The 143,747-nt window shown below is 43.2% G+C and overlaps 4 protein-coding genes and 1 pseudogene across 5 annotated transcripts; 2 read left to right on the forward strand and 3 right to left on the reverse strand.

Annotated features, from left to right (window-relative positions):
• Positions 1-5,613: 5,613 nt before the first annotated feature.
• On the forward strand, positions 5,614-15,160 carry PPP1R1A (protein phosphatase 1 regulatory inhibitor subunit 1A). The gene is made up of 7 exons (XM_045829541.1): positions 5,614-5,896; positions 9,542-9,602; positions 10,832-10,869; positions 11,196-11,259; positions 13,368-13,523; positions 14,401-14,507; positions 15,027-15,160. The coding sequence occupies exons 1-7, from the start codon at positions 5,813-5,815 to the stop codon at positions 15,030-15,032; spliced, it is 516 nt and encodes a 171-aa protein (XP_045685497.1). The 5' UTR covers positions 5,614-5,812; the 3' UTR covers positions 15,033-15,160.
• A 761-nt stretch (positions 15,161-15,921) lies between these two features.
• Positions 15,922-43,144, reverse strand: PDE1B (phosphodiesterase 1B). Of its 2 annotated transcripts, XM_045829948.1 has the most exons (16): positions 43,010-43,144; positions 42,800-42,922; positions 26,511-26,624; positions 25,396-25,578; positions 25,161-25,227; positions 24,694-24,810; positions 22,261-22,401; positions 21,765-21,865; positions 21,542-21,667; positions 21,315-21,416; positions 20,201-20,321; positions 19,796-19,877; positions 19,337-19,445; positions 18,695-18,825; positions 18,076-18,195; positions 15,922-17,562 (listed from the first exon to the last, which is right to left on the reverse strand). In XM_045829948.1, the coding sequence occupies exons 2-15, from the start codon at positions 42,907-42,909 to the stop codon at positions 18,092-18,094; spliced, it is 1,608 nt and encodes a 535-aa protein (XP_045685904.1). In that variant the 5' UTR covers positions 42,910-42,922; positions 43,010-43,144; the 3' UTR covers positions 15,922-17,562; positions 18,076-18,091. The 2 variants fall into 2 exon arrangements, with proteins under 2 accessions (XP_045685904.1, XP_045685905.1); XM_045829949.1 differs by lacking the exons at positions 42,800-42,922; positions 43,010-43,144 and adding an exon at positions 31,158-31,325.
• A 4,424-nt stretch (positions 43,145-47,568) lies between these two features.
• NCKAP1L (NCK associated protein 1 like) lies at positions 47,569-89,794 on the reverse strand. Its single transcript, XM_045829786.1, has 31 exons — positions 89,641-89,794; positions 88,483-88,593; positions 87,702-87,794; positions 83,395-83,451; positions 82,633-82,775; positions 81,498-81,588; positions 81,270-81,407; positions 78,070-78,118; positions 77,816-77,972; positions 73,763-73,819; positions 73,380-73,476; positions 72,749-72,858; positions 72,444-72,576; positions 71,979-72,060; positions 71,730-71,788; positions 71,370-71,515; positions 70,239-70,371; positions 69,577-69,696; positions 67,295-67,440; positions 66,857-66,988; positions 63,882-64,100; positions 62,282-62,412; positions 59,247-59,344; positions 59,023-59,116; positions 58,789-58,871; positions 58,417-58,497; positions 55,851-55,944; positions 54,843-54,959; positions 54,186-54,295; positions 52,892-52,981; positions 47,569-48,981 (listed from the first exon to the last, which is right to left on the reverse strand). Exons 1-31 carry the CDS (start codon positions 89,740-89,742, stop codon positions 48,850-48,852), a joined length of 3,405 nt encoding a protein of 1,134 aa, XP_045685742.1. The 5' UTR covers positions 89,743-89,794; the 3' UTR covers positions 47,569-48,849.
• Positions 89,795-96,782: 6,988 nt separating this feature from the next.
• Positions 96,783-97,137, reverse strand: LOC123812929 (annotated as a pseudogene).
• Positions 97,138-109,142: 12,005 nt separating this feature from the next.
• On the forward strand, positions 109,143-118,516 carry GTSF1 (gametocyte specific factor 1). The gene is made up of 6 exons (XM_045829382.1): positions 109,143-109,158; positions 113,766-113,866; positions 115,735-115,861; positions 116,271-116,354; positions 116,808-116,871; positions 118,414-118,516. The coding sequence occupies exons 1-6, from the start codon at positions 109,143-109,145 to the stop codon at positions 118,514-118,516; spliced, it is 495 nt and encodes a 164-aa protein (XP_045685338.1).
• The last annotated feature ends 25,231 nt before the right edge of the window (positions 118,517-143,747 follow it).

Below are 143,747 nucleotides of genomic sequence, written 5' to 3' on the forward strand. Positions count from 1 at the left end.
GGACACCTGTGAAGACAGAGGCAGAGACCGGAGTTACACAGCCACAAACCGAGAACACTGTGGGCCACCGGGGACCGCCAGAGGCCGAGAGCAGCAAGGCAGGTTCCCTCCCTAGAGCCTTCAGAAGGAGCACAGCCCTGCTGACACCTTAACCTCAGACTCCTAGCCTCCAGAACTGCGAGAGACAGCAAAGCTGTGGGGGGCCAGGAAGGTGCCCAGGAGAGAATAAATTCCTGTTATTGAAGCCACCCAGTCAAGACACTTTGTACAGCAGCCCGAGGAAACTGATACACCTTCTCACCCTGGTCCTTCCAGCCCCAGCAGCAGTCAATGGCTGACCCCTGGCAAGAGGAATGCCAAGGTTTGGGCTAGGGCCCAGCACCCTCTGTCAAGCCTGGGAGGAGGGTGCCCCCCACCATGCCCACTCCCCTGCTGAGCAGCCTGGGGAGAAAACCCGGCATCTGCTTCCAGCTGCCTACCATCAACAGCACGTCCAGAGCCCAGGGGGCCCTTTGCTCCTACTCCTGGTAACCTACCCTCATCTTGTCCTGTGGCTGGGGAATTTTCCATCCCACCCCCAAGTCAAAGTCATTAGATTTAATCATTAACAGGGTGGGTGTTAATTAGCAGGGCAGGGTGATCATCCATGCTGATGAGGATACAGCTGGACATCGAGAACAGCTGCTCAGACAAGGGTGGGGAGGAGCAGAATCTGGCTGAGAAGGGGCAGGGGTCTGCCCCCAATTCTGAAAGCTTTGAAATCCCCATTTCTTCATCTCTGATTTTTCCAGTCAAAAGAAACATTTGCTAAGATGAATTCCTCCCTATTAATGTCCGTTCTTCAAGTGCTGAATGGGTGCTAGGCACTGAGCTGGGTTTTTTATGGACATTACCTCATCCCAACCCTCACTGTAACGATAGACATGCCTGTCACTTACAGGTGAGGAAGCTGAGGCTCAGAGAGGTTAAGTGGCATCCCCAAGGTCACAGAGCTACTTAGTTGCGGAGTTGGGATTTGAACCCAGGCAGACCGTTCCAGAAGGTTCTAGTCAACCCTCCCGGAAGGAGCTGGAGGAGAGGGGCGGTGTGCATCCGACCTGTCAGAGGCCCTTTCTTCCTCCTGCTTTGATGTGCCTCATTCTTATAGTACTTCTACTTTTTAAATAATTTATAACTACTTAGCCATCATTTATAATTACTTAATCATCCCACTCCACACTGACCCCTTCGAGGCTAGAAGATGCTAGTGGACAGACACTGTACCTGTTTTGTGCTCCACTGTATCCCCAGTGCTTAACCTAATGCCTGGCACATGTGACTGCCCCACAAGTACTGGGTGGAAGAATAAATTCAACCTCTTAAAGACTTGGAGGTGGAAGCAGCTAACTAGAGGCTGCTAGGGATTGGGTGTCCTAGACCGGTGACAATCATAGGGTTAAAAATGCATCTCAAGAGGTCATCTGGTCCGTGCCTCTGCTTCAGTTCAGCCATTGTCCCTGCCTTAGCCACCAAATCTGGTGGGAAAGTGTTAACATAAGTTCTAGTCCTTGGGGGAGCTGCTTTCTCTCTCTTCCACTCAGTGTCCCCTCTTGAAGGGGACGGGTTGGCTGATTTTTACGTCTCTTCCACCTCTACCAGTTTATGGTTCAAACAGAGGCGAAACACTTTGGAAATGAGCATCCCCCCTGTTTGAATCACCTGCTCTGGACCCATTCCCGAGAGCATCAGATGCAGGGGGGTGTGCACCCAAGCCTGGCAGGATTGCCACGATGGGCTTTTTCACAGGCAAACCAGGCCGTAGGCAGTTGGAGGAGGCTGGGCCTTCAAAGTCAGCCCCTGAGAGGCCACACACCTACTCTAATGGTGCTGCCGGGTCTCACAAGACGTTCTGGAAACTTCTCTTGCAGAGAACTTCTAGATGGGCTTCGGAGCCCCAGGGGACACAGACCCTCACTGCAGGGCACCCACACCTCCCGTACCTGTGTTCCACATCAAGTTCCACTCCTCACCTGGCCTCCTTCCTTCGTCACTCAGCATGAACCCTACTGACTCTCGCTCATTTCCAGAAGAACCAAGCCACTCTGAAGGACAAAGTTTCACTTCCCCATGAGGGAGGGCTCTCAGAGCAAATGCCACAAGCTCTGCAATGACTCTAAAAGAGTTTCCAGGAATGTTGAGTACACTGCAGCAAACCAGCATGAGCATATGGCTCCCCAGGGGGACTGTGTGGATGGGGCACTGCTCCTCTGGGTATATAAGATCAGTCTTCAGCCTCACCTCCTTGCAGCTGTGTATGTAGAAAAGTGTGTGTGCATGTTGTAGTCAACAAGCAGGAGTTTACCCCTGCCACGTGGGCCAAGCAGGCAGAAATGCAAAGGTAGAGGTAAGGGCCCAGTCCCCGGGGTTCTCAGACTTCCTGCCTATGTCGCTGGAGCACCCCACCTCAGAATGACAATATATTAGAACAGGAAGAAACCTATGCAGTCACCTCTTTTTACAGATGAGGAAACTGAGACCAGTGTGTGTGCGTCGAGGATGAGAGGGAATGATTACCTCAGAGGGGCCCAGACAGTCAGTAGCAGAGGGAGAAATTGAACTCTGGCCTCCCAAATCCCAGGCCAGGCAGCCCAGCCCAGCATCACCTCTCTACAGGACTCTGCCCTTGAAAAGCAAAACAAAGATCATACCACCTGCCCTCCTTCCTGGTCAGCTGTAAAGATTAGTGATAGTGCAAGAGAAGCCATGAGAAGGTTCGTGGGGGTGAAGAGGATAGATAAACAAAAGCGGAAAGTGCTGAGAGCAACAAAGAGCAGCCTATTAACCCAGAGTCCAGCTCCCAGAGTAGAGGCAGGTGGGAGCCCTTAAGTGACTGAATCACAAAGTCACATTTCTGCAACCTTAAATATTTCATCGACCCAGAAGTGTGCCATGTGGAACAGCTACTGCTCCTCCAGCAGGGGCTGTGACTGCCCCTGCACTCATGCGCACACTTTGCACAGACACATGCAAGCTCCGGGAGGGGACTGGGACGGGTGGGCTCCAATTCTCACTTGGTCTAGGAATGGTTCCGCCACCCCCCAGCCCTGTCGGTGAGCCACCCACACCTTTTTCCACCCACAAGCCCAACAGATGCTCAATCACTCACCCAGCTCTGGGCATAAAAAAAGTCAAAACGTCGCCCTCACACCTTCACATGACAGCTCACATGGAGACCCCGGCACCAAAGGCTGCAAGCCAGTCCTACGCCACCTCCCCGCTACCCATAAACGCTTCACCACCCACCCCCAGCCTCCTCCAGAAGCCAGCACCAGGAGCTGTCTCTCCTCCCTCTCCCTTGCTCTCTCCTCCTCTGCTTCTACCCCCTCACCAGCTGCTCCCAGGACCCCTCTTTTCGTGCAGGACCCTACTAGCCATCTCTCCAAGGCTTGAGCTCTCTGGACCCCTCTTCTGACCTACAGCTTTTGGGTCAGAGGATCTGACACTCCAGGGCTTGAGAAAGCAACCTCAAGAGTGGTGTGAGACTTTGGGAGGAATTTCCATGACCAGATGGAATTTGAGAGGAAAAGGGGGACTATGAAAGAGGCCTAGGCAAACTGGATGACAGCAGTGGGTGAGGGGGTGGAGGTAGAAGGTCTTAGAGAGACTGGTGAGGTCATTCTCCTAACTCTGCTGTCCTTTGAGGAGATAACAAGACAAGGAAAACAGTACTTATCCATTCACTGAGGGCTCTTTGTGACAGATACCTTACCTTATACGATACTCAACCCCATCAGGTAGGGACTCTTCTGCCCATGGCACAAATGAGGAAATCAAGGCTCAGTAAGGAGAGTCTGAGGCCCCAGAGACAGGGGTGTGGGAATTCTGACTTCAAGTTCCAGGGTCCTGATGGAAAGGGGTGGGGGAGAGACAAGTCAGCTATTTAAAGGGCACTTTGGACCCTGCTCTGTGTGTGTATGTTTAGGAGGTGGGTGAGTGGAGGAGCCGGAGCAAACACCTAGGCCCTATTGGGCCCATGTATCCCCCACCCCATCCTTCTCTTAGCATCTGGCCCTCACACCCTTCCCTCTGCTGTCACATCTAGGGGGTGGGTAGCAAATGACCTGAACAGGGACTAAGAACTCCGATCAGCTGTTTCCCAGGCTGGCCCTGCCACATCAAAGAGAGAGCAAGGGAACCCTGCAAATACAGCCTGGGTGTAGGGGGCCCCGGAGTCCAAATGACAGTGGAACAGGGCCGGTTTACAGCAGACGGAGGTCTGGCTGGCCCCCATGGGTCCCAGCATTGCCCTGAGAAAACTGAGATGGGCCTGGCATGTGTAAAGTGATACGGCTGGTGGGGGCAGAGCAGAGGAGGTTATTTTGGGAGGTAACAGGGGAAGGGACCATGTGAAATCCAGGCCAAGGAAGGGCTGCCTGGGAGAGGAGGTAACTGAGGGTTGAGGCTGACCCTTTGCAGGAGAGGATGGCCATAGGGTCCCCAGAGAAGCAGGCACTGAGCCGTATGGAACTTTCCAGGTGCTTAGTTTAAAGCAAAAGAAATAGATCTCTGGCTCTGGTCCCTACTGGGCCCCTCCCTCAGAACTCCCTGTCCCTTGTCCCCTCCACCCCCAGTCCTCTTCACCCTAGAATGTCCAGCCTGCCCCTCCCCAGGGCCCCAGCTCCTCTCTACCTATCCAGTGGCCCCCCAGCCCCTGCCATAGTGCCTGCAGCTCCTATGAATATTCTATCTCCTTTACTCTCTAGTATTGATTGACATCTTGGTCCTACACCAAACCAGTAAGTTCTTCTCACAGTCTAACTTCCATTCCTGCAGTTACAGTAGATCATTTCATTATTCTGCCAGTAGTGACGTTGGAAACCCAGGCCATCTGTAAAAACAAGTCACCCCAGCGAAGGAGTTTTTCTCTTCATTCCCAAGCATCCTCTTCCTGCAGGCCTTTCACCTGATTTCCCATCCCATAATTTAGCAAGCAGAAAAAGAAATCTATTTCACAAGCATTATTGGCTCGCCATTCCCATTACGCCTTCTGCTGAGTCCCAGATGGTCCTCTCTCTCTGAGTCCTCCACCCACCACCGGCAACTCTTTAAGAAGAGGCTCCGGCCTCAGGAGTCCCTCTAAGGCCTCCAGTTCCCCTCGCTGCCGCCCAGGGAACACCGGTCTGCTGCCCAGACCTCGCCGATCCCCTCCAGGTTGCCATCTCCGCTCTAGTGTGTTCTTCCTAAGGAAAAGTCCTTCTCCCTGTCTAGCCTTAATCCTTCCTGCTGCATGCCTAAATCCCCTTTCCTTCTTTTCTTTATGAGACAACCCCCTTTAATATCATAAATGAAATCTTCCTTTCGCGTTTGTTGCCTCCCTTCTCGCAGTGCCCCTCCGCACGCCCAGCCCCTAAAACCCGCCCGGGCTTGGAGAAGTTCTTGGTAGCCGCCCCCACACCCCTCCCTGCCCAGAACTCCGGGGACACCTGCATGCCCGCGGAGCTGTCCACCGGGACTGGCACCGGCCACACCCCGATCGCCCGCCCGCGGGGTGGAGACCCCGGCAGCAGGCGGCGCAGCCACGACGGGGTTAAGGCTCAGGGCTGGGGGAGGGAGGGGGGCCTGAGGGGCGGGTGGGGAGCCAATAGGCAGCCGCAGAGTCCCGGGGGCCGCGAGCTGGGAGCGCGGAGCCGGGAGCCGGGAGCCGCGAGCTCAGCGCGCCGGGCTGGGGCCGGGACCGAACGGAGCGGAGCGGAGAGGCAGCGCGGCCGCCCCAGCCCCGAGTCCCGCCGCCTTCCCGCCCGCTGCAGCGCGGGCCAGCGGCCGCCGCCCAGCTATGGAGCCGGACAACAGCCCCCGGAAGATCCAGTTCACGGTCCCGCTGCTGGAGCCGCACCTTGACCCGGAGGCGGCGGAGCAGGTGCGGAGCAGGGAGGGGCTCCGGGTGACTCGCCCAGCTGAGGAGGAGGGGTCCCTGGACTGTAGGATCCGAGATCCCCGCTTGGTCCTCCCCTAGCAGTGCGCCACTGAAGGCGGACGCGCCCAGTCTGGGGGTCTGCCATTCCCTCCCCCTCCGTCGGAGCCACACGTCCCTAGCTGTGCTTCTTCGAGACCGATGGAAGGACGAGCGCCTCCACTCGAAGCTGGTCCCCTCGAGAGTCGCTCCCTGCCTCCCCAGCCCCGGGGGAAGGGGCTGCCTAAGGACACGACCCCTCCCTCCTCCGCCACTCCGGCATCCTCCACCCAGTCATCCCCGGCAGAGTTTCGGCGCTCCGCCGGGGAGCTGAAGGGTACTCGCAGCAGCGCGGGAGGGGTGAGCGGAGAGGGCAGGAAATGGAGGGAGCCTGGTGCAGTAGCAGTGGAAAGAAGAGAAATCGCCTCCTGGGCCTTTCCTAACCAGGGACGACCCTGCAGGATCCCTGGGAGTGAGGACAGGCAGGGGCTGGGGAACTGCGAGGGCTGGGGCTTTGGGAGGGGAGGTGGTCCAGCCAGTCTGCAGGCTGAGGCTCCCCTTTCTGCAAGTCTGGACACGTGGGTCCTTTTTCCCAACTACTGCCTTTTGGAGCAGGGAGTGGGGGTGGCATAAAGAGGATGGCACTGGGAAGGCACAGGCAGGGGCTGTAAGGGGCTGGGGTTCAAGTTGAGCAATCGGCAGGGGAGAAGCCCTGTGCTGGCCTTGGCTCAAGGGGTGGGAGTCCAGGGCCGGGGCCCAGCCTCCTGGCCTGGACTATTTTTAGCTCAGAGCAGCCTGGCAGAGGCGGCAGCCGCGTGTGCGAGTGTGTGAGCAAGTGTGTGTCTCAGGGAGAGTGAGCATGAGTGGAGAGGGCCACCACCTTGGTCACTACTACAGCCTGTTTGCCAAATATTTGCTGGTTTCCCCATCTCCTTTGTGATCTCCTTCCCTCTGCCTAGATATGCCTCTTCCTAAAGAATACCCATGCCCACAAGGTCAGTTCTTCACATCCCCCAACTGGCTGCCAGGGCTCTGCTGGGCCTCCCCACCTGAAAAAACACTGTGGCCTCTCAGCATGGGCTGAGCATGGGCTGAGACAATGTTCTTTCTGTTGATCCAACTGTTTGGTAGAATAAGGTCTAGATGGGAAGGTGCGCACTCTCTCTCCCTGTAACTTCAGCTTCGCATGTGGGTAGGGGTTAGGTACCTGCTTCTCCATCCTCTCCCTGGCCTGGGGAAACCACATCTCCAGACCTGCGAAGTGGGACAGTAGAGGGATCGTGGTGAGACTTCCGAGCCCCTGAGGATGAGGAGAGTGGAGAATAAGGAACGTGGGGAGTGGTCCCTGGGCCCAGGAGAAAGGCCACTATCCCTGCAGGCAGGGGACTGGCAAAGGTCACCTCAGAGCCAGGAAAATGGCCCAAGAGTGTGGGCTGTGGGGGTTAGGGGTGAGGTTTCAAGCAGAACTGCCTTCCATTGGCACAAACAGGTCTCACTACCTGACACCTGCATCTGTTTGGTATTAGCGGAGGCAGGTGTAGGTGCCTGTTTTGGGAGAGCAGCTGGTTCAGGGTCCAGGGGCAGGGGAGAGGGATGAGGCAGTGCTAAGGAGCCAGAGGGACAAAGAGAGCTGGGACTTGAGCCTGCTTTTCTCTAATCTTCAGAAATCCATCTACCAAGCCTGAAATTTTACCTGCAGTCTAACCTCAGCCCCTCCTGCTGTGTTACCCAAGTGTGCAGGCAAAAAACTCCAGGTTTGGCAGGAGCTAATAACCCAGACTGACATGAGAGGGCAAAAACCAGCCAGAAGATCTGATCTGGAGAGCATGGAGTGTCAGGGGGTGGGGGGTGGGGGGTCACAACTACCAGGTCCTTGGCATGATTGGTTTGGAAATAAATCAGAGGCAAAGGCACCAGGTGTCCTTGAGAGCTAGGACTTGGGATAAGTGCAAGAAAGAAAAGAGAGCATCTACTCGTTTCCTAGTAGTTCAGGTGCCTGGGCAGTGCTTTGAGAAGTCTTACTTTGTTCCCTTACAATTCTCAAGGACACTGAGTGCTTGGAAATCTCATCCAAGCCTAGGAGATTGGCTAAGGAAGGGACCTGGGCAAGATCACAGAGCCCCGCTGTCCTTTCAAAGGCCCTTTCTGTCACACTTAGAGTCTCCTTCTCAGGCTCCCAGCTCCCACTAATCTGTACCCCACCCTCTCCCTGTCTCTTCCACAGCCAGCCCCCACCCCAGGGAAGGAGAGAAACAGAAAGGAGGAGTTCCCTCCTAGGAGAAGGATGGCCCTCACCCACATACCTGAAGCACACATGCCTGGCACATTTGCACCAGGAATAGCCAGAGACAGACACAGCTAGTGTTTGTGCAGTGTGTGTGTATACATGTGCACACATACACAAGACTGTTAGTGCCAGGGACCTTGATATGTCACCAAAACCAGATGTCACTGGATTCTCCTGAGAATGTACTGCCCTACCTCAACAAACCCCCACCCTATACAACCCGTTCTTTGCGGAGAATCCTGCTCTGACTGAACCCCTCTGGCTATGGCTGGTACCCATTTCCTGGGCATAGAGAAGGGCAGGCATCTTACCACCCTCACTCCCTGTGGTAATGATACTAAATAATGGATACACAAAGATAGGAATTTGATCATTCAGCATTCTCCCCTTACCCCTCTCAGCCCTGGATAATTGCAGCCCCTTTCCCAGTCCCTTTAGCCTTCCCCCCCTTCTGCTGCCCTGGAGGGAGCTGCTGAGACTCCAACCCCACCTTCCCCTTACTTCCAAGTCCCTAAACCCTCCAAATAAAGAGCAAAACTATATGTCCCAAGAGTCCTTGGACTAACTTCAACAACAATCAACTTTATTGGCAGCATGACAAAAGAACAGCAACAGGAAAGGGGCTCAGAAGCCCAGCAAGTAGCTCTCATATGTTAATTTCTTAGAAAGGGAGCCAGAGCCCAGGATAAGATTTTTCGGCTTAGCCTCAGGCCCTGACCAGGCTCCAGCTCATTTACATTTACCATGACAAGGATTTCCACAGACCATATTTCCTGACGAATCAGAAAGGCAATGTGTCTAAGGTTAGAAAGGACATTACAGTGTGAGGGGCACAGGCCAGGGGAATGAACATTCAGACCTACAGTCTCTGTGCTGACTTCCCAGGCTTCGTGGAGGATGCAGGGGTGCTCTGCAGGTGCTTGCCCACGAAGGGTTAATTTCTGTTTGGCGGGTGGGCTGGGAGACTGAGGGAAGAGCCTTGTGCTTTTGCCCTCTCAGTTTATTTCTGACCATTGATCCAGGATGGACGGAAGGACAGCGGGCCAGAGATCGATGTGCTGGAGCAGATATAGCTGCTGAGATGGAGACCTGGGGTCAGGACTGGGGGGAGATGCAGAGACAGAAAGGGGGCAGGGGTGCAGAAAGTGGGAGAGGGCTTTTGGGTCCCCAACGGAGAGGGATGGGCCCACGAAAGCCCACCCTGGGATAGCGGGTTCAGTGTAACATGACATTTTTTGAAGTGTAACTGGCTGACCTGGATTATACTGCTGAGTGGTGTTGGTGGGGCTTTGATGCTTCCACATGTACTTGACCTCTTTCCTCAGATTCGGAGGCGTCGCCCCACCCCTGCCACCCTCGTGCTGACCAGTGACCAGTCATCCCCAGGTAACCTTTGGGATGGCTCGCTGAGGGGAGTGGGGGCTGCTGAGGACAGCTGGGCCTGGTGAGAAAAGGTGCGCCGGGCAGAAGAAGCGCATTTCTTTTTTTGTCTTTTTTTTTAATATTTAGTTATTTTTAGAAAGGGAAGGGAGGGGGAGAGAGAGAGACAGAGACAGAGACAGAGACAGAGACATCAGTGTGCAGTTGCTGGGGGTCATGGCCTGCAACCCAGGCATGTACCCTGACTGAGAATCAAACCTGCGACACTTTGGTTCACAGCTCGCGCTCAATCCACTGAGCTATGCCAGCCAGGGCAAGAAGTGCATTTCTAAGAGGTTGGAGATCTCCTCAACCCTAGGGGCAGAAAAGTGGTGGCTGGATTAGCAGGAGGATTTCATTTGCTCTGGGGAGATGAGCAGTGCTGGGAAGGGGAGGAAGACCACCCAGTTGCTAAGCCCCCCAGGAATTGGGGTGGTCTAGTGAGTGCTGGTTGCTTCGCAACAGCCCTCCAGGTTTCTCCCGGATGCTGCTGCCCCCACCCCCAGAAGCAGTGACAGCTGTGGAGAGAGGGACCGCCTCCATCAGCTATCTTCACAGCCCCCAGAGGGGGATGGGAAGGTTAGAAAAAGCTGAGGGAGCAGCTGGCATTCTGGTCACCAGTGTCCCCATCAAGGTCTGGGGAGGACCAAGGTCTCAGAGAATGTCATGGGGAGCTTGACCGGAGAGTGGAAGCGAGGTGGTCGTGCTGATAAGCTACATGGGAGTTCAGGATGCCTGCATCTCCAGCTTTCCTCCAACTACTGAAAATGATTGTACATTCCTGGCCCCTGCACAGGATAAATTTGCTATTGTTTTTCCGATGTTCCCTCCTTGCAGGGTTCAGTGCTGGACCTGGGTTGGGAGAATGGATGGAAGGAGAAAGGGATACAAATACTTCAGAGGGAAGTGCAAAGGGACCACAGATCCTAGGACCTTCAGGTCTGAGGCAAGGATGTAGACACAGATACACCTGCAGAGTCAAGGACAGAATTAGATGCAGGGGTAAAGCCAGCCAGGAGAACAGGAGGAAGCCAGAAAAAGTAGGTCTGGGGCAGCCACCAGGGCCAACTTCCTAGAGGCAGATGTGAGGGACAGTCAGGAAGGAGCTGACTGCAGAGACTCCTCTCCTTGGAAGTCAGCTCTGTGGGGACCCTCTGGGTTGCCTATCCTCATCACTTTTTCCCTGTTCCCTTCAGAGATAGATGAAGACCGGATCCCCAACCCCCTACTCAAGGTGAGCTGGCCCCTCCCACTCAGCCCAGCCCAAGGAATCCACAGACTCCTTGGGGGATTAGTCCTCAGAACCCTCCATCTGCAGAACCTTTGACTCCCTCTTCCCTGCACCCCCAAACATGCATGAGTGGACATACATACACATTTCTCCCAACATATCCCACACTCAGTCTCCTTGCTCACCATTGTAAGAGAGTTGGAGAAGCAGGAGTTTTCTTCCTCTACTTTCCAAAGTCCATGCCTACCCCCAATTACAATCCAAAAGCATGGCAAGGCAGAGGAGGCAGGTGAGAGGACTGGCACCCACCTGTGTTCTGTCCTTCACAGTCCACTTTGGCCATGTCTCCACGGCAACGGAAGAAGGTGACAAGGACCACTCCTACAATGAAAGGTTTGTAAGATCCTTCCCATCTCTTCCCCTCTATGCCTGGGGTTAAGCATTTGACCTAATGACCCCTGTGGAAGGAACCCTTGGGAAGTCGTTGTCTGTCTGTATTATAGTGGGGTTGTTGCTGGACAAACTGGAGCTGGATTCCAGCTCTGCCTCCCGACTGGCTGGGCGGCCTTGGGGAGCCTGCTTAACCTACGGAGCCCCAAATACCACCCCACTATGGCAGTTAAGTTAAAGAACATATATGAACTCACCCATTATAGTATGTAGCACATAAAAAGTATTCAGAATTTCTTTTCAATTACAGTTGACATGCAATATTATTTTATATTGGTTTCAGGTGTACAGCATGGTGGTTAAACATTTATATAATTTACAAAGTGACCTCGTCAATAAATCCACTACCCCCGGGCGCCATACACAGTTATCACAATGTTATTGACTATATTCCCTATGCTGTACTCTACATCTTCGTGACTGTTTTGTAACTACCAATTTGTACTCCTTGATCTCTTCACCTTTTTCACCCATCCCTCAAACCCCCTCCCATCTGGCAACCATCGGTGTGTTCTCTATAAGTCTGTTTCTATTTTGTTTGTTTGTTTATTTGGTCCTTTAAATTCTGCATATAAGTGAAATCATGTGCTATTTGTCTTTATCTGTCTGACTTGTCTCACTTAGCAAGGACCTTCAGGTCCTTCAGTGTTGTCACAGATGGTAAGATTTCACTTTTTACGGCCAAGCAATATTCCATTTTGTATTTGTACCACATCTTCTTTATCCACTCATCTACTACTGGGCACTTAAGTTACTTCCATATCTTGGCTATTGTAAATAATGCTGCAATGAAGAAAGGGGTACATATATCTTTTCAAATTAGTGTTTTGGATTTCTTCAGATAAATATCCAGAAGTGAAATCTCTGGGTCACAAACCAGTTTCATTTTTAATTTTTTGAGGACCTTCCATACCATTTCCCAGAGTGGCTACACCAATTTGCATTCCCATCAACAGCGCACAAAGATTCCCTTTTACCCACATCCTTGCCAACACTGTTGATTTATTGATGATAGCCATTCTGACAGGTGTGAAGGGATACCTTATTGTGGTTTTAATTTACATTTCTCTGATAATTAGTGACATTGAGCATCTTTTCATATGTGTACTGGCCATCTGCATGTCCTCTTTGGAGAAGTGTCTACTCAGGTCTTCTGCCCATTTCTTAATTGGATTGTTGGGGGGATGGTGTTTAGTTGTATGGGCTCTTTGTAAGTTTTGGATATTAACCCCTTATTGGATGTATTATTGGTGAATATCTTCCTCTATCCAGTAGGTTGTCTTTTCATTCTGTTGATGTTTTCCTTTGCCGTGGAAAAAGTTTTTAGTTTAATGTACTCCCATTTGTTTATTTTTTTCTTTTGTTTCTCTTGTCCAAGGAAATATTATCAGAAAAAAATATTTCTAAGAGCAATGTCAAGGAATTTACTGCCTTTGTTGTCTTCTAGTTTTATGGTTTGGGGTCTTACATTTAAGTCTGAAATCCATTTTGAGTTTATTCTTGTGTGTGGTGTAAGAAGGTAGTCTAGTGTCCTTTTATTTTACATATGTCTGTACAGTTTTCCCAACACCATTTGTTAAATAAACTGTCTTTCCCCACTGTATGTTCTTGCCTCCTTTGTCATATTATTTGGTCATATAGATGTGGGTTTATTTCTGGGCTCTCTATTTTGTTCCGTTGGTCTGTGTGTCTGCTTTTATGCCAGCACCATGCTGTTTTGATTTCAAATATTTCTTGACTCTAACTTGAGTCTTTTCTCCTGTCCCCAAGGGAGACCAAGTATCCCAGCAAGTTAGGATAATCTTTTGTTCTAAAAGGCTCTTCCTTACACTTTTTTTTTTAGCTTTGAAGGAAATGTTTTACTGTCTAGCTTTAGTCCCTCCTAATTGCCTAGCAAATGTCCCTCCTTGTTCAAGTCTTGGGGGATGGGAAAGTCAAACCACACTGGCAGAGTGTGATGGCCATTTGCTGGGCCTGTGGAAGTTGAGGGTCCACAGAGGAGGCTCTGGGCAACCATGTCCACGGTTTCCTCCCTTTCTCTGTGCCCCCAGAGCTCCAGATGATGGTTGAACATCACCTGGGGCAACAGCAGCAGGAAGAAGAGCCTGAGGGAGCCGCTGAGAGCACAGGGACCCAGGAGACCTGCCCGTCTGGGATCACAGACACAGAAGCCGAGTCCAGGCTGGGCGCCTCTGAGAAAGCACAAAGTATGTTCAGGCTGGGCAGAGACCAGCCCAGGAGAAGCCAAGCCTTACTATTGTGAGGAGGGGTCTAGCAGTGTATCTTCATGGATTGCATATATTTGCATCTCTTCACGTTTCCTTACTGAATGATCCCAAGCCCTCCCAGCTATACTTCAGAGCCCCCACCCCCCGCCCCCGTTATGGCTGTAGGGCAGCCTATCCTGACAGAAACAGCACTCACAGGCTAGAAGCCCCACTCTGCCCCTTTCCCAGCCCAGAAGCCTTGAGCAACTTATCGAACCTCACCCTATAAAATGATAATGATGGTGCCTATTTCACTGGGTTGTTTGTGAAAATTAAATGAGACTGCGCAGTAGCTGACACATACAAAGCGTGTAATAAATGGAAACCGCTGGGGTACTGTTAATACACATTCATAGTCCCTTATCCCAATTATTCCAGAAGTCAGAATTTCTTCCAATTTTATAAAGATGATACAGTTTGTATAATGTATATTATGTCATGCCCCCCGCAGAACACCCTTTAATCAAACACATTAATATTTCTACAGTGAAATGAATTGTCCCACTAAGTGGGATAAATAGACTATAAATAGCTTCCTATCAGTTCAGGTTAGATTTAGCCGCATGTTGAGATTGTACCCAAATTTTAATTTTTTTGAGGGTTTTTTTTCTATTTCTGATTACAGATAAATTAAAAAACATAGAGTAGGAATTGTGATCAGAGAAAACCCTGTCATTCTTGCCCAATTGCCCCAGCTTGGTCTTGGCTCCTCTCAGGGGTCACTGGAGAATGGGATGGGGTGAGCAGATGCACTGCCCTCTCTACAAGCCCTCATGGATGCCCCCTCTCCCTCCCACCCCCCATTTTCCCTCCTTAGAGCCTGCAGAATCCACCCCAAAAACTCAGAAGAGGGACAGCAAGAAACCCAGCACAGAGGAACCCTCAACCCATATACCACCATTGGATTCCCAGGGAGCCAACTCGGTAAGCCCCCAGGGCTGCACAGCAGGTCTGCTGGAGAGCAGGCCGTGTGGATAAAGGCAAGGGCTAAGATCTGGAGTCAAGGAAAGGGGAACAAAGTACCAGCCTTGATCACTGAAGAGCCCTTCTCTGTTGCAAGAGGATATAAAACAGGGAAGCTGCAGCAGGAGGGACTGAGGTTAGACTCTGTGTTAGGACTTCTGGCTCCTGGAATAGGTGATAGAAATAGACCAGGGGTTTTCTGATAAAGGGCATTTGTAACCCACAGGAATCCTCACCTGTCCAGGCAGAGTGAGCTATGGTCCTGCCTGTAATGGAAACATTGATAAAATAACCTTATGAGCTTTGATTTTTACAATCTTCCCTCCCCTGTGTAGACTGGACAAGTGGTAGGAACTGGTGTCAGACAACAGAAGTTAGATGCTTGACTAACAGGCTCATTGGGCAGACCAGCAGGGGAGGGGACAACAGGCCCTCTGGCTTCTCACTCACCCTCACTTTCTGTCTCCTTTCCCACAACAGGTCTGAGAGTGAAGGGGATATCCCGGATTCAAGACTGCGGTTGGGAGTGTGTGGACACTGGATTTGTTTCTTATTTCTCCACTTTTGGGGGGAAATCTCTTGTTTTTAAAAAGTGATAAATTTGGTGTTAGGTCCTTGGCATTTTCCTTCTTTCCCAACTTGGAGAAACATTTCTCCCTCCCTTCTTGTCTGCCCTCTCTACAGCCCCCTGCCCTTCTGCCCAGCTGCCTCTGGAAGAGAGAAAATAGGGAGGCTACGCAGACTTGAAAAGAGGGTTTTTCTCCAACCCTGTCCTTACTTGCTGCAGGAAGGGAGATGGGAGTCAGATAGATGGAAGGACTAACTTACAAGGTACCAAAAAGAAAGAATGACCCCAGGTTCTCTTTTCCTGTTGAAGAAGATATCACCACCTGGCAGGGCTGCCCAGCAGCTGTGAAACCCAGAGCTGTGAGGATGGTCCAACTGTAACTTTGCTGTGAGCACCATCTGCTGGACAAAAGGGGGGACTTCACCCTGCCATGGCCCATGGGAAAGAGCGAGTGCTATGTTTTGGGGATGCCTCTTTGTCTGCCCTCCAAGCTTCAGAGATTCCCAGACTTCAGGACGTGTTGTCTTCTCCACTTATGAGGAGACCACCACCCCTATTCCAACTGGTTAGCAAAGATGTATTGAGAACATGGTGGCTATTAACTCAGAGGCCCCTGCTGGTTACTGGGAAGGTCATCTCTCCCCCTTGTCCTAGACACAAGGGGCCAGGGTAAAAGACAGAAGCTGAGCATAAGGAACTTCCTCAGACACCATAGCCAGGCCTCTCTTGCAGAGTGCTTTTGATTTTTCCAGGTAGTGTCGGGAAAAGGGGAGGGAGGGAGGGAAGGAGGGAGGGAGGGAGGGAGGAAGGAAGGAAGGAAGGAAGGAAGAAGGAAGGAAGGAAGGAAGGAAGGAAGGAAGGAAGGGTTGCCCCCTCTTAAGCATTTTGATGGAGAAAAGAAAAGACCTCAGAAGTTTAAGGTCGCACATCTGCCCTCCCTATTGTATGCCCTTCGGCAAGACCTCACCTCTCTGGGCCTAAGCTTATCCATCTATATATATATATAACAGGGAGAACGCTGACCATGCCAGGGTTTTATCGGGCTTGAGAGACAGTGGTACGTGAAGATACGCGGTGGACTTCCAGCCAGTGAACAGTAAACACAGCCACACGTGGTCTCCCTTCTTTATTGATCTCTGACTATAGCAGGATTCCGGGAGACCAAGGACAGGGGCAACTCACATGCATCTCTACCCCACTCAGGATGGGGTAGGAGGGACAGGTGGCAGGTCTAAGAGACCATGGATATGGACTTCACACGAACAGGACCCACTGTACAAATGCATGGTTGGTATTTACAAGAGAGAAGGGAAGTCACCTGGTCACAAGGTGGGGTGAGAGAAGCCTGAGGAAGGGAAGGGGCAGGGGGCCTGGCTGGGCTCTTCAAATGATGTGACAGCAGCAGCCCTGAGCCCCTCCCCATCTGCCTTCTACTGGCCACTCCCCACTTGTCCTAGAGGAGGGACCTCTTGGTGCCTGCAACTGGGCCAGTGATGGAGGGTGGGAGAGGGGAGGGATCCTCCCCCACCATGCACCCTTGACCCTGACCCAGCCACTCTCTCCTGTCTATGCTCATAAGGTGCATCCTGAAGGTGCTTTGTTGGGCAGACTCAAAGCACTTTACAGACATTGGTCGGATGGGAGCCTCCCAGCCCCAGGGGAGAGGAAGGAGGCAAAGGGCTCAGGCATCAGCCATGGCAGACAGCAAGCCCCAGGGGCCTAGACCAGTCCCAAGCTCTTGAGCACCCCAAGAAAGACCTCCTCTCAGCCCCTGGTTCTTGTCTCCAGCTGCCATTACAGAATTTGAGAGAGGCAAGACTGCAAGGGGTTGAGCTGGGGACAGGGCTGAAGTGGCACAAGTCTAGGGTAAAGAGGCTGTCCCCCTCATTCCCAGTCCCTAGCAAGATACCATGCCCTGAAGGAGCCTGCTTCCCTCCCCGTACATAGGGCTCTAAGACCCCCCAGCTTTCTATCCTATTCCAGCCCCTCCCAGGGGAGGAAAAGGGGGACCCAGACCTTCCAGCTAAGATCTGGGGTGGGGGGCTGAGGGAACCCCCAAAATGTATTGCTTAGAAACTTGGAGGCAAAAAGAATGGGGGAGGGCCCAGGGGCTGGCATCTCTGACCCTCCCCCCAGGCCCTGGGAAGCCTCTGGGAAGCTCCCCTTTCCCACACAGCCATCTGGCCATAGGGGGAGTCCAGAGGCAGGGACATGGGCACAGTGACCATTGGGAGCCTGAAGTTCCCCAGTCTTGCTGCCGGGAGATTAAAGTGCGACCCAGTGGGTATAGGGTGGGGAGGGGCCCTTCCCCCAACCCCACAATCTCTGGCATTTGGCCTTTGGGTGGGTTGTCTATTCCTCAACCTCCACGCTCCCTTGGAGCAGATGGGGGAGCCAGTCCCGATGGATGGTGCTGATGACATCAAACATTTTAGACTCAATGAGGACCTGGGGAAAGAAAGAGGAGTCTCAGTGCTTTGATCCTTGCCTTTATCTCCAGGCTGACTTACCTTGTCCAAGTCCCACCCGATCCCTACTCATGCCACATATAGTTGTGCCAAAAAAAGTGCCCTGCAGAAGGGTGCCCAGCCAAGGTACAAGCAGGAGCTGCAATCGAAGTCATCCCAACTGACCTCACAGAGCCTCATATCCTGGCTACTTCCTTTTCCCGAACCCTCACAAAGATGCTACACAGTGTGGATGTACCCTTGCTCAGGACCCACCCTGCTCTAACGAGCTACCTGCTTTCCAACTGCAGGGGTTGGCACAGAAGGACTGGAAGGAAGTATTTCCCTGCTTCCCACTCATGCCCCGATTCAGTTCTATGTGTTCACTCCTCTACTTTGTTGCCTGGAAGGAGGTCAGGAGAACCTCACATCCACTGAACTCCAGAGACTCTTCAAAATGCCATGTTGGGCACCCAGCTCTCCCTACTTCCCCCCAACATCATGACGAGCTCACCTGGGCCAGCCCCAGGCTAGTCTAGATTCCCATTCTGGTTGTGTTCACCTTCAGCAGGGGAGGGCGGAGCCTCCTCCTCACAGGGAGACAGCTCGTCAATGGACATCTGGTTGGCGATGCCTGCAGAGGGGTATGAAGGAAGTTGGGACCAGACCAAGAGGTAGTTTTCCACACAACCCAAGGAATATGTGGAAAAAAGGGATTCTCATGCATCCTCCTACCTTCAAACTGAGCTATATTCAACCCCTACCCACTTGGGGAGAGCCTCTCTAGCCTTGCTAAAATTCGCAATCCTCAACTCCCACACGAAGGAAGACATTTCCCAGCCAGAGCCACCAATTGACCCAAATCTACAGGAGCACCCTTTACAGACCACAATGTACAGAGGGCCCCCTGAGTTGTGAAACATGGCTGTCCCTGTTCTTTCTCCAGTCTCATTCTAGAATAGTCCAGGCCAATCAGCTAGTCAGTCTTTCCTGTGATCTAACTTTAGTCAGATCAGCTCCATTCCCAAATCTAGGAGTCCAAGGGCTGCTCCAGGAGCTTAAGGAAAATGGACCTGCTACTACTCCATCAGACACCCTCCTCCCAAGGTTTCATACCCCACAACATTACCCACCACTCGCTGCCTGCTCCTTCCATTTCTGCTTGTTCTCCTGAATGTATTTGGTCCAGGTGGAGCGGAAGCTGATCACATCGGGGTTGGGGTCTCCTGCTTCCACATCCAGAGAAGGCTGGCGCCACTGGAAGCTAGAAGCAGCAACCCCCCAACACACACACACACAACTCCAGAGGTGAGACCCAGCCCACTCCAGAACCACTTTCACAGCCCTCAGGGTGGAGGGGATGGAGAACCAGGAAGGGGCTTAGGGAGCCTCTTCCTCCTCTTTTCCCTCTGCTAGGTACTCTCCAAGTCTCTATCCCTCTCTTCCCAGACTTCACCCCTCCCTCTTCACACCTTCCCTCTTACTAGAAGGAAAATAAAAACAAGATTAGTGGAAAGGCAATAAAAGCAAAGCTAATGGAAGAGACAAAAATATGGTGGAAAGAAACACAGGTGCAAGTCACACACTTCTGGTCCCATGGTCCCTTCCTTCCGCCCCGCGTGTGATACGTTGCAGAGGGGCTCTCGTGTTTGGAGTGGCCCGCCTCTCCACCACCCCCGCTATGGCTGTACCTCCTCCTTGCGAGTCAGCCCTCTCTGTGGGTCCAACTTTCCTCCCCCAGAACCAGGAGACCTGGCTATGCCAGTCATCCTTACCTGGGCTGATTTTTAGACTTGGAGTCCTCATCCACCAGGGGCTGGACACTCTTCTCAGCCACATCAGTCAGCACAGAGAATGTGGGCTCCACGATGAAGTCGATAAAACCTGCAGTGAAGAGGGTAACACCGTGAAGATGTCTTACCTGGAGTGCTGGGTGGTGGATATGGCTGGCATGGCGCTGACCCTTGTCTGCATATAAAGCAGAGTAACCTGTGTCTGAATAGTTCCCAATGGAGGCATCCTTTGCAGTGATGTCTTAGTGACCCCAGAGAACTCCTCCCCACCATTGCACCCCCCTGGACTTCCACCCCGGGCCCCATGCTCTAGCACAGCAGCCTAGCCAATACAGGAAGAATAGCTCTGAGGGCTGGAGACTTGGGGAAGTCCTGGCCTGGGCCCAGACAGTATTCTCCTCCCTTCCCAATCTTTCCCTTGCTGTGGGAAAGGATACTCACCAATCTGGGACTGTGCAACAAGAGTGGAAGTGCGGTCACACAGTGGAGAAAAGGGCAGACCCAGCTCTGCCTCCTTGTCACCCTGGGGGAGAAGACAGGTGGGAAAGCTGGAGAGGATACTTCAGAATACCAGATCCAGGGCAAAGCTGGGGATGGTAAGGGGTTGTGAGAGAAAAGGAATTTCTGTGCCTGTCACCTGGAAATGAGTGATTTGCAAATAGGATGCCCCTGTCGTCCACTAGTGTTCAGCATTTAGGATGATAACATTTTAGCCCATGGGTTTGGGGATCCAGTGAGAAGCTGCAGGGAGCTGAATGAAGATCTGGAGTAGAAGTATGGAAAACTTGGAAAACTAAGGGGAGAGAAGGCCCCGAGGGCAAGAGCTGGGCAAAGATGCCGTGCTACCTGGCGGAAGAATTCCTCCATGAGAGCCTTGGTCCAGCGGCTGTGAACTGACCACTGTTTGGTGGGGTGGCTGATATCTGCAGCATGGAGCAGCAGAGACAGGGCCTTGGACTTGTCAATCCTGGGTGAGGCAGACAGCAAGGGAAGGGAGACTGGTCTTTAAGGAAAGGAAACCTGGACCATTTCTAATTTCCCACCACACGCCCTCTCTCAGATCCCTCTCAGGTAACTTCCAACACCCTCTGGGGCTACACACACATGCGCACAGACATCCACAGCAAGTAGCGCAGGCTCTTAGAATCAGAGGTCTGGGCCCAATCCCCACTATACCTATCACACGCTAGCTGTGTGACACAGAGCAAGTTACTTAAATTTGCCATATTTCATTTTCCTCAATCCTAAGTGGAAACAATAGCAGAATCTGCCATGTAGAATTGTCCTGAAAATTAAATGACATACAATACTGAAGTACTTAGAAGAGTGTCTGACACATAATAAGTGCTCAGTAGATGTTATCTATAATTATAATTATTATTGTAATTATTATTTTCCAGCAATGATATGCTCTGACGCTGCACTCTCTCACACAGACACATTAACACACACCTTCAGGACACACACATGGTCCATTCTCTCTTACACACATTTAGATACTCCCACTTTTAAGCAACATTAGATGTAATTATGGCATTTGTTCTGTGCTTTTGTGTTTAACATCACATGACTCTTCCAAAGCCTTCTTAGAGTATGAACTGGTGGCAAGATGTTGAGGAAGGAGGCACACCATTTTCACATTTCACAGGGAAGGGAATGATTCCAGAGGGCTTGAATGATTTTCCCAACATTCCAGAGTAAACTGTCCTGAAGCTGAGAGGGCAATGCCCACCGCAGACTCCCGGCCCACAGTGCTCCCCAGGAGCCCCGCTGCCTGGGCTGTACACAAACCCAGGGCCGCGCACACATGACACACACACAGGTACACTCATCTATCTGGAGCCAGGAGGGCTTATACATCCAGGTAGAGACTTGGCACACCAACTACCCACATGTATGCCCCCCAATCCACACACCCCTCACTCTGGCCTAGCCCCGGCCACACCCCATCAGATGCCACCTCTCCAGCTGCTGCAAGGCTGTTTTCATGGATTTCACTTGCTGGAAATGGCAGGACATGTCAGTGGCCAACACCATCTCAATGACCAGGGCCCGTAGCTCTCTGAATAAACAGAAGCACAGAAGTCATCAGCCCCACAGCACTGCTGGCAGGAGGCCCAGGAGGTAGAACGAGAGGGTTGCAGGAAGGGGGTCTCTTAGGGGTGCCCACTCCTGGCTTCTGCTCACACAAACTCATCCTTGGTGAGGTTGATGAAAATGTTCATCTCGTCGTCCTGCATCATTCGGAAAACAGCGCTGATGTGGTGATTCTCCAGCACTGAGCGGTCATTGTACAGGATGGCACATTCTGACCTGCAAAGCCAAAGGTCATTGTGCTCAGCACCCTGTAAGTGGAAATTCTGGCAACCTCCCCACATCCACTCCTGCCCTGCCACACCCCTCCCCTCACTTGGTCTGGATATGGAAGCTGTTGGTAGTGCCTGTGTGCTCATAGTCGTGGATGGCTGCTGCAAAGATGATGGCCAAGATCTCGATCTCCGACAGGCAGTGCTGGGAGAAAGAGACAACAGTTGAGAGGGGGCCGACGCCCTGTGGGTCACTGCCCAAAGACCTCCACATACAGGCTAGGCCACTCAGGGCAACCCTTCTGTTCTTCCAGGCCAGCTCTTGGGCTAATGCTGCCAAGTTTCTCAGCTCCCAGAATGGCCAAAGACCCTCCTCCATCCCCACCTGCAACTTTTCCACTGCATCCTGGCACACATCCCATGAAACGATGGTCCACCCAGGAATTCTCTAGAGTAAGTCCAATTTGACTCTGAAGACTGTGGGATGCCAAAGGAAAGGAACCAAAGAGAGAAGAAGGGAAATTGGAGCATAGTCTAAGACGTCCTACTTATGCAGCCATAAACCCTGAATCACAGAAGAGTTATCTCCAGGACACCTACCACCATCCCTGTGCGAAGCAAGAAGCAATGAACTGTCTGGGTGACATCAGCTGCATGGATCTGGTTGTGGTAAGGGTTCTTGTACTTCCCATAGCCTGTCTCCAAAGCATCCAGGAAAGTCATCAAAAACACCGTGGGAATCTGCAGTAGGAGGGAGGAAATAGAGACACTTGGAGGCTCTGCAGGAATGGCAGGAGGCCCAGGCCTGAGATCAGCAATGCCATCTTTCTTTAGAAGGCAGCATGGCAGAAGGAGAGAGCACTGGCTCAGCAGTCAGGTGAACCTAGGCTCACATCCTGGCTCTACCACCTGCTGGCTGTGTGACCTTGGGCAAGTCACGTGCCTCCCTGTGCCTCAGATACTTAATTGCAGATTAAAGATACCACCTCCTACCTTGAATTTAATGAAATAAGTACACAGCACTAAGTAAGTGCTCTCTAAAGAGCAGCTATAATTATTATTATTTCCCTAGAGATTTTTAAGAAACAGAAAGACAGTTTTCCTCCTACCTTCCAACCACCCCACCCCAACCCAATCCAACATCATGGAGAAGGGCTCAGAAGCCTGGAAAGGCTAAGATGATGTAGAGAGGACCCTTCCTACTCTGAGAAGCCTCCTCCCCACCCCAACACACATACACACATGCACACACACACACACAAGCACCAGGAGCCAGAGCTCTGTCCAGCTGCTCAATTCTGTCTCTGCCCTGTATATGCTCTCCAAGTGTGTGCACCTCCTTCAAAGGCCCAAGGCTTCTGAAGGCTTCAGGCCTGGTGTCTGCACCTGTCCCTGGATCTCCTGAGGCTGGGAGGAGAGTGAGGTTCAGGACCCAGGGAAGCTTCTGTAGAGATGAGCGACAGTGATGAGACACAGATGTGCCACCATCAGTCAGACCCTGACATCCCCCACCCCCACCCCTGGAGGGCTGTGCCCCAAATTCAGGGAATTTTAGAGGACTGTTTCCATGACAACTGCCCTTGCTTTTGTGTTGCCATGGCATCCCTAGAGAGAAGGGAAGGGAAGGGAAGGGAAGGGAAGGGAAGGGAAGGGAAGGGAAGGGAAGGGAAGGGAAGGGAAGGGAAGGGAAGGGAAGGGAAGGAGCAGAGCAGGAAAGGAGTAGGAGAGGAACTGGGTGCCCAGGAAGGGAATGTGGAGTTTGAGAAGGATGGTTCCAACTGGGGGCAATACCATGAGTGAACACTAAAGCAATACACACCCTCTCTCTCTGTCTTGGAGCAAGGTGGACTGGGGCTGGATCAATCCTAACCTGATGCAATTACTCCTAGGGTCCCCCCAAAACCAGTCCTTCTAGGTAAGAAGTGGAGTTTCAGAGAAGCCGATGCCTGGAGTATGTCTGAAAACCAGTTTGAACAAACATGAGCTGGGAAAAGTCTTAGGAAAAAGAGGACCCTGTTGTTTCCTGCCCAGAGAAAATCCCAACTGAGCATCTTGGGAAAGATGTGGAAACCCCCTTGGGAGTTATTGTAAAAGGAGGAGTCGGGGCAGAGGAAACGGTTACATGCATCAGTGGTCTGTCACAGTGAAATGGAGGCACGGGATGGCAGGATGATCTTCCAAAGCCCTCTGGGGGGCCCTTCCAGCTGGACTCCTTTGATGCCCCCCAGCTGCCATGGACCCCTCAGGACACACAGTTTCCTCTGCTCTAGCATCTACTGCCCACCCACCCCCACCTAAGTCCCCACTGCGTCTCTTCAACCCCCCTCACCCTCTACTTCCAACTGTGGTTTTTCCACAAGGAAATGGTTTTTTCCAGCCTGAATTTCCAAAGGACATTCCCTCCTGGCACAGGATCTGGAGAAGACTTTAATCCTATATTCTTCCTGGCCAGCCAAGCTGAAGAGCAAATGGAGTTCACATACCCTTCCTCCCCTGGTACAGTCCTACCTAGCCCTGCCAAGAGCTGATCCTCTCCATAAATTTCCTTGGACAGACACTAGCGCTGGCAGGTGTCGGAGGGGGGGTGGGGTGGCAGAGAAGGGTGATGGCCAATTTTATTCCCTTATCCCCCATCCCAAACACACAGAGAGACTCTAGTCCCAAAGGGCTGACAGCATGTGGACCCTAGGCCTCCAGTGTCCACAGGCAGGAGACAGGACAGCTGCAATGGGGAGATGAACATCGAGCCAGCCTGGAGAGGTCAAGTTAGGGGAAAATGCAAAGAGGGAGAGAACAGAATCCTAGGCTAGATGGTTGCAGGCCTAGAATCTTTGCCTAGGAAGCAAAATAAGATCAGAGGCTGGGACTGCCACAAGTGAAAGGAAGGCTAGACTGGGGTGGGCATGAGGAGACTACCCCGATGGTGAGACTAAGTGAGGGAGCCTGTGGAAGCCACTTGTTGGAAATCTTTTAGAACAGGAGTGTTGGGAGTGGAGAATCATGTGCAAAGGCAAGGATAGGATGCTGCCCAACCTTAAAACGGCTGATGAGGTTATGCCGAGTCAGCAACTCAAAAACAATCGTCCTCAGAGCATGGTCATCTGCTGCCCGGTTCAAGGAAAAGACATCAAAGCACCAGAGGTCCAGGTTCTGTAAAGAAACAACAGTTTGGGCAGAGAGATTCCCAAGGGGAGCATCCCAGCAGCAGCAAGGGTTACAGTTAGACTTCAAGGAGGACTTCCCAATGATTAAAGAGTCTTGGGAAGTGGGTAAACAAAGAGGTGGTGAAGTGGCCTTCTTTTTTTCCTGGATATTGCTCAGTACCAGACAGATGAAAAAGCAGGAGTTTGCCTCTGGAGTGGGCAAAAGTTGTTTGGAGGAACATGAGAACAGCAGTTAAAAGGGAAGGCAAAAATCACCCCATAAACAGGGTCCAAAAGTCTCAATGACTATTTTCACCCCCCACCCTTTTCATTTTTCCCCATAAACCCAGGAATCACCTTGAGGCAGTTGAGGACCGCAGTGGAATAGGTGGGACCCACAGAGGTGTACGTTCTCCGGAACATCCTAAGGAAAAACCGTAAAAAGAAGCCCAGGTAGGAAGATCTGCAGAGTAGGATCTGACCAGGTGGACATGCAGGGCCAGTGCCACTGGTGGGGCCTGGAAGACCAGGGCGGCTGGGGAAGAGGGATGGGAATAGAGACAGAGGGAGGCCAAGCGTGGGAGATCCTCACCGTTCCACGAAGATCCCAGCCTGCACAGCATGCACGATGCTGCGGAACTTGGGCTTCTCCTCTGCTCGGCGGCCTTTGGCTCGGGCCTGCTGAGTGAAGGTGGAGGCCAGCCAGTCCCGCACCTCTGAAGGCACAGCGTCTGACCGAAGCTCCTGAAGCTCGTCCTCTGTGTCCAAGATTTGCCTAAAGCCCCAGAAGGGACGGCACAGAGGAAAGAGAGCAAGTGCCTCCACAACCTCCAGCCCCTGGGCCCAGCCGCCCCCCACACCTCAGGAACTCTCAGGCCAGCCCTCTCCCTTCTCAGTCCCTCCCAAGCCTTTCTCTCTCCATGTGTTTTCATTCCCGTTTCTCTGTCTCATGTCCCATCATAAAACAGGTCACTACATGAAGTAGTAAGCACCCCACACTGGAAGTGTTCAGGCAGACACTGGAACACCACCTGTCAGGGAGGCTAGACACCAGCAGCAGTGTCCAGCAGAAATAAAATGCAAGCTGCATATAAGTAACTTTAAATTTTCCAGCAGCCACATTAAAAAGGTAAAAAGAAATGAGTAAAATTCACTTCAATGATAAATTTTCTTTAACCTAATACACCCAAAATATTATTTCAATGTAGAATCCATATAAAATAGATCAATGACATATTGTACATTCTTTTTTCTAAGGCTTGGAACCCCAGCAAAAATATATAAATACCTACATGTCTCAATTCTCAGTTGCCACCTTTCAAACCCTGACAGCCACATGGCACCAGTGGCTCCCATGCAGGGCAGGGCAGGGCAGGGCAGGTCTGCAGGGACCCCACACTGGGAGGAAGGTGGGGACTAGGTGAGCTTTAAGGTAACAGTCTTCTCTCTCTTTCTTGACACCTGTGTTTGCCTTTGTCTGTAAAACTGTGCGTGTCCCTCTACCTCCTTGTCTCTGCTAATATTCCTACCTACATCTCTTCCTCTCTGCCCATCCCACTCCTCCTTCCTGTTCTGGCCTGTCACACGTCTCAATCTCTGGCTTTCTGTGTGACTCCCAGTCCCTGGGTTATGTGTCTATCTGGTGTCTTTCTCCTCTGTGGGTAGGGCTCTCCCTGCTGCCCACATCACTGCTGTCACCACTCTCACCGAGTCTCATCTATGTAGACAGCCTCCAGCAGGGAAGCTGTGTACTCCAGGTTTTTCTTAAGCTCCTCAATGTTGACCTCCCCATTCTCCAACTGCTTCACCATGCAGCGTAGCCTGGGAAGGGGTGGGGGAAACAGAGACATCCTATTTAGGCACTGTTACCTTGTCATAAGGACAGGATACCTTCTCACAGAGTGTGTTTTAAAGAAATAGCTTCAGTCTTCCATAAATCATTAATCATTCTAACAGCAAGACTAATAGCAGCCAATGTTTTTCACCTCAGGCTACTGTCACTGCTTATATTAAATTTATCTACCCCCTGGGCAAGTTTAATCCCAGGCTTTTCCTAACTCCACTGTCCCCATCCACCTATGACCTCTTAACTCTCCCCTTTAGTCAGTGTTTCCTGAACATTCTTGTTTAGACTGCCTGGGGCTCAGCAGAATTAGGCAGGTACAAGCCCCTGGGGTGATGTTTTGGGGATGGTCTGTTTCATAGTCTGAATAACCAAGAGTGGAAACTGCTTATTTCCCCCATGAGAGAGGACTCTGGCATCAACAGCAATCAAAATCAGTACCCAAGATTCTTTCATTATGTCTCAGTCATGGTGGGGAGGGAGGTGCAGGACCACAGCCCCTCTGTCCCTGGCAGAGATGGCAAAGACACAGAACAAAGAGCAATCTGAATGCTTTCGCCTGGCCTCACTCCATCCAGGCAGAGCTAATGGATTATGATTCCAGAATCCATCAACCAGGACAAAGCAGGATTAACCCCTGCCTGCCCAGTACCAGAGAGAACCTCTGGCAAAGGGTGACTGTACCCATCCCTTACCTCAGCCCTGCAGCAGCTTTCCCCCAGAGCCAAAGTGGGGGGGGGGGGGAGGGCAGGGGTCTCACTTATTGAATGTGTGTTAAATCCCCCATAGTTCACACTCATGAATTCTGGAGATTGGTGATTAACTGGAAGGCTTCTTAGAAGTCTGGTAGTCCAGCCCAGGCAGTCACAAAGCAAACAAAGCATTCTGACTTTAGATGGTGATTTTAAAGAAAGCAATTAACATTCCCCTCTCAATCTTTCCCCCAGCCATGCCCCCACCACACCTAGATGGGGGTCAGAAGGTGGCCATCACAATTCCCCACCGAGGGGCTGCAGAAACCCAAGGTCATGCTCTGAGTCAGGGAGGAGAAAAGAATGAGTCAGGGACCAGAGGCTGAAATTAGCATCAGTTCCCAGGGATGGGGGGGGCACGGGGGGGGGGCGGGGGGTGGGGGGGGGGTGATGATGGCATTCCTGAACAGAAGCAGCTCTAGAATCCCAGGGTCTCAGCAGCTTTGGAATAGGGGTACCCAAAATAGCCATCTCCAGGAAGCATCACAGGCCAACTCTCACCTCAGGGACCAGCAGTCCTGGCCGAACACATGTCTGAATGCATGTGGGGCAGAAGGGAAAGGGGGGAATAGGAGGGTGGCACTGCAGCCTCTTTAGTGGGCTGTCTTCAAACCCCACTTCCAGCCTTCCTGCTACACCCGCTCTATGTGCAGACATTGGGAACGTTAAAGCTCAGAGCCGGCTGGGGCTCCCATAGGTGGATAAGGAGAATAGAGGCTAGGCAGCAGAAAAGGCTTTCCAGCCAATGAGCTAGAAAGGAGGGCCTGAGCCAGCATCTCCCACAGTGCCACACTAGTCCTCGCAGAACAAAGAGGTGCACTCTGCCTTTGGGGCCCAGGCTCAAGCCAGGCTTCCCTCTCTAGGTCAGTCCCTGCAGCCAGGGGCCGTCAAATCCAGAGACATATAACCTAGGAAGAAAGGCGTTTTGTCCCACCTACTCCCAGATTCCTGTACTCGCCCTAATCTTCCCCTTTGATCAGCCCTTTTTACAACCAAAAACTCTGCTTCTAGGGGTCAATGCCCTGTATCAAAGTTTTTTCCTCGACCAACCTCTTGAAACACACATCCCAGCTCTCTAAGTGAACAGTCGAGCCCACGGGTGCTCATTTGCATGTATTCGCATAATCACTAACAATGCTGCCAGCTCTACATTTTTAAAGTGCTTTCTCCTACATTATCTCATTTTATTCTCACAATGGGCCTGGGAGGAGGAAGGGAGGCAGGAAGGCATTGCTATCCCTATTTCCAGGTCTGGGAGGCAGCAATTTTGGATTCAAACCTATCACTTCCTGGCTCTGAGCCCTTGAGCAAGTCACTAATTCTCTCTTTTTTTAAGATTTTATTTATTTTTTTTTAGAGAGAGGGGAAGGAAGGGAGAGAGGGAGAGAAACATCTATTGGTTGCCTCTCGCACATCTCCCACCAGGGATCCAGGTCTGTGACCCAGGCAGGTGCCCTAATGGGGAATTAAACCAGCAACCTTTTGGTTTGAGGGGACGATGCCCAACCCACTGAGACACACTGGTCAGGACAAGTCACTAATTCTTAATCAGTATCTATCAAAATGTGGCCTATAGACTACTGTCATCAGCATCACCTGGGATACTTGTGAAAATTTTAGATTCTAGGTCTCACTACACACTTACAGACTAGAATATCTGAGGTAATGGTCCAGAGATCTGCATTTAACAAACATCCGAGATGATTCTCATGCACATTAATATCTGAGTCCCTTCTAGAGCCTCAATTCCTTCATCTGTAAAATAGAGAGGATGATAAAAAACTACCTGTGAAGGGCTGTTAATAAGAGGATTCAGTGAAATAATGTATGCAAAAGGCCTGGCACATACAATGGGTCTGTATAAATGTGATCTGAATCGGAATTAAATGACCAGAATCATGCTGGCCCTGCTCAGCTCGTAGCTCACTCCCTTCAAATCCAGCAGCACCTGCCTTCTCTACCCCAAGTCCAGAAGAGTGAGTCTAGCCTGGATGGAGACTGGTAATTAGGAAGTCCCCTAACAGAGGAAACTGGGAAATGAAAATGGTCCTGATCTCTCCTTTAAATTGCAAACCTCATTGGAGCTTCACAATCACCTGATGAGGGAGGTGGAGTGACTTGTTCAAGGTCACACAATCTGTCAATGTCAGCCAGGTCAGCAAGCCTACAACTCACTATTGGAGCTTTAACTGTGCCCCAAACACCGAAGGTGTTGGGCAGAGGGAGCTCAGTCATGTAATTAGCTTGGAGAGAGGCAAGTTGCAATTCATCACAGCTTCTTCAATCTCAGTCATCCACCTATCATGAAGTGTCGGTGTCCATCGATGCTTCGTAGTCTGTGAGTGTCTTGATGGCACTGACAATGACTGGTTTATCCTGGTTGCTGTGTGCAGAGCACACAATACGTGCTCAGTGAATGTTCATTAAATAAATAAATGAGAAAGAAAGCAGGTTAATTAGGTGAGGAGCTATCTGCCAAAGCTCACAATTGAGAACTCTGAGCCAGGGTTTTTCTCTAATGGAGAGCCCAGGGAGAAGAATGAGACTGTGGGCTGGCTTTCAACACAACACTCCCTCCAAGTTCCTCCTGCCTCCACCTCTAGATCTTGTCCAGGAGCTCTTCAATAGCTCCTGTTGAAATCCAACACAATCCAGACACCACAAGGAGAGAGCGAAAAAAAGATTCAAGAATATATTTATTCTTTATTTAGATTGACAAATGGGGAGTCCAAGAAAGGGAACCTGGCCTCAGGCAGCTGGAATGATTCAAGTGCTGAACTTCACCTTCCTGAAGTGATATATCCCCACACGGCACTTTCTGGTCTAGCAGGAGCCCCTCTGATTCTAAAATTTTCAGAATTAAGATCTCCCCTGACCGCACCCAGAGTTCTCACCTCAACATTCTTCTGCAGGAAATCCTACTCCCTATTCCCACATCCATTTTAATCTAACCCCTCTGACTAGATCTTCAGAAAGTCAGGCAGGGAATGGTCCCTTAACCTGCAAAACAGGATAAGGAAAACTGGAAGCTTTCCCCTCAACTCCTTCCACATCCACCCCTAGCCCTATTTCACCACCATCACTTCTTTCTCCATTAACTTCAGTCCCGGCCCCATGGGCAAAGCCTCAGATCTTGACCTTGGAAAGCCCCTGTGACTTCCAGCTCTGGGCAGCCAGCTAGAAGAAAAGGTTCCAAGGCAATAATAATCCCAACACCCCAGAAAGAGCTCAGCTTCCTCAGTCCCCACCAGTTTTTTGTTTTAGGGGGTTGTTTTTTATTATTATTACCATATGGCTGATGATCTAGCCATTTCCAAATACCCCTGCCACTACTTCCAGAACCCATATTTCCAAAAAGATCACTGTAAGTAGGGGGCTCAGCACAGGGAAGCCTTAAGCCAAGCGGCTGAGAGTTGAGAGAAGAATCCTATTTCCCTTTTAGATTCTTAAGACCAGATGAGATTTCAGAGAAATGTGAGATCTTAGGGATCCTGAGGGTCAGGAAGGAGAGAGAGGGGAGAAACTCTGCTACATCATCTATCGTCGTCAAGAAGTGATAAAAAGAAAAGGGAGATGGATAAGAAAGAGAATAAAGTGAAGGCAAGATGGAAGGTTAAGGTGGAGAAGTACACACACACTCAACCACAAGATGTGGGGAATATCAGGTCATGATCCCTCCCCTCCACCAATTCACAACTGGTGGACACACAGTAACCTGCCATCTTCTTTCCCTCTCCCCTCCTTATCCCGGGTGCCTACCGAACAATGGGGCCCTGGAGGTGGCTCCTCTGCACAGGAACAGGGTTTGCCATGGGAATCCACGTTTCCTACTTCCGAGCATCAATATGCCGCCCCCAGGGCCTCAGGGGGCCAGACAGGGATGAATCCTTCTTGGGTCCCTGACTTACTCCTCTGGATCTCAGCAGAATTGAGTGACCCACCAGAGAGAACTTTGGGGAGGAGAACAGGAGGAGCCTAGCTGGAAGAAGGGAGTGATGAGGAAGAGACGTAGCCCACAGCAACTGGGTGAGAGGCCAAGGGAAAAGTTTCACATCTGAATCAGACTGAAAACAAGAATCTCTTCTCAGAAGAATCCCAGAAAGGACAGAAATAGCACAGGCCAGCCCCCTCCCTGCTCTGAGGAGGTGGGGCTCCTCTTTGAGGAGAAGGGGTTAGTAGGAGGCTTAAGGGTGCAGGGACAGGGAACCATCTCTAATCTGTCCTAATGAGAAAGTCTGTAGTGGGAGGGGAAGAGACCCTGCAAAAGCCCACCAGAGGAGTCAAGATTCCACTCCCTCCCAGGGTCTTTTTCTCTGACCGTTCTTCAAATTGAGCTTTAACCCACCTGGGGGTGGGGGGGGGGGGGGGACACAAAGCAAGACAGGAAGAGAATTAGAAATTGCAGGGGAGGGGCTTGCTGAAGCTAGGGATCAGTGGATCCTTACCCAGTGACCCTTTCAACCAGGAGGGAAGCTTCCATCCCCTACCTTCACCCCCACGCAGTGAAGGAAAATCAGGGCGACTTGCTCACAGAAACTAAGAGGTTGGGCAAGTTACATTAACACTTCCAGTCCCAGTTTTCTCATCTGTAAAACAGAGATTTGGGGATAATTCTGAATTAACTGGAGAGGAAGAAGAGAAGTGACTGGATGGCCAATGAGAGCCCTGAGAACCGGACTGCTCTTCCTCCTCCAGACTTTGCTCTTGCTCAGGTTGGGGAAGAGAACCTGGCCTCTGCCGGGAGAAGTGGATGTGCACACGCAGTCCCAGCCCGCCTCTGGATTGGCTAAGAGATGACGTCACACGACAAGTATTTTGGGGCTGTGATTGGTCAACTGAAGGGGCTGGGCGGGGCTAAGGGTGAGAGCTGGTGGTGAATCCCAGCACAGTCAGGGAAGAGAGTTCTGCGCTAATACAATTTCCTTCCTTAATCTAGGATCTAGGGCTAGGGTAACGTGGAAATAAGGGAGGGAGCTAGTTGGGGTGAGTATTACAGGAAAAAAGGAAAGAGAACAGGCCAAGAGCTAGGATTTTATGACAGGAAGTCTTCCCCCCACACCTCCCAAAAGCAGGGAGAAATTAAAATACCTTCTCACTGTGCCAAAGCCTTGAAGGATTATAAACAAATGAAGTTTGGGAACCTGCTGTTTCTCAGCCCCACTGAGTACTGGGACAAGTGAAAGTAGGCTTCAACCTCAAGGAGAGAAACAGAGGTTAAATATCTACAAGTTGTTTTCTAAGTGAACTCCTGGTAGCTACAAGGGGGGCTACTTCAGAGTGTGGAAAAAATGAAACCCACACCCTCTGTGTCCATCTCATTCTCTCTGTGCCCCTCAACACACACACACACACACACACACACACACACACTGGTTAGTGTTTTTGAAAGGAAAGGACTAGACCCAGAGTCAGAGACCCAGAAATGCCACCTAGGAAATGAGAGACAAGTCATTTGGCCTGTTCTGTGGGCATGCTTGCTTAGAAGGATAGGGATGGAGGTGGGAATGCGGGCCTCTGCACACCACCTGGTGCAGTAACAAACACCAAGCCAAGCCAGCTCCCCTCCCTCCCCTGACTCCAGGCCCTCACTCCAGTGTGGGCACTAACCTCAACCCTCCTACTAAAAGGTAGAGATTTTTTAGTCTAGCAAAGCTTTGGAGGGGATATCCATCCCTCTACTCTCTTGCCCAGTAGAACCAAAGCTGGTTGGACAAATGATTGTTTACCATCTCACCCCCACATACATACATGCTGCATTACTCATCCCAGCCTATTATTACTGTTGTTATTATTATTATTATTATTGATTGTTCCTGATAAGGATATCAGTAAACTACCATCTCTTTCTGGCAAAATTTTTCATACATATCCACTCACCCACACATATACATACACACTACACTCTACCTCTGTCCAAGCTAAGGAGACTGTCCCCAAGGTAGTAGGAAGGGCATAGATGTGATGACTCCAACAAAGATGGATTTTTGTTTAGTCCTTAAATTTAGTTGTAAAATAGGAAGGAGCCCAGTGATAAAGCCTCCCTCCTGGCCCATCCCCAGCTTTCCCCACTTGCACTGGAGAATAGGATTTGGGGTGGGATGAACAAAGGATAGGAGACACTGCTTCTGGTCAGACAAGAGGGGTGTCGGTGAGGACTTGGAGAGATGGAGAGAGATGGGGGTTGGGTGGGGGTGGCAGTTATAGGGGAGGGGGTAACTGGCTGATTTAAAGGCTCCAAAATCTCAGAAATTGAAAGAACCAAGGAAATTATCTGAATCCAATAGAAAGAGGACATGAATTAAAACCAGGAGCCTCTTGCCTAGACTTTATCACTATGTGTGACCTTGAGCAAGACACTTTGAGCTCCAGCTTCCTGCTCTGTAAAATGGATAAATAATACATGCTTCACAGAATTCTCACAAGGATCAAATGAGCTCATACAAGAGCACATTGGAAACTATAAAGTGATGCATGAATACAAAAGGTTATTTAGTTCAATCCTTTATTTAGTTAGTTTAGCAAATGTTTATTAAGAGTCTTCCATGAACAAAGTCTCCTAGGCTCATTCCTTTACTAAGAACCCCTGATGTGAAAAAGCCCTGCTACCACCACTCCAGATGTCTGGGACTTCACCCTGGCTCCTTATTCCACAGGGGCCAGGAGACAGTAGGAAGCAGAAGTTGGGGAATATGCAGAGCATGGAGCTCCAGAAGCCAAGAACAACCAGATCTCTACCTTATCCAAGCACTGGTTCTCCCTTCACTCTCCTGGCTTCCCATTGCTATATAAGCAGCCCAATTCTTGCAGCTGGCTGGGCACATTGGCGGGGGTGGCTCCAGAAATAAAAATAGCCCCCTAGTGGCAGAGCTGGGGTGCCATCCTGGGAGGTGGCAGGCATCAGGTTGACATGGCAGCAGTCTCTAGGCACTGGCCTGAGGAGCTGGGTTGAGGGAGGGTGGGGGGAGAATAGGGTAGAGCCTACAGAAGACTGAGGATTAGTGGGGGAAGGACAGAAACCAGGTAAGTGGAGGGAGATGAGGGAGAGAAGCAGGAGTTACTAAGGGTCATGGAGGGAAGGAAGGGAAATTTGAGAGATGCTATAGAAGAGAGTCTGAGAAACACTGAAGAAGAGGGAAAAGAATCAGCTTACCCTCTGCCTGTGTCTGAAGGCCAGGACCCCTCTGCCTCCTGACCAACAGCCCTTTCTAACAGGTATTCCTAGCAACAGCTCAGCATAGCTCAGGTCAGATGAGGAAGGGGGCAATCTAAGCAGCTTGAGCCTTGGTCCAGACCAATAAGGATCCAATATCCCAGCTTCCAGACCAGCACACAAATGATTCTCTTCTCCCTCAGGTTTCAGCCCTTGAGAGTAGGAGGAACTAGTGGGGTGGGCAAGAAAATCAGAGGAAAGCAAGTCAGAGAGGAGGCTCCCAGGACTCAGTCCAAACGAACTCTTTCCCTGGTTCAGTTGTCCATACCTCTTCTCCTTTCCTGAACTATTTAATTCTGCTCATTAAGAACCTCTACAGAACCACCCCACCAGCCCTCCAGACCACATCCCAACAGACGTTGCCAGCAGATGCCCAGCTTCCAAGGGCCTAACAGATGTTTAAGGCAGCCTGGGATGGAAAAGTGAGTTGGAAACTTGGCAAGGGACTGACTGTAGGTATGGTAGGAACAGCACTAAACTGTGCATCAGTAGCATTTGGGTCTGATCCTAGCCCTGCCCCTCACCTTACCAACTATCTCTGGGCATCAGTTTCCTCCTCTGTAACAGTGTCTAGGTTGGAGACACTAGGAAAGTAGGATGCCTGGGTCTCGATTCATCCTGGGTTCAAGTTCATCAATACTTCCCCCAACTTATCCATAACCTGATTCTTAAAGGACAGTGGCTTTCTTCTTTATCATAGAAAAGTCACATTCTTACCTCCATGAACTTTCCAGGAAGTTCTCTTGCAGATCTATATTTAATCCATCTTGCTGCAGTCAAAACAACAGCGAGTTTTCTTGGCATTTCAAAGAAAAACAGAAAGGAAGAGAACAGGCAGGACAAAGAAGTTTGGGGAAGTGAGTTGGTATGATTTGACTTATTTCTTTCAGATTGGAATTTCTAAAGTGGCTGCTTGATAGAGAAACAATCTGAGTTTAGGAAGCTTGACAACACATTGGCATATGTGTTCACTCTGTCCAGACCCCAGTAAGTTTCCAAACAGGATGGGCATAGAGGAAAGAACTAGGGAGATGGTGCCAAGTTAGACACACAAGAGTTGATTAAAAAGGGGAGCAAGGAAGCCAAGGAATAGGAATGAAAGGAGAAGCTTCCCTAGCCCCCAGGTGCTGCCTGCCAGAAAATCACTAAGCCCCCTGGAAGCCAAGCTCCCTTCCCAACCTAAATGGTGCCAACACCAGCAGGCAGCCTAATCATCCCACTGCAGCCACCATAATTATTTGCAAATCTAACATTTCATTGCAGCTGCAGAACCAACTGACCTGGGAGACTGGCTGTTACCCAGCAGCACCACCTGAAGCCCCCTCCCTTTCTAGCTCTTCTCCCAACCTATACCCCAAGGCCTCCCCCTGCATATGCCCTGGCCCTTTGCCCACCAAGCTTGCTTCTCCACCAAAACCTCATTATCTCTCCCTCAGTAGATTTCTCTCAGGCTGTGATGCCAAAGTAGAAGGCTAACCTGGTGTCTTCTTCCCAGACAGGGATAAAGCTCCATAGATGCAGCAGGAGCTGAGGGGAGAGGAGCAGCTGCAGGACTGGACATGGGGGGAGAGGGGGTTGCTGTTAGAGACAGCGGGGCAAGAGCACCGGCATTAGGCACCTCCCTGTATCAAATGGATAAATCTGGGTTTTCTCCTTTTCCTTCCTCAGTAGCCTTTCTTCCCCCTCAGTTCCGATCTTTACCCCACTCAGTATTCCCAAGATTCTCTCCCACTTCTCTCGGACTATTAAATTTTCCTCCCTCAGGGAACAATCTCATTATCTAACAACTTCCAGTCTCCCAGCTGTCTCACCTGCACCCCACCTGCTGCCCTGGTTTTGTCCCTCTTTCTCTGCTGCTGTCCTGAAGAGAGTTGGAAAATAGCTCAACTTTGGTACCTGAGAAAAATCAGCCCCCTGAGATCCAAAGGCAATTATTTGGCTTCTTCCCCAGAGGTGCTAGGAGGATAAGGTCACTGAGAAGGCAAAAGAAAGGACTTGCAGACTACAGGGGTTGAGGCTGGACTCCTAAGGTGGCCCCAACGGGCACCTGCAGCAAACTTACCCTGCACCATCACCACAACACCACCTGGTGAGGGGGGAGCCCCAGGGGTTTTCTGAGTCCTAGCCAAGGTGAGGGAGGAGCAGGAGCACAAAAGCTGAGAGTGAGAGAGGCTAAGTCTCAGGAAATAGGAAGATAGAAAGTTGAGACCAGAGAGGGAGCAAAATGGAGCCTAGCAGAGAAAGAGGGACCAGATTAAGATGTGAACAAAGCAGAGAATAGACAGAGGAAAGGATGCAGGAAGAATCAAAAAGAATGAAAACAGAGGGAGAGAAGGTAGAAACAAATCCTTGATGATTCCTTTAAAGACTCAAGAGAGGAAAGGCTTCTTGGTTCCTCCATCACAGACTGATGAGTAGCCCAAAAGAGAGGGAAATATGGAAGAAAACCACTCACTTCATTGACTTCAGGAACTCCCTGGGCAGCAGGCAGGTGGAAAGGATCTAGAGACAGGCAGGCTTCTCTTCTACTGACTCTCTCACCTGCCCTTCCAGTCCCATAGCATCCCCAACCTACTCCACCCCTCTTCTGGCAAAGGTGATAAATGCAATCTCAAATGTCTGATCTCCTCTCAGTTTTTCCAACCAGCATCCTGGGGCTCCTGTGCAGGCAGGGTGATGCTGGGTTGTAAGGGACCTTAGAGATTTTCTAAAATACAATGTGGCATACCCAGTCATATCATACCCAGGCCTAGCGACCGAGGGTAAATGCCAGAGGGCAACTCCTCCAGTGCTCAGAGAATTCACCAGTCACGGTCCCTGGGCTACCCACACCCACCATGTCTTACACCTGCAATTGCTCCATCCACTTCTAGTTTTTCCACTGGGAAAAGAGATGATAAGAAGTCAGATGCTCTCTTTCTTTTGACCTCAGTGGCCCACATTCTTTCTAGGACAGCCTTTCTCCAACCCCACCCAGCCTTCTATCCTCTAAGCTCAGAAATCTGCCTCATTGGCTCCAGACAACCATTCATCAACAAGACTCTGCCGAATCATGTCCCAGAGACCAGGACTCAAACCTCCTAAGTAATTCATATCCCTGACTCTTGAATCTTTATTTTTTCCCTATTGAAGCCAATGGTCACTCTTTCATTCCTATTCCCCTGCTTCTTAGGAAAGCACACTCTCCCATGCTCAAAGAACTCAGATGATATCATTTAAAAGCCACTTTCATATGGATGATAGCAAATAAAGAACTGAGATTCAGAGAGGCTGTGTGACTTCAAGATCATGCAGCGTGGAAACATGAATTCTGACTCAAGTCTCTCAATATTCAAAATGATCTTCTATGACCACCACTATGCCTCCCCGCTTCCCTCCAACCACCTATTCTGACCAGAAGTTCGTGGAGTTCTTTCTTTGGTCTCAATTTGATTTTCCCTATTATTGAAACTCCTGTCAGCTTACTGCAGAAATTTTCTACCCTCTACCATCCAGGATGCCTCATTCAAGACAAAGCTGATGGGGGAAATAGAGAGATGGAAGCCATCTGGTAGGAGAGGGGCATATAAACCCAAGGAGGAGAAAGTCTTTTTGCTATGATGAGAAATAAAGAAGGAAGGGCCAATCAGGGAATGAAGGCACTAAAAATTATCCCCGCCAAGGCCTGGGAGAAATGATGCTCCTTTTTCTCCCGAGGTCCAAGGAGCTTTGCAATCGTCACAGCAGCTTCACAGCCATATGCAGAGAAAGGACAGCAGCACAGTTTCCAAAACTGGTAATAGCCACAGAAGATCACTCATGGGAATACACAAAATAAAGACAAATGGTGGAATAAATCAGTGAGACACCCAGTCCAGTCCCTCAGCTTCCTCCTCCTACCCATTTGATCTCCCCAAAACTGTTAAAAAATGTGAGTGTCACAAACACATACACGAGATTACACATACATATTATCCCATTACCTCCACACACACTTGCATACACTCATACATCTCATTCATAGATAGAACAATTTTGGATATTCAGCACACACGAATTCAGCATACCTTCCCCACATATTTATTATCAGTCTGCCAGTCATAAACACAAAAACAAAGAGACATCATCATAGAGCTCTGACTCCACACACTGTCCCTGGCATGTACATCAACCTTTCTCCAAACACATATGCATACATGTCAGGCATTCACAATCATTCTGATACATCTCATTCATACAGCCAGATAATGTCGTTTATGTATCCTCTCTGTAACTCCTTCAGTCCCGGGCTCGGTTCCAGGTATTCAAACCCCACACCTAGTAAACATCACCTTCTCAAAAAACAACAACAACATCTCCCTTCCTTCCACCCCAATTTCTTATTCCTGCCTCTGCATGCAGGAACACACGCACCACAGAATCAGAGACAAAACAGGGCTCCATGACATATACACATATAATCATTAATTCATGTGTTCATTCTTTTATTTATTGAGTGCCTATTATGTTTTAGTTACCATATTAGACTCTGACAAAACAAAGATAGGCAAAAACAATCCCCAACTGATCCTTGCTCCAGCTCAGCTGTAATGACCTTGAACCACAGCTTAGGACATTGAGCATAGACCTGAAAGTCCTGAGTGTGTACCATGTGAAGAAAGAAGAAGGGAAAGGGATTTTTGTCTGTACTATCCCAAAGGAAGAAGAAAGTTCTGTCTGTAAAATTCCAGGATACACGAGCAAAGAAAAGAAAGTGATGCTAGTGATGCTTGTACCATCCTGGAAAAGAGAGAGACTTCTTTCCCTCTCTTTGCCAGGACAGTACAAGCATATATACACATACACACATTTTTTGTGTGTAACCTCCAAAGGAAAAGATTAAGCAGACACCGGAGTGGTAGCTGATAGAATTTTACCACTTGGGAGTGTGTAGTAAAATGAGGACCAGGGCACTTCCTCCACTTGATGGAATTGAACCAAATTAAAATCTCATTAGGAGCAGGGACTGTGTTTATCTTGTCCAGCACTATATCCCCAGCATCCAACATATCATGTGGCCCACAGGAGACAATTAATAGTTGTTGAATAAACAAAGGAGTTAAGGATAACAAACCAATCTCTGCTCATGGTTTTTCTTGATTCCCAAACAACATGGGAAACTCTTTCTACTCCTAATGACCCTCCCCTACACTCCTGAAAGCTCTCTGGTCTCAGCGAAGTGGGGATGGACAAGTGAAATTCTTCAACTAATATGAAAGGTGATGAAAGTCATCCTGGTTGACCCACCATCTCCAGACCGCCTTTCCCAGCCTCTCTCCTATCTCAGCCTGAGTCTGCTTAATTTGGAAAATTTTCCTGCTAGGTGGAGGTGAAATCCTACAGTTAGAGACTCTCCAGCTCATATGCTCCTGAATTTATCTTTGGCAGAGTGCTAGTGTAAGAAACAGAATTCCTGAATGCCCTTCCCAAAAGGAAATTGCCCTGTACAATTATATTATATGGTTTTTTAATCAGAGGCAAAAACACCAGGCCTGGCCTCCCTGAAGAGAGTCTACATGTACTAGATTAGAAATGAAGAGTATGGGGTGTAGGGGGGTGTTAAATAGGGGAATCAAGGCTTTTATACACATATAAATATATATATTTATATATTCCATATATATATATATATATATATATATATATATATATATATATATATATATATATATATTCCATCTGCCTTCATTTCTGTTCAGTACTCAGTCCCGAGATAATTACGTTCACCCTCCCCCCATTTCCAGCCTAAACAACCCCTTCCCACTCAAGCCCATTTGGGAACAGGTGGTGATTGGGGTTTGGAGGAGGAATGCTCTATTTCCATTTAAAAGAGAGAATGCCTTTTCTGTTCATCTCCTTCAGACAATAATTGATCCTGAGTTTCTCTCTTCTGCCCAGCAAAAATCCTAACTCCTTTTATTTCCCTTCATCTGATTGCCAAAGCCTCCCAATATTCAAACAGGGCCAAATCCAGTAAGCCATCAGCTTGAGATCTCCCCTGATACAAAGGTCTTTCTCTGCTTTGAGAAAGTGAGATTTGGGATCTATCTTGGTAATGAGGAGATGGTACTTTTCTGGTTAAGTTACTGCATGCAGGTAGCACTTTTAAGGTACAAATTGCTAAAGTGAGTCAAGACCAGAATAATCTATTCAATATGATTAGTGATCCTTGCTCACTATCATTTCCTGTAAGGACATGTCAACTAACATAGGGGCAGCTGCCTCTGCTCCTGGGTTTCAGTGCCTCCTCTGGGGATCCTCTTCTCTCTCCATTTAGAATTTCTTGCACCAAAGGAAGAAATAACATTTTGCTCCCAGGAAAGACTAGAGCAGCCAAAGAACACATATGCATGACCCATGGACATGGACAATGGTGTGGAGGGTGGAGGGGGTAAATGAGGAAAAATTGAAACAACTGTAATAGTATAAACAATAAAATATATTTTTTTAAATGAAGGTATGGGAGATGGTAAAACCTGCTCTTTTGCGGGACCTGTTACCTGGAATAGAGGCAGGGGAAGTATATGAAGACCACTAAAGCTATGGAGGAGTTATCCCAGGATACCTTGTATTCTCCTGAGGCCCCTTCTCTGCCCTTCAATCACTTCCTCACCTGCCCCTCTTCCCAATTTAGTCACCATTAACAGAGCTTCAGTTTTCTATCAAGAATCAACCAGTGCTCCTCCCAACAAAAAATCGATTCAACCTGGTTTTCCATTTCTTCATCCCAGAACTCATTCCAAGGTTGCGCTTCATAGATCCCACAAACTGCATTGGCTGGAGGCAGCAAAGGGGGTGAACTGTGAAGTACATTTGGATTCCAAGCCTTGTTACCACTATGCCTCAGTTCTCCCTCAGGCCTCTCTAAGCAGCTAGCACATAAATCAGACCCACCAACCCAGTAAAAAAGCATCATCTTATTGCCACAAGTGAAGTATTTTTTAGAACAACACAACCACAAGCATCTATCTACCTCCTGCCTCATCTCTCTCACTCTCTCTCTCTCTCTCTCTCTCTCTCTCTCTCTCTCCGGCCCCCCCCCCCTCCACCAGAACCCAGAAACAGAAAGCTTTGGTGCTCACTCTTGAGGATGCTAGGAAGGAACTGGGTGTAGGGGCTATGTTTCCTGTACTTCCTCATTAAACATCTACAGCATCTTTGCTGTGTCCAGGGGGAGTCATTTCAGGAACAGGAGCACCTTCCCTTGTTTTCTGCTTAAGAATCAACAGACTGCAGAGATTACCCACTGGCAGCTGACTGGGCGATAAACATGGTGCATGGCTTGTATTTGACCAGATCCTCTCTGAGGAGCAGGAAGAAAAGTTCCTTTCCTCCCTTGGGACTGGAGTATGGGATGCCTGAGTCCTTCCTTTCCTCATTTATTCCTCCCAACATGCCCTCATCCTGCAACAATAAGAAAAGACACCTAAATGTGCTTGGAGATCTTTGGAAGACCCTATAGCAACAAAAAGGCTATGACAGTTACCTTGCCCCGTCATCATTCTTCACCACTCAGCTCCCAGGAAGGGGCTCGACCCTCTTCCACCAGATTGCAGGGAGAAGTATCACCACTTCTCCAGATCCCAGGAGGGTGCTCCATCATTAATAGGCAGAGTGGGGTTCCAGGCCCCAAGAGAGATGAGCGGCTCAGGTATGGGACTCTCCCCACCCCCATCCCATGTAGGATGCAAGAGGCAAAAACCACCAATCCCAGCAGTGGTATATATAACCCACAGGTTGGCACAAGTATCCCCAAGTACTACATCTGCAGCTGTGTGCAATCATTCTACTAACATCTCTGTGACCCACAGACACTCAGGCACACACATGGATATGTGTGAGTCAGCCTGGCACCTCCTGAACGCTGCCCGCCTGCAGCCCTGCCACACTGCACCGCACATTCTGTGCCGCTTCTCCACGCTGCGTGTGTCACCGGGGGTCCACAGGCACATCGTTAGCTTTGCAACTCCTAAACCCGCTCCAACCAGCCGCTTTCTCCGCACATGCCTTGCACATGTGGCCTGGCCACTCGTGTCAGAGCAGCTTATTTGCTCTCACCTGCCAACATGTGTGCCAGAGAGAATCCACCAGCCCGACTCCAGCCTTCATCCCCCCTCCCCCCTTTCCAGGCTCCCTAAGATCCCTTCCCCCCACTCCGGGCCCGGGGACTCACAGGGACCGAAGCTTAATCCACATTTTCTTGCTGGGGGCTGACTTCAGCTCCAGAGGTGACGGGCAATCCGACTCCAGCATCTCGGGAGGGCTGCGCGGGGACAGCTCCATGCTCAGGCTCTATCTATGGAACAGAGGGAGGAGACAGCACCACCGCTCAGACTTAGCTCCCAGAGGAAAGACCCTCACCCACATTGCAGCCCCTTCCCACCTGCGGCTGGCGCGGACCAGCCAGGCCGACGTCTCTAGGCTCAGCCGGAGCTGGCAGAGCTGCAGTTCCTGTGGCTCCTCCTCTCCCGCTGCCCAGCCGAGCTTTGGGCTCCCAGTCCGAGCTCTCCACCGCCGCTGCCGCGCTGCCAGAGCCGCCTCCTGTCTCTCCTCCTCCTCCTCGGCCGGTTCCCCCTCCCTCTGCTCCCCCTCCCTCCTCCTCCGCCTGCCGGCTCGTCTCTCACTCCTCGCAGCCACTCCTCCCCCTCCCGGAGGAATGAGGAACGATTGGAAGCCGGGGGCACACCCAGACCAAAGCACCCAAATGCCAGCACAAGCACCCAGGATCCCGGGATGAGTGGCTGTGTGTGGTGCCCCGCGCGGTGGATGTGAGTGCGTGTTTACAAAGTGCAGCTCAGGCGGCTGCAGGACTTCGGTGTGGGTGTTGCGTGGGTTCTTTGGTTCTTTTGGTTCTTTTGGGTGTTGCGTTTTAAGTTTCTTTGTACGTGCGAGTGGTTTCATATATTCTGCAAGTGCCTAGCGTCCGGTGTGAGAGAAGGGTAGCCTGAGGAGTTCGCCTCTCTCTGCCTGGGGGCCTTGGCGCTCAGGCTCAGTGAAGCCACCCACCATCAGAACCCAGCCTCAGACCAGAACCTCGCACTTGCACTCCTGCCTTGGAAGGGAAAAGTTCAGGGTCTGCTCCGAGTTTCCATGGTATCCCATGCCTTTTCTCTGTTCCAGTTCCATTAGTTTGGTCTTCCTGACTGTGCCCATCACTGTGGCCTTCCCCCTGGTGTCTCTAACTTCCCTTGTGGAGGGGGAAGTTTCTCTTCAGTTCAGAGCTTTCCAGAGAGACTCCACCAGTGCAGGCAGCACCACATCTTCTTTGGTTTAATACAACTCCATAAGAGCCGGGAAATCATTACCAATATCTCAACCCCTCCTGTAGCCTTTCCAGATTATTTCTTCTTATTCTGTCTTCAGTGAAAGAAATCTAGTGGCTGAGGGCCGGGCACAAAACAGCCTAGCTGCTTAAAATATTTGTAGAATGACCTGGAATTTGAACTCAAGACTTTGTAACAGGACAAAGCCTCTTCCATCAAACTAAGTCCTACTTTGGACTCTGGGAGGAACTACCTCAGCATTCCTTAGAATTGTTCTCTTTAATGACCACCTGCTTTGACACCAGGGAAAATCCTATGTAAATAGAAAGTGGAGGTGTATTCACTAACTAATCCAGGATCCCAGAAGGTGAGTTTTAATTTTAAGAACACAGCAGGTTGGAAGGAGGCTCCCGCCTTCCCAGGCAATGAAGTAGAACAGATGTGAAGTGGCAGGGTGAAGACTCCCAACATTAAAGAGTTGCCTTCGAGGTAATGAAGTTAGGCCAGGCCTTCAGATCTGGCAGGACAGAGAATTATCAGGAGAACCATCTCCCAGAGGTACAAAGGCAGAAGGAGATGGCAGAGGCAGAGATGGAGGAACACACCAAAAAGAATACTGGGACTTCCCCTCTCTGCCCATTAACTGCAGCATATATCCCCCTTTCCTCTCCTTGCCAGGAACAGTCCCAGGCAAGTCAGAGTTGTACCTGGGACCCCCAAAATCAGACTCATACACAATCTAATTCTCAAAATTTGAGAACAATTGACTTCCTTAATGACTGAAAAAGAATGGGCTGGAAGCTACAACAGAATTGCAAATTAGGATTAGAGCTAAAGAGCTCCAATTAAAAATTAGGATTAGAGCTAAGGAGATTCCCAGAACATGCAGGTATTTCAACTAGAAGAAATGGGAAAGAGGTCATGATGTACTTCCAGAAGAATCTCTCAACATTTCGTGTGCACACAGTGGTATATCCCGCCCCTGCTCTCCCAGGCTCCCATCTCCTGACCCATTTTAAGAAAAAAATTTCATACCCCCAAAAGTTATTTGTAAAAGAAACTTTAGACTCCATCTAGCCTAACCCCCTTCATTTAACACATGGGAAAACTAAGGCCAGAAAAACTATGTGGTCCCACAGAGTAAGCAGCAAAGCCTAGGCCAAGTCTCCCAACTTTTTCTAGTGCTTTTCCACTCCGTGGCTTTCTTTCTCTTTCTCTAGTCACCAGTCTTGGTGTTCAACCTCAACATCATTGCTCTTGTTGCAATCCCATCCCATTTCTGTCTTACCCTCCTAGACAGGGTGTATCTGTTTCTTTCATAGGCTCAAAAGACCCACTATTCTTTTCTCCCTGTCTTTTCCTCCTGTCCCCTGCCCCCACTTTTCCCAGGCCCCTTTGGCCCAACCTCAGTTCTCTCCATTTCAGCTTCCAAACTGTCCCTGTCCCTTGGAGACTGTGCCTCCTCACTCCCATAACCCCACAATCCCTTTCAACAAGCTTTGGGTTTGATAGAGACCCAAAAATGACATTTTGGCACTGGTGACGGATGGATGTGATCTGCTTCCCACGGGAATGCTATTTAAAGGGGAGGCCTCGCAATCCTCTCCTCCCAAAGTGACAAGAGAAAAGCCTGCTCCTCAATCTCTCCAGAGCTGCAAACTCAGCTCAAGTTAACTTGTGACTTCCTCAACCTGCAACGTGGCCCGCTGCTCCTGCTTCCTATTCAGGTGGGAGGGAGAGTACTTGACAACTCATTGAGGTGTGGGGGCTGAGGGGGGTTCATCTTCATCTCTTTTGATGACAGGTACTTAGGAGGAGCAGGAGGCCCTGTGGGGAGGAGGACTGGAAGAAGAGTCTTCCCCCCAAACCCCGTGAGTACATTTCAGCCACGTGCCAGCAGCCTTTTCTCAAAGTGAAACTTTGTTGGAAAAGAACTGATATAGGTATGAGGACCTAAGGTTAAGGAAGTCTTGTCCCTACCTGGGACCTCCTTCTCCTAGATTAAAGCTCAAACTGCAGCTGTTCTCTTACCTCCTGGACAAAGTGCCAAAGGGTAAGACCCCCTCATCCAGGCCCCGAGCCTACTGCATTTAGAGGCTTCCCTCACCTGCCCACTGAACTGAACATCATAGTGTCTTTACTGCCCAAAGGAATGGGAGCTCCTCTGCAAGCATCTCCCCGCAGGCCTGGTAGGAGGGATAATTCCATCTCCTTGCTGCAAACAAATTAATGGAGATTGTAATGAAAACACTGCACTAATGAAAATGCTGAGGCTAGAACCTACTCTGCCTGCAAGACAAAGCAATCAAGGTCAGAATTTCTCCCTGATACTCATTCCTCAGTTCCTTTGAGGCCAGAACAAAGCAAGCTGGGGATCTGAGAGCAGAAAGCAGTTCATAGTTGATTGTGTCCTAGGCTGCAAGGGGTCTCTGACAATTTTAGGCAATTTAGGAAGCAAATTGCCTAAAGTACTGATGGACCCTGTTACCCCAAGATATTCATCTTTTGTTTCAGGTGGTTAAGGTCATCGTGTCCTTACCTTCTCCTATTTTTGCTTGTTCTAGGGTCTCTGGGTGCTGACAACTAAGTCTTGGCAGATGAAGAGGCAGTCTGTTCAGGGAGAAAGGTCTAGGACTAAATATCATTCTCAGCTCTCAGTTCTAGATGTACTGCTAAACATGTGACCTTCATTAAGTCACTTAACATCTCTGACTCTGTTTACTGGCCTGAAATAAGGAAGCCTCTTCTGGCTACCTTGCAGAAATATAAGGATGAAAGAACACTTTGATAAAGTATATGTTGTAGATAAAGGTATGTATAATTGTGTATTTATAAAAAGACATTATCACAGATGACAAAATTTTAGAATAGACTAACAGATTCGTGTTGCCAGGGGGTGGGGAAGGGAAGAGGGCTACAGGAGAGAAGTGGGTGTGGTTAGAAAAGAGCAACAAGAGGATCCCTGTGGTGTTGAAACTGTTCTGTACCTTGACCAATGGTGGTGGACACACAAACCTACACGTGATACAGCTTACAGAACTAAATACATACACACAGAGAAATGAGTGTAAGTAAAACTGGGGAAATCTGAACAGGGTCACTGAATTGTATCAATGTCAATGTCCTGGTTATAATAGTATGCTATCGTTTCTGCAAGATATTACCATGAGGGAAACTGGTAAAGATGCACGGGATCTCTCTGCATTAGTTTGTTGGATTAACTATCTCAATAAAAATTGTAATTAAAAAATAAAGTTGCTATGTCTACTCTCTATTCCCCTGCAGCAGCTTGTCTTCTGTACTCTGGGAGGCTCCTTTTAAGCATTTCCACATGTAGATGAAACAGAGGTCTCCATCTCCTCAAGATGATGATCCTGGCAGAGATATGGGTTTAAGAGTAGTTGTTTAGATACTTCTGAGCCTTCTTGTCCTCATTGATTTTGCCCTCAGTCTTGTAGGCCTGACCCTGAATCACTCCTTGGAACATGCTGTCCTTTCCATAGCAAGGGAAGACAACTTGCTGAGGCATGAAGCAGGATCCTCTGTTGCTTCTATGTTAAAGAGCAGACAATTGTTGCTGGTAAAAATTTGTGTATTGATTATGGGTGCCAAGTTTTAAAAGTATGGACTAAGCCTGGGTCTCGAGAAATAAAAATCAAACACACATACAAAATCCAAAAACAGTTATTAAATAGCTTTAATGAAGACCAGACGGTTTTGCTGAAAATCAACAATTGCTTCGTTTTATTATGGAAGTATGAACATGACCCTGACTAATCAACTAGTTAATTCTATTTGCCCATTCCAACCACTCTAAACCTGTGACATACATGATCTGTTGCTGCAGCTTCCCTGCCAGTAGGTGCACAGAAGAGATGGATGAAGGCCACTGCTTCCTGCCATGGAATTAACTAAACCCAGTTTAGTGCTATCTTGAATGCCCCAGGCTTTGTGACACTTGAAATTCTAATTAGCACAGAAAAGGGCTAAGTTGAAACAACTTGTACTCCCTCAAGTATACCCACTCTCAGGTCCCTACAGCCTAATGAGGTCTATGAAATTTAAGATCTACAAGAGAAATCCCTGCCTGGAGCAAGAGCTGCACCCAGGATGACAAGGGGGTTGGGGTTAAATTAGTCCTTCCAGATAGAAGGAGGAGTACCTCAAATGGTCCAGGAAGGAAACCACATGACTCTGCTCTAATTATTTGTCTTGTGACCTTGTGACCCTCTGCTCTGGATTCTGCTGATGTCAGAGAAAAGGCAGGAGGGGTGAAAGTTAAACAGATGAGAGAACTTACTTGTTACCCCCAAGGTGGTGGGGCAGGTGAAACGGTTTGGGGCAGTGAAAATCTCTCAAGAGTACTTTCTCATTACCCCTATAGACAATATAGCTGGAGGCAGAGGAAGAGACCTATGACTCCTAAAAGTGCTCCCACAAAGAAAAGAAAAGGGGTCCTTTGCTACGACTTTGCAGTAGGAGCAGGCTGAATGTTTGCTGAATACATTTGGGAAAAAAGAAGAGAGGAGATAATTGTCCTAATAAATGTGCAGGAGACAATAGCAGCTCCAATGGGAGGATTATAAGCTCATTATGGTTTAATATGATGATTGATCATCTCTGCCCGCCAGCATTATCCTAGAATAGTGATGAAGGTCGGAGAGGTCCATGCCAGTCGGAGCTCAAGCTCTAGTCACAGGAGATAGGAAACATATTTGTACATCACTTGTTTTTTTTTTGTTATAAAAATTCAGACTTGGCCCCAGGCCCCCAACTTTTCCTATCAACTGTCCTCCATCCCCCTAGCCTGCCTCAGTTCTCTATGATTTCTCAGTCCTGGACTGTTTGTCCATATGCCTGTTCCTCTGCTCTGGCCCTAGACCCCACCCCATTCACACCCCTTAAGAAAATGACCACAGCTTCCAGGATGGCATGAGTTTAGGCAGTCCCAAAGGGCCCTTCAGTGGGTACTGGCCAGCACTCGGTTCAGGTGGAAGGCCCGAGATACCTCCCGATAGGCATTTCGAAGCAGGACATAAGGGAAACAGGACTCCAACATGTCTAGGGTCAGGAAGGAGGACTCCTCCACCATCTGGAAGAAACAGGCCAAGAGATGAGCTCCTCAGGTAGGGCATACCTCCACAACACAATGATCCTCCTCATTCAGTCTCCTGGGCCCTCTGAGGCCCTCAGAGTTACAAGTAAACAGGGTTCCTAATCACACTCCCCTTCCTCCCCAACTTGGTTTATCTCTAGGAAAGCAATGTGGCTTCCTCGCCTCCCTTATAATGGCCTCTGTCCCCCTCCTCAGGGTTATATGAAGGGCTCAGAAGTGGAAGGAAGGAAAGAATCACTTCCCTCATGGCAGACAAACTCCCATTCTCTCCCACTCTGGATGCTAAAGCATATGTGGGTGGGCAGCACAGATGCAGGTAAGAATGAATAAAGTGATAATGACAAAGCTTGGCAGAGAAAGAAACCATTGCCACTGCAGGCTGAGAAAGAGAGGCCTGGAATCCACATGGGTCCCCTTGTGCTGGGCCTCAACGTCCTCCCTCCCTCAGCACAGTGCTTGTGGAACAGTAAGGATGCTGAATAAAGGAGCAGGCATGATTAATTAGTTTAATTAGAAGCCCGTGCACTGTGGTAATCCCAGCAGCCCCACAGCCCAGCGGAAAGATAGATCAAGATGCCTGGATAAGACTGGATAGGGGGCATATTAGCAAAGAGCAATGCAACCTAGCATGAGGCTGCAGGGTCCCCGTCTCTGAGGAAGGAACAGGGTGTATTTCCTTCAGTACCCCTCTCATTAAGAGGTTTGGGACTAAAAGACACACTCTGGAGAGAAGTGTCCCATATCCTCTGGCAATCCACACAGATGGGCCCTCCCCAATATGTCTGGTGTTTCAAGCCCTGAAATTCACTCAGAAAAGAGAACCTACCCTATCTACTCTAACATGTTTCTCTCTCTGAAGTCCTTTTGGGTTTTAAAATTTGTAACATTCAGCTGTTCTCAAACACATGCACACACAATACACACAGCAGTGCCAGAAGAGCAGATACTTCAGGCTGAAGGGAAAGAAATCTGCCCTTAAAACTGTAGCTCTGATCTTAGGTTGGATAATGGAAAGAATTTTTTGTGCTAGGCAAGACTTTCAAACCTTAAGCCAGGACAGAGATAAGATCTCTTTCTTGGGATACCGCCCTCAGGTATAGGGGAATGAGTGACAGCTTTAAGAAAGGTTCACAGGCCCAAGACTTCCTATTCTTTGCATCATTAAGCACAGAAAATAACACAGCTCCTAACTGGAAGAGATTCTTAGTAGTGGAAACAGCCCTAGAGTAAAGGCCAAATCTGCCTGCATATTTTGGGGGAGACCTTGAATGTCATCTTTTCCTCCCTGTCTTCCGTTTCCTCACCTATGAATTGTAAGGACTGGACTAATTCCCAGGACCTGGCCTTATTCCGACATATAAGATTCCACGATTCTTTCCCCTGTGGAATGGAGGGAACCAGCTGGTAATACTGGGGTGGACACATTGCCCAGCCTTGACAGCCAAGACAGAAAGACCGCAGGGACAAAAGTGCCTGACTAGGATTTGGGGCTATATGAGTAGCCTCTTAGAATACAGCTCTTTCCCCTTCGGTCATTTCCAATTTCTCTGTGGAAACATTTGCATTTAAATTGCTTTGCAGCAGCTAGTCCCTCTGTCACTCCCTCCAATAAAAACTGCCTGGTCCTAGCTCTGCTCCAGCCACTCTGCAGGCCTCACTGCAGTGCCACAAGGGGCAGACACCTCCTCACACTTTGAGGTTAGTAGGAGAGTGGGGAGCAAAGCAGAAGGAGGAGGCTGGGCAATACAGAAATACCTCTGACCTTTCAGAGGTGAAAACTGCCCAAAGAAATGAAGAGGCAAGCTTAACTCCAGACACTAAAATGAACAGGAGGGAGAGAGAACTACTAACATTTCTTAAGCATCTGTTATATAGTAAGCATTTGCACATATCTTATCTCATGAATCCTAACCACTCTATCATAAGCATTGTTGTCCATTGTTATGGATAAACAATCAAAGTCTCACAAAGGTTAATTAACTTGCCCAAGCTCATGATGCTCCAAAAATTGTGCTCTCTAGCACACCACTGGCCTTCGCCCTCATTTGCCTCCTCTGCCCTCTTACCCCTCACCACACACACCCTCCACCCGTACCCTCATGTCCTCTCTCTTCTCTATCATAACCCTTAATCAGCCCAACCTAGCCTTTTTTCTAGCAAGAGAAACTGAGACACAGATCCCACTCAGTGCCTGTGTATTTAAAGGAAACCAGGGGCACTCCCGGGTACGCCTTCCCCTAACATTTGTGGTCCTGAGCCAAGAGTCCCAATGGAAGCCCACATACCATATGACAAAATAAATCAAATAAACTATTATATTTTATATTTCAACCTTCACGATATACTTTCATAATGTTAAGGAAGGCCACGTTTGAATTAAGAATCCTTAGACTCCTCAGAGATCTGCACCTGAACAGGGGAGAAGGAACCAGCCCCAGTTTGAAGGGTTTTGTATGCACATATAGACTTCTGTCTGCACAGCTAAGCTTTAGCCATACACTCCTTAGGTGCTAGAGGCACCAGCAGCAGTCTGCCTCAGTAGGACGGACTTAGGGAAGGAGCTCCGCACAAGCCCCAAAAGTGGGCTGGAGCTGCTTAACAAAGAATTCTCAAGTCCCAGAAATCTTTAGTGTGGACTTCGAGGCAGAACACAGCCTCCAGGTGGGCATATCCTCTCCCTCTGGTCTGAGGGGGGCCTCTTAAGCACAAGGCCCAGGGCAGGAGCCCCTCCTGTTCATATCTAAGTACTGTAGTAACCTAGAGAATCAGACTTTTAGAGCAAAACAGTGAGTAAGTATGTTGAGGAGAGAAAACAGGGTCATGAGAAAAAGTTTTTTTTTAAATAACTGAGTCAGAGTTACCAGAACTTTCTGCCAAAGTAGGGGAAAGCCCACAGCTTGGGAAGAAAGGAGATGAGAGAGCAGGAGCTGCCTGACGCATGGTTCACCTGGCTCCTTGCCTTACAGCTTTTCATCTAAAATCTCTTCCACCTCTGCCCTGGCTGGTGTTGCTCAGTGGATTGAGCACCAGCCTACCAACCGAAGAAAGGTCATTGGTTTGATTCCCAGTCAGAGAACATGCCTGGAATGGGGGCCAGGTGCCCATTTGGGGACCTGTGAGAGACAACCAATTCAATGTATCCCTCACACATTGATGTTTCTCTCCCTCTCTTTCTCCCTCCCTTCCCCTCTCTCTAAAAGTAAATAAATAAAACCTTTAAAAAATAAACATAAAATCCCTTCCTGCTCTGAGCCCTCCTGCCCACTCCCCCAAGCTCTGTGCTATTCAGCACCCTCTTCATAGTACTCTTAAGGACAAGAAATACAGTCCTGAGGAAGTGGTCACATAAAACCAAACATGTGCTGAACAGATAGTTATGGATGAGGCACACAGCTGTCCTGCCAGTTCAGACTCGAGAATATTGCAGGAAAAGGGACCCAGTCCACTAAGGGCCAGGTTTAGCCCTCTCCTGCAGAGAAGCTCTTAAAAACTCTACCTTGAGATTACAGGACAAGTCTTGAATGTTAACCAGATTATGAAGACTAGACCCAGAGAGCCAGGCAGAAATAAGTTCTTAGTTAATACTTTTGAATGATGACAATACCATGGACCAAAAGACCTTAAAGAGAGTCTCTGTGCCCTGCATGGGTGGTTCAGTTGGTTGAGGCATTGTCTCATACACCAAAAGTTTGCAGGTTTGATCCCCAGTAAGGATGAATATGAGAGGCAACCAGATGACATTTTTCTCTTACATTGATGTCTCTTCCCCTCTCTCCCTTCTCCTGACTCAATAAACATCCCCTTGGGTGAAGATTAAAAAAATGGGGGAATCTCCCTCTGGCTCTTCCTCTCTCTTTTCCCATAGCAAATTAAATAAGATACATACCAAGCGCATGAGCAGAGAAATGGATTCCCGATTTCTGGTTTTAATCCTGTCAGTCTCCTGGCCCAGATGTAGGAGGCTGACAGAAGCCACCTGTAAGGGAAGAGTTGGTAAGGGAAGCAATTTTTACAGAGGTCAGAGTAGGACAGCCTCAGGCTACAGGACGTTAAAAGATCAAGGAGGAAAGTTAAAAAGGGCTGGGATGTTTCTGGAAACTCAAGTGGAAAAAGTGGCAAATTCCTTAGGTTTCAGAGATGCAAGTTGCCCGTAAACCAGCCAGTTTGGACAACAGGAGGTTGCCTGGGGTGCTGGGGGAGAGGTTGCAAGGAAAGAACCTAGAACAAAAGCAGGTAGTATTGCAAACCAGGAGGTTAATCTCTTTCCCTAGGCAGCATGCAAGCACCACACTTCACCAGGCTGTTTACAGCTGACTCCCTACCCAATGAGAGACAGAGCTGGGCCTCTGATTCAGGCACAGTGCTCTTGGTATCTTCCTCCTTTTTTTTCTTATTTTTTTTTCAAACAATTTGGACATAGCCTACAGTAGAATTAGCTGCTTGGTTGTAGGTACCAGTCCCTAGAAATCTAGACCAGTGGTTCTCAAAGTGACATCCCAGGATGAGCAACATCAACATAACCTGGGAACTTGGAAATGAGAATTTTCCAGCCTAGCCTCTAATCTTTTGATTCAGAAATTCTCTAGGTGGTTCTGATTTGTGCTAAAATTTGAGAATTTGAAAAACATTTGGCTTTTTGACAGTATTGCAGTTGGAAAGAGCCTTATGGATTATAAAACTCAGTGTCCCTCCAACTTTATTGTGCTTTAGCTCTCCTGGAGTTCTGATTAAAAACAGAGGCCTGGACTCACCCTAGGATATTCTAATTCAGTAGAACTGGTATAGGATTGGGAATGTGTATTTGAACAAGCTCCTTGGAATTCTAATACACACCAAGATAGTGAATGATGCATTTGGTTTAACTGCCCTATTTAATAAAAGGAAAGACTGAGGCCCTAAAAGTTTGGTTCTTCAGAGGTCATACAAATTCCTAGTAGCAGATCCAGAACTAGAACTCAGATTTTCTGACTCAGTCCAATGCTCTTTCCAAGTATTTGGGCAGAGGCTGAAATATTAGCTGTTAGAGAATTTAGAAGAAACTGTCTTTCACAAAGTGGCCCCTCATTACTTACTTAACAAATTATACAGCCTGCTCAACAATGACTGTCTATTGATTTAAGCCAAACCATTTCTCACCAGACTTTGCAGCCTTCCATTTCTTATCACCTAGACCCACTCACCACCAGAAATTCCTTAAGGTGAGTCTCAATGTTCTTGTTATAGAGTGTGAAGAGGGCAGCAGACACCTGGATGATGGCTTTGGTCAAGCAGTGTATATTGTTGTTGTAACCTAGGTTATTATTGACAGGGAAAGAAAGGGAGAGAAACAAAAAGAAATATCCAAGTGAGTCACTCCAGCCCTGACCAGCATAGTTCAGTTGGTTGAGCATCATCCTGCAAAGCAAATGGTCACTGGTTCAATTCCCAGTCAGGGCACATGCCTGGGTTGCAGGCCAGTGTGCAAGAGGCGACCAGTTGATGTTCCTCTCCCCCTCTTTCTCCCTCCATACCCCTCTCTCTAAAAATAAATACATAAAATATATTTTTTAAAAGAGTGAATCACTCCAGGCTGGTCCCAACTGGGAAGTTTTCGTTTTTCAGTCTGGACCATCCCTATTTAACAACTACAGGAGGCATTTGGGGATTTGAAGAAAGTATTCCTATGAAATTTCAGTGGAATTGAATTTTATGGATAGCCTTCTCAAGTGCTTTTTGAGAACTTTACACCTGAGTCAGAAGTCTCTACTTTCCAGGTAGGCAACTGTCTCTACCTCATCTCCTTAACCCAGGACAATAACCTAAATAGCACTGGTTCCTCGGACCTACTCCTTACTTACCATCCTTCTCAATGCTATAGAAGGAAGAAGGATCTGAGGCAAGGAGTGGGAGGGAAACTGCAAGAAAGATCAAGAGCAGGCAGGCCACCTTATATTCTTCCTCAGGGGATGACATATCTGGTAAGAAGGAAAAGAGAAGTAAGGTTAGCCCACAGGAATCATCCTCTGCAAGGGTCCTATTTCACAGAATTACTGAGGAACATATGAAAAAATATCTATGAATACACTCTATAAAGCACTGTAGGCAAGTCATTATTGCTGAAGGGGACAGGACTAGCCTACACTTACAGTGAGGGGCCTGAGTCCTTGGAGGCCTCCTCTGGTGACTGAGCAGAGCTCTTAGCACAGGACTCTGCTGACAAGCAATCTGAGGACACTGTCACCTGTGATGGGGTGGAGAGGCAGGGAGGAAAGGGTCTCACCAAAACCAAGAGAGAAGAAGGAAGGCCAGCCTGGCAATTTTGAAAGGGCTTAATGCCAGCCCCTTGGTTCCATCCTATTCTGAGTGTGTATAAGTATGAACATGCTAATCAGAGGAAATGCGTAATGGAAAATATGAGAGAAGTGTGAGACCTGGGGGAAAAGTGAATAATGTCACGGTGATTACATAGGAGGGGAAAGCACTAAATGACTCTGGGGAACTCAGATGCTATACCACACAGCTGAGCATGAAATCTTATACTACTGTGTATTATTCTCTCATTTGCATTCATCTTACTTCCCCAACCAAATTGTAAATTCCTTTGAGCACTTGCTGAGCAACAGACTCTCACTTAATACTTTTTAGCTGATTGGCAGGTCAACTGATTGGATTCTGACTAGAAATCTAAATTTCCTGTGTAAGAATTTATATTTTGTGGGGGTTAGGGACCACACTTTAAGTCTTTCCTTAGTCCCCAGCTTAAAGCTTCTGAATTTACACCCTCAAACAAAAGTCTTCTTTGACTTTGGCATTTTCCACCCAGAAATATGGCCCAAGCCCTCCTCTCCTCCTTTCCCCAATTTTACCAGCTTTCAGATTAGCAATAGCAGCCACCAGGGCTGGGTCAATGTCACAGCCCACTCCTGCAGCAGATGCCAGCTCAAAGATACTCAGGGTCACCTGGTAGAGAAAAAACCAACATTCTGGAGATGATTCCCAGGACAGAAGTACTTTGCAAAGGTTATAGGACATCAGGATTCCTAGATCACAGATTTTAAACTTTTGGTGTACTACCACATTTTCTAGGTATTCCTTTCATAGCTATCACTTATCTACAGGGGAAAAAAATGAAATGCTTTAGTTTGGCCTTCCCATACACCATAGTACAAATTTACTTTCTCATCCTTATTTCCCCAAACACTTCTTACAGTCAATGCAGCCAGGGTAATTTATTCACTCTTCAAATTACAATTTGTTTGCTTATTTCCATACTTTGGTTCATGGGCTTCCCTCTTCTAGAGTGTCTTTTCCTCTCCTCTACTAAATTGAGGCAAAACCCATTCCTTGAGGCTTAACTCAAATCTCATATTCTCTGTGAAGCCTGGAGGATGTCAGCCCAAACCCCTGTCTCCCTCCTTAAATTAGTACCACAGACTTAGCACTGGTCACATACAGCACCTGGTAATTTCAGTTATCTTTTCAGACAGGAGGTGAGACATATATGGCTTACCTCACCAACTAGATTATAATAATAATTTTTAAAAAACTCACGGCATGGAGAAGAGAGAAAAAGGCTTTAGAATGAGGAGATCTGGGTTCAAATTCTAACACTACCAATTACTAAATGTGTGACCTTCACTAAAATTTAAGTAACCTTTTCATGCCTCGGTGTTCTCATCTGTAAAACTGGGATAATAGTACTTACCTCACAGAATTGTTGTGAAGATTAAATTAGACTACACGTATAAAGCATCTAGCCTAGGGACTAATGGAGTAACTATATACATGACAAATATACATGAATTTCTTTCCCTCTGCCTTTATCTCAAAAGCTAGGAACTTTGCTTTTCTTTTTATCCTCTCTAGTGGTTAACACAATGCTAAGCACATAGAAGGCACTTGATTAATATTTACTGATTGATACCTGAATCCCTCATTGTTCTTAGAATCAGGTTCCCAGGATGTAGCCCCCAAACCCCCTACTCTAACATCAAGTACTTATCCCCATTTTGAGGTTAAAAAGGACCTTTAAAATATTCTGAGAGAACACAGATAATTGCTTCAATAGTAAACAATTAAGCATTGTATGCAAAGACCCCACAAACATAAAAATATACACACAATTTGCTTATACACTCCACACAGAAGCCAAACCTTAGCCACATTCTGCTTTGTCCTTTGTTTAAATTCCCTACTAACTAGATGACCCTGCTCATAGCAATCATAGCCTAGGAGATCAGGGACCTGGTCCAGGACATGTGGTTTTCTGGATGAAGAAAGGGATGATTGAAGGAGTCTTATTTTTCTCTTCTCCTAATCTTTTTACCCTTCTGAGGCAGTAACAGAATCTCTGATGGACAGGTCATCCCCCTCTCCACCTCTACTTGCTTATTTTCAAAAGCAGGCAGAGCCTAAAGCTCAGGGCTGTCTAGGAGATATCAGCTAGACAAGCTCATGACAGGCTAGGGCATTCGACCTCAACATCAGCAGCTTCCAGAATTCCAGGCTCACCGTAAAATTGTAAAATCAAGGGCCAGTCAAAAGGGGCAGCCATCCAGTGAAACATCACCCACTCATGGCCCTCATGACCGTTTGACCCTCATCTGATTTTACACAGACAGAGGGAGATAGTTCCCAGCTCTTTTGATCCAGATGTAAAGATGTGTTTCTTAACATCTAACTTTAACATTCTTCCTGCTAACCAGTTTCCTCTTATCACAAGCCTCCCTTCATTAAAACAATCAACAAGAGATTTAGCCTGTGCATTTAAACGCCCTTGTTCTCAACCTTCAGCTGTATTTCCTGCATAACGTATTTGTTTGTTCCAGATGATTCAAAAGACAAGATAATGTGAGGTAAGAGAGAAGAAGGGGAAGGGATGTTTAACTTGGCGAGACTACAGAAGCCCCTCTTTCTTTCACCATCTCTGTAGTGAATGGGACCTGAGGCAGGTGACACAGAGGAATCAGGTGTCAGAACTAGGGGAAAGAAAAGGCCAGAAAAGGAAATGAAACTGACAGCAGGCAGGGTGCGTGGGAATAGAAGGAATAAATCTTTTTGCAAGAAGTACTTAAGCTCCTGACTAAAGAGAGAACTTGTGTGTACATATTAAGTGAAAACTTACAGATACTGTCCTAGACAGAGCTTACACCTCTCCTTCCTGTAATGTTGCCCTAGCCCAGCCAGGCTCTCCCAGGCTCCCACTCTTCTCCATCCCTCCATGTCTCCCCAGCTCTGCCCTCTCCCTCCAGGAATATTTGTCTGACCAATGCCCCTCTCTCTCTTTATAAAATCTCCCCCAGTGTTTTCCTATTCTAATCCTGGCTCTTCTCCCTATAGTATTCTTCAGAGCCCTCTCTCCCTTACAAGATCCTAGCTACATCCTTTTTCAACAACAAATCTAATTGGACTCCACTTTGTACTCCCCTTTACCTTGATGTCTGTGTCTGGAGTGACGAACTCCTTCAAGCACTCGATGGGACCCATAAGAAATGGGCAGTGGGAGGAGAAAACCTAGACGAAAGAGAAAATAAATTAATCCACAGAACAGTTGGCCAATGCCTTCAAAAAAGGTGAAAACAAACCAAAACGAGGGCCTCAGCTTAAATAAGAACACTAGCTTAAATAAACCCCCCTCCCCTCACGCACCTAGGTTCCCTCAGTTCATCGGCCCCCAGAGGTATTCTAGGACCCCTACCAAATTAAGCTTTCTCCTCATCACCAACCCTTTCCACAACTCCTCATACAAGCCATACCCACAGAGGTATCTATGATTCTGTGGCAGCCCTCTCTCCCCCTACTCACCTCCCTAAGTCCCTCTTGTGCCGTGGCCCTAAAACTGAGGATAACTCCGATGATGGTCATGCGCTTCAGCACATTGTCAGCCCCTGAGGAGAAAGAAGAGTGTTGGAGAAGAGAACATAGGAGAAAAGTGGTGTTGCTGCTTCTTCAGACCCAGCCTAGCCCCAGATCCCCCCAAACCCTACCATCCATAGTGCTTCTCCCATAGTTCCTTCTCCCTTTAGGGGAGATGCTCACCTGTCAGCTGGGGCAGCAGAGAAGCCATCAAGTCTGCCTTGCTGAAGTTAGATCGGATCTGAACAAGCACATCCATGTTCTCCACCACCAACTTCTGCAGCCAGGACACAGAAACATTCAGCAGGAAAAGACGAGCCCCATGGTACATCTTCTCCCCAGCCTGCTACTCCTAACCCTCTTCCCCTGAGGCTAAACTTTTCACCCAGGGCTTGCTTCCACAGTACCTTCAGCTCCACAATCTGAGAGGTCACATGCCACATCAGGTTTTCACTCAGGAACTTCATACCGTAGGGGCCCAAGAGTTCAGCCAAGGCTCGCATCTCTGGAATAGAGTTACAGAGATCCCAGCTGAGATTCAGAGGATACTGGAGCATTTGCATAACAGCTATAGGGTAATTTGAACATTTAAGATGTTTTTCAGCAAGGAAAGGAAGTGGGAAGTTGAGGAGCAAAAGTGTCCTAATATCCTGCATTCAGGTGATAGGTCTGGCCTGCCCATGGGACAATTTACCTTCTCCCCACTGCTACTCGCACCAAGACTTACCACAAATGATAACTATTTACATTCTTATAAGAGTCTACACTTTCCCAATTCCCTTTATGTGGTAGCTGGGTTTCACTCTTGCTGGACCAGCTGTTGTAGCTTTCCTAGATATAAGACCTTGAACAAATCACTGACCCTCTCTGAGCTTTAGTTTGCTTTTCTATAAAATGAAGAAATAAATATCTGCCCTGAATACCTCATAGAGTTGACATGAGAATAAACAAGATACATTTTAAAAACCTTAGAACACTATAAAATGTATACATAAATAAGGGATTCATATGTAATTTAACAGACAAGAGTGGGTTAAGTGCTTGTTTAAAATCACTTAACCAAGTCAAGAGCTGGTACCAGAAACCTAGCACAATGCCCTACTGCCCCTTCCTGTGTCCCAGTGGATACCACAACTAGTTCCTTATCTGGCTTTTTCTATATTCCTCCCTCAACTTCTCTCACTTAACACCTCACTGTCCAAGTTTTCCTCTCCTTAAGCTACCTTTTCTTTTTTCATAATCAACATACATCCCCAGAGTTCCGATTGTTTTTTCCTCTAAATTCTTCTTTCCTCTAGTCTGCCCCAGTGCTTCATCCTCCCTACCCAGCCTGCTTCTGGCCTTTTGTGAATCAAATAAAGCTGCTTAGGGAGATCCCGTGTTCAAAACACCAGTGATAAGTTCAGACAGGGAGGAGCTCTAGCTATCATCTTTGGGTATGAGCTATCCCAGAAAGAAAAGCATAAAATACTAGAAGTAACAACAAGAAACCAGTAGAAAAAAGGTGAGTTTTATATAGTTAATGGAAGTCCAGAGGGAAGAGAAAACCAAAGCTCCATGCTCCAGTCTTTGAAAGCAAGGCCGGTTGACCTATACCTCCACGAATGGCTGAGGATGGGAACTGGTCACAGCAGCTGACACAGAGCCTTGTCCAGAGCAAGTACATTTTTAGAGTCACCTATTTACAGTAGGAAGATTAAGCTGACAACTGGAAAAGGATTTCCTAACCAGTCAATTTAGATAATGCCAAAATGGCTAACAAAGGGGAAAAGGGGCTGAATTTCCTTCTCTGAAGCAGATGGACAGGAGACGCACTGATCTGTCAGACCTCCTTACTCTAGTCTTCTCTACTCCAGGCTAGTAATCCTAGGGCTTCCTCCTCTTTCCATCTATCTATTTTTGGAGTAGTATTGTCCCATTACCATGGTAACCCAGGGAAATTGGGGTGGGGGTGGTAGAAGGGGGAATCAGCATTACCTCCTGCTGCTTGTCAGTTGTCACCAAGACCTAAAGCTGATTTTAGATGCTGCCTACAGTTTGTGGGTGGATTGATGAGAAGGGGACATCTGAAGCCTCCAGCAGATAAAGAGTAGGGTCAGCTTACTGATGGAGTGAGAAATAGCACAGGAAGAAGACAGAGCTGGAAAACAGAACTGCGTACTCTGACTTTTGAAACACCTCCAGGAAAGGGGAAAAATGGAGAGGGCAGGCCACTAAAACATCTCCTACCTGTCCCAGACACCATGTAGGAGCCATGGTTTATATGGAGGTGACAGGAAGGAGGAAGCAGTAGGAGAGTTCATCAATCAAGTCAGTCAGTAAAACAAATCTATGAAAAAGGATCTGTATGGCTTAAAGCTCTCTTTTAAAAAAGAATGACTTCCTGCCCTGGCTGGTGTGACTCAGTGGATGGAGCACCGGCCTGCGAACCAAAAGGTCACCGCTTCAATTCCCAGTCAGGGCTCATGCCTAGGTTGTGAGCCAGGTGCCCAGTAAGGGGCACGTGAGAGGCAACCACACATTGATGTTTCTCTCCCTCTCTTTCTCCGTCACTTCCCTTCTTTCTAAAAATAAATAAATAAAATCTTTTAAAAAAATAAAAAAGAGAATAACTTCCCAATTCAGTTACTACACACTTATTACCTGACCCTCCTTAAAACAAGAAAGCACTTCTGTATACTGGAAAGCAACACTACATAGTGATTAAGTACCTGGGTTCTGAAATTTGACTGCCTTGAGTTGAAATCCCAGTTTTACCATTTACGAATGTGTGACTTCAGGCAAGCTCCTTAAACTCTCTGTGTCCCATGTCCTCATGTGTAAAATGGGGGTGATAAGAGTATCTGAAGGCTCTTGTGAGGATTAAATGAGTTTATACATGAGAACATTGATAACTTAGCCCACAATAATTGCCATCCATTTTTTTCATCATCATTATTAAACAGCAGTAATCTAAGCACTGGTTAAGGCTCTAAAATGTATCCCTAAGAAAGAAGATACCATAACATCAGACCAGAGTTTAATAGTTCCAAGCATGAGAATGTTCCCCTTACATTTATCTTTTACCCTTCATCATATGTCCTACTGTTTTATTCTTGGTAGAGATGGAAAGTAACCATTTAGCAACCTTTGAACAATAGATCCTTTCAGGGACTTGAGTGCTCCTGCCCAACTCCTAACACCCCTCATTTTCCCTCTCCACCTTCAATCCTCAGGCCACTCCTCAATTCTGAGTCTTGCTTAGAATCTTTCCCTCCCTCCCTCTCGCTCTCTTTCTTTCTTTTTCTTTCTTTTGTCCCTAAAGTGGAATCTAGCAGAGATGCTAAGGATAGTGTAATGAGCTTCTGGGAAGGTAAGAGAATTTAGATGGGGTCCATAGGCTGACACTGTATCAAAGGGAAGGACTCAGCTCCTGGGTGAGGAGACCAGGCCCTGGGCTCACCAGAGATGTCAGAGAACTCCTCTGCACTGAAGGGTTGCTCCTCCTCTCTGGGAAGGCTGACGAAGGCCTGCATGGCTGGGGAGAAGATGATGGTCCCACTGCTCGCCTGTCTAAGCAGACTTTCTAGGTACCTACAGAGTTGGCCAAGAAAGCACAGAAAATTAGTGTTCAGTCCCTTCTCCCTATCCTTGCTTCCTACCATTACCACTGGGCCCAGAAAGAGAAACCCCACCAAAGGCTGGGGTGGGGAGAAGAAACTCAAAGAAGATGGTAAAACACCCTAATTAACACTCCAAACATTGGCTCAAAAAGACCTGGCAGTAATATAATTCCACTTTGCCTCTAATCTTCAGGGCTGTCAAATGTAATGGTGTACACTCCCCTCCTCCAGCCCCTTTTCTTTTCCACCTACTGCTCTTGGCTTTTCTCTGCCAGGTAAGACAAGCCCAAGGTGACAAGAAAAAAGTTCCTACTGATTGGGCCTCTCTGAAATATACTTAGCCTTAACCTTTCCAATAAGAACATTGGACGGAAGACCTAGAATCTTGGAAGTGGGTCTCAAGTCAAAATTCTTGGACAGGGAGAAGCCCCAGGAACACTAGCTATCCAGTCTCCAAATATTCCCTTCTGACCTCTGGGCAAGCTGAGAAGCCCTCCAGCCAGTGTCAGCAGAAGAGGCCTTGGCCAAAGCATGCCATTCACCCAGGCACTAAGTCTGGGCTTAGATTTTACAGAAGTCTCCAGCTAACCACTAAAGGTGATTTTTTTTTCTTTTAATTTGAGCTAGTTGTTCAAAAGTTTGAAACTGAGAGATGTTACATTAAAACTAAGGATTTAGTAGGGCAGCGAGCCAGAGGAGCTAAGTGACAGCTGCCCCTTTAAAGAGGCATGCCCTCCCCTACTACCCAAAGTTCCCATCTAGCCCACAATACCCCAGGTCCCTTACCTCTCAGGTCCCTGTTGGTATTTGTATTTGCAAACTTTGTCTTTCCCCCTACCCAGGGGGTTATGTGCAGCCTGTTTCCTGCTGAGCTGATACTGGATTAAGAGTGCCACCCAGTGGCTTGGGGAAGTAGAAATCAGGCTCTTTTCCATCCTTAAATTTTAAAAGAAATACTGCTCCTACTTCCTCTGGTTTGGCAGAGGAGGCCCACATCCTATTAAAAATAATCTGCTAGAGAAATGGTCATGTCTGGGGTTGAAGAGATATCATGTCTGGTGTTCCAGACAGATAATGTTAAAATGGTTTTTGGAGGAAGAAGCTGGGTGAAAAGAGAAAGAAGGGAACTTCAAAAAGTGGAAGAGAGATAATTTGAAATTAAAATAGAACCCAGAAAAGGAAAGTTGAGAACTAGAACTTAAGAGGAAAAATGTCACACTGCTACAGAGTAGGTCAGTGGATGTTACAAGGAAGATTAGAAAGAAACCTCAAGGTGGACAGAAGGTGCCCCAGCTTATTGCTCCAGTCCTCAGGCAGAAACAAGCCTTCATTTGAGGGACTGTAACCCAGGGAGCTAAAATGCCTGGACCCAAATCCTGCTGTGTTGAGGGAAAAATGCAAACAAAGCGGTAAGGCAGACTGAAGATAAACAACACTGACCAATTTGTGTAGAGAGTGGTGATCGTCTGGTCCCCACTTGAGTCCAGTGGCTGTGTCTGTTGCAGAAGGGCACTGCGAATGACCCTGGAAACATCTGCACCCAAAAACTGGGCCAGGGACTGTATGAAACTGATGTATGCTTTGACTCCAGCCAATAGCTCAGAAGGCCTTGCAATCTCCTGGGTCGTGGCATTGTAGCCAGCCAGCCACACAATGGCTCTGGGTGACAAAAATCATAATTAAAAACCATAATGATAAACATAGTCACAGTTACCACATTTACACTGTGTTCCAGATGCTGTGCTATGATTTTATTGCATGCATTATATCATTTAAACCTCACAGCAACCCAAAAACATAGGTACAATTATTCCCATTTTACAGATGAAGAAACAGAGATACAGAGAGAGTAAGTCACTTATTTTCTGTGAAGACCACACATCTGGCAATTGGCAAAGCTGGGACTTGGATCCCATAACATTGGATTCTAACCACTGTGCTCTTCTGCCTACTCTGGAGAAATTAGGTCAAGTGGTAAAAGACCTGGGCTCCTGAATATCATCTAATTCTACCTGAGGGCTCATACCACCTGCATTCTCAGGACCAGTATTTTGTCTTTTCTCCTTGGAAAGAATTAGTTCCAACCACAGTCAGAAATAGGAAACCACACCTAGAAACCTTTGGAAGTGCAGTGCAATCCCTGGAGGCCAGGGGATGCGGGGCGCTGGAGGAGGAGCACACTTGCCTGGCATGCAACTGTAGCCAACCCTAAAGTAGGTGGGAGGACTCTCCACACTGTATAGCAGATCCTCGAACAACATCTTTCTCTTAATGTTGATCTTTTCATTTAACATTGATGTGATGTCATAGGAACTTAACTCCTTTTTTATACGGTAAAATTGGTTTTCTTATATGTTGTTTCACTTGAAGTCACAGAACCTATCAACTATGCTAAGTAAGGACTTACTGTATTATTTTGGAGGCACACAGAAACACTCATTCCCACTGCACCCCCATCTCCTTCCAAAATATCTTCCCAGTGAGGCTTTTTTCCTTGTTGAAAGGTAATGGAAAGGGAAACATCCCATTTTGCCAAAGCCTACATCAGTCATTTGCACCTCAATAGGAATGAATTAATTAGATTCTTCCTAAAGCCACAGATGTTTGGGGAGCTTTTTGGTTTTGTTTTGGGCAAAATGTTTATGGCAGGGGAGCTGAAGGGAACAGAAGGGCCTGTTCCCCAGAGGACAAGGAAAAGAGAAGAGAAACCACTTGAGGGAAAATAATACAAAAGGGGCAGACTCAGGCCAAGCCTAGCCTATTTTAGAATTTTCACTGATGCCAAATCTCTAGGCCAACGTTGGGCCTTCAGGAACAATGATGCCAGTGAATAAAGTATTTGAGATGTTCAAGGAAAACTAGAATATCACACCCATACTGCTCCAAGGCCTAGAAACCACTGCCAGCTTCTGAAGGTTTATAACATGGACAGTTATCAATTTGTTATCTTCTTGAGGGTGTCTATGAACCCGAGATACTTCTTTCCATTACCTAGTATATAGAATGAAAACAAACTAAATTTACTGTCACAAAAGCAAAAACCTAATTGAAAAAACAAGTGTGCATCTCCTACAATGAAAACACGGACTCCTGACCACTGTCGCTGCTTCTGTCCCTGCCTTCTCAGTGCAGCCAGAGTGAGCCTCTTGAAATATGGAGTAAAATCTTGTACTGCTCTGCTCAAACCCTGCGAGGCTCCCTATCTAACTCAGAATAAAAGCCAAAGTCCTCACAATAACACAGGAGCATCTGGACAGTATGTCACTCCTGCAGCCTCTTTAATCTCATGTCCCACCAGTCTCCCCCTCATTCATTCTATTCCAGCCTCACTGGTCTCCTCCATGTCCCCTGAACATACCAGGCAAGTTCCCACCTCAGAAACTTTGCACTTGCTGTTTCCTCTGCTTAAACTGTTCTTTCAGTCACATGATTGGCTTCCTCACTTCCTTCAGGAGTTTACTGAACTGTCACGTCCTCAAGCAGGCCTTGCCTGGCCTCTCTATGTAACACTGCAACACACCAACACACACACACACACACACACACACACACACACACTTCCTATCTCCCTTCCCTGCTTTATTCTTTTTGATTGGCACTTATCTAATCTAGCATATATTCTACTTTGTTGTGTTCATCAAGCTTCCCCACTAGAAGGTAATTTTTCAGGGACAAGGAATTTTATGTTTTGTATACTGATGTATTAACAGCTTCTACTAGAACACTGCTGACACACACAGCTTGTTCAATAAATATTTGTTGAATGAATTAGTGAATATACTACATATTCCCAAATAAAACATAGAAGACTAGGTATTATTCACGATAATTCCTCCCCTCGAACCTCTAATTTCTGACCATAGTGCCCCATTCCAATATAGGGAATGTTTCTCCTACTTTGGGGACAATGGAATGAGGCGCAAAGTGGAAGGAAGAGAATCTATTTTATGGAGGCCTGTTATACATATGTATGTCAGGAAGAACCTTGCACTCATTTTAATCTTTAATTATCTACCAACTCTCAATTACACATAATTCCCAATTACCTCTCTATAAGGTAAATATTGTTATCCTTATTGCACAGGGTAGGAAACTAAGGCCCAAACAAGTTGAATAACACACTCAAGTGCCTTAGTGAATGGCCAGGATCTCAGCACAGTTCTGCTAACAGCAAAAGCTCCACTCATTCTACTAAACCAGTGATGATGAACTCTGGTTGTTCATCAAAGCCACTTGTAGAGGTTTGGGGTTCTTTTTCATTTATTTGCTTTTAACAGAGATGCTTGGGAACCTATGCCAGATTGACGGCACCAGGATCTCCGGGGTGCAGCATGACTACCAAGATGAACCTAATGGAACCCAATTTTGACAATGACCACACTATACAAACATAGAAGACAAAGAAATAGTGATACCTGTTGAATCTGGCCTCCAGATGGCTGCTGAGGTACTCAGAAGGGAAGATAGTGTGTTCAAATACAGAGAAACTGAATACATGATTCATTGTCAGTGCCAATTCTGTCAAGTTTACATGTAGTTTGTCCATGCTGCATAAAATTGAGAAAGTAAAATGAGCCTTGATTATGGGTCTGGCAGTGCCTGCTATTATCTGAGAGGGATGTGTTGGCCATGACCTTCAGAGCCCTTTCATCTTCTAGGAACACTCAGCCTAAAACAGTATACATTGAGACTGTATACAAAGGCAAAGCAGAAAATTCACATTTAAATGCTTTTCCATATTTGTCATTTCCCACCACCACTTCTACATTCTTTTGCTATATCACATTCCCTCTTCCCCGTTCTCCTTCCTTTGATGTAGTGCCCAATTGGACCTCTAGGGCCCAGATTCTCACTTGGTGACAATGCTGCGATTCTTTCGGTGACTTTCAGCTCCTGGCTTGTCTCGCTCAGGTTCTCCTTTTTTGGGAGTCTGCTTCTGCTTCACAATTTTCTTGTTCTTGGCCTTGCTGATAGTAGTGGCACAGTGCTTGGGCAGAAGCTTTCAAAACAAACACACGTGAATGGAGAAATGAAATTAGTTCCTAAAACTGCCAAGTAGCCCCTGTAACAGTTATAAAAAGGTTCCTCCATGATTTCCTGTCTTTTTATCTTTATGCCTTTCTCTCTCTTGCCTTCCAGTATCTCTTTCTCTAATGGGGGCCTATTTGCAAAGTGCTCACTTCTTTTAGTTTTTGTTAAATATCTCCCTATGTTCAGGCTCAGAGTTTCAATATGGCAGTGTCTTTCAGGGATCAGATCATCAATTCCCTACCCACATCCCAAAAGATTGTCTTTCCTACTGGGAAAATTCGAGTAAAATGAATACAATCTAAGAGCTCCACTCGACTATACTACTAGGGTCTTCCAACCTGAAAGACAGTTGTTTTTTGCTGGTATGGAACCACAATCTCACCTGCTGCATTCCTTCATATTCTGTCTGTGGAGACAGTTACCACACTACCACAGACACCGAAGACTCAGAGCTCACAATGTGGCCAGTTCTCTCTACTACTTTTCTTTCATTTGTTTTTTTTTTTAAATAAGATATCATATTTTTCTCGATAGCTACTTTAAACATAAATTCTGCATCTCTTCTCTTCCCCCCAAAGACCCCAGTTAGCCATACAGAAAATCGAAGTTAGACCTTACATATTTCAGGTATGTCCTTCAAAGTAATCACCTCAGAATTCTCTCCTTTTAATCAAATGTTGTTGAGGATGTGCAGAGAGGATATCTGGAAACTCCTCATTTGGAATTACTCTCTGAGCAGCATAGAGCCATAGAAAATTGGTTTTGTTACTTTATAATCACACTTTGTTTTTTTAAGTCCAAACTATTAGTGTTTCCAAGAAATCAGGTCTTCCTTGATGGACAAAGGTGTTTTGACCTTGAAATTATGAGAAAGCGTCTGTGGTGGAAAGTGTCTAAGAGTGGAAATACTGGAAAATTTAATTCTATTAGTAATGGCAACATCACAAATTATTTATTCAAAATGATAGCTTTGAAAGTGCCAATATTTATTTGATTGCAAAAGTTCCAGCATGTGTGAAAACAATTGCTCACATGTTTTAATCATCCATGATTCAGAACTGAGCAAAACTGTGTTCCTTGAATGTAGTAGATATTCAAAGTGAATGATGAATATATCCATATATGTACTTTCTTGTACTAATTATTTAACTATCTTTCAAACGTGTGTTTTTATTTCTTTTTTCTTTAAACTGGGACATTCCCCTAGGGCAGGGACTGTGTACCTTCCTTCCAGGACCCCATCCCAAAACCCACCTTAGTAGCCAGTAAATAAGAAATAATCTAACAGCTAACATCTATTGAGAGTTGTATAACAAATATTTAACATACTTTATTTTATTTAATCTTTATGATACCTCTATGAATAAACTATTTTTATCCCCATTTTACAAATGAGAAAATGTAACAGTTACATAATAATATAATTGTGCATATGTACACATACAACCGGGCTCCCCTTCTACCAAAGTTTCTTCAAAGCCTGACTCAAACCCAGGAAAGGGTGAGTAGTCTGGGCAACCTGAAAGACTCCAGGCCAACAGCAGAACAAGTCCTCACTTTCAGATTTTCTGAAATTTAGGTTGAGCTAATCATGGCCAGGTGTTATGAGTCAGTCAAGGGAAGGCTCAGGAGGGGAAAACAAGCAGACAAAAACAAGAAAGCAGCCCTGAGGATAAACACAGAGGAGCTGCCTAAAAATGTTCAGACAGCTACAGATTAGGGTGCAGATAGACAGAAAGGTAAGACAAGACAGGTGATCTGGGGGCCACTGTCCAAGTATATGTGCACAGGGCAGGGAAAAGAGAAGTAAATGAGAAAGTTGACTCATCTCTCAGAATTCTTCAAATGACAACACAGTTTTTGTTGGTGTGCAGCTGTTCAAATAAGTATTTTTAGACAACTCTAGTCCTAAGGGAGTAAAGACTTAAGGGACTATGCTAAGCAAAGAATCCTGCCATAAACTCAAGTACACAAAAGCTCTAGCCCTACTTATGAGAAAGTGTTTAAAGAACTTCAAAGTTGCGAGGAAAACAAAGGTTGGTAGAGTAAAAGGCACAGAGGGAGAACAAAGGGGAAAGTTCAGCAGAGAAAGGACTGAGACTACCTGTTCACTCAAGTTTCGCTGCTCAGCACAGATCTCCAGGACACAGTTACTGGTCTGCTTGGCCAACTCTTCCAGGAAGGAGTTGCAATGATGAAGGCCATGGTTCTTCAGGTGGGGGTACTTTGGGAAAGAAGAACCACAGAAAAAATTACCATTACCAAGATAGCCACTTCTCCCTCATAATACTGTTCTGCATCTCTAGCCTGAGCTATCTACTCCTTCTACAGAAAAAAAACCTGAGACCCAGAGAGAAGACATAGTCCACATAAAGCTGTGACGCTGAGGGACTCATATCACATACCTATGTTTGTACCCTTCTTGGGACAAAAATCAACTCTTGAGCCCTGGCTGGCGTAGCTCAGTGGATTGAGCGTGGGCTGCGAACCAAAGTGTCGCAGGTTCGATTCCCAGTCAGGGCACATGCCTGGGTTGCAGGCCACGGCCCCCAGCAACCGCACATTGATGTCTCTCTCTCTCTCTCTCTCTCTCTCTCTCTCTCTCTCTCTCTCTCTCTCTCTCTCTCTCCCCCTCCCCCCCCTTACCTCTCTAAAAATAAATAAATAAAATCTAAATCAAAAATCAACCCTTGGAATTGTGTCTTGAGGGACTATGAATGAGATATGATTCAAGAGGTGACAGGATTTGGAGTTCAGGGTACCTACCTCCTCCGGGCACATCTCATGAGTGCAGTGAACAAAATGAGCACAAATCAGGGGGAAGGCAATGGCATAACGCAACATTGAAGGTTCCTCCAGGGTCATAGTGAACATCTTCTCAAGGGTACGGAGATGAAAGCTGCAGAGAAAAGGAAAGCACAGTAAAAACCAGGGTTTAGGATCTGATCACTCTGAGGTAGAAAAAATACTCATTCCTTCAACAAATATTTGTTGATATCCACCACTCCCTTCATAATTTTCCTACCCTTAAGGTAGATAGGAACTCAAGAAACCTAGCTCTTTCAGACTTTTATACTTTTTCCTTTTCACCATTTTGTGATTTGCTAGTTGAAGGACAAAACAAAAATTTGCTCTTCCTCCCTCAGAACCTCTGCATGATTTAAGCCATTCCTCTTAATTTAAAAGCATTTCAGTACTACTAATTCACATTACTCCCAAAATTGAACACTCAGGCTCCAGAAAATTTTCTCAGATCAATTCCATGAGACTGCTCTTTCCTCAACCTTACATCCTCTCAACATCATGCACTTTTTCTACATTCCCTTACATTTGCAAGTATTATGTTGATGTCCCTTTCACGCGTGGGTGTTTTCTCTCCCCATCTACATTAAATGCAGAGAGCAGAGACAACATTCTGTGTCATTTGTTATTAACAACAGTGGTTACATAATAAATGCTGAATGATACTAAGGAACACAAACTAATTTTTATTCTCTAAAGGCCCTATTCTCCAGCCCTCTAGATTACTTTCAGTTCTCCCCACTAAACCCACAAGCTTTGCATATCACTTCTAAATCACAATGTCCAAAGAATAAAAGAAGGTTCCAAAGATAACAATAAGGAAAATGATATATTGATGAATTATCCCAGAAAAGAGAAGGCTGTGTAAAATCCAAATGATTTTCCTAAAGAAAGCCAGAACAAAAGGGAATCAACTTCACATTCCTATCAGTTAGTAGAAACTGAAATGAGTAAGCTGTGGAGTTTGAGCATCATCCTTTAAGGAGATCTCAAAGAAAACAAGACCTTTCCATCAGTCTGGGCCAACTGCAGTCCTCCACAGTTGTCATGCAAGAGATCAGGTGAACTGATGAAGAGCTCTGAATCAGGACATACCAGAAAGTAGACAAGTCAGAAGTTTCCACAAGCATTTTCTCTACTGAGTCCAGCATTCGGGAGTGAAAGACAATGAGGTTCATCACCTTGGCTAGGTCAGGGTTCTCATACAGGTGCAGGGGAGCCTTAGCCACACTGGTGTATGCCTGTGGTTGGAGTTGGGAAAAGGGTGGAGAAAAACAAGATAAATGAAAAATAAAACAAGCCACAGGGCTACAGTTTGGCTTGGTTTTTCCTGCCCAGATAACACTTTTCAGTGTTGAATCATGCCATATAACAGAGCTTAGGATATAAAAACAGAAGAGATTGTGGGGGAGGAAGAATCTGAGAATGGGGAACCATTAATAGGAACAGACTTACCTGTAGACGGAACCAGTCCAGCCTCAATCCAGAGAATTCAAATTTCTCTTCATTATCAACTGCAAGAAAAGCAGAAGTTTAAAAGGAAATAATAAAGCAGCACTCTATATCCAACTACATAGAATGGTAGATACTCTTCAGGTCACCTTGTCCCATTCCCTGGCTCAAGAGATCAATATTTCTAGAGAAAAAAAAAAACTGATGTTCACCCTCACACTTACCCTGCCTCCTCTACTTCCCTTCAGTTACCTTGTTTGAGATTCAAAGAAGAGAGAGTACTGACGAATGAGGACATGATAATGGACTCTTCCTCAGGACACACGGACAGGTTCTAAGAAAGAAGTTGGAGTTACTATCAAGTGGGCATATGTTTTACCAGGATAGAAATGAGGACCACAAGGTTCAGTCAGTGTGTGAAAGTAGAAAGAATTGCTAATGCCACAAACAGAACGAGCCAAGCAAAAGATGGAGGAAACTCCCTGGGTCCCCTGCCATGCTAACACCTAATTTCTCTTTATTTTTCTCTCCTATTTCTCTGTAGCTTCACCTTAGGGCAGAGGGGAGGACTGCTGAGATGATTAGTCTTTTTTTTTTCTTTTAACAAATGTAGAGGGGGAAAGTAGGCTTTTTGAGAGTTAGCCAGAGTATTCCCCAGGGGAAATGACCAGGGATCACCCCAAAATTCCCAAAGTATAATCAATCAACTAAACATACTTGAATGATGTCACTGAGCACAAGAGCATCAAATCTGGCCAGGTACTGAAGGTGGTATTGCTGTATCACTTTGATGTGTTTTCGGACCAGGGCCCTGATCTCCTCCAACAAGAAAAGCAGTTCTGCAATGCTCCTACAAATTCGATGATGGGAACAAAGAAATGTATGATACTACAAGTATGAACTAAGACAAAAACAATGGTAACAGAACAGAAATTGAGACTTCCTAAGCTCACTTGATGCATCCTTGTCCCTTTTCCCAGTCCATTTAAGGTCAAGATTTTTTAACCATATCAAGTACTAACGAGTCAGTGTAGTCCTCAGGTGTCTTTGTCTTGGTGACATTTTCTGAGTGGCGAACCAGCCAGGTGACCTCATCACGAATGAAGGAGAGGGCCATGAAAGCATATAGAGCCTAAGGAGAAGACAGCAACTATGAGAATTTTCAGCTTTAAAAATGCATTTCAAAGCACAGACAAAGCTATCATGATAATATGTATATAAATACAATTGTACAGCCAATGACAGTGTCCAATAAACACAGAGACCCACAAAAAACTGTGTAACACAAAATCAGACATGTTCATATATTGACATTAGCTCACAGTCAATCCTCTTTCCTCCCTATCAAATTAAGTTTTAGAAATATTTACTAGGCATCTATGTGATTTTAAAAAAGCAATCTCTGTCTTCAATTGGTTTACACCCAAGTAGGAGATAAGTACACAATTGGCTAAAATACATGATACACTATGACAGTGCCCAAAAAAGAGATACAAGAAGTTTGGGATACTGCAAGAAGATTCAAGGGAATTAGTATATACATATACAAACAGATATCAGAAGACTCAGAAATGCAAAACCTCATGAATGCCAAGTCAGTCCCCAAATAGAATCTTTTATCATCATCCCCCTCCCAACATTTCTTTCTCTTACCTTGGGGCCCAACAGTCCTGGTTCATCAGCTAACACAGTCTCTAGCTCCTTCACTGCCATCCGCAGGAATTGGCGTCTTTGACAGTGGAACTGGCCACTGAGGAAAAAAAAAAGTGAAAACAAGAAAATAGTCTGTCCCACCCTTAAAAATCCTCCAAAGGCAGCACAGAAAAGAGCTGCACTTAGGAAGGGGTGTCAGGCAGAGGAAGGTTCAATGCTATAGTTAGACTTTGTAAGAAAACACAAGAATCTGGAGAGCAGCAGCAAGTTCTTGGGTTGAGACAGTAAGCCTGGACAGAAACCAGGGGTGGCCTAGGTGAGAACAAGGGTTAGGAGAGATTCCTATTTCATCCCCTCTTGGAGAACCCATTCCCCACCTTTACCTGTTCACAATTGCATGTTCCTTGCTTTCCTTTATGTCTGCCACTCGCTTGCCATACCTGAGGATTGACATAAGCACAGTAGGTTGGGCCATACCACTGGCTAGAGGCCTTGTCCCACCTCCCGGTCCTCAGAGATTCCAAACTACAGCCTGGGGGGCATGGGTAACCCTCAGTATCAGGATTTTTCAAAACCCTACTCCTACCCTGGCTCATAGGGACTCATAGAACTTAGAGATCATTCAGTTTTCTTCATAAACTATAAATCTCATTATTTTGCAAATGAAGAAAATAATACCTCAAGGAAAATGACTTGGGGTCAAATAGGGTTTTAATGGCAAAGCTGGGAGTAGACTTCTTGTCCTATGCTCCTGCCTTGAAAACTGCAAGCCAAAGTACTCTTTCAGATTTGAGAGAGATAAAAACAGCAGTATATAAATAAATATGACATAAACCCTGCTCTCAAGTAAAAGAGTTACTTCAGCTCTACTTTGGTCCCCTTCCCAACTCCCACCTCTTAGAATTTAACTTTATCAGTTAGTTATCCCTTTGTCATTTAAATCTCTCCCTCTGCACTAGTTTATCTTCTTCTCTCAACAAATAAGTTCAAAGCCTTCCTTATTCTAAAAAGATACTTGTTTGACCATGACAATCTACTAAACTTTGGCCATTCTCCTACACCACCAAACTCCTCCAAAGAGACACCTATGCTCTTTTTACTTCACCTTTCATTGATCCTTGAATCTCACAGGCCTTTGACAGTAAGCAAATTACTCTCTCTAAGGTCAATGTGAACTTTGAAATCACCTAATTAAATGGCGTTCCCATTGTTTGTGTTCTGTCTATAATATTTAACTTTCCTCACAATATCTCTTTTTTTGCTGTGAGTAAGCCATGCTCAAAAATCCCACGTTAGCTTAGGCTCTTTGCTCTCTGTGTTCCTTACATCTGTCTCCTCTTGTTCTGCATCACAGTTGCCACCTCATTAGTCAGACTTCACAATCTTTCATTTCCCTTCTCCAAACCACTCCCTTATCGATTGCCAGTCAAAGACAATTAGAGTTGGAAAGTATCTTAATTAAATCAGGATTTCACTCCCTGGCAAATAATTATTTCAACCTCTACATGGTACAATGGAAAGAGACAGGATTAAGAGTTGAAATATCTGGAATTATTTCCTAATTCCAACTCTTAAATGAGTGACATTTAAACTGAGTTTCCATTTTGTCATTTATTTAAAAGACATTAATACTTATACCTGATTATAAGTGTCATGAAGATCAAATTATATCGCTTATGTCAAAGACTCCCTAAACTATAAATCTCATATGTTACTTGTACTTAGTGATGAGGAACTGAACACTCTTCAAACATCCCTTCAATTCCTCAGAACTGGTAATCATTAGAAAGTTTTTCTATGTATCTAGACCTATCTAGGTATGCAAATACAGCTATATCTAGATATATAGATATAGATCCAAATCCACTTTCTATAACTTCAAATTATTAACCTTATATTAACTGTCTCTTAATTCTAACAATGACTTCTTTTATGATAATACCCATTTGTTGAGAGTATGAAGAATAAGTGTTCAGATAGACTGTAAATAATATATCTGTTTAGAGAGCAATTTAGTAAGCTATTAAAATTTGAAATATGTCTTTACCCCAGAAATTCCACTGCTGAGAATTTACCCTATAGAAATGTTCACAGAGACATATGTCTAAGGATGTTCATTACAGCATTGTTTGTAATTTTTTTAAGAGTAGAAACATTTCAAATGTCCATCAATAAGGGACTGGGTAAATAAATTATGTTACAAGCACAAAATGAAATATTATTCTGCCCTAGCTGGTGTGGCTCAGTGGATTGAGCACCAGCCTGAGAATCGAAAGGTCACCAGTTTGATTCCCAGTGAGGGCACATGCCTAGGTTGTGGGCCAGGTCCCTAGTAGGGGGCGTGAGAGAGGCAACCACACACTGATGTTTCTCTCCCTCTCTTTCTCTCTCCCTTACCCTCTTTAAAAATAAATAAATAAAATCTTTTAAAAACACACAAAATACACTAAGTGAAAAAAGAAAGCAAACTGCAGAACATCATGTAGAGTGTAGATCCACTGTTTTTTTTTTCAATTCTTACATAATGTTGAAAATACATGCACACTTTTACATGTTTATAGATAAACACGAGTATCTGGAGGACATACACCAAAAATTCTAAGAGGGAGATTGTAGTCAACTCCTATTTTGTATTCTTTACATTTCTGGATATTGGTTTTGTAACTATAAAATATAATAATAAAGGTATTTGACCCCTTCCTTGATCCCACACCTCTTTCTCATTATAGCTCTCCCTCTATTCTTCCCTTCACAGTCAAACTTCTTGAAAGAGTTATTTATTAAATTCCTTATCTCTCATTTGCTCCTAAACCTATTATAACCCAATTGACAACCTCAACACTCAACTGAAGTTGTTCACAAGAAGGGTGCTAAGATCATTTTTATATACAGCCAAATCTAATAAACATTTTTCAGTCCTCACTTCATTCGACCTCTCAACATCATCTAATACAGATAAACAGTCCTTCTGTCTTGTAATGCTGTCTTCCCATGCTGTCTTCCCTTGACTTCTGCTCTCCCTCTTCCTTTCAACACCCCTCACTGATTCCTCTGCCTCTGCTGGCCCGTAAGTATCAATATTTCTAGAGGTTCTCTCCAAGTCTCTTCTCACTCTACATGCTCCCCTCAAGTAATCTCACCTACTCCTATAGCTTTGATTACCATTTCACCAATCTTCGTCTGAATACAGATCTCACTCCTAAAGTCCAGAGCCACAAAGTAAAAGGCCTAACATGCATCTATATTCAATATATCCTACGGACACTTCACATTCAACCTGCTCAAAACTGAGTTCACAATCTTTCCCCCACAAACTTGCTTTTATTCCCATGTTCTCTATCTTAAGGAATAGCAAGAATCCATACCAGAAAGCTTGATTTCATCCTCGAGTCCTTCTAACTTAATGAATCTCTCTCTCTACTGTCTCCCTCTACTTTTCTTCACTGGAGCCAGGGTGATTCTTTTTCTAAAATGCAAATACAATGGGATCATGTCACTCCCCTGTTTAAAATCACTCAGTGACTTCCTATCCTTTTTAGAATGTGTTCACACTCTATGATGGGACATACAAAGGCCAGAAATTACCTCTCTAAATCTGTCTCTTGACATCCACACCTTTGTAACCCAGCTGCCCATGCAGTGAGAGCTACATGCATTTCTTAGCATTGGACATGCTCTCTCTTGCCTCAAACTTTTGATAGTTTCTTTGACTTGGATATCTTTCTCTGCCTTAAGCAACTTCCCTAACTTTAAACACATGTGTACACACACACACACACACACACACACACACACACACACACTTCACGGGTTTAACTCTTTTCAGGTCTGTCTCCAGGTTTTTCTGGATCCTCCAAAAGCAGTTTAAGTGTCCTTCTAAATACTTTCATAGCACTTTGTGTTTTATACGTCATAATCCCTTACTATATCATAACAGTTTGTCTATTTTTCACCAATTTTTAGTAGCCTTGAGAGCAGAGATTCTGTCTTTTTCTATTTAATAAGCACATATATAGCACTTACAGTGTACCAGGCAATTTTTAAAGAGTAATTCTTTCAATCCTCATAACAAACCTATAAAGCAGGCCACAGGGAATTACTATTATTATCCCCATTTTATAGATGAAGACATTGAGATATGGCATGGAGAAATTAGGTAACTTGCCGAGATCACACAGCCAGTAAGTCGTAGAGCTAACATTCAAACCCAGCTAGTCAGTTTCTTTAGTCCATCCTCTTAACTTCTATTCTATCTTATTAATTAATGTATCCCTAAGTAAAGTGAAGTGCCTAGTGAACAGCAAGTATTCAATATTTCTTCAACAATTAGAATTAATCTTTACCACCCATACTCAGGACATTCATGGAGGCTGAAAAAGCATGGGAGGAGGGGATAAAAATCCTGAAAGAAGATGAGTTTGGTTCTCATGTCTCACCCTTTAAAACTGCTAAACAGGTCCTCGGTGACCTTGTGCACCTGCAGCACATCGTCCCGGATGAGGGTGATGTACAGGGAGCCCTGCAGACACTGTTTCCACAGCTTCTGGCACTGGGTATTGGAGTTGAGGCACCCATGACAGAGAAGAAACCCAACTGCAGGTGGGTAAAACATTACAGAGGAAGATTTCAGAAACTGCTATCCATGTAATGTGCTGCTATATCTCTGCCCACCTAATCCCACCAAACATACTGATAATCCAGCGCTCCATCACTTCCACAGAGAGGTATTCACAGGCCATCTGTGGGAGGAGAGGCAGATGTGGTCATGCAGTTATTTTACTTGATCTTCCCCCAAAGGCTAATGCAGTCAGCTAGAATGTGAATACCAAAACCAACGTTTATTTTACCAAGCTGGATTACACCACCCTGATAAGCCAATAGCTAGGAAATCTGCCAATAATAGAGGTAAGGCACTGGAAGTGAAGTAAGGGAAAGAAAAGGGAAAAGAGCTTGGGAGGAAGTCAGAACAAACAAAAGGTTTAACATAACTTCCCTTCAACAGTTCAATTTTTAATATAGTTTATTGTTATGCTATTACAGTTGTCCCATTTTCCCCCTTCACTCCCCTCCACCCTGCACACCCTCTCCCACCCACATTCCCCCCTTTAGTTCATGTCCATGTGTCATACTTATAAGTTCTTTAGCTTCTACATTTCCCATACTATTCTTACCCTCCCCCTGTCTATTTTCTACCTACCATCTATGCTACTTATTCTCTATATCTTTTCTCCCTCTCTCCTCCTCCCACTCCCGTTGCTAACCCTCCATGTGATCTTCATTTCTGTGGTTCTATTCCTGTTCTGTTTGTTACCTTAGTTTGTTTTTCTTTTTGTTTTAGTCATAGTTGTTAATAATTGTGAGTTTGCTGTCATTTTACTATACATGTTTTTTATCTCCTTTTTCTTAGATAAGTCCCTTTAACATTTCATAAAATAAGGGCTTGGTGATAATGAACTCCTTTAACTTGACCTTATCTGAGAAGCACTTTATCTGCCCTTCCACTCTAAATGAAAATTTTGCTGGATAGAGCAACCTTGGATGTAGGTCCTTGCCTTTCATGACTTGGAATACTTCTTTCCAGCCCCTTCTTGCCTGCAAGGTCTCTTTTGAGAAATCAGCTGACAGTCTGATGGGAACTCCTTTGTAGGTAACTGTCTCCTTTTCTCTTGCTGCTTCTAGGATTCTCTCCTTCATTTTAATCTTGGCCAATGTAATTCTGATGTGCCTTGGTGTGTTCCTCCTTGGGTCCAACTTCTTTGGGACTCTATGAGCTTCCTGGACTTCCTGGAAGTCTATTTCCTTTGCCAGATTGGGGAAGTTCTTCTTTATTATTTGTTCAAATATCATTTCCACTTGTTCCTCTTCCTCTTCTCCTTCTGATACCCCTATAATTTGGATGTTGGAACATTTAGAGATGTCCCAGAGGTTCCTAAACCTCTCCTCATTTTTTTGAATTCCTGTTTCTTCCTTCTTTTCTGTTTGTTTGGTTGTTTCTTTCTTCCTTCTGGTCCACTCCATTGATCTGAGTCCCAGTTTCCTTCCCATCATTATTGGTTCCCCGTACATTTTCCTTTACTTCACTTAGCATAGCCTTCATTTGTTCATCTAATTTGCAACCAAATTCAACCAATTCTGTGAACATCCTGATCACCAGTGCTTTGAACTATGCATCTGATAGGTTGACTATCTCTTCATCACTTAGTTGTATTATTTCTGGAGCTTTAATCTGTTCTTTCATTTGGGCCATTTTTTTTGTCTTGACGCACCTGTTACATATGAGAGGCGGAGCCTTAGGTGTTCATCTGGGTGGGGCAACCCAGTCACTGGGTTGTGACACAGCATGTGGGGATGGGGTCTGAGAGGGAACAATGGTGCTTGCTCCACTCTCTGCCAGATTTCAGTCATTTCCACAGCTTCCCCAAAGCAAACAGGGCCTTTCTGGTGCTGATTCCTGAGTGGGTGAGTTTGTGTACATTCTAGGACCCTGTGGGTCTCTCCAATGAACTCTGCTGTGAGACTGGGAGTCTCTCCCTGAACCTCAACCCCCCCAGGTGTTTTCAATCAGTATTTTGAGGCTTTATTTCCTGGTGCTTGGATTCTGGGTTGCTCAGTCTGTTTCGCTCCCCAGTTTGCCTGGTTTATCTGCGTGTGAATGTCAGACCACCTGGTCTGCCAGCCGCCGCTTTGCCACAAGTCCTTCTACCCAGCAGCCCAACTCCACCCATCCTACTGGTCTGGATGAATGTTTCTTCTTTAACTCCTTGGTTGTCGGACTTCCATACAGTTCAATTTTCTGTCAGTACTGGGGTTTTTTTGTTTCTAAATTTTTGTTGTCCTTATGTTGGTTGTGCAAGGAGGCACAGCGTGTCTACCTATACCTCCATCTTGGCCAGAAGTCCCAGTTCAAATATTTTAATAATAGGAGAACAAGACTCAAAACCTTCTTATGATGCCCTGGCTGATATGGCTCAGTGGATTGAGCACCAGCCTGTGAAACAAAGGGCCACCAGTTCAATTCCCAGTCAGGGCACATGCCTGGGTTGTGGGCCAGTTCGGATCCCCAGTAGGTGGCACGTGAAAGGCAACCACCCACTGATGTTTCTCTCCTTCTCCTTGTCCCTCTCTTCCCTTCTGTCTAAAAATAAATAAATAAAATATTTTTTAAAAAAGACTTCATAATTTCTCTCTCCTTCAGATTCTTTTACCACTGAAAGTATAAATCACTCCTTTGGTGCTTGTCATGTATCTTGTGCAATCAGTTGTATTACTATGACTCCATGGCATATCTTCCCTACTAGACTCAGTTTTTGAAGCAAGAACCCACAGTAGTCAAATGAAAATATTCCTTAATTAATTGATGTCTATGCCCAAGTTCCTACTGGGCTGGCTGGATGCCTAATGACTCAGTTTTATCCATTCACTTATTCATTCTGTGAATATTTACTACATTCCTTCTATGGGCAGACATACACTAATCCTGGTCTAAACAAAAGATCCAACCCAACCACAATGAGGTTTTTTTCCCAACTCCTCACCTGAGGATATATTCATTAATTTGAGAGAGAGAAAAAGGGAGAGAGAGAGACAGAGACAGAGAGAGAGAGAGAGAGAAACATCAATCAGTTGCCTCCTATACATGCAACATAGCTATGTGCCCTAAACCGGGATTGAACCGACAACCTTTTGGTACACAGGATGATACACCAATCAAATGCCCACCCAGCCAGGACCTAACCACAAAGTTTTTCACTACAAGAGATGATCAATTCCCAGACATGTACTAGAAGAGAGCTAAAGCACTCTTAGGGCTGTTATTTCCTGAAATACCCTCTACAGAGATTGTCTTGGCAGAGAGACCGCCTCCACTGCCAAAAGGAAACAAGAACTTACTGTGTCTGAAGTAGCAGGGTTAATCATGGCAGGAGGGCTGCTGATTAGGCTTAGAAGCTGGGCACTGCGCCATTGCTCAGCCCCGTGGTTCCTTCTGACATAGAGGAAGTGCAAAGAGAGGAGAGCTCCACTCACAGACTGTGGGGGAAAACAAATAAATCCTTAATGTCAATGATGGGGAAAATATACTTCTACCTGAGGAATTCACTACTCCGTCAGGGAACTTGCCTTTGTGTGAGGCCCAAACTCCTCTGTCAGTTTCTTCAGAGGATGGTCATACTCCAAGACCATCTGACTCAGGCGGGGATAACTGGGGTCACTGGAAGAAGGCAGAGGAAAGAGGATCACAGGCCTCCCTTAACCATGATATAAACTCTCATGTTTGATGTTGGATAAAGACATGTGCATAGGCTGCCTGGTACTCTCTACCACCTCCACAAACATACATACTAAACCAGAGGTGCCAAACTCATTTTCACTGGGGGCCACATCAGCCTCATGGTTGCCTTCAAAGGGTCGAATGTAATTTCAATTCCTTAACAGTTAAGAAGTAGTTACATTTATACAGTCCTGAAATGATTTTGGCCTATATAATTTTGATCAGGTCCATGAAAATGTCTTCCACATAAACACCTAAAATAGGGTTGGACACATAATAGATACTCTATAAATTCATGTTGATTAGTTATAAAGCAAGAGAAAGTAATCAAGTAATCAAGTAATATGCCTAGACCCAAATCTGTATACAACCCAAAAGAATGGAGAATGAATATACATATATTCATTCAAAAATAATGTGTAAGGCATGCACCTAGATGTTCACACAGACACATGGAAATACATACTATGCATAGAACAATGTGCCACATCCTGCTCTGATCCTTCTGGTCTTCATTTTTTCAGCCCTTAAATACTTTTATTTACATTGATGGAGGAGCACAGAATTGCAGATAATCCAAAATCCATTTATATTTGGCTTCAAATGAATCATCATACATTACTTACCCTAATGGCCTTACCTTGCTATTATTCCTATCAATACTAAAAAAAAAAATCTTTCTTTGCCTTTTGCAATAACCTGAAAAGCAGAGGGGAAGCCAGCCCAGGATTAAAAACTAATCCGAGACAATGCAAACTGGATAACCCACTAGCACTTATTCAAGATTAACTATATGTAGACATGCACTTGTTGGTACTGTGCACTTACAAGTATTCTAAATTGCTTTTTTTTTTTTTGCCTGTGTCATCATGTAGATTACAAGTTCTAATATGAGAAAGCATGGCACCTATTTCTTTTGTGTCCAACTCCTACCTCATAGCACCATGTCCAAGATTCTTCATCTCCTATATCCCCTTAACTCACCTGTGCCCATGCAGCATCTCATGGGCACAGTTGTACACGCCAATTAGTACCCGTCGATCCTCAATTCTCGACAGAAGTAAAATAACTGAGGTGTAAGTCACGATCAAGTCCAGGTAACTTCGAGTGAAGTCAAAGTTGAGACTCTAAAAGAAAAATACATAGGAACCCAAGAAGAGCAAGGCCAATTAATCCCTACTACCCCAACCATTCCAGACAGTGCCAAATAGGCTCTGAAAAGGTCTAGAAGGAGGAACTCATGGGACTGAAAATTCAGGAGAAAATTAGAACAAACATCAGAGGCCAAAAGTGAGATCAAGATACAAGAAGGCCAGGAAGTAAGGTAGCATTTAGGGTCTGGAGGAAGTAGAATAAGAACATTTTTGTGTAATGTTTGTATTAAATAAATCACATTGCTGATCTGCTTCACATGTAAACACACTTTAACTTTAGCACTTTTTATGAAAGAATTATAGTCCTGGAATAAGTCACCACTCATTCATTATATACAGGTGTAGGCAAAAGTAGGTTTATAGTTGCAATACAAATAAATAATATAAAATTAATAATAATATAAGAATAAACTTTCATGTACTCACAATTGTAGACCCACTTTTGTATATATGTTACAAAACATATTATATTATATATATTACATATCAGATAGTCCTGGAGGAATAGCTATTCCCCTAGTCCCATCCCACCCCACACAGTCTCAACTGAGACATTTTTCTGTGGATAGCAGAGAATTGCAAAGAATCTTACAATATCAAAATGGCACTGGCAGGCATCAATGGTGTTGAGAAGTTCATATACATGATCCTGGGGGTAAAATTGGAGATAAGAATAAATAAAGAATAAAGAGAACATGACTTGTACTACCAGAATTTGAAGGGAAGAATTCTCTCCCTTGCAGATCCTAGGAAGCCACTGAGTAACACAGGAGAAGCATTGCTGAATAGAGGGTGTCCCTTCCCAATAAGGTGTCAGTGGATCCCAGTCGAGCTTACCCTGCCCCATGCCCATGTTTCCACAGGCACAAGTCACTACCAAGTTAAATACACTATCCCTGATCTTAACACCCCAGTGATCCCTTTCTCAAAAAAAAAAAGTTACAAAATACAGATCATTTGATAGGCTGTTTCTGAAATGCCAACTATCAGACCCATTTTTATTGATTAATCCCAAAGTCAATCTGTTTTTGGATTCCATCTCCTGTTCTCAGAAGTTAATCATTAACAAATAGGAATACAACCCAACTTTCTTTGTGTTTCTATTTATTGACATCCTGCTATGTGCTAAGTACTTACTAACCAGTTTAACAACTTGGTTTGTCCTTTCTTAATTTTCTCCCTGTTTGTATAATCCTATTTAAAGAGAGAGAAAAAAAGGTAGAGATGGGTATTTTTGGTCATCATCTGTGTTGCAAAATTGATATAGTATTACACCCTTCTTATCATCTTGCTTTCCTCATCAACCTCACCTGATGAAAGTCCTCAGAGTCTCTGGATAGGGCACTAGTGCATTTCTTTTACATTGTCACATAATAACCCATGGCATGGCCAATTCATTCAGCCTCTTCCCTATTTAAGGCATATGCTTTGTTCCTTATCCCTGGCCTATCCACTGCATTTTGCTACTTTCAGTTCTACAAAAGTGAAACTACCAGATCAAAAAGTATACATATATTTGTTTATTTTTTAAATATGTTGCCAAAAGACTTGAATGGGTTCTTTAAAATATATATATATATACACAAATGCCCAAAAAGCACACGAAAAGATACTCAACTATATTAGCCATCGGCAACACACCAGTTAAAATCACAATAAGATACAATTACATACCCACTACAATGACTAAAATTTAAGTCTGATAACAGCTAGCATGGATGAAAATGTAGAGTAACTAGTGGAGAACACTAATATATTGATGGGAGGAGAAAATGGAACAATCATTTTGGGAATAAGTTTGGTGGTTTTTTATAAAATTAAACATATACATACCATATGATTTAGAAATTCAACTTTTAGATTATTTACCTAAAACTAATGCAGCTATGCCCTAGCTGATGTGGCTCAGTGGATTGAGCACTGACCTGCAAACCAAAGGGTCACCGGTTTGATTCCCAGCCAGGGCACATGCCTAGGTTGCCGACCAGGTCAGGTCCCCTTTATGGGGCATGCAAGAGGCAACCACACATTGGTGTCTCTCTCCCTCTCTTTTTCCTTCCCTTCCCCTCTGTCTAAAATAAAATAAATAAAATCTTTTTTAAAAAGAGTAATGAAACTATGTAGTTTCTGCACAATGGTATATACTCAAATGTTTACAGTAACTTGTGCATAATGGCCAAAAATGGACACAATTCAAATATCCATCAGCAAGTAAATAAATAAGCAAATTGCATCCATACAATGGAATAGTACTCATCAAAAATAGGAAACGAGTTGTAAATACATGAAACAACATAGATAAATCGCCAAAACCTTTATATTGAGTGAAAGAAGCCAGACGCAAAAGAATACATGCTATGGACCTGGTCATGTGCCAAGGGGCTTGGTTGTTTGGAGTATCATCCTGTACACCAAAAGGCTGCAGGTTCAATTCCTGGTCAGGGTGTGTACATGAGGCAACCAATTGGTGCTGCTCTCTCACATCCATGTATCTCTCTCTCTCTCTCTCTCTTTCTCTCCCCACCTCCACCCTACCTCTATCTCTAAAATCAATAAACATATCTCAGGTAAGGATTTTAATAAAGACTACATGGTGTATAGATTCTAGTTATATGAACCCCTAGAAAACAAATATCTAATCTGGAAAGTAGATCAGTAGCTGCCTGGGGCCAGGAGTTGGGGAGGCAGGGATTGACTGGGAAAACAAAGGCACAGGGGACATGTGATGCTTAGGACACTTTGTGTAGCAACCAGAAAGTGTCCTAAAATCTCCTTTGCATTCCAACTTTCCTAGTAGGAGACTTTTTCTTATATGCTCCCAGCATTCACTCCACTACCTCCTCCCTGTCTACCTTCTTCCTAGTCACTACTCTCAGTTCCAGGATTAATAACCTCTGACCTGACCCTCCTTCAGACCTTACAGGTTTCCATGTCCCCTCTTCTCTCTTTACTGTGTAATCTTATCAATGGCTTGAACTAGCTCCCTGGGGTAGATGCAGGGCACCCAGGGCAGGGTCCCATTCTGTGGTATGATCTGAAGAAATACTATAATACCAACACAAACTTAGATTGCTCAAATGGCTAAAATTTGTGTTATTTCTTGAATACATTAAAAATATATGTTCATTGCAGAAAATACAAACAAGTATAATTTTAATTTCTTTTTGAAACCACTCAAAATCTCAACAATCAGAAGTTCTAAGCTTCAGTATATGCCTGTTTATCTATGTTAATACATGTTTTAGGAACATCTTACATCTTAAGCTGTACTATAATTTGCTTTTACACTAAAGAACATGTAAAGAACATTTTTCCATGCCAATTAATATAAATATGTGTTATCTTTAACAGATGCATAACATTCATTGATAGACATATACTCTGAACTTTTAACTAAACTTCTATTTATTGGAAATACTCAATTCTCAAGTTGTCACATCAAAACTAATGCAACAGAGTACATTCTTATACATATATCTTTGTGCTTCTATTTCTTAAGACAAATTTTAGAAGTAGAACTACTACATTTAAAAAGTATGTATTTTTAAGACTTTTGAAACACATTATCAATTTGCCTTTCAAAAATATTGTACTAAATAATTTTTAGTTTGTTTACATTTACAAAAATAATATATTCCCATTGTTTAAAGTTCAAATAAAATGTTATTCAAGTAGAACTGCTACCAAACACTGTTAACAATCAGGCAAATCCAAATGAAGGGATAGTCTCAAAAATAACAAGTCTGGACTCTTCAAAAAGGTTAGTGTCATGAAAGACCAAAAAAAAAAAAAGGCTGGGAACTATTCTAGATTAAAGACTAAAGAGACAGGACAAATAAATTCAATGTATGATCCTTGAAACAAGCTAGAGAAATGTTAATATGGGTCATATATTAACTAGTAATATTATAGAAATTTTACATTTCCTGAGTGTGACCATTGTGTTGGAGTTATGTAAAAAAAATATATATTCTTATTCTTAGCATCTGTGTGCTAAAGTATTTAGGGAGAAAAATGTCATGATGTCTGCGAATAACTCAAATGGTTCAGAAAAAAATGAAGATAAGCAAACATGGCAAAATACTAACAATTAAAAAATCCAGGAGAAAAGTAGAACAACATTCATTGTACTACTCTTGGAATATTTGGTATATTTGTAATAGAATATTGGGGAATAGTACTTTAAAATTTTTAACTTAAATAATACAAAAATATATAACTAAATAAATTATTATTTTTATTTTAATGTGTAATATTCCAAAATGTTCCTATGTATATACTAACACTATGTATAGTGTATAAGCTTATGTATCTTTTGAAATAAAAATATAATTGTATCATATAGTATTCTGCAACTTGCTTTCATTTAACAATACAACTTAGATACCTTTTCATATCAGTACATCTTTTTTTTTAAAGCTGGAGGAGGGAGGGAGTCATAAGAGGACTAAATGGTAATGGAAAAAATAGAATAAAGATTATATATTTCATAAGTAAATACAGTATTAAGCAACACAAATGAGTATTTATTAATGGAAGAATAGCCTAAATGTCCCATTCCCTTCCCAAAGGCAGCAGCAAACTCCCATCTACCCCTATTTCCTACTCAAGCTCCAGTTGCCAGCTGCCTCTGCCACCTCCCCCCACAACTTCCAAGGCTGGGTGAGTAAGAAGGATCCAGGTCAGAGTTGCCTCTTTTCACTCAGACTTAGACTCACTCCCCTAACTTTCTCTCAATCCCCTTTACCACCCAAAGATAAGCCATCGCTAGCACCACCACCAAGTGACCCACTCCCCTCCTAAGTAAATAAATAAATACATACATACATACATACATACATAAGGAATAGCCTCAGAAGGACAATGCCCACACTTGCACCTGAGCTAAAGAGAGCTCACCCGAAATTCCATGACATCCACAAACGACTGATAGTAGTTGGTGAGGAATCTAATAATCTCAGCTTTTTCCCGATGCACTGGTCCTAAATGTTGCTGAAATAAACACACACAAAAAAAATAAAATAAAAAATAAGAAGGCAAGTAATCAAAGTAACCCAAGAATGATAGTTACACCTAAAACATTCTTAAAGGCAGTTGAAATACACTGACAGAGGAAGTTGGGAAGTTTCCAGTGCTCTGAGGGTCTTTAAACAGAGGATATTCTCTGTCTGAGAGGTAGGTATGTTTGCATGTGATTCTGACTAGATATAGAATGCTGAATGAGGGGAAATTTCAAGGTCCCTAGATATCAATCAAAGTTGAAAGAAGCAGAATGAGAAGATGGTACAAGTGAGATGGTAAGAAATCTGGTGCTAACATTTCATAAGGGAGAGGTAAGGGATATCCCACCAGATACATAATTCTAAGACAATTAGCAAGGAAATACTGAATGGGAAACAGGAACAACAATAAAATATATGCACCCTGCTGGATTTATAGAGCTATCTTCCTCTACAAAAAAAAAGGGGGGGGAGAGAGGGCCCTCATGAATATTACAATGGAGAAAGGGGCAATTCTTTGCTCCAGCTTATCCTGGGAAAATTCCATCTTTCTCAGAATTCTCAAGCCTATAACAACCTGAAGCCCTGTGATTGAAAACAAAAAGAAGGCTACACCATCTCCTGCCATCCAAGCACAGAATTATTTCAGAGAAAGGGAAGAAAAGAGATTGCATTCTCACCGTGCTGTTGCGGACATCAATGTTGGGAAATTTCTTGTTGATGTACTTAAGAGATGATTCCATGGACTTTTCCAGTAAGAAAGGTGGCTTGGATTTGGGGTCTGAACAAGTCTGCACAAATAAACCACACTATATTTCAAAACTTTCTCCTGCCCCTCATAAACATACCTCTTCCTCATCATTCATTCTCACAAAATGTCTCTTAGGGAAAGGGAATCTGGGAATTCACTACAAAAGCACAAGAATAGGTGAGGAACAAGTTCAAGGACATTAAGCCAATTAGCAGAAGAGCTAAGTAACCTGGGCATCTTGTGTTGCCATGTAAAGTTTAACGTCTGCTTGGCCCCAGCACAAAGAGGAAGCTCTCCCCACCCTTCAGCTGAAGCCGGAAGGAGTGAAAAGAGCAGCTGCTCAGGAGTTAGACTTTGTAGGAGACTCAGTGTCACAATTATGTCCATTATATAAGTAAATCATCTCAAAGCGCTATTAAAGGAAACATAGGGACAGAGAGACCATATTCCTGGTGATTTGTTTTATTTTTTTTTAATGCTCAAAATTTCCCTCCCCACACCCATTATTTTCTCTTCCAGAAACTCCCCATTCCCACCCGTCTTTATCTTTTGCTTCCCTTGCCAACAGCCTCTCTCAATTCCACAGTTCCTATTCAAACACACAACCACCACAGCATGAACTGCCTCAGACTCTACGTATCTCAGAAAGCACCTACCCTTTTTGTTTTAATGTAAATATCACATGTATTTTTTTTCCTTTTTGAGGCGTAGTTTCATGGATGCTTGTGCTGAGACCCAACTTTGGATATTTTCAGAGTGTGGAGGATAAGCAATAACCAATATGACCCAGAATTCTAGACCCCAGACCATTACCCAAGCGACTCGGAACACAATTATTTACCACCCCACCCCTACGCCATACCCAGAAGAAAGCAGACACTCTCAATGGGGTGAGAATCATACCTAGAAAGGGGAAGCTCTGAAAAAAAGCCTCCCTTCCTGCTTCACCTATATAATCCAAGTGACTGAAGGACAGTTAAGACAGCAGGAAAGAGGAGAAAATCCAACCACTGGACCTGCTGGCCTCAGGGTTCCCTGCCCTACTACTGTTAGAATAACTAATACTAATCCAGGTACCCATGCTTACCTTCTTGATGTTATACATACGAATGAGAACCCCCTGACCTCTGTCATTCAGGATGGTGAGCTTTTCTGCTAATTTATGCTGATAGGCAGAAGTCAAAGACATGATGGCCACCGAGAGAGCGAAACATCCACACAGCAATGTCTGATCTCTCCAACACTTTCAGCTTGGGTAGTGACACCCTCTGGGCAGAGGGACCCAGCCTGATTGGTGCACTGGTCTTCCTGTAACCTCTACAATTGGCTCATGGGTAAAAGCAGCCAGTACTTCTCACAGGCCCTCAGAATCCTCCTGTGCTTCCTCTTGCACATTCAGCAGAGGAGACTTCCTCTTTCTAGTCATGCAGCTAAGACTGTGAAATGGGTGAAAGCAGGAGAAAGAGATAGGCTTTGAAAGCTCTTCATAGTCTGGCATCAACCTTTTTGGTCTTACCCCTCCACTAATGTCCTGTATAAAGCTCTATACCAAACAAATGAATATTGACCACCCCACTCCCTTGTACCTTTATACAGGGTCTGGCAGAAGTAAGGTTTGCTTGAGTGTGGTTGGTAGGGTATGTGAATGTCTCACACAAGATGGACAGAAATTTAAACATTTCACCTAAAATTTCATATGCTGTGCTTGAGTGTGATATTGTTATGTTACAGAATTACATACTTATGATTTTGTAATAAAAAGGGGGCATTATTTGTGCCAGACCCTATACTTTTCTACTTTTATACCCCCATCACGAATACCCATGTTACTCTCTCCTGAACCCTAGGCCCACCCATTCTTTAGGGCCTAAATTAAGTTCCAAGTCCTCTTATTTATTCCATCTAATGTCAAATATTATATATAATATATATAACATTGTATTTCTTATTATATTTTTAACTGTATGTATTATCTCCCCCAACTACATCATAAACTCCTTAATGATAAGAATTGTATCTAATACTTCTTTATATCCCTCCAATGCTCTAGTACAGTGATTCTCAAAATGTGGTTACATGACATCACCTGGAAACTTACTAGACTTAGAAATTCTGAGGCTCTACCCAGACTTACTAAATCCAAAACTCTGGGGTAGGGTCCAGCACTGTGGTTTAAAAAGCCCTCCAGACTATTCCAATGCACTCTCGAGTTTGAGAAACACCGCTTTAATACAATGGTTCCTACAGGTACTTACAAAATGGAGTTCAATCCCTATCTCTGGAGACTGAGAATTGGTAGGTCTGCAGTGGGCCTAGAAGTCTGCATTTATAAAAACTGTAGGAGGTTTTAGTACAAATGTTCCATCAGATACATAATGAGAAATGCTGATACCACCTCCTGGACACAGTAGCCACTCAATAAATAAGCTAATTTATTTCTTGAATTATTAAGACTAAAATGGAAAATAGGTCCCATGAAGAAAAACCAAATTAACTGAGATTAACAAGGGGAAATTAATAATAGACTTTAAATTTTAGAAGACAGCGTGAATTTTAGCACTATAATATTCTTACCATTACGTCTGGCTGGTATGGCTCAGTGGATTGAGTTCCAGCCTGGGAACCAGAGGTTCACCGGTTCAGTTCCTGGTTGGGGCACATGTCTGGGTTGCGGGCTGAGTCCCCAGTTGGGGGTGCACAGGAGGCAACCACACATTGATGTTTCTTCTCTCCCTCTCTTTCTCCCTCCCTTCTGTCTAGAAATGAATGAATAAAATCTTTTTAAAAATAAAAAATAAATAAAATATTCTTGTCATTCCAACCAAGCTATAACTGTCTAATTCAAGAAAACCAATTCACTTTCAAGTGTGTTTCAAGGAAGAAGATCCTTGAGAAAATTCTAAATCAAACAGAATTGTCTTCATATTTACCTGCTTTCTAATACCGTTTTCCCACTTTTCAACCATTGTCACTTTCCATATTCAGGTCTCTCACATTATCCCAATATATCCTGGGACTGAGGGTGAGGGGAGCTGATTACATTATTATTTAAGGAACTTAACATATTTGCTCCCAAGAGAATGTATTTTTTAAAGAAAGAAGAAGCTAAGCTGCTATGACTCAGTTGGTTGGAGCATTGTCCCATGCACCAAAAAGTTGCAGGTTCAATATCTGGTAAGGGCACAAGCATAGGTGACAGGTTTGGTCCCAGTTGGGGTGCGTGCAGGAGGCAACCTACCAATGTTTCTCTCATATTCGATGTCTCTCTCCCTCCCCTCCCTTCTTCTTGCTCTCTGGAATCAATAAAGAAACAAGAAGATGGCAATGCTTGACACATGAAATTTCAATCTCCAAGAGAAACTTTGCATTTTTGGAAAATAGAATTTGCCTTCCATATTATTTCCTGGGTGTGTCCCTGGAAACCTGTGGTCATGGTATTAGGAATATTTGCCCTGAAGATTTGAATCACCTGTTGTTATCAAAGAACCCCAACCCAGGTTCTTCTGCAGAGATTTATAGGATTTCTATTTGGTCTTTCACCTTGACAAGGAAGAATAAAGAGCAGGCAGTACATCTAGGAAGCTGAGCAACAGTATAACAGTAGCCTTCTTACAAGTCAGTGTAGTTCTATTGGATCTTTCTCACTTGCATTTATCCTCATCCTGAAATTTCTGTTAAAGACTTTCTATATCAAGACAATCTTATTTTCTACTGTCTCCTAATATGTGCTTCTCAACATAGTGGGAACCATGTTCTCAGTGTACTGTGAATATGCTATGTTCATTTCTGCCTTCCTCACGTATGTATGCTTTCCCTCTTGCTGACCCAAATCCTAATCAATCTTCTAGATCTAGCTCAAATAGACCCAAGTCCAGCCCTGCTGAACAGTCCCTGCAGTACTGGTATAAAGTACATTTTGGTGTAAAGTACATACTTTACATCTAAATTCAAGTCCACCTGTAATTGTTCATTTTGTATTACACTGCCACCCCAGCTAAACTGTAAGATTTCTGGGATGACTTATTTGCCTATAATTGGTGTATGAGAAAAGCCTACATTCTGGCATCAAACAGAATTTTGGGTTCATATGTAGTTGAATACAGTGAGCTAAGCCTTATGATGAGAAGCTAAGAGCCCAGGTTCTGGAGCCAGATAGCCTGAATTCACATCTCAGCTCTATCACCTACCAGCTCAGTTTTACAAACCACTTTCCCTCTCTGTAAAATGGAAATGATATTGCTAGTATTTCCTATTTTCAGGGGTTATTATATGTATTAAATAAGTTACTACATGTAAATTAATAACTTAGCTATTTACTATGAACCAGGTACTTTAAGTGCTTTACATGTATTACCTCAAATAAGAATAATATAATATTCAAACTAATACTAGCTTTGTAACTTTAGGTTATCTATCAGCAGTGAGTCAGTTTCCTAGCCTGCAATATGGTGATCATCCCTCACACAACTGTGGAAGTGATTAAATGATATGGTATATAAAACATGTGGCTCAAGACCTGTACATTGAATTAGGAATGTCAACAGTAAAGTAAAATTTTGATTTCTGAGTATGCATAAGCTTTCTGTGGAATTCTATTTGGCACCCCATAAAAATAAAAAAAGGCCAGGTTTAGGCCCCAGCCAGGAAGTTCAGTTGGTTAGAGCATTGTCTCAATATGCCAAGGTTGTGGATTTGACCTCTGGTCAGGGCACATATAAGAATCAACCAATGAATGCATAAATAAGTGGGGGGAAAAATATGTCTCTCCTTCTATCTCTCTCTCTCTCTCTCTCTCTCTCTCTCTGTCTCAAATTAATAAAATATGGAAGTGGGGAGGGTTGGGTGGGTGGGCTGGATTGGGAGTAAAAGGGAGAAAACTATACTTGAACAATGATTAAAATAAAAAAATAATAAAATAAATAAAAATAATTTTAAAAAAATTAAAAGGCCATTTTTAAAAATGGGATTAATCATGCCAACTGGTAGTCTTTAGGGAAACTTCATTGGAGAGATCATCTGGTAGTTCCTCCTAGAAATGAAAGGAGCCCATCTAAGTGTAGCATAATTACCCTAGAGAAGGGCCTAGTATAGTAACTCTAGCTACAAATCAGTCTCTTGTGGAACTCTTTTAAAGCCACAGTTAGCCAGACCCCATTTGTGAATATTCTAACCCAAGAGTTCTAGAATGGGGCCAAAGGATCTATCACTTTAAAACTACTCAGTGTTTCTCATACACAACTAAGATTGAGAACCACTTCTCCAAGACTTAATTTCAAAAACTTGCAAACCTCTAAGAAACCATAGAACATACAGTGGGAGAATGGGAATTAAATAGACTGAACAGAAAGTTGACTCATATCACTTGATGGAAAAGTACTGTGCTTTCCCTCTCCTCAAACTTCAGCTGTTTGCCTTGTTTTGCCTTGCAGACAATTGTTTTCCTTTTCAAATGAAACTTCCCTTTGGACTCTGGAGAAAAAGGCTTCAAGAATAAGATAGAGCTGAAGATCCTTTAGTGTTAAGGTACATTAAGATCTTTCCAAGGCTACAAAGTATTAAACAAAATGCCCTCCATTATAATATTGGTCTCCCTACTTCAATATTCAACTATTAATAATTAGATGAATGATTCAAAGTTGCCAAATCTTACTACCTATTCTGAAGCATTTTTTGTTTATTGAGACCAGCCTTACCAAATTTCTCACTTTTCTAGGCTGCTGACTAAAATAAAGTTTTGGGATTACCTGAAGACAACATTTAGGTATTGAAGGTCTTTTCCTATTACCTTTAAGAATCTAAAGATAACTATATACAATACTGAATTATACTGTATCTTATTTTTTCTAATATTTTTTTATTTTTTAATTACAGTTGGCATACAATATTATAGTAGTTTCAGGTATACAACCCAATGATTAAATATTATCTTACTTAGTGATCATTCCAATAAATCTAGTACCCACATGACACCATACATAGTTATTGTAGTATTATTTATTGTATTCCCTATGCTGTACTTTACATCTCTGTGAATATTCTGTAACTACCAATTTGTACTTCTTATCCCCTTCACTTTTTCACCTATCTTCTAACTCCCCTTCCATCTGGCAACTGCCAAAATGTTCTCTGTATCTATGAGCCTGTTTCTGTTTTGCTTGTTCATTTATTTTGCTTTTTTTAATTCAATTGTTGATAGGTATGTTATTGTCATTTTATTATTCATATTTTTAATTTTTTCCTTCTTTATAAAGAAGACCCTTATTTAACATTTTTTGTAATACTAGTTTGGTGATAATGAACTCTAGCTTTTTCTTGTCTGGGAAGTTCTTTATCTGTTCTCAATTTTAAATGATAGCTTTGCTGGGTAAAGTAATCTTGGTTGTTAGGTCCTTGTTTTTCATCACTTTGAATATTTCTTGCCAATCCCTTCTGGCCTGAAAAGTTTCTTTTGAGAAATCATCTGACAGTCTTATGGGAACCCCCTTGTAGGTAACTGTTTTCTCTTGCTGTTTTTAAGATTCTCTCTTTGTCTTTAACCTTTGGCATTTTAATTACATTTATTGGTGTGGGCCTTTCCGGGTTCATCTTGTTTGGGATTCTCTGAACTTCCTGGACTTGTATGTCTATTTTCTTCACCAGGTTAGGGAAGTTTCTCATCATTATTTTTCAGATAGATTTTCAATTTCTTGCTCTCTCTCTTTTCTTTCTGGCACCCCCATGATGTGAATGTTGGTACACTTAAAGTTGTCCCAGTGGTCCTTATACTATCCTCATTTTTAAAAATACTTCATTCTTTTTTGCTATTCTGATTGGGTGTTTTCTGATTCCTTATCTTCCAAATCTCTGACTTGACTCTCTGCTTCACTTACTCCAACTGTTGATTCCCTGTAATGTAATCTTCATTTCAGTTAATGTATTTTTCATTTTTGACTGGTTCTTTTTTATCTTCTCTAGTTCTGTGTTTATGTTTCCTATCTTTTTGTTGACAGTCTCATTAAGTTCATCTTCTTTTCCCCTAAGTTCATTGAGCATCCTTATAACCAGTGTTTGAACTCTGCATCTAGTAGATTGCTTGTCTCCATTTTGTTTAGCTCTTTTTCTGGAGTTTTGTTCTGTTATTTCATTTGGGACATGTTTCTTTGCTTCCTCATTTTGGCAGCCTCCCTGTGGTTGTTTCAATGTATTACATAGAGCTTCTACATCTCCCAGGCTTGGTAGAGTGGCCTTATGAAGTAGGTACTCCAGTAGCACAGTCTCTCCAATCATCCAGGCTGGGCACTCCAGGTGTGCCACCCACCTTGTGGGCTATGTACACCCTCCTATTTTAATTGAACCCTGATTACTGTTGGTACATCAACAGGAGGGATTTACCCACAGGTTAAGTGGCTGCAAGGACTCACAACCAATATGGAGAATCAGCTGTACAGGGACCCACCCACAAAGCAAGACTCACTTCAGTAGGGCTCTAGTACCCACTAAGCCTGCCCACTGAGGGTGCCACTTGCAGAGGTGGTGCTTCAATATGATCTGAAGCTATCCACTGGGTGCACTGGATCTGGGGCCTCTGGGAGGTACAGGCCAAGGTCAGCCACCATCTGTGTCCTTCCTGGGGCCACCCAGCATGAACCACAAAGAGATCTGCAAATGGCTTCCACTTGTGTTCAGCTTAGAGATGCCCAGGCGACACCAAGCTGTGAACCAAGGCTGGCTGCTGCTAGTGCCAAGCCTGGGGTCACTTAGTACAAAGTACAGGTCATACCAAGGCCAGATGCTACTTATTTGAGATTTTAGGAAAGTCTGAAGCATGAGCCAAGGCAGGAAAAGCCACTGGAAACAGCTTGCCCACAAGCTGGGAAGGCAAGAGGTCTCAGAGAATCGCCAGCATGGGGCTAAGTGTTAGCTGGGTTGATGGAACCTCAGAAATGGTGCCCACCTGCTGGCTCTGTGGGGGTGTGCTCAGAAAAAGAACAGCCTGGTTGGTGTGGTTCAGTGGGTTAGGCATCATCACGCAAACTGAAAGTTTGCCAGTTCAATTTCCAGTTAAGGAACATGCCTGGGTTGTAGGCCAGGTCCCCAGCTGGGGGCATACAAGAGACAACCAATCAATGTTTCTTACATTTTGATATTTCTCTCTGTCTTCTCCCTCCCTTCTCATCTCTCTAAAAATAAATAAGTAAAATCATTTTTTAGTCCTTTAATTATTTTTATTACTGAAAAAAACTTCATTTTTTATTTAGCTTTCTGATTCTGTGCTTGTGCCTTCAATACTTTCACAAAGATTTTCTGCTCCTCACTAAGGAAAGCATGCTTGATCCTGTTACAGATACACTTAGCACACATGGATCCACTGTTGGCCCTGCTGATTTGTTTTTTTTGTTTTAGACAACCTCATTAGAACTTTAGGTCTCACAGCAGGAACTCCACAAAGTCAGCTTGGGCACACGCCATATGCAGATTTTGATGCTTTCCCAAACTTCTTGGTATGAAGGTAAACAATTCTATTAACAGGGATTCCAGACAGCCTAGTTTTATTAGAGGCTGTATTATAGGACAGTCTCTGACAGTATATCAAACACTGAATCATTGTTAATGCCCAACGACACCATTCCCAAAAGAGTAAATAAATAAGATCTTTAACCAAAAAAAAAAAAAAGGAAAGGAAAGGAACAATGGCCTCTGCCAGCACTTCTGTCTGGAAGAAAGCTACCCCTCCAGCTCTCATCCTGATGCCAGACAATTCAGTAACTGCCTCTATGTCCCTGGTACCCTTCAAACTACCACCCCAGCACTGGAGCTCAGAGAGAGAAAGTCCAAATAAGTTCATGTGCGGTCCTGGGACTCCAGCTGCTATCCATCTCACTCAGCCACAATTCCCACTGGTTTTTACAGCCAGAATTTATGGGGACTTCTCTTCCTGGCACTGGAACCTTGAGCTGGGGCTGGTACCCCTCTCTCCTCAGAGGGGAATTCCACAGTGGAGATATCCCTCCTGATTTTTATCCACCACACATGGGTGTGGGACCAGCCTGTTCCACATCTCTGCCCCTCCTACCAGTCTTGATGTGGCTATTTCTTTATATCCTTAGATGTAGAAGTTCTCTTCATCTAGAATTCAGGCAATTCTGAATGACAGTTCTTCTGTAGTTTAGTTGTAACTCTGATGTGGTTGTGGGCGGATTCACATACCACATTTACTTACTCCACCATCTTGACCAGAAGCCCCACTGTAGCCTTTACTTTCCAGAGGTCCAATTCACTTCATAATGTGTTTATGGCTCTAATACAATCATTAATATGCAATGGAAGCTTTAAAGAATCACACTGGCTTGTGTTCCTAAGAGTCTAAATCCTTGGGCTTAATCACCTAAATGCCCTCAGGAAAACTGACATTTAACAGTCTAGTTCTGTGCCCTTTCTCTATGCCCTAGGCATGACACAAAGCAGAATTGAAATGAGCTATTCTAATCACTCTTCGATCTCTGCTGCTTATGCCAGTCTGCCTTGATTTTTCCCCCCTTATCAGACTATGCTGTCCCTGCTTTGCAGAAATCTCAGCTGTAGCTGTTGCCTAGAAACTTGAAGGGCCTTGAAGTTAATGTTTGCTAGGATAGCTAAAGACAAGGGAAAGTAATCCTCCTACAGGCAGTAAAATGCAGCATATTTGAGATGGTGTGTTCTTAGTTCACTTCTGGGAGTCTTCATATGTTAATGCCTACAACTTTAGAGGCTCAATACTGGCATTCTCAGATAATTATGAACTTGAACATGGTATACTGTTCATTCTTCCAATCCTCTCTCCCCAAAAGTAGCTATGCTGATCTGTCTGACAAGTAGCATTCTCATCCGGCAAAGAACTTAATTTAGATATGCTTGGAGAAGAGGTGGAAGAGGGAAATGCTGAACAGGTAAAGGAACCAGCTGCCCAGCCTTGCTTTCTCCAGCACTCAAGTTTATGATGTTAAACTTCATCTTACCCCAATACTGCAAGCATTCCCAGGAATCCTCCTTGTTTAATACTCTATTTGGGGGAAGTGCTCTACTTAAAACAACCTACAAGACTAAAAAATGGATCCCACACCTACCAAACCTGCCCTAAGCTTCTCTGCAATCCTGTCTCTCTTGATTGAACAGCCAAGGAACATCAAATTCAAAAAAAAAACCAAAGACAAAAAATATGTATAAATGTTCATTTTTTTTGCTCTTCCAAGGCATATAAGTAGTGAGTTTCTCCTATTATCTAACTGGCTAGGCTATTTCTTTAGTTATCCAGGAGTTTCATAAGTAGGACTTGAGATACCATATCTTTTATATCACTCTTGAGAAGAAAAAATAGGCCTATGTCAAGACTACCTCATCTCAAATGTCAATATTTTTTTGCCAACTCAAGGTTTCTGCTACTTAGGATTCATGGAACCAGAAGCCTTAGAAATATGTCCTTATCTCCCAATCCACAGGATGCCAGCCAGCAGGTTACAATATCACCTGGCACTATGGAAGGGGGTCTCAAATCTGTGTACTAGCTAGCCTTTTATGGGACAATATAAAAATGCTTAGTACATGTGTTACTTCTTCCTCTTTCCAGATAACACATATCATTCTCCTTCATTTGTTCTTGTTTTTAAGATTTTATTATTTATTTTTAGAGAGAAGGGAAGGGAAAGAGAAAGAGTGGGAGTGAAATATCAATATGTGGTTGCTTCTCACACCTACTGGGGCCTGCAATCCAGGCATGTGCTCTGACTGGGAACTGAACCAGCAATCCTTTGGTTCAAAGGCCGGCACTCAATCCACTGAGCCACACCAGCCAGGGCACCTTTATTTGTTCTTAAAACATTTGCTCCCAAAATGCTGGTTTGTGAAAGGTAAGATAAATCATCTTATAGAAGCTATTGGAATAGGAAACAGAATACCTTTAAGCTGGACACTCAAAGTGAGATGGCCACTAAGTCAAGTCATAGGCATGGCAGATGCCTAAGCTTCAATTACAAATTTTAAAAGAACTGTATTCATGGGCTCTGAGTACTTCCATTCCTTCTTCTAAGGCTCCACTTAGGACTTTATCAAAGACTTGATTACATAAGGCCCTCAATTCTTATAAGATTCTCAAGGTATAAAAAAACAAATTCTTAAAATGATGAAGGAGAAAGAGTTAGTATACATTCACCATATGAGGCTCCCCAACCAAACAAGCTTGAAGGGCACAGCCAAGAGTTAGAGGAGCCATCAATGGAGTGACCCACCACATACACAGGGGAAAGGAAGGTGCAGAGGAACTATATAAAGCAGGAGCTATCACAAAAATTAGTAAATCCTACTCTGGAATTTAGTAACTATTTTTGATGCAGTAACTTTAATCTCTTAAAATTAGTTATAGACTAATTCTCTAGCTCTGGTTTCCAGCTAACTTTATTCTTTTGGTCATTTTCTACAGTGACTCAAGAGACGTAAAAGATTATAGATGAAAAACATCCTAACAACTCTAAGTCCAATGGAAAAAGTGGAGTAACTTCTTAAATTAATATCATAGTTTTAACATACATTAACAATAGTATTTAACATATGAACATAATTTTAACTATCACTAATGTTATATCCTAAATCTTCAAAGTTTCTTACACAAGCTTTTCTTCTTTAAAAAATAAACTGTATTTTCTATTTTAAGTCTTCCTCCTCCCCAAAAGAATGTAGGAAAAATCCTGATAGCTTTAAATCAGACTTTGGAGAAAGAACTGCCTAAAACCCTATTTGAAATGCTACTAACACACATTAAGGTCAGGACTTCCATAAAAACACTTGCTACCAAAATGACACTACCTCAATGTACTCTTTCTACCCACAGGTCAGAACAACTGATGGAGAAGTGGATTAAAAAGACAACAAACAGAAGATTTATTAAATCTTTTTTAAAACTTTGGAGAAATCTTGATTGTCATGTTTTATGTAACAACTCTTAACACTGTTGCCATCTTAACATGCTTTTATTTATTTAAATAAAGAACATGTTTCCTATGACAAAGTTCATTTCATTTTTTATTCTTCCTTCTTTTCCTGTCCTTATTTGTCAACCACAAGGGGTAGAAGGCTTATTTGCCTATTTCCCTTAGTAGGGGAAATACAGTCATCATGTGGGCTATAATGCTGTTCCTTAATTAGGTTCTTTATCCTCCAATTTTTTCTTCATACCTCAAAGTCATTTACTATATGACCATCAGATTGACTTTGTTTAATCAATTCTCTGTACAAATCTTCCATGCTTAAAGGATATAGTTTCTATGATAAGAGAGTTTGGAACATGGCTCCAAATCTACCTTCTGAACTCTGTAAAAATCAGCTTACTCCCATGCTAAATATGCCTTATTCTTTCTCACTCTGTTCATTATATAATGTCACCCCTTTGCCCTTCAACTATTCAAATACCTCTTCTAGCTTTTTATTAAGTCCCATTCTTAATCCTCACCTCATTTAAACTTCCCTGACGATTATATCACAGTGACTTCTCTCAGTTACATCACAAATCTTCCTGAGGGAAGCCATAACCACATGCTGCTTTGTATTTGCTACCCTACTAGCCTGGTCCTGTGCATCTAATAAATATTCACTTAGTGCTGAAACTGAACTAAGATCCATTTTATAACAGGCCAAAAATTAGTTCCTCTTAAGCTGTAATTTTTTATTGCAGCTAGTTAATTTTAAAATAACTTGTATCCTGGCTGGTGTGGCTCAGCAGATTGAGCGCAGGCCTGGGAACCAAAGGTTTGCAGATTCTATCCTCAGTCAGGGCACATGTCTGGGTTGTGGACTGGGTCCCCAGTTGGGTATGCGAGAGAGGCAACCCATCAATGTTTCTCTTCGCACATCAATGTTTCCCTCTCTCCCTCCCTTCCCTTCTCTCTGCAAATAAATTTTTAAAAATATATTTAAAAATAAAATAGAATAATGACTTGGTTGTTGCTAGTTTACTGATTAGTTCAGGTATATTTAGACTTACAATTAAAAGTAGACATTGTAGCCCTGGCCCATGTAGCTCAGTTAGTTGGAGCATCATCCCATTGTGGATTCAATTCCCAGTCAGGGTACAAACCTCAGTTGCCGGTTCTATCCCCTGTCCAGGAAGCCTATGAGAAGCAACCAGTGGATATTTTTCTCTCACGTCAATGTTTCTCTCTCTCGCCTCCTCCCCACCCCCACTTCCTCTCTCTCTAAAAGCAATGAAAAAAAAAGTCCTCAGGTGAAGATAAAAATAAATAAATAAATAATAAGTAGAAGTTCTTATCAAGTGAGTATTTTCTGCCTTTAGCAGTCTTATCCCTAAGAAGTATTTTCTAGATCCTTTTCAAAGAAACTTTTACTTCAATTAAAACAGAAAACAGAAGGGAGAAAAATGATACTTTTAGTATCTAGCACATTCTAGTATACTTTGTACAAAGGAGGGATAGTGACTTTCTCCCTTAAATTTACATAACATAAACAAGATTTTTTTTTCTCTTGATTAAGGCCTTACACATATTTTGAGGGGTTTTTAATTACACCTTGGTGTATTAACATCAGCTGTAAAAACAAAAGAATGTAAAAACAAATAGCCCCAAAAGATGCAAGGTGTCTTCCCTTATCCTATTTTAGGTACGTGGAATCTGCGCCTAGAAGGCCATGCTATCTCAGCAGGGGGACCACAACTCTTGAGCATGAGAGGGAGAATAATAATTATCCTGGGACAACCAAACAAATCAGGTCAGGGACCCCAGTCTTAAGGGATAAAACATCACTTATTAGGCAGGTGTTTCATTCAACCTACAGCTATCAGATCTACTCAAATCTCACTTTGAGAACTCTTGAGCCCTTAGGGGAAGACACAATAGAAAATAAAACACCACATTTTTTTTATTCCTAACATAACATTTGGTCAAAGCTTCAAGAAAGACCAAACAAATGTATAGAAAAATACTTACTTAAAAAAGCAAAGTTTAAAAATGTCTCAGCCTTCATAGATTTCACAAGTCCTAACTATTCCCCCATGCTCCCATAATAGGTGGCTTATGTCTCCATTTAACCTTCGTTCACTCTGAGTTTTTATTACTAAACTATAAGATGCTTTAAAAGAGGCATGATCTTGATTACATACCGGTCATGTGCCCACAAAATAATCAAAGTTGCTGAATGTAGAGAAACTATACTTTACAGACATGGTGGGGTAAAAAGAGATTTGGTGCTCTGGCTAGTTACACTGAATAAATCAACCTTTCAAAATGCTTGGTAACCAGGTTTACTCATCTTCACAAAAAAAGTCCTATCAAAGCAATTTAAATTATATTTATATAATAGTAAAGACTTTCCAACTATAAAGTTTCTTCTCTAAAATCAGGTTTTAGAATTCTACCCTTACATTCACAGTATAAACTCAAGGGGGAAAATTGCTAAGGCTCATTACTGTTACCCTAGATGAGTACCAAAATATACCCCATCAGTTTCACATCTTTATCCTATTGTTGGTCCATGCTTTATAGCCCTTTTTGCATAGGCTTTCCAAACAGCTGCAGTATAAAAACAGGGAAAGAAAAAACTCAAATACTTTAATCTCTTCTTCCCACATATTCCCCTACAAGTTAGATGATGTCTTACAGTTGCAGCTCCTGACAAAATATACTTGGGCTCTCAAGTCAAATAACCAACTATGTTTGCAGTACTATATTAAGAACTGTAGTGGCCATGGTCCATCATGAGGGAATAATGTTGACAACTATACTATAAGACAATGGTTCTCAAACTTTACTGGATATCAAAATCACTTGGAGGGCTTGTTAAAACACAAACTGTAAGCATCTCACCCCTGAGTTTTGGATTCAGTAGGTCTGTAGTGAAGCCCAAGAATTTTCTTTTTCTCAAGTTCCCAAGTGATGCAGATGCTGCTGGTCTGGGGACCATACTTTGAGAACCAGCCCTGGCTGGTGTACCTCAGTGGACTGAGTGCTGGCCTGTGAACCAAAGGGTTGCCAGTTCGATTCACAGTCAGAGCACATGCCTGGGTTGTGGGTTAGGTCCCCAGTAGGGGGCATTTGAGAGGCAACCACATATTAATGTTTCTCCCCCTCTCTTTCTCCTTACCTTCCCCTCTCTCTGAAAATAAGTAAATAAAATCTTTAAGGAAAAAAAAAGAGAACCACCAGTATGACACACAGTTTAAGTGCTGGGAGGGAAGGAAGACAGAAGGAGGTGACAAGAAAATGTAAAACTAGTCCTTTACACAATTTTTAGTAGGTAAGATTTTCTTAGCACAATTCTGCCAATCTACCACCTTTTCAACAACTTAAATTTTCAGAAGTTTCCATTTCCTTGCCTATCTGTTCATTAAGCATTGTCAAAATGATAATAACAATGGTTTACAAACTTTGACTTACAATTTATATATTAGATGCCAGCACCAGAAACACTGTGAGGGGTTATTTGTTACTGAGCCCTGGGGAAAGGAACTGCCTAGAAGGCAAGGAAAAACATATAGAACTGATTTCTCAAATACCCTGGTAAGTATTAGAAGCAATGTGGATTACACAAATATATAACATTTACGTATTAGGACACAGAGTGAATTTAAACTACAGAAAAAACTACTAGTTTTTCCATTCACCTTGTATCTTCCTGTACTTCTAGAGGTGGATGTTGGCTATTCTTGACACACTCCTATTAAGAACTCTTTTATAAACATAAATTTATTTCCATTGGGAATATAATGGAAATATCATAGAGGGAGAACCTCTCCCTGCTACTTTGCCTAAAAAATGGTAACCAGCCCCAACTTTTCACCCTCCTCTAAAGCAATACTTCCCAATCTATTCTCATCAACAAAAGCATCTATTTTGTCCCCCTATAGATCTCATTTTGAAATATTTTGCAACTTCAGTTATTGAATAATTTTTCTATTTTTAATTATACTCTTAACTACCAATCAGAAACCACAATTAGATGATAGAGCCAGGACTTGGCTGACAACATTCAAACCAGAAACAAATAAATTTAATATTTCACTCTTCTGATGGGTTAAAGTTCAAGTTTTAGTGAGCTTTCTAAAAGACCAAAAGTCTCTAAAGAATCTCAAAGACTACTGAAATTCTTTCAATTCTAAAAGCTGAGAAAACTGATTTGCTAACAATGTTTTTTCCAATCACTACGGTAGAGATCTGTCATTTTACTCATTAGTCCAGAGTCTTTGTTTTTAACTAGTAATTATTAATTCTGAAATACAATGTTAGAATTATCACCAGACAGAACCACCACAGATGAGGTTCAGTTTAGGGTATTAATCCCAGCTAGCTCCTAGAATGACCCTGTGTAAATGCCTTGTCTCTCATTGCTTTTTCCTTTTCAAATATAATAAAACTGGCTTTATAAAAAAAAAGTCTGAAAGAAAGCTCAGCAAGGATCTCAGATAAAGCAGGAACCTCCTTTGTTGGAAGAAATAAAGCATTTTAGAATACAAAGAATAAACGTGTGGTGCATTTTTATTTTAAAATCTCCACTGAAACACAGTTTGAGTTTTTATTTTTATTTTTTGAAAGTTGGTGGGCTTGTTTACTGTTGCTATATAGAATGGCTTTATCAGTTGAGGATCCTCTCACCCTAACAAGGCATTACTGAATACAGTGGAGTCTGACTTTAGATTCTGATTTGGTACCCACTCCCCATCCTCTCAAGCACTTAGCTCTTTCTTCCTGAGAAATTTCGATCTGCAGGTGTCTAAATGAAAAGTACTTATAGGTCACAGTAACAGTGTCAACATTTTCACCAGAGTACTGCAATTTAAAAGCCTAAAACAAAATCACATTTTGCTTCAAGTCACACTGGCCCCACCAATCTGCATGAATGATGTGCTAAATTCAGAGGTTTAGGATTTCGTAAGGATTACTTTAGGATATTCCTAACACTCTAAAACTGATTTGCCAAAACAGCCGCTTTTTCTAAAATGCTTTGTGCTAAACCTGAATTGAAGCTTTTATTCTTAGCAATTATCTTTCAAGAACCACTTTAACAGCTTGCTGCTGCTTCACAGGAATCATCTTGGGCACCCAGGTGAAAGAACAGCTTTTGTAAATGCAAAGCAGTGCCTAGGTCAGTGGCCCTCAGCTCTTACTGCACATTAGAATCATCTGGGTAGCTTTTTAAAAATAGCTATGCTCAGCCCTTTCTGATTAATTGCTACGTGATGGAAAATTGGCATAGTATGTCTTTAAAGCACTCCAGTTGATTCTAATGCACAGGCAAGAACCATCAGTCTAACAAGAATGGTTTAAGCCCAGCTTCATTAACACATTTCTTTTTAAGATCTTAGTATGAATCAAAGGCTGTGGAGCACACTCTGTTCAGTCCAAGGACTGATTTAAAAATTGTTTACAAATTATTAATGTAAAAATTAAAAGTCTCCTATCTTCCCCTCATGATACTTTTCACTGAAGCTCCATTCAGTTCTTGCTTTCAGGATGGATTCTCCAAAGTCACATTTAGGTTCTATTAACCAAGGAAAAGTTCCAAAATCCAGTATTTCAGCACCCAGACTGATCTCACATACTGAATGATCACCTATACCTCGGACAGTACAAAAATTTTTGTCATATCGCAATTCTACTTCTTAGCTTTGAAAAATAACATCACCAGATCTATCTGTAGTATCAACACCATCCTTTTTTTTTTCTTTTTGTCTAATCTTCAAAGGTCACACGTCCCTTTTCTCCCTAAAGCCTTCCCCAGTCACTTTGGGCCCCACTGATTTCTTTCTAACATGAATTTATAGTCTGGACCACTTCTTTGGCATTTCTTGTATTTCCAATTAACCTTCCATCCACGTGGGGCCTGTTTGCCTAACCACTTTAGGGACAACTACTACTTACACTTTTTTTTGGTATCCGTTCCCATAGCAAAGGCTCACAATAATAAATGTTTAGGTTTTCAATATCAAGTTATAACTTTCTGACCCTCTTTACCTCTCCAACTCTTTTCGTTGAGTGCTCCCCTCAACTCTATAACTCCCTTTAATTCAAGTAGGGCATCCGTTCTGCTAAGCATTCTCAAGAGCTATTAATGGCTTTCGAAATTTTGAGATTCTACATGTGCTCAATGTAACCAACTAGAACCCTGTCCTTGGTGATTGCTGTTTTGCTTGGTTTGGCGGGTCTGCCTGCTTATCTCCTTTACAATTTTCCTCTAAAGCTCAATTACCTTACAATCTGGACACTTTCCACAAAAAAGGCTCCCTCCCAGCCAGTGCCCCACTTCTAACTGCCCCCTTCCCTCCTGGAGTGCCCATTTCCAAGCCCCTCGTTCTCTTTTCTAAAATGGCCGCCACAAAGCACAGGGCAGGCCGCGCGAGTTCCACCCGCGCAAGGCCTCAGTCGTTCTTGGGGCCAAAGGATGGGCTGAAAGAGAATGGGTCTGAAAGGAGGGGAGTGGCCTGGAGAATCCGAAGGGCGGGAAAAGCGAAGGCTCCGGAGGCCCAGGCCCTCGCCTCCAGCCCACGCAGCCCAGACTCCATCACAGGAAGTGGGGGCCCGGGGGGCCCCCTAACGCCCCTCACCCCCTAACGTCAGGGGCCGGGAGCCGGAAGTGAGCGTTGCTAGGGCGCCGCAGTGGGCTGGAGGCGACTGAGTGGAGAGCGTGTTTTGACTCAGGTGGGAAAGACTGCCTGGTCCTGGCTTGCGGTATCCAAACAACTCCCCTTTAGGGTGCTGGGGTACCTTCGCCAACTGTTATCCTCCCTTTCAAGCCCATAGCCTTCTGCCGGGTGGGTTCTCACCGCGCTGTTGCGGCTACTGACGGTTCCGGAGCTTCGACCCCTCGAGGCTCCTTCCCAGCCCCTTTGCCTGCAGGTTAACCACCCTCCACCTCTTCTCCGGTTTAGTTCCATAGCTTAAATCTACTCTGAGTGTTCTTTTTAAAGAGAGAAAAACTATTTTACTGGGGCCCTCAGCCCTGTTGAATTTAACCAGTTGCTTCAGACTACATTCAGCTCCCAAATCAAAATGGTGTGTGTAATTTGTCCGTTTCACCGAGTACTAGGGAAAGGATAAAGATCACCTGTTAACAGTTTGATGTGGAAAAGACTTAAAGGGACAACACTGACTGATGAGGCTATGGATCCCAGTGCCTTTTATCTACTCCACTTAGTCTTTTTGCCCCCAAAGGAGACAGTGGTATCCTACAAGTTGCTGAATCTTAGCGCTGATCATTCCTTTAAATGCCTTAAAATCAAAGAACATTGCATTTGATTCTTCCTTCCAAACCTCTTTTATTCTTATTGAAAAAAGTATAAAGTGACTATGTATAAGTAAAAAACAAGCCGAAAGGAAGGTCAGATTTCTTAGTCCAGATATTAAATATGTATATATATGACAGTTTCAATAATGATTGTAATTAACAAATGGGTTCTGCAGCAAATTACTAAACTAGGGTTCCAGCTGGTCACTTGTATTTTCTATCATGGATTCCAAGGCTGCTTATGTCATAGAATGGGGGGAAGGGGTGTGGAATTGTATGAGAGGCCAAAGGAGAGCTTGCTCTAGAGAGAGACAATAACTGTAAATCTAGTCAATTTTCAGAAGTTTCTTATGGGGAGGGTTTTGTATAAATTTAGGGTTTTTTTCTATAATGATAGGTTTATTTAATCATAGTACTCAATAGGGGGAAATCTCCAATAGAAGAAAATTGAAACTACAAAACCATTTCTTGTCTTTTAATCTTCCACATTTTTGTTACAGAACTGTTCTTTTATGATTCTATTATCCATAAATTGGGCAGCTCTTAAGTCCTAATGTTCAGAAGTTTTTCCTAGATGTCTAGAGAGAATGTCTGTTAACTGGAGAAATTAAATAACCAAGTCTATCCATCTTAGCATAGGAGATTGGGGGCAGGGCGGAGGGGAGGTGAAGGGTCATTGGAAGAAGTGTGGCTAGAATGTCTCTGGGCATATTGGATGGATGAAGTCTCACATAGGCTTCCAGCATTCCCAAGTGCCAGGGGGGAGAAAGACTGGCAGCCTTTCCATGCTGTATAACTTGAGAAAAGAGCTTTAAAATTATGCCCTTTTTATATGTTTATCCTGAAGTTTCTTGTCTTCATTTGCCCTCTCTTGTGTTAAGTAGCACCAAACCTTAATAGATGGCAAACAGTGACTGGCCATTGTAATAGCACTAAAAGTAAACTGACATCACCTCAATACAGTTTAAATCACTAGTTGTATGTGGTTATTCTTAACTATTTAGGAGCCCTAGAATTTATTCTAAGAGTGTGAATTAAGCAGTGATTTTGAAATGCTTTAGGGGGAAAATATTTGAGGGAGGAGGTCACTAAGGGTTTCTTCTTTTCCAATTTATTTTTATTGTATTTTTTCTCATTACCACGTATCCCCCTTATATCCCCTTCCCCCTCTACAATCACCACATTGTTGTCTGTGTCCTCTTTACTAAGGGTTTCTTATATTGAACTTGGGTAGCTTCAATTCTAGTTTGACTCTACCTCTTAGGGCCACCTTTAGGTACAGTTTATTTCTGAAACCTTGAACCACTGTTTTTCCCCCCCACAGCACCTGGATTCAGCTCCTTCATTACCAACATGGAAGAAACTTACAGTATGTACTTCTGATTGCTTTTAGAATATGTTAACTTACATATAGTTTTATGTCTGACAGGACTGTTAATGTGTGGCAAAGGTTCACATTTCTCCTATATGCTGAGGAGAAATGCTGAGGAGAGGAGTAGTACTTCTATATTACTCTAGAAGTAATATAGAATACTTCTCTATGTTATTATCTGTGCGATAGTAGTATAGAGAAGTACCCAAATTTGAAATAAGATACTTGAAATTTAAATGGCTAAAGAGGAATGAGAAGTCATCAAGCTTTGAAAAGGCTGCATTGGGACACCCATGTCAAAATAGATTTTTACTAAATGAAGCATTTTAATTCCTCAGTACTTCTCTCCTGTTAATGACACAGGTATAGTAACCTGTTTTCTTTCTATTTTAAGGGATAATATGGTATACATAATATTGCTGATATAGATTGAATTTTAGGATTAAAGAAATCCTAGGGAGGATTCTTATTTCTCAAGTGATCCAGGAACCTTAGATGGCCTAAGAAATCAAAAAAGAGCCAGCACTAGAATCACACAAGTGTAGAACCAAAAGAGCCCTGAAAAATCACTTCATTTAACATTCATATTTTACACTGAGAAAACAAAACCTCATTTAATTGATTTGCCTAGAGTTACATAGTTAGTTAATAACATAGGGAGAACCAGAGTTTTACACATTGTACTTATGGCATGCACAACTTGATACCACAAGGCACTCTGGTTTCTAAGCCCTAACCAAGTTTGAAGAACATCAGAACTGATGAGTAGGTGAAACTTGTCAACAGGGCCTACTTTGTTTCCTACTTTGCAGTCTTATTCAAGATCTCTTTATAATTAATAAGTTCCAGCTAAGGGATATTTTAGTCCCTTAGGAGCATTCTGCCTTCAAGGAAATGTCTCATAGAATCTTTATCACCAACATATGGAAACTACATGGAAATAGTCTTTATTAAATACATACAACAAAGTTCTCAAACTTTAACATGCAGCAAAATCACCTGGGGGCAGTGGTAGTTGGGGGAGCTTATTAAAACCCAGGATGCTGCACCCCACCCCCAGAATTTCTGATTGAGAAGGTCTGGGACTCAAAAACTTGCATTTGTAACATGATCTAAGGTGATGCTGCTGATTTGAGGACCACACTTTGAGAATCATTGATCTAGAAGGCTGATTCTCCTAGTTCTTCCCTAGAGCTCCCTCCCCACCCTCTTAATTTTTCTTAAAATGTCTTCATTAAAATCTGAAATTCCTATGTGAGATAGATTTATTTATCCTCAGAAGCTTTCTACTCTCTATTAAATTAGCAAGCAGCATCTCAGATCCCCTTTATGTCTCTCATTCTTAGTTACTTTTTTCAGCCATAATTTAAAAAAAAAAAAATCACCAGGGAATGTGTGAGAAATGCATAATCTCAGGCCCCATACCAGATCTTCTGAGTCAGAATCTGCATTTTTTTATCTTTTTTTTAAGATTTTATTTATTTATTTTTAGGGAGGGAAGGGAGAGGGGGAGAGAGAGAGAGAGAGAGAAACATCAATGTGCGGTTGCTGGGGGTTTTGGCCTGCAACCCAGGGATGTACCCTGGCTGGGAATCAAACCTGGGATACTTTGGTTCCCAGCCCACGCTCAATCCACTGAGCTACGCCAGCCAGGGCTAGAATCTGCATTTTAACACAGTCTCCAAGAAGTTAAACACCTGGGGATCATGTTAAATTTTGAGCAGCATTGATTTAGAATATACTTAACCTTTTTCCAAGTTGGCCCAAAACTCTAACCTTAATCTGATAGATTCCTGAAGATCTTCAGCTTCTGTCTTTGGGCTGTACCTCTTAGATAATGATATTTTTGTCAGGTCTGGTTCCTTATTTTCACCAGGTTTCCTCCATTTCTCACCATGGGTTCTTGGTCCCACCCAAGTGTGAGGAACATCCATATATACTCTTTGGGAGGAAGCTTATCCTCAGGGTCTATTTTGTTTTCCAAATTAATTTATATTCCTAAAGCCAGACAACATTATTGCCGAGCAGTTTGATAGTATTTATTATAACCTTAAATGCACATATACTTTAATGTAGAATTCTTAGGTATTTGCTAAAGGCAAATACTCATACAATACACAAAGAAGTATATACTAGATGGTTAGTCACAGCATTGTTTATAATAGTAAATAACTGGAAACAACCTAAATGTTCATCAGGAAGGGAAATGATTAAGAAGCTATGGTACATCCACTTGCAGCAATGAAATATTCCTTATATGTATTGACATAGAAGGAGCGCCAAGACATTTTTTTGAAAAAGCAAATAGCAAAAGTAGGTACAGGAAATCCCTCACATGCTACAATATGAAGAAAACTTGAGGACCTTATACTAAGGGAAATAAGTCAGTCACAAGTAGACAAATACTGTATGAGTTCATTGTGTGATGAAGTATCTAGACTAGTCAAACTCAGAAACAGAACAATGGTTGCCATGGTTGGATTGAAGAGGAAATGGGGAGTTGTTTAATGGATATACAGTTTCAGTTTTGCAACATGAAAAAATTCTGGAGGTTGGTTGCATGGCAATATGAATATACCTAGCACTACTGAACCGTACACTTAAAAATGGTTACAGTGGTAAATTTTATGTTGTACATATTTTATTACAATTTAAAATTTTTTAATTAAAAATAAAATAAAAATGTTTTAATCTAAAAAAAACAGGTTAGAGCTGACCTAAATTACTAGAGACCAGAATGTAAAGCATTATGGTAGGAAACTATTATTATTAACTCTGATGTGTGTCCAGGCAGTACAGTGTGTATGAATCATGAGGTATGTCCATCCATTCCATCAGCTGCTGACATGGCCTAACATTTGCTTGTGATGAAAGAAAATAATAAGAATTTCATCTGTAAACTCTCTCTGGGTATCCTGAAGCTTCAGAAATGGGAAAAGACTGCTGGTCAGGATGTGCCTTGTTGGCATAATAAGCCTGCCTGTCCTCTAAGGTTTTTTCCCTATTCATTCTGTCCTTCGGGTCACCTTTCAGGCTCATTTGCATCACGATCATGGTTAGCAATTTATTCCATGTTTACCACTTTTCCAGTGAAACTGTTTCAATTCCCCACTAGCCTCTGATTTTCATAGCAGTCTCCTGGTTTATAAGCTTCCTATCAATGTGAATTGTTTATCTTATTTCACTTTTATCATTGCCTTCAATGGGGGCAAAAGCATTTTATTAGGTTGCCTCTTATCATAATGTACTGAGAATGTGTTTAATTGTTTAATTTCCCTTCCTTAACCAGGCTTGTTAAAATTCGGGGCTCAGCCTGGGCATCTTGTAAAGCCTAAGGATAGTTTTACACATTTAGAGAAACTTCTCTAAGAGATACTTTCAGAGAAATCTCCGGTTCCAAACTATGGAAATAATTCCTGAAAGTATACCCTTCCAAGGATAGTTTTAAATAGCATGATATAGGTTAGGAGCATTCTTTCACACAGCAGCTTCATATGTCTGCAGTTGTCTTAACCTCAGGAGGTTCTGTGTTTGCAGATTATTCTATTTTTTAATTTGCTAACTTTGAGAATCACTAAATTAAAAAATTCTGGGGTTTTCTTCCTTATTTATGTCAAAATATGAAAAGTAAAACCACCTATTGCTCTGACCAGTGCAGCTCAGTTGGCTGGGCATTGTCCCCAAAGTGAAATGTTGCAAGTTCAATTTCCACTCAAGGCCCGTGCCTGGGTTGCAGGTTCCATCCCTGCAAGGGGATCATGTGAGAGGCAACCAATCAATGTTTCTCTCTCGCATTGATGTTTGTCGCCCTCTCTTTCTCCCTCCCTTCTCCTCTCTCAAAGATGAATAAATAAAATCTTTTTTTTAAAAAAAAGCACCTATCTGATAAAGGCATTGGTTTCATTTGAGAGGTAGAGTAACCAAGATCAGGAAATACTTGTGATAAGTTAAAGCCGACAGATGAAAAAGCCATCTATCAATGAATTTTTCTCAATCTTCCATAGACGGTATCACTGATACAAAGCAGTGCTTACCAACTGTTTTCATGTCACAGCATATTAGCAAATAGCCAAGGATGCTGGTAAAGAGGATTAACTATCCTTAACTTGCCCTAGGACTGGTAGGCGTTGGGGGTACATGTGTAGTGGACCCCTGCATCTATAAATTGGCACACCATTTATTCCAACCTTCAGCATACTGGTTGGGAAGCTCTGATTGGGGTAACTAGAATAAAAATGACCCTGAATTAGCACTTATTAGAAAAGGAAAAGAGAATGTCACTTCATTTAACTTTTTGTTTTATAGTGAGGGTAACCAACGGTGAAAACAGCAATATTTAAGTTAAACCAAATATGAACTAAGACCTCATCCCATGATTGCTGGCTTTGCCTGAATTAAGATTTGGTGATAACACAATTTTATCTTCTCAGGGTTACATTTTCAGTGTTAAATGTTTAGTCACCCTTTGTTTAAAATTCCAAATTGTTGTCAGACTGTCTTATCCTATTGTTACAGATTCTGTAGAAAATATAAAGTGCCTGGAATGCTGTAGTTTTCCAAAGACCTATTAAGCTTTATACTTACCCTATTTCTCTTTCTTTCAGTCGATTCCCTGGATCCTGAAAAGCTATTACAATGTCCCTATGACAAAAACCACCAGATCAGGGCCTGCAGGTTTCCTTATCATCTTATCAAGTGCAAAAAGGTAGGGTATTATTTTCATAATTTTCCCTGTAATGCCCTCTTGAGTTCTTTAAAAAGCCATCTTGTGTAAATATCAAGTAATTTTAGCATAAATGTTTCAATTGAATGTCAGAATAGTTTAGGGAATCTACCTTTGTATTAAATACCAACATTTCTAGAAAGAGGTTTGTTTACTTCTTGGGTACATAAGCTTTTTCCCTGTTTTGATTTCCACCCCCACACCCCAACTTGGGACAAGCACCCATTTATAAACAGCTCCTCTGGAGTCTTTTCATCCTTTGTAAAACAGAGGAAATCCTAATTTTTGCTAGCAGTGAGAAAAATCTCTCTTGCCTTGTGAATTAGATGTGTTCATTGTCCTGTTAAGGATTGAATCTATAATACATTGTTTCCTGATATTTTTGGTTATAAATTTTAGGGAAGTTGAACAGTTAGAGGTTATCCCAAGAAAAGATTATTCCTAAAAATAACTGTTTTTCCAAATTTCAACATTAAGCATCTTTGAGTGGGAGAAAAAACAACTCAGTTTCTCTTCTGGTCATTCTTTTGTAGACTTAGCTGATGTAAACTGCTTTAATGCTGGTATATTAACTGAGGCACTTTGAAGAGATTATTAGAGTGCAGGTGTCAGATAGAGCCCAAAGTTCTGCCAGGATTTATGCTTGGAAAACAATTTTGGTATTTAATCCAAGCTGCATACAATTTATGTATGCATTAATATCTTTTAAAGGATGTTTCTCTTGCAGTCCTGGAGATATGATTATAATGTCATTTGTTATTATTTCTCCACCTCTTTTTAATCTTTTGAGCAAAGATCCCTGAAGGGTGAATCTGAACAATGTGGATCAGAAGATACCACCACAACTTCCTTCCCTAGGTCCTCAAACATGTCCAGGATAAAGGTTGGGAAAGGGAGCCAAGCAATGTGAAAACATTGTCATAACCCCCTTCTTCTATGAAGCTCTTCATCTTTGGCCACAAAACCTGTGCATTGGAATGCCTGATATCCCTTATGGAATCATGGAGATAAATGCCCTCACAGTTTTCTCCATCCTTTATTTTTTCCAGTCTTCTTCCCATTTCACATTATCTTTAACTCTTTTGAGTATTATTTTTGATATATCTTTTGCTTCTCCTAGTAAACAAATTTCTTAATTTCTGGTATATTTACCATAAGATTTGAGTGACATTAAACACTTTGTTTTATTTTAAAGTAAGGAGCTTGGTCAGCAGAGTAGACTCGATCATTTGGGCTTTTCCTTAGTGAAATAACTGAAATAAAGGTCAAATTGTTCAGAGCTTCATTTCAGGCATCATTGCTTTAAATAAACATTCCTGTGTTAATCTGAAAAATCATTGGTTTGCTTCTTCCGCAGCTCCCTTCTAACAGTTATTTTCCAGCTCTATTGTACTGCAATAACAGGAGCACTGCTGCAGTGCAGACTTAGTGTTACTGTTCATCCTGAATATCAGCTTTCAAAGCCATCCAGAGAGCTCTGCCATTACATGCTGTGCCACCTGAATCTCGTGACCCTGAAGAACAGAGGAAAATATGGTTCAAATACTCAATTCTAAATTTGTTGTTTACCTCCATATAAGCCAGTTTAACCCCATTATCTGTGTTGTTAGTCTCTGCAATCATAACAAAGAGGCTAACATCTTGAAGATTTTGAGGTATTATATGGTCTATATGAGTGATAAGTAATTTCTTCTTAATATTCTACTATGAGTTTACCTATTGTAACTAAGCCACAAATTTTGAGAGATTTTAGGGAAGCCATTTATAGATAAAGTTGAGAGGAGATAAACTCCTCTTGGACTTTTAAGAGGTCCACAAAATTGACAGAACCCTTAATTTTTATTCCACAGAATCATCCTGATGTCGCAAACAAATTGGCTACTTGTCCCTTCAATGCTCGCCATCAGGTTCCTCGGGCTGAAATCAGTCATCATATCTCAAGCTGTGATGATAAAAGTTGTATAGAGCAAGATGTTGGTAAGACAGACTAGTTAAAATGTTAAGGTGCTAGAGGTTAGCCCATTTAAATTTGTATTATGCTACATTGTCACCTTGATTTTTGCCTTTCACCATTTAAGAACAATGCTTTCAGCAGGAAAAGTTTGTCAGGTTGTTTTTCAGAATGCTTTCTAAACAATCTGATTCATTTTACTAGTAATTCATCTAACTGTAAAAATCCTTTTATTGGCATAAACATGATAAACATCTTTGTTTCTGCTTCTCTTTCATGTATGTCAGCAAGGACATAAGACCACCTCTGTTTATCTTCCATACCATTCAAGAACAAAGACCCATTAGGCTACCCTGCAGCCTCTTTAGCACTGACCCCTTTAAACATAATTTAGCAATGTCCTGTCCTTATGTTGGAATCTCTATTGTCTTGCAGTCAACCAAACCAGAAACCCTGGACAAGAGACTCTGGCTGAGAGCACCTGGCAGTGCCCTCCTTGTGAAGAAGATTGGGATAAAGGTAAGTGCTTCTGCATCTTATTCTTTATAATATCTAAATCTCAAGGCATTTACTTTAGAGAGAAGGAAGATTTTCCTTTTTATAAACATACCATGTTTGGAATGCTTTTTTATATTTATTGGGCCCCAAAACAAGCACATTTTTATTGCTGTGCAGACACATGGAACAGCCTATGCCTTTTGATTGGAAAAAGCACTTCTTTTACATCTGTTTTTTTTCTATAAATTGTGTTATACCATCTGTGTTTGGCTGTTACTAGGCACATTTATTATTATTTATGTCATTTGTGTTTATATCCTTCGATTAAATTCCTGCCTCTGTGTCACTTAGGCAGGGTACTTGATCAATTTTTACTTCCTTCTCTAAACTTAGATGTATTATTTCCATCTTACAAATTCAACTTACATGTGCTGGTATCTTGTAACACAGACTATGTTTCGCTTCCTTTGGCAGATTTGTGGGAACAGACCAGCACCCCATTTGTTTGGGGCACAGCCAACTACTGTGGCAAGAACAGGTAAATGAAATGGTCTCAGTCCCAGCACTGCCTCCCAAAATCAGAGTGCTTTGTTAAAAAAGAAAAAGAAAAAGTAAAAAAAAAAGTCACCAGAGCATGAATTGACCTCTTTCCTTGATGATGTTACTTGATAGTGACTTAGTCTAGATACTGTTTTGGTGGATTTTTTTTTCTTATTTCTTCCTTGATTCATAAAAAGGTCACATGCTTAATGTTAATCACTGGGAACACAAAAATACTAGCATATAGTCTAGCAAAGGAAACAGTGGTGCTGACATTCTTATGTCTTACTTGGGTTTTTTGCTAGGTTCATATTATTTTCATGCTTTCAGAAATTCTCTAGCTATATACATGTGGATCATTTTTACTCTTGGTAACTAGTATCTAAGGAAAAAGTAATCTTAAAAGTTTTTTATTTGAGCCCTAGCTGGGCTCAAATGTGGCCCACTGGATTGGGCATCAACCTTTGAGCCAAAAGGTCATTGGTTAAGTTCCAGTCAGGGCACATGCCTGGACTGTGGGCCAGATCCCTAGCTGGGGACATGCAAGAGTCTACCAACCATTGTTTCTCTCACACATTGATGTTTCTCCTCTTCTTTCTCTCTCCCACTCCACTCTCTGAAAATAAAATCTTTTTTAACAAAACTTTTCTATTTGAAATTGGGGAATCCAGAATACCTCTTGGGTAAGGAAGAAAATTCCCACTGATTTTGCATATAATTTTTAAATGTATAAGATTTCTCATTATTATTTGATCTTCAAACCATAGAAGATCACATTTAAAATCCAAATGAGTATATTTCTGGATTAGAAATGAAAGAAGGGGGTACTGGATGAAAGAAGGTGAAGGGATTAGTCAAAGAACATATATGCAAAACCCATAGACACAACAGCGTGATTATGCCACAGGGAAAAGGGGATCAGGGGCTGAGTGGAGGCAGGAAAAAGGAGCAGGGAATGGGGACATCTGTAATAGTGTCAACAATAAAATTTTTAGAAACAAAAAGACAATGAAGGAATGTAATGCTACACTTCATTTTTTTTCTCTAAATAAAATACTTACCAATTTTCATTTCTTAGCTCCTAAGGTCAGTTAGTAATTGTAAGTGTACCTTATTTTGTGTGTGTATTAAGGTAGAAAAAAGGTAAATTTCATTGGTACAATTTTAATTTTACCTCAGTTCTGTGAAATTTGTTGCCTTTGGTTTGATAGTCTTCGCATTTGATTTTATCTCTTAACGTTTATTGAGTGAGTTGATGAGCCTGTCATACAACTGAACAGTAGATGGCATTGCTGCTTATCTCAATTTCTGGAAATGAAAATGCTTAGACCTATCTTAATGCCTGTACCAGAATAGTGAGCTTTCCAAAGAAATGGTAATCATTCTAATTGCAAGAATGTTATGATGGAAATGTGTTTACATTTCACAATGTAGGTTGTTGTTTTCCCCCATATTACAAAAACACATTTTGATTGTATTGTGTGCCTGCCTAAAAAATACAGATATGCTGGAATGGTCAAATTTATCTTTCTTTCTGCAGCCCTGCAAGCAACCTAGTTATGGAACATAAGAGTAACCTAGCTTCAGGCATGCGCGTTCCCAAGTCTCTGCCATATGTTCTGCCATGGAAAAACAGTAAGTGAAATGAGACAAAATGCTTTTGTTCTTTTCTTTGTGCTAATGAATAGATTAGCCTTGATATTCAAAGACATGTTTAGTCTGAACACCTTGCCCCTCCATAAGCCTAAGAGTGAGTATCTCCTTAAATTTTGTACCCTAAGCATCTCACTCACTTCACCCTAGTGCTGGCCCTGGTTAGTAACAGGAAATTATGAACAGGCAAATACAAGGTCACAGAAACCAAAGGAATATTTTCATGATGGGGTGACCACTAATGTCAAATATCATGAGTAAATTTGGGGGCCATTAAAAGACTACTGATTTTGGCAAGGAGGAAATTATCCCTGACTTGCAAGGCATAATATCAATAGGGATTGGGATTAGAAATTGGATGTCAGGGGCCTAAAAGGAAATGTATAAAGAGAACACGAAAGTTATGAGTCATAAGAACCAACATAAAAATAGTATTTAAATTGTCTTCCCTAGACATCAGAGACCATGCTGAGCAAACAGATACTAAATTTGTATCATACCACCCTGGTAAAGAAATTACCACATATGGAACGCCCAAGATATTGTCATTTAATATAAATTTTGTTTTCCTAAATTTGCCCCTAAATTCAGATTCCCTTGGTTTTGGTCTTTGCTACTGTTTGTGTTAATTTTCAGTGGCTAGAGGATTTCCTTTTAAAAAGTTTCCCTTTGGAGACTTCCCAAAAAAAATGAGATCACCAAATTGTATGCCAAAAGTCTTGATAGGTAAAGGACTATTTTCTTTTCTCATGCTGTTGAGTAGAATCCAATCACTAATGTTAAATACTTCTACTTTTATATTGTGATTCACTATGCCCCATAATAAGTCATTTGTGTTTAGTAAGAATAAAAGATACAGTGAATTTCAATTGATGTAGTATATTTACTTTGAAATATTTCTACTCTGTAGATGGAAATGCACAGTAACTGAGTATCTCATCAAGTAAGTGTTTGTTTTATTTCACTATCTCTTCAGATGGTAGCAATATTTAACTGGACATAAAACAATTTGGATCCAATTTTTTTTTCAGATTATGGTACCAAATTAAAGCTTTGTGTGTGCCTATGTTTTTTAAGTATATTATATAGCTTCTGTTATGGCTTTACATGCTAATGAATAGGCATTTACGGGTTAAATTAGAATTCAGTTAACATGCCAAGTTGCTTTCCCTAGAATTAGTACACAATGCCTTTTTCCTTTTTCTTTTCCTTTTTTTTTTATTAAAGTTGCATTCTAGGTCTATCATGTCTCTTTAATGGACTGAGATTAATCAAACAGCTATGCTTCACTGCTCTGCAATTCTTTCCCTGTGCAGTATAATCTAACACATCAAAAAATTCATACTCTTCTTAATGAGCACTTAAAAGTTTTGGGTCTTGAGAGTCTTGCACTATGATCTTATCTGAATATTTGATTTAACAGAACCTCACAAAATCTGTATAAAGAGAGCAGAATCTTTTACTTTTCACAGAAAAGCCTTTCCTCGAGGTTACCCTGTGTACCCATAGCAGAGACAGTTTGAAACTTCAAATGCTGTGTTGACTGAGGCTGCCAACCACATTGCTCCTGACAAAAGGAATATTATTATAAAGACTAGAAATGAAATTATATTCCCCACCATCTTTTTTTAATTTTATTTATTGATTTTTAGAGCAAAAGAGAAAAACATCAAATTGTTGTTTCACTTATCTATACATTCATTGGTTGATTGTTGTATGTGCCCTGACTGGGGATCAAACCCTCAACATTGGCATATCCAGACAGCACTCTGACCAGCTGAGCTGCCTGGCCAGGGCTATCTCCCACCATCTTGGAAATAGTAAGCCTTCAGTGAATATTTAGTGAATGAATGACTAGTTGCCCTGTTGCCTTCCAGTTCATTCAGTTCCTCTGGACAGTGAATTAGATGAATCTTCTGTGAGGTAGGGTTCATTTTGTACCAAAATTGATGTTTCTTCTGGTGAGAAGTGGAAAAGAGATTCTAAAAGCAAACACCCCTTAGCTATGGAAAATAACTATCAGTTGCTTCCAGGTACTGGCCATTTTCCTTGGTAGCTTCTGACTTGAAATTGTTAAATACATCAGGAAGGCATAAAATTGCATTTGGCCCCAGAAGGGAAAGAGACACAATAGCACTGGGGTGTGTCAGGAAAGCACACACAGATCTGGATAAATCATGATCTTTGAATCCTTCTCTGACGCACTGTACAAAATGCTTGGCACTCTTATAACATGGATAGTTACCTAGTAAACGTTTTTACTAGGTAACTAAAAACAACTATTCTTAAGGTGAAAGCCTAGGAGAAATTTCTATCTCTATCACTTAAGAAAAGTCATTCATCTCCTTTGAAACTTAACTCTTTGCTGTTAAACTCCTTAAATGCTGAAAATTAATTTTTCTGTGTAACCCCTGAGAAATAAGTGGGGAAGTTATCCTACGTTAGGAAAGAATCCTTAAACAGCCCTGGCTAGTGTTGCTCAGAATTGACTGCAAACCAAAAGTTCGCCAATTCGATTCCCAGTCAGAGTACATGCCTGGGTTGTGGACCAGATCCCCAGTTGAGGATGTTTTCCCTCTCTTTGTCCCTCCCTTCCCCTCTCTGAAAATAATAAATAAATAAAATATTTTTAAAAGAATCCTTAAACAGCCACAGGACTTCTTACCCTCTTAGTAAAAATAAAGTATCATTTTTTGAATGCCTATTGTTGCAGAATTCTCTAGCTTCTTTGGAAAGATACGAAAGAAATAGAAGACATGACTTATTCCCTCAACGAACTTAATTTTGAGTGGACAGTTTTTTGAATGCACATACATGAAAAGGGTTTGTTCACCTTGTACTCAGTATGCGTTATCCCAATTGTGTTTTTATTAACAACTCCACTTTTTACTAGATAAGTACCTCCAAAGCAGGTAATATTAATTTTTGTTCTAATGTATATGGTAACAGCTCAAAAAATATTGTTAAATTAATGAGTAGTAGCATGAATGAAAAGAAAAAAATTAATATAATTTAATTGAAATTAATCCAGAATTATCTGCAGGAGTCAATTGCTTGTATAGTGAATTCTGATTTTCTCCTCAAGTTATGAAACTATTGACACAAGGAGTGTACATTGATCTCTGCATACAATGCTTTTAATTCAGTTAAGAAATTTCTGTGTGCTTAGTGGTACTAAAGAACTCAGGATCAGAAGATACTCGGTATTCTGCTATTAACAACAGCAGATTCTTCCAGCAATGAAGGGATTTCAGTTGGGTTGTAGTTGTGTGGCCCATTATCATATGTAGTTAGTGCCTTTGTCTTAAAAGGAACTAAAAATTCTTTTTTTCTCACTTCCTTACAGATGCCTGAACCCAGAAGACTCTTGCTTCTTCCTGCTACCAGTGGGTTCTTCATTTTTATCCTAGTCTAATTATAGAGAAATAAACGTCTGTGACTTTCAAACTGACAATTGTCTTTTTCCCCTCCCCCCTTTTGAGTCTTCACTCATCTGATGCAAGAAGGAAACATCATACTTAGAAAAACTGTCTCAAATAATACATTGATGTAGATAGCTTGATAGTTTGGTTAAGTACTTGTGGCCCCAAGATCAGAAATCATATCCCATTCCATATTAATGAAACACATTAATCTTTAAAAATCTAGCAAAAGCAGGCAAGAAACTTGGGTTGGGAAAAGTAACTATATTTGTGTTTTCTAACACACATGGACCAATTCTTTTTAGCATTAGTAGGAATGGGCCAATTTGATCAGTGCATCTGTATATCCAGAATCTCCAAGAAATTGATAGCATTTATAGAGCAAAATATCCCATTCTTGTTTAGAATCTTTAGGATAGCTTGCTGCATAAATATTTCCAACCTAGGATAGATGTCTTTTATTTACATTATTTCTCCCGCATTCCAGCTAGACATTGTACTAGCTGTTAAACTAGGTGTGGATTATGTAGAAGTAAATTTTGGCATGGAGAAGAGGAACCATGTGTACATGTGGGAAAGAGATAGGTTTCCCAAGCTGTGTGTGAAGTTTGAGCTTCAAAGCTTAAATGTGTGAGCCCTGTTTACTACCCTGGGATATATGTATAATAAGTTAGATTTTGACCTGGCTGGTGTAGCTCAGTGGATTGAGCATGGGCTGCAAACCAAAGGGTCACCAGTTCTATTCCCAGTCAGCACACATGCGTGGGTTGCAGCCAGGTCTCTAGTAGGAGGTGTGCAAGAGGCAGCATGCATTGATATTTATCTCCCTCTCTTTCTCCTTCCCCTCCCCAATCTCTAAAAATGAAAAATATTTATGAAAAAGTTAGATTTTGAAACATTCAAAACTCTGGCTATCCTAGCATCTTGGTGATCCTTACAAGAAGACTTCATAATCTCCCCAGAGATTGTTTGGATTGTTTTTGTGTGGTGGTTTTCAAGTTTGGTTTGGTTTGGTTTTAAAACTGGCTGACTTGGGGAGGGATTTGTGATCTGGTATAGATGGGTACTTCAGTGAATCATACTGACAAATTATTCTAAAAATGATTTCTCTAGCAGGGTAACGGATAAGGGAGAGTAGACTCTTGTGGAATGCCTCCTTCCATGAGTTTTATACAAAACAGGATTCTTCCCTGATGAAGCAAATCTGTTTATTTAGTTCCAAACTCTAAAAACAGGTTCAAGATAAGCCCCAGTACAACAGTATTTCTGCCTAGCTGTGTGATCTTAAGTGAATAACTAGGCCATTTTCTCTGGAGAGGGTGGTGAATATATTGAGAAGGAGGGGAAAAAACACCTTATGCCCATAATTCTGGTCATTTATGTTTGTATATCAATCAGTACCTCACAAACACTTTATTTAAAAATAGTCTTACTACTGGAAAATATAAACCCTTTTGATTTTATTTGGGTGATGACAGAACAAAACTATCATCTGCTACACTTGTAACCCAGAACTCCTACTTAGTTTAGGAAAAACAAGCAGGAGGGTGAGTCTCACTGCAAAAAATAAGCTGCTTGAATACAGCTCAACAAATGAATTAAAAGAAAATAGTTACTTTGTGTTTTAAATAAGAGGGGAAATAGACTAACATCAATCATTTATGAAAAATAAGTGAAAGCCCTGACTTTGTTATTTTAGGAGGACACCTCTTTGCGCATGCCTACTAGAACTTAATCACAATTTATCTGACCTTTTGGAATATAACTCATAGGACAATGGCTGCCTGTGTTAGCTCAGAAAGTAGACAGTCCTATTGTTTCTTTGGTAAACCAATGATAAATGCAACCAATTTGCCTGATCCAGGAGCTTTCAGAGACTGGGATTTCTATTGGGCCTAGGACTCACTAGCCTGGACTTTGTTTGCTGGAGATTTTTAGAGATTTTTCAGTTTCCAAAAACTGAAGCAAAGAAGTGACTATTTAACTCTACTACTTCTGTCAGAGGTTGGGAGAAGTTTACTTATTTTTGAGACATTCTTTTTCAGATGATAGCCTCCCTTTGGAATGTGAGCAGTGGAAGGTAAAGAGTTGAATATTTTACTCTAATTTCAGTTACAGTCAGATGTTACAGTTCAAGGTTCAATGCAGAGGTGTTTCAAAACCTTAACCCAGATCCTCTGAGTCCTGCATTTTGATCTTATGCAGAGCTCCCAGACTCTACCCCAGAAAGAGAATTTGCTTTTTAGAAGATTGTCTCTCTCTAGAGGGGTTATAGAAGTGCCACTGTGATTTGCAAATGTTATTACCAGAAATAAACAAATGGAGGTAATAAAGGATGTTTAACTCTCCTGGTAGCTCTACCTAAACTAGACAAGAAGAGTATTTATATTTAATCTCAAATAATGCACCACACTACCCTTTCATTGGTGAGGCAGAACAGTAGCTGCTTGTGTTAGTCCCTTAGACAAAATATATATACCTATACTGGTATTCTTAAAGTCCTTCACTTGTACTTCTCATAATACATATTAAGCTCAAAAGTAGACCAAAACCAAGGAGATAATGTTACACTTGTTATTACCATTTTTAAAGATGCAACTTGTAAAAATCAAGCTGATTTGTATACTGTATTTTAAATGATCAAAGCAAGACTAGCCTTGCAAAGAAGAGACCTTTAAGAAAACATTAGTTTCTTGTATCAATACAATGGGTAGAATAAGTAAATACCATTATAAAATACCATTATAAAAATACTGTAGTGATGACTCATTCTTTTTATCACTTGTCTTCTTGGTACTGTTAAGCTTTGGAACATCCTCGTATCCTACTTTACAATCAGCCTTTTCAGAGGCCCCTGAAGAAATTAACCTGTTACCTCATACCAACAATATCAGCTGACTTTATTCCAGCCATACCAGCCTGAAGAACGCAAACCTGTATATGAACAGGGCATTTGACCTTTACATGGCTATTCTACCACTTAGTCCAACTCACTTAAATTTTATAAACTTGTTAACTGGTGACAAATATAAAATCTAAAATTTTATATAACCTGGAAGAACAGCATCGTAGCCCAACAGTAACCCTAAAGAACAACCATATGGTCAACAGATTTGCTTTTATGTTTACCTTAATTAAAGACTGTTTTGTTGTATGAAACTAAAATAGTGTAAGAACCTCTGAGAAAATGTGAAGAAGTTGTTTTGTTTTATATATATATATAAACACATATAATAGAGGAAATAAGTCCAGGTTGTATGAAAAGCTGCATATGAATCCACCATGCCTCTTAATTTTTATTAAAATACCTGTTACTGAAATAAAGTTTGCTTTCCCTGTTCATCTGTTTTGGTTTTATTTCCTCGGGTTTGGTTTCAGGTTTTCTTTGGACAGGATCAGGATTATTTAGTTCCTCGTGTTGGTTTTCTATAGAGTAGAACTTTATAGCAGAGATGCAATTAAAACAGAAAGTCTTTTTTTTTTAAGATTTTTTTTTAGAAGGGAAGGGAGGGAGAAATGGAAAGAAACATCAATCTGTTACCTCTCACACACCCACAACCCAGGCATGTGTCCTGACTGGGAATTGAACTGGCAACCTTTTGGTTTACATGCTGGCACTCAACCCACTGAGCCATACAAGCCAGGGCTGAAAGTGATGGATAGTCTTGATCTTGAGATTACAAGCTCCATTGAGATATCCTTTTGTTGAACTGGCAATTTCAACACGAGTCCATGTCTTCTTAACTTTACAAAATCCTTGAAAAATAAGCATTGATATGGTTCTGCTAGGTATGTATCTTTTATATCTTAAAGCTGGAAGGAAGCTTAGAGAGCACCTAATCCAAAATTTCATCTTACATATAAAGAATCAGGCCCTGTACAAATATGCAACATAGCCATTTAAAAAAAAAGGATGGGAATTATAAACACAAAATTCAAGATAGTGGTTATCTCTAGAGGAGAAGCTGGAAGGATGGAATCAGGAAAAAATACAGTGTATTAGTAGTATTCTGTTTAATAAGTTAGGTGGTAGGTTTCCCAGTGTTTACCTTTTTATGCTTCATATGTGTGTATCAAATGCTGTATGATTTTTAAAACATTTAACAGCAATTGCTAAAATCATTGTACAGTGTTCTTAGTCAGCATTTTACATATTTTAACCCACAGGGTTGGGGGGAAACAGGCCCTGAAAATTTTATCTTTGCCAAAGATACACAGCTTGTTAGTAATGAGCTATGACCATAACATGGGACTTCTAGTTTCTAATTTATTGCCTTTGGTTTCTATAACCATCCTGCTTCTATAACCAAATGCAAAACCAACTTCCCTAAAAGTTGATTTTGCATTTAACCTCTCATTATTTCAGGCTATGAGTTTCTTTCTGAACTTATTTCCATGTCTACCAGCTTGGACTCCATGGTCAATCATTTTAGTAACCTAAATTATCACCCCTAGTTCCCTTGACCCCATTGTTGTTTTCCTCCACTTCAAAAATTCCCAAGTCAAATGAAATCCACCACCTTTTATTCTGTTTCTTTTAGGTTATTGTGCATAGTGATAGAAAATCACATAAATATGCCAACTGACTCTGTTGCAAATGTATGATTTCTTAACTCAGGCACTCATTCCTATTTGACTGTTTCAGATTTACCTGGTTACCATTGTACCCTTTTTATTGTTCCCAACTTTGTAGTCCCTACTTCCCACCTCTACTTTCAGCCAATGGCTTTGTCTGTTACACTGTAGAGAAAATACTGGTCTTCAAACTTAACTTCCTCTTTTTTCCATTTCTAGACTTAACTCTTACAGCATCCATTTTTTTCCTTTATCTCAGGAGTATACTTCTTCTCCAAGGCTAACTCATCCTTCTACCTGTACTATATTCTAATGTATCAGCTATCTGTTGATCCATAACAAACAAATTTCCCCAAAGCATAGTGGACTAAAACAATAATAAATGTTTATTACCCTTGCAGTTTCTATGAGTAAGGAATTTAAGAGCAGTTTGCCTGGGTAATCCTGGCTTGGGGTCTCTCATGTGGTTGCAGTCAAGATGTCAGCAAGGCTGGCAATTTTCTGAAGACTGAGGCTGATGGATTTGCTTCTAAGGTGGATCATTTACATGTTTAAAAAGTCAGTGTTGATTGTTGGCAGAAGACCTCAGGCACTCCTCGGACAGCACCCTGCACAGCCTATTTGTCCTCACTACATGTCAACTGCCTTCCCTCTGAGTGAGTAAGAGCAAGGTGGGAGCTGTAAATTCTTTTTTTTTTTTAGATTATATTTATTTAATATTTTTGAAAGCTGTTTTTTTCCTTGTTTTTTTAACTGTTGTTCAAGTACAGTTGTCTCCTTTTTCCCCAATCACTCCCCCCTACCCCAGCCATCCCCACCTCCCACCTTCAATCCTACCTGCCTTTGGCTTTGTCTGTGTGTCCTTTAGGACCTAACTTCAGAAGTCATACTCAAGCCCAGTTGGTGTAGTGTAGTTGTTTGGACTTTATCCCACAAACCGGAAGGTCACTGGTTCGATTTCTAGTCAGGGCACATGTCTGGGCTGCAGGTTCAGTCCCTGGTCAAGGTCCATACGGAAGACAATCAATCCATACTTCTTTGTCACATTGATGTTTCTCTCCCTCCTCCCTCCCTTTCTCTCTCACTAAAATTTAAAAAAAAATCACACTCCATTATTTCCACAACATGCTTTTGGTTACACTGGTGAGCCTTTTCATTGTGGGAGGGGACTTCACAGGAGCATGAATATCAGGGGGCAAGGATCATTGTGGGCCAGCTCGGTGGCTGGCTGTCACACCCAACTTCTATCCTCCAGTATCTTCCATAACTTATTCCCTCTTTTCTCTTTAGCTTAATTCTATTTCTCTTTCTTTAACATTTTTCTTTGTGTTATATTTTCATTAATAAATAGGTTATCCTCTTTATCATTTAACTCTTTAAACTACAAAAATGCTAAAGTTACATTCATTCTTTAAAAAAACACCTAGCCCTGTCTGGTGTGGCTCAGTGGATTGAGTGCTGGCCTATGAACAAAGAGATCCAGTTCAATTCCAGTCAAGGCACATGCCTGTGTTGCAGGCCAGGTTTCCACTGGAGGCGTGCGAGAGGCAATGGATCAATATACTGGTATATCTGGGCACATTGATGTATCTCTCACACATCAATGTTTCCCTCCCTCTCTGTCTCCCTCCTTTCCCTTCTCTAAAAAATATATCTTTTTTAAAAAATTTAAAATGAGTAAATTTAAAAAATAAAATAAAAACCACATACCCTGTTGCTTGTAACAGTGAGGGTTCATTTGCAGAAAACAATCCATTTTAGCTTGTCTCAGCAGGGAGGAGAGTGTTATGGGATATTATATGGACCCATATTATATGTATCACAGAATTGTTGGGAAGGCTTGAGGAAACAAACTCTACACTGAATTTCCAAAAATAGCTCCCAAAGACTGCTCAGGGACCTGCTCCTACTTCTACAGTTAGGAAACTGCCACTGCAGCTGCCAGTTCAAGAAGCACAATATCTCTGCTGCTGTCAGCAGCCCCATATGGATGCGTCTTGTCCTAACCTCTGCTAGCTTCAGAAGCCAAGTAATATTGTAGTGCATCTGATTGGCAAAACTTAAATCACATCTGAGCCCCAGCTATAAGGGAATGTGGGACATGTGGTCTTTTTAGCTTTCCAGCTTTCATACACTGGAAGAGCACGTGTGTTCAGTAAACCAATACATAGAACCCTCCACATTTCCTCTTGAGCTATCGCTTCCTTGCTTCTTCCCTTCAGTGCTGGCATTTCTTGTAAGAATTGTCTGCACATGATCTGCAGTTCCTGTTTACTACTTAATACATTGCAGTCTGACTACTCTGTTTTCACCATCTCCATTCAACCTCTTAATTTGCAAGACCAGTGGTCTATTTTAGTCCAACTCCCTGAAGCATTCAAAAAGCAGCAGGTTGTTACTTAATGCTTGTGGGGAAAGCCTTATCAATGGAATGCACAAAAGAATTACTTAAGACCACTTTCCTCAAACAGTCCTTGGACTTGGAGGTGCTTAGAGCCTTCAGCTACCACCTAGAACTGCTCTTTCTCATAGTCACTCTTCACACCGCTTTTCAGAATTCCCTCACATTCAATTAGCCACCAAATCTTGGCATTTCAATACCAGAGGTGAGTTCTGAAGTCAACCAGTTCTTTGTGTCTCCACTGTCACTCCCTTATTTCCAATCACCATCCCTGCCTGGGTTGTTAGAGCAACCTCCACGTCTTCTAGCATTAGGTTTTCCCCATTCCAGTTTACCCTCCACTGCCTTAGCATAGCATTCAAGGTATTTAGTAATCTGCTCCAAGTTTACCTAGTAATAATAGAAAAGGCTTTTTGAGCACTTGATATATGCCAAGCTCTGTACAAAGTACTTTATATGCACTGTCATTTTAATTCCACATAACCCCATGAAGTAGATACTATTAGGTCTCCATTGGTAGTTAAGGAAACTAAGGATCATAGACTATACAAAGTTTGATCAGAGTTACCTAGTTACTATGTGGAGGAGCCAGAATTGCAGTCATGTCAGCTACCCTCAAACACACTGTTCTTATTCCCACTGAATTTTATAATTGCCCCAATATCATCTCTCCTCACTCTGTACATAGTCTAGCCTTGGTGAACTTACCATCTCTCTCTTAACACATTGTACTCTTTAATGACCATATGTTGGCACATCTTGTTTCCTAAGATGTGCATTTTCCCCCCACCTCTTCTCAACACTTTTCTGCTTAGTATATTCCACCTTCAAGTTCCAACTCAAATGTTACCTCCTTGGGTAATTTTTTCAAGCTCTCTAGTCTAGGCTCCTACTACTTTGCTCTTTATACTATTTTTTTTGTTTTTCAATTACAGTTGACATTCAATATTATTTTATATTAGTTTCAGGTTTACAGTGTAATGGTTAGACAAATATAATTTACAAGCAATCCCCCTGATACTTGTAGTAACTACCTAACACCATACATAATTATTACAATATTATTGCCAGTATTTTCTATGCTGTACTTTACATTCCCCATGACTATTTCATAGTTACTAACCTGTACTTTTTAATCCCTTCTCTTTTTTCACCCAGCCCCTGAACCCCACCCAATCTGGCAAAAAACCATCAGTTCTCAGTATCTATGAACCTATTTCTGTTTTGTTTGTTAGTTTATTTTGTTCTTTAGATTCCACATGTAAGTGAAATCATATGGTATTAGTCTTTCTCTATCTCACTTATTTCACTTAGCATAATACCCCCTAGGTCCATCTACTTTGTCACAAATGGTAAGATTATATTCTTTTTCCCTGGCTGGTATGGCTCAGTGGACTGAGCACCAGCCTGCTGAACCAAAGAGTCACCAATTCAATTCCCAGTCAGGGCACATGCCTGGGTTGCAGGTCAGGTCCCCAGTTGGGGGGCACATGGGAGGCAACCACACATTGATGTTTCTCTCTCTCTTTCTCCCTCCCTTCCCCTCTCTCTAAAGATAAATAAATAAAATCTTTAAAAAAGATTGTATTATTTTATAGCATACTAATATTTCACTTAATAAATGTACCACCTCTTCTTTATCAAATTGTCTATTGATGGGCACTTGGGCGGCTTCCATTATCTTAGCTATTGTAAATAATACTGCAATGGACATAAAGGTGCATATATCTTTTCAAATTAGTGATTTAGATTTCTTTAGATATATTACCTAGAAGTAGACTTGCTGGATCATAAGGTAGTTTTATTTTTAATTTCTTGCAGCTCCTCCATGCTGTTTTCCACAGTGGCTGCACCAATCTACATTCCCACCAACAGTGCAAAAGTGTTCCCCTTTCTCCACATCCTCACCAGCACTTGTTTGTGATTATATTCACTGAAGCCTATGTTACATGCTTGTGGTAGCTGCGTGTCTACTAATATGCATTCTGACTCCTCCATTACAGGATGGTATATAACATGAAAATTTTTCCAGTTCTAATCAAGATTCTGTATTGGAAGTCCAGGATTAAACAAGACTTCAAGACTCTCATAAGTCTTCCAACTTTGTTTTCTTCCATCTAAGATGTTGAGATGCTGAGATGCTGAGTGCTACTCTTCACCATGGTGAGAATAAACTCAGCTTTGTCTTCTCAGTGAGTTGTTTGGGTCATATTTTGGGAGAGCCAGCACTCAACAGAAATTGTGACTAAACAAGGAAAAACAGTATCAATCAAGGCAAGAAAGTAATTACAAGAAAATACAAGCATACCTCAGAAGATCAGCATAAGGATGAGAAGTAACAGGGTGCATTAAACCTGAAAGCAAGTCTACAGTCTTTTCCCATTTTGGCTTAGATTTAACCATGGTTTTCATGACACCTGTGTTCTGGTGGCAAATCTAATGTGAAAAAGATTGTTCCTGCTCTTAAAGAAGGTGTTTTTATCTTTTCCCCATTAAGTACAATGTTCGTTGTGGGTTTGTCATATATGGCCTTTATTATGTTGAGATATGATCCCTCTATTCCCACTTTGCTGACAGCTTTTATTATAAATGGATGCTGGAATTTGTCAAATGCTTTTTCTGCATCTATTGATAAGATCGTATGATTTTATTTATGTGGTATATCACATTAATTGATTTGCAAAGATGGAACCAAACTTACTTGTATCCCAGGAATAAATCCTTCTTGATCATGGTGTATGATTTTTTAATGTATTGCTGAATTTGGGTTGCCAATATTTGAGGATTTTTGCAACCATGTTCACTAAGTATATTGGTCTATAATTTTATTTTTTTGTAATGTTTTTGTCTGGTTTTGGAATCAGGATAGTGCTGACCTCATAAAACTAACTTGGCAGCCTTCTCATCTCTTGAAATTTTTGGAATAGTTTGAGAAGGATAGGTGTTAATTGTTTTTTGAATGTTTGGTAAAATTCACCTGTGAAGCCATCTGGTTTTGGGGGGAGTTTTTGAGTACTGATTCAATTTCATTGTAGTAGTTTGTTCGGATTTTCAGTTTCTTTTTTATTTAGTCTTAAAAGATTATATCTTTCTAGGAGTTTAACCATTTCTTCCAGATTTTCCAACTTTTGGCATGTAATTGTTCATAGTGTTTTCTTATAACCCTTGTATTTTTGTGGTGTCAGTTGTCACTACTCTTCTTCCATTTACGGTTTTCTTTATTTGGATCCTCTCTTTTTTTTCTTGAAATCTGGTTAAAGGTTTATCAATCTTCTTTATCTTTTCAAAGAACCAGTTCTTGATATCATTGATCTTTTATATTGTTTCTTAAATTTTTTATTTTATTATATTTTTTACTGTTATTATCTTTTTCAATTACAATTTACATACAATATAGTATTTTGTACCAGTTTCAGGTATACAACTTAGTGGTCAGACAATCTATACCCCACAAAGTGCTCCCTCTGTTATCCCAAACACCCGTCTGGCACCATACATAGTCACTGCAACGTCACTGACTGTATTCCCCATGCTGTTTTTGTATGGTTTTTTTAGACTCTATTTCATTTCTTTCCATTCCAATCTTTACGACTTCCTTTCTTCTACTCACTTTGTGCTTTGATTGTTGTTCTTTTTCTAGTTCTGTTAGGTGCAAATTTAGATAGTTTATTTGAGATTTTTCTTCCTTATTGAGGTGGGCTTATATTGCTATGTATTTCTCTCTTAGAACTGTTTTCTCAGTGTCCCACAGATTTCAGATGGTTGTGTTTTCATTTTCATTTGTCTCAGGTACCTTTATATTTTTTTCCTTGATTTTATTGTTAACCCATTCATTGTTTAGTAACATATTATTTAGCTTCCATGTGTTTCTGTGTATTTCCATTTTTTCAAATATATTTTATTGATTATGCCATTACAGATTGTCTCAATTTTTTTTCCCCTTTATTGCCCTCCACCCTGCACCGCACTCGCACCAGCATTCCCCACCTTTAGTTCATGTCCATGGGTCATACATATAAGTTCTTTGGCTTCTACATTTCCCATACTATTCTTAACCTCCCCCTGTCTATTTTCTACCTACCATCTATGCTAATTATTCTCTGTACCTTTTCCCCCTCTCTCCCCCTCCCCCTCCCCACTGATAACCCTCCATGTGATCTCCATTTCTGTGGTTCTCTTCCTGTTCTGTTTGCTACCTTAGTTTGTTTTTCTTTTTGGCTAATAATTGTGAGTTTGTTGGCATTTTACTGTTCATAATTTTTATCTTCTTCTTCTTTACTTAGATAAGTCCCTTTAACATTGCATATAATAAGGGCTTGGTGATGATGAACTCCTTTAACTTGACCTTATCTGAGAAACACTTTATCTGCCCTTCCATTCTAAATGATAGCTTTGCTGGGTAGAGCAATCTTGGATGTAGGTCCTTGCCTTTCATGACTTGGAATACTTCTTTCCAGCCCCTTCATGCCCATAAGGTCTCTTTTGAGAAATCAGCTGACAGTCTGATGGGAACTCCTTCGTAGGTAACTGTCTCCTTTTCTCTTGTTGCTTCTAGGATTCTCTCCTTAATTTTAATTTTGGCTAATGTAATTATGATGTGCCTTGGTGTGTTCCTCCTTGGGTCCAACTTCTTTGGGACTCTCTGAGCTTCCTGGACTTCCTGGAAGTCCATTTCCTTGCCAGATTAGGGAAATCCTCCTTCATTATTTTTTTGATTTCTTGCTCATCCTCTTCTCCTTATGGCACCCCCTATCATTCAGATGTTAGAACATTTAAAGTTGTCCTAGAGGTTCCTAAGCCTCTCCTCATTTTTTTTTGAATTCTTGTTTCTTCATTCTGTTCTGATTGAATGTTTATTTCTTCCTTCTGCTCCAAATCATTGATTTGAGTGCTGGTTTCCTTCCCTTCACTGTTGGTTCCATGTACATTTTCATTTCACTTTGCATAGCCTTCACTTCTTCTTCTATTTTGCGATCATACTCAACCATTTCTGTGAGCATCCTGACTACCAGTGTTTTGGACTCTGCATCTGATAGAGTGGCTATCTCTTTATTGTTTAGTTCTAGTTTTGGAGCTTTGGTCTATTATTTCATTTGGGCTGGGGTTTTTTTTGGTCTCAGCACACCCGTTACATAGTAAGGGGGCAGAGGTTTAGGTACTAGCCAGGGCAGGGCAACCCAGGTCGCTGTGTTGTTGTGCTGTATGTAGGGGAGGGGTCCAAGAGGAAATAATGCCACTTGCTCTGCTCTCACCTGGCTTTCAGTTACTTTCCCCGCTACCCACTAGCATATTGGACACTTATGGTGCTGATTCCCAGATGAGTGGGTTTGTGTATGTTCTAGGACCCTGTGGGTCTCTCCAATGAAATTCCCTGTGAGGCTGGGAGTTTCTTCCACTGCTGCCTCAACCCCCACAGGTTTTTTCAATCAGAGGTTTGAGGTTCTATTTCTCCACCCTGGGACCCTGGGTTGTGTGGTCTGTCTTACTCCCCAGTTGTTTCTCCTGGTTTATCTCTGCATGAATGTAGGACCATGTACTCTGCCAGCCGCCACCTTGCTGGCAAGCTCCAGCTCTGCATACCCCGCTCCACAAGCCACCGCCTCGCTGGGTCCTCCAGCCACTGCCTTGCCGCAAGTCCTCTCCTTGCTCATCTCTGCCCCTCCTGCGGGTCTGGATGAATGTGTCTTCTTTAACTTCTTGGTCGTTGGACTTCCATACAGTTTGATCTTCTGTCAGTTCTGGTTGTTTTGTTTGTTTTGTTTTTAAATTGTTGCTGTCCTTCTTTTGGTTGTGCAAGGAGGTGTGGTGTGTCTACCTATGCTTCCACCTTGGCCAGAAGTCAGAAACAGCAGTCTTAAATGACATATTAGACTAGATGGGTTTAATTGATATTTTTAGAGTATTTCACCCCAAAGCAGCAGATATACATTCTTTTCAAGTGCACATGGAACATTTTCCAGGCTAGATGACATTATAGGTCACAAAACAAGTCTCAATAAATTTAAGATTGAAGTCATATCAAACATCTTCTCTGACTACAATGGTATACAACTAGACATCAATTACAAGAAAAAAAAAAAAGGAAATACAGACTTCCAGCCAAGATAGAAGCATAGGTAGATACACTTTACTTCCTCACACAACCAAAAGAAGGACAATGACAAATTTAAAAACAAAAAATAACTACACCTGCCAGAAAATAGAACTGCATGGAAGTCTGACAACCAAGGAGTTAAAGAAGAAACATTCATCCAGACCAGTAGGGGAGGCGGGGACAGTAAGCCGGGGTGGAGAGGACTCATGGCAAGGCAGTGGCTGGAGGGCTGGAGCAGGTGATGTGGCAGCAGGTGAACTGGGTGGTCCCACATTTGTATGCAGATAAACCAGGAGGACCAACTGGGAAGTCAGACAGACTGTGCAACCCAGGGTTCCAGAGCAGGGAAATAAAGCCTCAAAACCTATAAAAACCTATGGGGGTTGCAGTGGTTGGAGAAACTCCCAGCCTCACAGGGAATTTCATTGGAGAGACCCACAGGGTCCTAGAACATACACAAACCCACTCATCTGGGAATCAGCACCATAAGTGTCCAATATGCTAGTGGGTAGCGGGGAAAGTAACTGAAAGCCAGGTGAGAGCAGAGCAAGTGGCATTATTTCCTCTTGGACCCCTCCCCTACATACAGCACAACAACACAGCGACCTGGGTTGCCCTGCCCTGGCTAGTACCTAAACCTCTGCCCCTTACTATGTAACGAGTGTGCTGAGACCAAAAAAAACCCCAGCCCAAATGAAATAATAGACCAAAGCTCCAAAACTAGAACTAAACAATAAAGAGATAGCCACTCTATCAGATGCAGAGTCCAAAACACTGGTAGTCAGGATGCTCACAGAAATGGTTGAGTATGATCGCAAAATAGAAGAAGAAGTAAAGGCTATGCAAAGTGAAATGAAAATGTACATGGAACCAACAGTGAAGGGAAGGAAACCAGCACTCAAATCAATGATTTGGAGCAGAAGGAAGAAATAAACATTCAATCAGAACAGAATGAAGAAACAAGAATTCAAAAAAAAAAATGAGGAGAGGCTTAGGAACCTCTAGGACAACTTTAAATGTTCTAACATCTGAATGATAGGGGTGCCATAAGGAGAAGAGGATGAGCAAGAAATCAAAAAAATAATGAAGGAGGATTTCCCTAATCTGGCAAGGAAATGGACTTCCAGGAAGTCCAGGAAGCTCAGAGAGTCCCAAAGAAGTTGGACCCAAGGAGGAACACACCAAGGCACATCATAATTACATTAGCCAAAATTAAAATTAAGGAGAGAATCCTAGAAGCAACAAGAGAAAAGGAGACAGTTACCTACGAAGGAGTTCCCATCAGACTGTCAGCTGATTTCTCAAAAGAGACCTTATGGGCATGAAGGGGCTGGAAAGAAGTATTCCAAGTCATGAAAGGCAAGGACCTACATCCAAGATTGCTCTACCCAGCAAAGCTATCATTTAGAATGGAAGGGCAGATAAAGTGTTTCTCAGATAAGGTCAAGTTAAAGGAGTTCATCATCACCAAGCCCTTATTATATGCAATGTTAAAGGGACTTATCTAAGTAAAGAAGAAGAAGATAAAAATTATGAACAGTAAAATGCCAACAAACTCACAATTATTAGCCAAAAAGAAAAACAAACTAAGGTAGCAAACAGAACAGGAAGAGAACCACAGAAATGGAGATCACATGGAGGGTTATCAGTGGGGAGGGGGAGGGGGAGAGAGGGGGGAAAAGGTACAGAGAATAATTAGCATAGATGGTAGGTAGAAAATAGACAGGGGGAGGTTAAGAATAGTATGGGAAATGTAGAAGCCAAAGAACTTATATGTATGACCCATGGACATGAACTAAAGGGGTGAATGTGGGTGGGAGGGGACATGCAGGGTGGAGGGGAGTGAAGGGGGAAAATGAGACAATCTGTAATGGCATAATCAATAAAATATATTTTTTAAAAAACTGCTGTTCCCTTGTTGATTTTTTTGTCTAAAAGACCTCTCCATTGATGTTAAAGTCCATTATTTTGACTGTAGTCCCCTACTTTGGACTAAGTCCCCTAATTATACTGTCACTCTATATATATATATGTCCATAAATATCTGCTTTATACATCTCAGGGCTCCTATGTTGGGTGCATAAATGTTTACAAAGGTCATAACCACTTGTTGGATTGATCCCTTTATCATTACGTAATGTCCTTCTTTGTCTCTAATATAGCCTTTGTTTTAAAGTCAATTTTGTCTGATGTAAGTATTGCTACCCCTCCTTTTCCTCATTTCCATTTCCATGAAATATATTTTTTCTTCCCTGAAAGTAAAATATATTTTATAAAATGAAAATGAAAATGAAAATAAAATAAATATATTTTATTTTACTTTCAGTCTGTGTTTGTCTTTCAATCTGAAGTGGGTCTTTTGTATCTATATGGGTCTTGCCTTCTTATCCATTCAGCTCTCCTATGTCTTTTGATTGGAATATTTAGTCCATTTACATTTAAATTGATTATTGATAGGTGTGCAGTTATTGCCATTTTATTATTCATATTTACTTCCTATTTTTTCCGTCTTCTTATAGAAGACCCATTAACATTTCTTATGATGCTTGTGTGGTGGTGATGTACTCCTTTAGTTTTTTGTCTTCCTGGGAAGCTCTTTAACTCTCCTTCAATTTTAACTAACAGTAGCCTTTGTTATAGGTCCTTGCTTTTCCATCACTTTGAATAATTTGTTCCAATCCCTCGGGCCTGAAAAGTTTCTGTGGAGAAATCAGCTGACCATCTTACTGATACAGAGAGATCTAATCAGATCACAGGGGGAGGAGCAGGGAGAGTCTATAGGAGGAGGTTGCCAGAGGCAATGGTAAACAATCTAGGACCGGATTGGCTGAATGCCTCCAGAGCGCATAGAATCATGGACCAGAAAATTTAAAATAAAAGAAGGGCAGAGACAGGCTCTCTCTCTTTCTGGAGGATGCTTGAACGATTGTGCTTCAGCTGCCTGTATTTCCCAATGGATGGTATTTTGGATGGGAAGGAACTCTAGACACAGCCTACGATTGGTGGAAGGGTTATTCTTCTCTGAGTGTTCTAGAGAGGATGAGCTCTGAGGCAGAAGCCTGCCTGCCATTCTCCTAAAATTGTGCAGCTTTTATGTTGTTTTTAGTTTGTAAACTAACCCTATAGAAATAAGACGATTAAAAACTAACAGGGAAGGATAGGAGAATTCGGGTTAATTGATAGGCTTCAGTGATTAAAGCTGTAACTAAAGAGTTAAAGGTTTTAGTCCTAGCTGGTGTGGCTCATTGGACTGAGTGCTGGCCTGCACACTAAAAGATTGCCTGTTTGATTCCCAGTCAGGGCACATGCCTGGGTTGTGAGCCAAGTTCCCAGTTGGGGGCGGGCAAGAGGCAACAGATCAATGTATCTGTCACACATCAGTGTTTCTCTCCCTCTCTTTCTCCCTCCCTTCCCCTTCTCTAAAAATAAATAAATAAAATCTTTTTTTATTAATTAAAGAGTTAAAGATTTTAGCCTTAATTGATAGACTTAAGTACGTAGAAACTAATGCATGTGGAAAGCTGTTATTTGGAAATCGTGTAGCTTTTGAATAGATACTCTTTTCCTTTATCACCAAACCTCTGCCTCCAGAATTTTGCCCAGATGGTGGCAGCAGGACTCCCCTTGCTGTTCAGTAACATCATAGGTGCTCCCTTATAGGTAACTAACTGTCTCTCTTTTGCTGCTTTTAAGATTCTCTCTTTGTCTTTAAACAATGCAATTGAAAAATGGGCAAAGAACCTGAACAGACACTTCTCCAAGGAAGACATACAGAGGGCCCATAGACACATGAAAAAATGCTCAGCATCACTAGCAATCAGAGAGATGCAAATGAAAACCACAATGAGATACCACTTCACACTGGTCAGAATGGCCATCATTAATAAATCAACAAACAACATGTGCTGGAGAGGTTGTGGAGAAAAGGGAACCCTAGTGAACTATTGGTGGGAATGCAGACCAGAGCAGCCACTGTGGAAAACAGTATGGAACCTCCTCAAAAAACTAAAGCTGGAACTGCTTTTTGATCCAGTGATCCACTGCTGAGAATATACCCTAAGAATCCTGGAACACCAATTCAAAAGAAGCTATGCACCCTAATGTTCATAGCAGCACAATTTATAATACCGAAGTGCTGGAAACAGCCTGAGTGCCCATCAGTAAATAAGTGGATCAAAAAACTGGTACATTTACACAACGGAATACTATGCAGCAGAAAGAAGGAATTCCTAGCCTTCCTGACAGCATGGATGGAACTACAGAGCATTATGCTAGTGAAATAAGCCAGGCAGTGAAAGGCAAATACCATATGATCTCACCTATAAGTGGAACCTAATCAATAAAAGAAATAAGCAAAATAGAACCAGAGACTTGGAAATAAAGAACAAACTGACAGTGACCAGAGGGGTGGGGGGAGGAGGGTAACAGGGGAAAGAAGGGGAATGGGACAAGCAAAGGTACAGTAATAGAGGACTTATGGGTGTGGACAGGGGGGAGGATTGGCTGTGGGAGTGAGGGGAACTGGGTAGGGGAGAGAAATGAGACAAAAGGCAGGACAGCTATAACTGAACAACAAAGAATTTTTTTAATCTCTTTGTAAAAATAATTAATTTAATTAAAATTTTAAAACTCTGTCTTTAACCTTTGCCATTTTAATTATGATGTGTCTTGGTGTGGGCCCCTTTGGGTTTATCTCTTTTGAAACTCTGTACTTCCTGCATTTGTATATCTTTGTCCTTTGCCAGGTTAGGAAAGTTTTCAGTCATTATTTTTTCAAATAGGTTTGAAATCCCTTGCTCTCACTCTTATCTTTCTGATACCCTCATGATACAAATGTCGTTATGCTTGATGATGTCCCAGAGATCTCCTAAGCTATACTCACTTTTCTTTTCAGGGTTGAGGGAGGGGTTCTGTTCTGATTATTTTCTGCTACCTTGTCTTCTGAAACACTAATTCAACCCTGTGCTGCATCTAACCTGTTGTTGATATCTTCTAGTGTATTCTTCATTTCAAATATTGTATTCTTCACTTCTGACTGGTTCTTTTTTTATGGTTTCTATGTCCTTTTTATGCTTACTATCTCTGTTGAAGTTCTCACTCAGTTCATCTATTCTTCTCCTAAGTTTCTTGGACATCCTTATAACCAGTGTTTTGAACTCTGTCTCTGGTAGATTGCTTACCTCCATTTCAGTTAGTTCTTTTTTAAAAGTTTTACTTATTCATTTTTAGAGAGAGGAGGAGGGAGAAAGAGAGGGAGTAAAACATCAATGTGCAAGAAAAATATTGACCAGCCACCCTTTGCACATGCCCCGACTGGGGACCAAATCTACAACCCAAGTATGTTCCCCCAACCAGGAACTGAACTGGCAACCCTTTGCCTTGCAGGATGACACCCAACCAACTGAGTCACACTGGTCAGGGCTCATTTAGTTCTTTTTCTGGAGATTTCCCCTGTTCTTTCATTTGGGACATGTTTCTTTGTCTCCCTATTTTGGCTACCTCTCTGTGTTTGTTTCTATGTATTAGGTAGATCTGCTATATCTCCCAGTCTTGACAGGGTGGACATATGTAATAGGTCTCTGTGATGACATGATAGGACCAGGTGCTCCAAGAGTGTTCTTTGTTTGGGTTGCGTGTGTTCTCCATTTTTAGTTGAGCCTTGATTACTGTTAGCATATCAGTGGGTGGAATGACCTGAAGTCTGGCTGGCTGTGAGGACTGGCCATGACCATAGTATACAAGCTGCTGTGTGAGGGCTGACCACCTGGAGTAGAGTTCATCCCAGCAGGATCTGGTTCCTTCCAAGACCCCCCTTTGGTTGTGCTACTTGTGGAGCTAATTGGTTATGATCTGAAGCCAGCCACCATGTGTGTTAGTTCTGGGCCCTCTTGAGAAGGACTCCAGTGCAGATCAATGTCAGATGCTGCCTACGACCAGCCTGTGGCTACCTGTTTGGAGCTACAAAGTGATCTGTGGTTGGTAGCTGCCTCTGCTGCACCTGAATGCTCATGGGAGGGGCCACACTGTGAACCAAGGCCCACTGCCACCAGTCTTGGGCCTGGGGCAGGTCAGTAAAAGGGCCACGGCACCCTGAGATCTGCTGCCACAATGACTGCCCATTTGGCTCAGCTGCTGATAGAGTCTTGGTCAGTACAGAAGTTGGTTGAGGCTGCGTCTCAGGGAGTCACAGGGGTGGGACAAGTGCTGTTTGCCAGGTTAATACAGATTCAAACTTGGCACCAATGCTAGGCCCAAGGCCATTCAGAAAAAGTTTCAAGGTACACCTAGGCTAGCCACCACCTGCCAGGGGCCTGTGGAACTTTGCTGTGGGGCGGAGTTTTAGGGAATCATCAGGATGGAGCTAGTGATATTCACTAAGCTAAGGCAGTTCAGATTTGGTCATGTGGTTGCAGGGGGACTCAACACAGCAGCAATAGCAGCTGACCATCCATCCCTTGTCCTGAGGCCACACAGTTCAGTTTCTCCTGTATGTCTCTAGCACCCCTGGGTCTAACCAGAATTCAAGAGCTTTTTTTTTATATTTATTTATTTGAGAGAGAGGAAGAGAGAACTATTGATTTGTTGTTCTACTTATTTATGCATTCATTGGCTGCTTCTTGTATGTGCCCTGACCAGGGATCAAACCCACAACCTTGGTGTATTGGGACCCAAGTAGATATTGTAACCTCCTGAGCTACCTGACCATGGCAAGATTGTTTTAAGAAAGATTGCAATGCAAGCTCAGGCTGGTTGCCACCAAAATATCCTCAGGCATGCACTTGGGTAGGGATGCATCTTAGAATCATCAGGACAAACCTAGTGAAGTTCACCAAACTAATGTAGATTCAGAGTCGGCTGTGTGGGCAGAGGGCTCAACACAAAAACAATGGCAGCTGTCCCTTGCCCTGAAACCACACAACTCAGTCTCTCCCTTTATGTTTCAGGTGCCCTCTGAGTCACTGTCCCTCCACCAGACCCCAAGGTGAGTGCCTGCAAGTGAAAGTTTGTGTGTGGGCCCTTTAAGAGGATGCCCATGTTTCCAGCAGCCTTCCATCTTACCCAGATAGACAGAATCCCCACTGATTATCACAGCCAGATATTATGTGAGCTCCTCTTCCCAGCACTGGACTTCTAGGCTGGGGAGCCCAGCATGGGACTGAGACCCCTTGCTCCCCAGAGGGCATATATATCTGCAGCTGCAATATGCCTTGGATCTCAGCTGTTTCGCATGGGTGTGGGGCCATCATATTTCACATCCTCACCCTTCCTACTAGTCTCCATGTGGCTTCTTCTTTATATCCTTAGTTATAGGACTGCTGTTCAGCAAGTCTTCAGATGATTATCCAGGTTGATGACTCTACAATTTAGTTGTAATTTTGATGTAGTCCTGGAAGGAGTTGAGTGCAGAGTCTACTTTCTCCACCATCTTGACCAGAACCATTCATGAGTTGTACTGTAATTATTTTCTAAATGATTTTCAATCAGGATTTAGAACAGGGAGCAGAAACCACTCTCAACATCTCAATATTTTTAAGCAGAAAGGAAATGTAAGACAGAATTATTATTATTAAGTGCTTACAAAATTATTTGAATAGCTGGAGAAGTAGGCTATATAGGAATGACTCCTAGAACACTACCAAACTAATCTGCCAAGGGAGCTCCAGCCTCTAGAATACTGAGTTTGAGAACATAGCACCATAGCTACAATACAGGGATCAGGAAGCTGCCACAAGCAATCCCACAACATATGTCAGACTTTTTGCAGAAGTACTGACCAATATAAATATCCAAATGCATGGTCAGCAGAGAAAAGGAAAAGGAAACTTTACAATCAGTAGCTGAAGCTTTGAGTGTTTGTTCTAGGGTGTGTTGGAGTTTTGAGTGTTTGTTTTTGTAATAAGATTGAGGTTAGCCTTTTTCTTTTAAGGAAATAAGTTACTTTCACAGTTCACAGGAAAAATGTACCATGCCAACCTCCCCCACAAAAAAAGCCAAAAATTTGTTGCTGCAGTATATAAGTACTAAGTGCTCATGGGCAGGCAAAAACTGCTTGAGAAAAGTGGTTATGAATGCAATTAAGAGGTAACACTGAACAAAGAGTTTGACCGACTTATCTTGAGTCTAAAAACAACTCTGTGATATTGGACATACCAGCTAAACTTTCTGTGCCTCATTCCTCTCTTCTGTGAAGTGGGGAGATTGAACTACATGATTAGGACAACTGAAAAATTCTGTTTTTCTAGTTATTCAGTTGAAAAAATATTTTAAGTAAAGAGGAGAAAGAGTGTGCACCTGTTTCTCAGGCTTGCTTTGTTTTTGATCATTCTGCAAAATTTTCCTATCAAGCTGAAAATGTGCTCTGAGGCCATCCAGATAAGTTAAGAGAAGCAGTGGGGGAAGAAAGTAACCTAGGGAGTTAAGGGGGCTTTGCATTCACCACGTTGAATTAAATATAGTCTTTTAAGATACGCAGAACAACTTCAGAGCTCCCTACTTTCCCAATTTGAGGTTTTGGTTAATCTGTCCCAGGAGTTAAGGGGGAAAGAAATCCTTCAAAGAGTCACTACTGATTCTAGGAGCTAGAAGGCTCCTCACAACCTCAGAAGCCAGGCAATGTTATAAAAAGTACATTAAAAGCATCCTCTAGGCTATGTTCGCTAGGCCAGGGATTACGTAGTTTTCTACCAGGTTCCCTGCAGCCTCCTTTGGGCTATTTCAGGTGCTTGCTG

This window comes from Phyllostomus hastatus, unplaced genomic scaffold, assembly GCF_019186645.2.
Source record: "Phyllostomus hastatus isolate PE091 unplaced genomic scaffold, TTU_PhHast_1.1 phas_scaffold_93, whole genome shotgun sequence".
NCBI classification, from domain to species: domain Eukaryota; kingdom Metazoa; phylum Chordata; class Mammalia; order Chiroptera; family Phyllostomidae; genus Phyllostomus; species Phyllostomus hastatus.

Bases quoted from the DNA above. Each gene is read 5' to 3' on its own strand.
- PDE1B (XM_045829948.1), bottom strand. From the start codon at position 42,909: ATGGAGCTGTCCCCGCGCAGCCCTCCCGAGATGCTGGAGTCGGATTGC. The intron at 25,228-25,395 runs GTGAGGATCTCC...GTTTTTCCTTAG, and splicing joins GCTGGGATCTTCGTGGAACG to GATGTTCCGGAGAACGTACA. The intron at 18,196-18,694 runs GTGGGTAATGTT...ACCCCTCTGCAG, and splicing joins GAAGGAGCAGGCAGCGAGTG to GCATCGCCAACCAGATGTCC.
- GTSF1 (XM_045829382.1), top strand. The intron at 113,867-115,734 runs GTAGGGTATTAT...TTTATTCCACAG, and splicing joins ATCTTATCAAGTGCAAAAAG to AATCATCCTGATGTCGCAAA. The intron at 116,872-118,413 runs GTAAATGAAATG...TTCTTTCTGCAG, and splicing joins AACTACTGTGGCAAGAACAG to CCCTGCAAGCAACCTAGTTA.
- PPP1R1A (XM_045829541.1), top strand. From the start codon at position 5,813: ATGGAGCCGGACAACAGCCCCCGGAAGATCCAGTTCACGGTCCCGCTG. The intron at 5,897-9,541 runs GTGCGGAGCAGG...CTCTTTCCTCAG, and splicing joins ACCCGGAGGCGGCGGAGCAG to ATTCGGAGGCGTCGCCCCAC. The intron at 11,260-13,367 runs GTTTGTAAGATC...CTGTGCCCCCAG, and splicing joins GACCACTCCTACAATGAAAG to AGCTCCAGATGATGGTTGAA.
- NCKAP1L (XM_045829786.1), bottom strand. From the start codon at position 89,742: ATGTCTTTGACTTCTGCCTATCAGCATAAATTAGCAGAAAAGCTCACC. The intron at 83,452-87,701 runs GTGAGCTCTCTT...TTTTACCCCCAG, and splicing joins TGGATGTCATGGAATTTCGG to GATCATGTATATGAACTTCT. The intron at 58,872-59,022 runs GTGAGCATCTCC...CTTTCTCCTCAG, and splicing joins TCTGCTGCCCCAGCTGACAG to GGGCTGACAATGTGCTGAAG.